Genomic DNA, 144179 nt, shown 5'->3' with positions numbered 1-144179 from the left:
CCTTCTTTCCCGTTCTCAAGATTGCTTTTGGCTATTCGGGGTCTTTTGTGTTTCCATACAAATTGTGACAATTTTTTGTTCGAGTTCTGTGATAAAATGCCAGTGGTAATTTTATGGGATTGGCATTGAATCTGTCAGACATGCTTTGGGTGGTAGATAGTCCTTTTCAACAATGTTGATTCTTCCAATCCAAGAACAATGGTATATCTCTCCATCTCTTTATATCTCCTTGTAATTTCTTTCATCAGTGGTCTTATATTTTTCCTGCATACAGGTTCTTTTGTCCTCCTTAGGTAGGTTTATTCCTTAGATATTTTATTCATTTTTGTTGCATGGTAATGGGAGTGGTTTCTTGATTCACTTCAGATTTTCATCATTTAGTATATATGAATGCCAGAGATTTACTTGGTGCATTATTTTTGTTCCTGCCACTTTTACATATTCTATTGATTAGCTCTAGTAGTTTTCTGGTAACATCTTAGGGTTCTCTATGTATAGGATCATGTCATCTGCAACAGTGTCGTCTTTAACACTAATTCTATTCGTTTTCAAATTTTGGAGTTCCTTTTATTTTCCTTTTTCTTCGTCTGATTGCACTGTGGCTAAAACTTCCAAACACAATGTTGAATAATCGTGTGCGAGTGGGCAACCTTGTCCCTTGTTCCTGAGCTTAGTGTGAAATGCTTTCAGTTTTTTCAAGCCATTGGAGGATGATGTTTTGCTGTGGGTTTGTCATTATATTGCCTTTATTATGTTTAGGAAAGTTCCCTCTATGCTACTTTCTGCAGGGGTTTATTATCATAAATGGGTTGAATTTGTCAAAAGCTTTCTCTGCATCTATTGAGATGATCATATGGTTTTTCTCCTTCAATGTAATTGTTAAATATGGGTTTTATCAACGTTTGATAGTTTGCGTATATTGGAGAATCCTTGTCATTCCTGGAATATAACCCCACTTGAGCATGTGTTGATTCCTTTTAACTGTGCTGTTGGATTCTTGTTGCTAGGATTTTGGTTGAGGATTTTTGTCATCTATGTTCATCAGTGATATTGGCCTGTAGTTTTCTTTCTTTGGGACATCCTTTCTGGTTTTGTGTATCAAGGTGATGGTGCCTCGTAGAAGAGTTAGGGAGTGGTACTCCCTTTCTGCTATAATTTGGAAGAGTTGAGAGGATAGGTGTTCGCTCTCTCTAAATGTTTATAGCAATTCGCCTGTGAAGCCATCTGGTCCTGGGCTTTTTCTTTGTTGGAAAGATTTTTATCCACAGTTTCAATATTTCAGGTGCTAATTGTGATTGGTCTGTTTCATATTTTCTATTCGTCCCGTGATTCAGTCTTGGCAGGTTGTGCATTTCTAAGAATTTGTCCAATTTTCTTCCAAGATTGTCCATTTTATTGGCATACGAGTTGCTGTAGCAATCTCTCATGATCTCTTTTATCTTCTCTGCTAGTTTCAGTTGTTACTCTCCTTTTTCATTTCTAATTTCTATTGAATTGATCTTCTCCCTGTTTTTCTTGATGAGTCTGGAGTGGTTTATATATTTTGTTTATCTTCTCAAAGAACCAGCTTTTAGTTTTATTGATCTTTGCTATTGTTTCCTTCATTTCTTTTTCATTTATTTCTGGATCTGATTTTTATGATTTCTTCCTTCTGCTAGCTTTGGGGTTTTTTGTTCTTCTTTCTCTAATTGCTTGAGGTGTCAGGTTAGGTTTTATTCGAGATGTTTCCTGCTTTTAAGTGGGCTTGTATTGCTATAAACTTCCCCCTTAGAACTGCTTTTGCTGGCGTCCACATGTTTTCTTGGTTCGTTTGTGTCTCCATTGTCATTTGTTTCTAGTTATTTTTTTGATTTCTCTTTGATTTCTTTCAGGATCTCTTCATTATTAGTAGTGTATTGTTTAGCCTCACATGTGTTTTTTTATTTTTTACAGATCTTTTCCTATAATTGATATCTAGTCTCATGGCGTTTGTGGTCAAAAGATACTTGATACAAGTTCAATTTCTTAAATTTACCAAGGCTGATTTGTGACCTAAGATATGATCTATCCTGGAGGAATTTCCATGAGCCTTGAGAAAAAAGTGTATGTGTGTTTGGATGGAGTGCCTATAAAACTATCAATTAAGTCCTCTTGTTTAATGTATCATTTAAAGCTTGTGTTTCCTTATTTATTTTCATTGTTTGTATGATCTGTCCATGGGTGAAAGTGGGGTTTAAGTCCCCTACTATGAATGTGTTACTGTCGATTTCCCCTTTTATGGCTGTTAGTATTTGCCTTATGTATTGAGGTGCTCCTATATTGGGTGCATAAATATTTACAATTGTTATATCTTCTTCTTGGATCGATCCCTTGATCATTATGTAGTGTCCTTCTTGTCTCTTTTTTTTTTTTTTTTTTTTATTTATTTATTTATTTATTTTTTAACATCTTTATTGGGGTATAATTACTTTACAATGGTGTGTTAGTTTCTGCTTTATAACAAAGTGAATCAGTTATACATATACATATGTTCCCATATCTCTTCCCTCTTGCGTCTCCCTCCCTCCCACCCTCCCCTATCCCACCCCTCCAGGCTGTCACAGAGCACCGAGCCAATATCCCGTGCCATGCGGCTGCTTCCCACTAGCTATCTACCTTACTACCTTTGTTAGTGTGTATATGTCCATGACTCTCTCTCGCCCCGTCACAGCTCACCCTTCCCCCTCCCCATAACCTCAGTCCGTTCTCTAGGAGGTCTGCGTCTTTATTCCTGCCTTACCCCTAGGTTCTTCATGACATTTTTTTTTTTCTTAAATTCCATATATATGTGTTAGCATACTGTATTTGTCTTTTTCTTTCTGACTTACTTCACTGTGTATGACAGACTCTAGGTCTATCCACCTCATTACAAATAGCTCAATTTCGTTTCTTTTTATGGCTGAGTAATATTCCATTGTATATATGTGCCACATCTTCTTTATCCATTCATCCGATGATGGGCACTTAGGTTGTTTCCATCTCCGGGCTATTGTAAATAGAGCTGCGATGAACATTTTGGTACATGACTCTTTTTGAATTTCGGTTTTCTCAGGGTATATGCCCAGTAGTGGGATTGCTGGGTCATATGGTAGTTCTATTTTTAGTTTTTTAAGGAACCTCCATACTGTTCTCCATAGTGGCTGAACCAATTCACATTCCCACCAGCAGTGCAAGAGGGTTCCCTTTTCTCCACACCCTCTCCAGCATTTATTGTTCTAGATTTTTGATGATGGCCATTCTGACTGGTGTGAGATGATATCTCATTGTAGTTTTGAGTTGCATTTCTCTAATGATTAATGATGTTGAGCATTCTTTCATGTGTTTGTTGGCAGTCTGTATATCTTCTTTGGAGAAATGTCTATTTAGGTCTTCCGCCCATTTTTGGATTGGGTTGTTTGTTTTTTTTGTTGTTGTAGCTGCATGAGCTGCTTGTAAATTTTGGAGATTAATCCTTTGTCGGTTGCTTCATTTGCAAATATTTTCTCCCATTCTGAGGGTTGTCTTTTGGTCTTGTTTATGGTTTCCTTTGCTGTGCAAAAGCTTTGAAGTTTCATTAGGTCCCATTTGTTTATTTTTGTTTTATTTCCATTACTCTAGGGGGTGGGTCAGAAAGAATCTTGCTGTGATTTATGTCATAGAGTGTTCTGCCTATGTTTTCCTCTAATAGTTTGATAGTTTTCTGGCCTTATATTTAGGTCTTTAATCCATTTTGAGCTTATTTTTGTGTATGGTGTTAGGGAGTGTTCTAATTTCATTCTTTTACATGTACCTGTCCAGTTTTCCCAGCACCATTTATTGAAGAGGCTGTCCTTTTTCCACTGTACATTCCTGCCACCTTTATCAAAGATAAGGTGTCCATATGTGCATGGGTTTATCTCTGGGCTTTCTATCCTGTTCCATTGATCTATCTTTCTGTTTTTGTGCCAGTACCATACTGTCTTGATAACTGTAGCTTTGTAGTATAGTCTGAAGTCAGGGAGCCTGATTCCTCCAGTTCCTTTTTTTGTTCTCAAGATTGCTTTGAGCTATTCGGGGTCTTTTGTGTTTCCATACAAATTGCGAAATTTTTTGTTCTAGTTCTGTGAAAAATGCCAGTGGTAGTTTGATAGGGATTGCATTGAATCTATAGATTGCTTTGGGTAGTAGAGTCATTTTCACAATGTTGATTCTTCCAATCCAAGAACATGGTATATGTCTCCATCTATTTGTATCATCTTTAATTTCTTTCATCAGTGTCTTATAGTTTTCTGCATACAGGTCTTTTGTCTCCTTAGTAGGTTTATTCCTAGATATTTTATTCTTTTTGTTGCAATGGTAAATGGGAGTGTTTTCTTGATTTCACTTTCAGATTTTTCATCATTAGTATATAGGAATGCCAGAGATTTCTGTGCATTAATTTTGTATCCTGCTACTTTACCAAATTCATTGATTAGCTCTAGTAGTTTTCTGGTAGCATCTTTAGGATTCTCTATGTATAGGATCATGTCATCTGCAAACAGTGACAGCTTTACTTCTTCTTTTCCGATTTGTATTCCTTTTATTTCCTTCTCTTCTCTGATTGCTGTGGCTAAAACTTCCAAAACTATGTTGAATAAGAGTGGTGAGAGTGGGCAACCTTGTCTTGTTCCTGATCTAGTGGAAATGCTTTCAGTTTTTCACCATTGAGGATGATGTTTGCTGTGGGCTTGTCATATATGGCCTTTATTATGTTGAGGAAAGTTCCCTCTATGCCTACTTTCTGCAGGGTTTTTATCATAAATGGGTGTTGAATTTGTCAAAAGCTTTCTCTGCATCTATTGAGATGATCATATGGTTTTTCTCCTTCAGTTTGTTAATATGGTTTATCACATTGATAGATTTGCGTATATTGAAGAATCCTTGCATTCCTGGAACAAACCCCACCTGATCATGGTGTATGATCCTTTTAATGTGCTGTTGGATTCTGTTTGCTAGTATTTTGTTGAGGATTTTTGCATCTATGTTCATCAGTGATATTGGTCTGTAGTTTTCTTTCTTTGTGACATCCTTGCCTGGTTTTTGGTATCAAGGTGATGGTGGCCTCGTAGAATGAGTTTGGGAGTGTTCCTCCCTCTGCTATATTTTGGAAGAGTTTGAGAAGGATAGGTGTTAGCTCTTCTCTAAATGTTTGATAGAATTCGCCTGTGAAGCCATCTGGTCCTGGGCTTTTCTTTGTTGGAAGATTTTTAATCACAGTTTCAATTTCAGTGCTTGTGATTGGTCTGTTCATATTTTCTATTTCTTCCTGATTCAGTCTTGGCAGGTTGTGCATTTCTAAGAATTTGTCCATTTCTTCCAGATTGTCCATTTTATTGGCATAGAGTTGCTTGTAGTAATCTCTCATGATGTCTTTTATTTCTGCAGTGTCAGTTGTTACCTCTCCTTTTTCATTTCTAATTCTATTGATTTGAGTCTTCTCCCTTTTTTTCTTGATAAGTCTGGCTAGTGGTTTATCTATTTTGTTTATCTTCTCAAAGAACCAGCTTTTAGTTCATTGATCTTTGCTATTGTTTCCTTCATTTCTTTTTCATTTATTTCTGATCTGATTTTTATGATTTCTTTCCTTCTGCTAGCTTTGGGGTTTTTTTGTTCTTCTTTCTCTAATTGCTTGAGGTGCAAGGTTAGGTTGTTTATTCTAGATGTTTCCTGCTTCTTAAGGTGGGCTTGTATTGCTATAACTTCCCCCTTAGAACTGCTTTTGCTGCATCCCACAGGTTTTGGGTCGTTGTGTCTCCATTGTCATTTGTTTCTAGGTATTTTTTTGATTTCCTCTTTGATTTCTTCAGTGATCACTTCATTATTAAGTAGTGTATTGTTTAGCCTCCATGTGTTTGTATTTTTTACAGATCTTTTCCTGTAATTGATATCTAGTCTCATGGCGTTGTGGTCAGAAAAGATACTTGATACAATTTCAATTTTCTTAAATTTGCCAAGGCTTGATTTGTGACCCAAGATATGATCTATCCTGGAGAATGTTCCGTGAGCACTTGAGAAAAATGTGTATTCTGTTGTTTTTGGATGGAGTGTCCTATAAATATCAATTAAGTCCATCTTGTTTAATGTATCATTTAAAGCTTGTGTTTTCCTTATTTATTTTCATTTTGGATGATCTGTCCATGGGTGAAAGTGGGGTGTTTTAAGTCCCCTACTATGAATGTGTTACTGTCAATTTCCCCTTTTATGGCTGTTAGTATTTGCCTTATGTATTGAGGTGCTCCTATGTTGGGTGCATAAATATTTACAATTGTTATATCTTCTTCTTGGATCGATCCCTTGATCATTATGTAGTGTCCTTCTTTGTCTCTTTAATAGTCCTTATTTTAAAGTCTATTTTGTCTGATATGAGAATTGCTACTCCAGCTTTCTTTTGGTTTCCATTTGCATGGAATATCTTTTTCCATCCCCTTACTTTTAGTCTGTATGTGTCTCTAGGTCTGAAGTGGGTCTCTTGTAGACAGCATATGTAAGGGTCTTGTTTTTGTATCCATTCAGCTAATCTGTATCTTTTGGTGGGAGCATTTAGTCCCATTTACATTTAAGGTAATTATCGATATGTATGTTCCTATTCCCATTTTCTATATTGTTTTGGGTTCGTTATTATAGGTCTTTTCCTTCTCTTGTGTTTCTTGCCTAGAGAAGATCCTTTAGCATTTGTTGTAAAGCTGGTTTGGTGGTGCTGAACTCTCTCAGCTTTTGCTTGTCTGTAAGGTTTTTATTTCTCCATCAAATCTGAATGAGATCCTTGCTGGGTAGAGTAGTCTTGGTTGCAGGTTTTTCTCCTTCATCACTTTCAGTATGTCCTGCCACTCCCTTCTGGCTTGTAGGGTTTCTGCTGAAAGATCAGCTGTTAACCTTATGGGGATTCCCTTATGTGTTATTTGTTGTTTTTTCCCTTGCTGCTTTTAATATGCTTTCTTTGTATTTAATTTTTGACAGTTTGATTAATATGTGTCTTGGCGTATTTCTCCTTGTATTTATCCTGTATGGGACTCTCTGTGCTTCCTGGACTTGATTAACTATTTCCTTTCCCATATTAGGGAAGTTTTCAACTATAATCTCTTCAAATATTTTCTCAGTCCCTTTCTTTTTCTCTTCTTCTTCTGGAACCCCTATAATTCGAATGTTGGTGCGTTTAATGTTGTCCCAGAGGTCTCTGAGACTGTCCTCAGTTCTTTTCATTCTTTTTTCTTTATTCTGCTCTGCAGTAGTTATTTCCACTATTTTATCTTCCAGGTCACTTATCCGTTCTTCTGCCTCAGTTATTCTGCTATTGATCCCATCTAGAGTATTTTTAATTTCATTTATTGTGTTGTTCATCGTTGCTTGTTTCATCTTTAGTTCTTCTAGGTCCTTGTTAACTGATTCTTGCATTTTGTCCATTCTATTGTCCATTCTATCTCCAAGATTTCGGATCAACCTTACTATCATTATTCTGAATTCTTTTTCAGGTAGACTGCCTATTTCCTCTTCATTTGTTAGGTCTGGTGCATTTTTATCTTGCTCCTTTATCTGCTGTGTGTTTTTTCTGTTTTCTCATTTTGCTTATCTTACTGTGTTTGGGGTCTCCTTTTTTGCAGGCTGCAGGTTCGTAGTTCCTCCTGTTTTTGATGTCTGTCTCCAGTGGCTAAGGTTGGTTCAGTGGGTTGTGTAGGCTTCCTGGTGGAGGGGACTAGTGCCTGTGTTGTGGTGGAAGAGGCTGGATCTTGTCTCTCTAGTGGGCAGGTTCACGTCTGGTGGTGTGTTTTGGGGTGTCTGTGGCCTTATTATGGTTTTAGGCAGCCTCTCTGCTAATGGGTGGGGTTGTGTTCCTGTTTTGCTAGTTGTTTGGCACAGGTTGTCCAGCACTGTGGCTTGCTGGTCGTTGAGTGAAGCTGGGTGCTGGTGTTAAGATGGAGGTCTCTGGGAGATTTTCGCCGTTTGATATTATCTGGAGCTGGGAGGTCTCTTGTGAACCAGTGTCTTGAAGTTGGCTCTCCTACCTCAGAGGCAGAGCCCTGCCTCCTGGCTGGAGCACCAAGAGCCTTTCATCCACACGGCTCAGAATAAGAGGGAGAAAAAGTAGAGGGAATTAGTAGACGTATGAGGAAAGAAAGAAGGAAAGGAGGGAAGGAAGGAGGGAAGGAAGGAAGGAAGGAAGGAAGGAAGAAAGAAAGAAAGAAGCAAAGAAGGAAAGAAGGCAAGAAGGAACGAAAGGAGGGAGGGAGGGAGGGAGGAAGGAAGGAGGGAAAGAAGGAAAAACAAAAAGAAAGAAGATACAGTAAAAATAAAATAAAGTATAATAAAGTTATTGAATTAAAAAATTCTTAATTAGAAAAAAAAAAAAAAAGGACGGATAGAACCTTAGGACAAATGTTGGAAGCAAAGCTGTACAGACAAAGTCTTACACAGAAGCGTACACATACACCCTCACAAAAAGAGGTAAAGGGGGAAAAATCATAAATCTTGCTGTCAGAGACCACCTCCTCAATTTGGGATGATTCGTTGTCTAAAGGAGGGAAGGAAGGAGGGAAGGAAGGAAGGAAGGAAGAAAGAAAGAAGCAAGGAAGGAAAGAAGGCAAGAAGGAACGAAAGGAGGGAGGGAGGAAGGAAGGAAGGAGGGTAAGAAGGGAAAACAGAAAGAAGATACAGTAAAAATAAAATAGAGTATAATAAAGTTATTGAATTAAAAAATTCTTAATTAGAAAAAAAAAAAGGGGACGGATAGAACCTTAGGACAAATGTTGGAAGCAAAGCTGTACAGACAAAGTCTTACACAGAAGCGTACACATACACCCTCACAAAAAGAGGTAAAGGGGGGAAAAATCATAAATCTTGCTGTCAGAGACCACCTCCTCAATTTGGGATGATTCGTTGTCTAAAGGAGGGAAGGAAGGAGGGAAGGAAGGAAGGAAGGAAGAAAGAAAGAAGCAAGGAAGGAAAGAAGGCAAGAAGGAACGAAAGGAGGGAGGGAGGAAGGAAGGAAGGAGGGTAAGAAGGGAAAACAGAAAGAAGATACAGTAAAAATAAAATAGAGTATAATAAAGTTATTGAATTAAAAAATTCTTAATTAGAAAAAAAAAAGGGGACGGATAGAACCTTAGGACAAATGTTGGAAGCAAAGCTATACAGACAAAGTCTTACACAGAAGCGTACACATACACCCTCACAAAAAGAGGTAAAGGGGGAAAAATCATAAATCTTGCTGTCAGAGACCACCTCCTCAATTTGGGATGATTCGTTGTCTAAAGGAGGGAAGGAAGGAAGGAAAGAAAGAAAGAAAGAAAGGACGAAGGTAAAGTATAATAACGTTCTTAAAATTAAAATTGATTATTAAGAAAAAAAATTTTAAGAAAAAACCATGGACGGATAGAACCTAGGATAAATGGTGGAAACAAGACTATACAGACAAGATCTCACACAGAAGCATACACATACACATTCACAAAAAGAGGAATAGGGAGAAAAATCATAGATCTTGCTCCCAAAGTCCACCTCCTTAATTTGGGATGATTGGCTGTCTATTCATGTATTCCACAGATGCAGGGTACATCAAGTTGATTGTGGAGCTTTAATCCGCTGCTTCTGAGGCTGCTGGGAGAGATTTCCCTTTCTCTTCTTTGTTCTCACAGCTCCCAGGGGCTCAGCTTTGGATTTGGCCCTGCCTCTGCGTGTAGGTCGCTGGAGGGCGTCTGTTTTTTGCTCAGACAGGACGGGGTTAAAGGAGCCGCTGATTCGGGGGTTCCGGCGTACGGAGGCCGGCGGCGGGGAGGGAGGGGCACGGAATGCGGGGCGGGCCTGCGGCGGCAAAGTCCAGCGTGACTCTGCACCAGCCCGAGGCCCGCCGTGCGCTCTCCCGGGGAAGTCGTCCCCGGATCCCGGGAACCCGGCAGTGGCGGGCTGCACAGGCTCCGCGGAAGAGGGGAGTGGAGAGCGACCTGCGCTCGCACACAGGCCCCTTGGTGGCGGCAGCAGCAGCCCCAACGTCTCCCGCCCGCCTTGGGGTCCGCGCCTCCAGCCGCGGCTTGCGCCCGTCTCTGGAGTCAGCGCCCTCAGCCGCGGCTCGCGCCCGTCTCTGGGGTCCGCGCCCTCAGCCGCGGCTCGCGCCCGTCTCTGGGGTCCGTGCCCTCAGCCGCGGCTCGCGCCCGTCTCTGGGGTCCGCGCTTTCAGCCGCGGCTCGCGCCCGTCTCTGGGGTCCGCGCTTTCAGCCGCGGCTCGCGCCCGTCTCTGGGGTCCGCGCTTTCAGCCGCGGCTCGCGCCCCTCTCTGGGGTCCGCGCTTTCAGCCGCGGCTCGCGCCCGTCACTGGGGTTCGCGCTTTTAGCCGCAGCTCGCGCCCTTCTCTGGGGTCCGCGCTTTCAGCCGCGGCTCGCGCCCGTCACTGGGGTTCGCGCTTTTAGCCGCGGCTCGCGCCCTTCTCTGGAGTTCCTTTAAGCAGCGTTCTTAAACCCCTCTCCTCACGCACCAGGAAACAAAGAGGGAAGAAAAAGTCTCTTGCCTCTTCGGCAGGTGCAGGCTTTTCCCCGGACTCCCTCCCGGCTAGCTGTGGTGCACTAACCCCTTCAGGCTATGTTCAAGCCGCCAACCCCAGTCCTCTCCCTGCGCTCCGTCCGAAACCGAAACCCTAGCCTCAGAGCCTCAGCTCGCAGCCCCGCCCGTCCCGGCGGGTGAGCAGACAAGCCTCTCGGGCTGGTGAGTGCCGGTCGGCACCGATCCTCTGTGCGGGAATCTCCCCGCTTTGCCCTCCGCACCCGTTGCTGTGCACTCCTCCGCGGCTTCGAAGCTCCCCCCTCCGCCTCCCGCAGTCTCCGCCCGCGAAGGGGCTTCCTAGTGTGTGGAAACTTTTCCTCCTTCACAGCTCCCTCCCACTGGTGCAGGTGCCGTCCCTATTCTTTTGTCTCTGTTTATTCTTTTTTCCTTTTGCCCTACCCAGGTACGTGGGGAGTTTCTTGCCTTTTGGGAGGTCTGAGGTCTTCTGCCAGCCTTCAGTAGGTGTTCTGCAGGAGTTGTTCCACGTGTAGATGTATTTCTGGTGTATCTGTGGAGAGGAAGGTGATCTCCGCGTCTTACTCTTCCGCCATCTTCCCTTCGAGCCCCCTTTGTCTCTTTTAATAGTCCTTATTTTAAAGTCTATTTTGTCTGATATGAGAATTGCTACTCCAGCTTTCTTTTGGCTTCCATTTGCATGGAATATCTTTTTCCATCCCCTTACTTTCAGTCTGTATGTGTCTCTAGGTCTGAAGTGGGTCTCTTGTAGACAGCATATATAAGGGTCTTGTTTTTGTATCCATTCAGCTAATCTGTGTCTTTTGGTGGGAGCATTTAGTCCATTTACATTTAAGGTAATTATCGATATGTATGTTCCTATTCCCATTTTCTAAATTGTTTTGGGTTCGTTATTATAGGTCTTTTCCTTCTCTTGTGTTTCTTGCCTAGAGAAGATCCTTTAGCATTTGTTGTAAAGCTGGTTTGGTGGTGCTGAACTCTCTCAGCTTTTGCTTGTCTGTAAAGGTTTTAATTTCTCCATCAAATCTGAATGAGATCCTTGCTGGGTAGTGTAGTCTTGGCTGCATGTTTTTCTCCTTCATCACTTTCAGTATGTCCTGCCACTCCCTTCTGGCTTGTAGGGTTTCTGCTGAGAGATCAGCTGTTAACCTTATGGGGATTCCCTTATGTGTTATTTGTTGTTTTTCCCTTGCTGCTTTTAATATGCTTTCTTTGTATTTAATTTTTGACAGTTTGATTAATATGTGTCTTGGCGTATTTCTCCTTGTATTTATCTTGTATGGGACTCTGTGTGCTTCCTGGACTTGATTAACTATTTCCTTTCCCATATTAGGGAAGTTTTCAACTATAATCTCTTCAAATATTTTCTCAGTCCCTTTCTTTTTCTCTTCTTCTTCTGGAACCCCTATAATTCGAATGTTGGTGCGTTTAATGTTGTCCCAGAGGTCTCTGAGACTGTCCTCAGTTCTTTTCATTCTTTTTTCTTTATTCTGCTCTGCAGTAGTTATTTCCACTATTTTATCTTCCAGGTCACTTATCCGTTCTTCTGCCTCAGTTATTCTGCTATTGATCCCATCTAGAGTACTTTTAATTTCATTTATTGTGTTGTTCATCGTTGCTTGTTTCATCTTTAGTTCTTCTAGGTCCTTGTTAACTGATTCTTGCATTTTGTCCAATCTATTGTCCATTCTATCTCCAAGATTTCGGATCAACCTTACTATCATTATTCTGAATTCTCTTTCAGGTAGACTGCCTATTTCCTCTTCATTTGTTAGGTCTGGTGGGTTTTTATCTTGCTCCTTCATCTGCTGTGTGTTTTTCTGTCTTCTCATTTTGCTTATCTTACTGTGTTTGGGGTCTCGTTTTTGCAGGCTGCAGGTTTGTAGTTCCTCCTGTTTTTGATGTCTGTCTCCAGTGGCTAAGGTTGGTTCAGTGGGTTGTGTAGGCTTCCTGGTGGAGGGGGCTAGTGCCTGTGTTGTGGTGGATGAGGCTGGATCTTGTCTCTCTAGTAGGCAGGTTCACGTCTGGTGGTGTGTTTGGGGGTGTCTGTGGCCTTATTATGATTTTAGGCAGCCTCTCTGCTAATGGGTGGGGTTGTGTTCCTGTTTTGCTAGTTGTTTGGCATAGGTTTTCCAGCACTGTGGCTTGCTGGTCGTTGAGTGAAGCTGGGTGCTGGTGTTAAGATGGAGGTCTCTGGGAGATTTTCGCCGTTTGACATTATGTGGAGCTGGGAGGTCTCTTGTTGATCAGTGTCCTGAAGTTGGCTGTCCTACCTCAGAGGCACAGCCCTGCCTCCTGGCTGGAGCACCAAAAGCTTTTCATCCACAGGCTCAGGATAAAAGGGAGAAAAAGTAGAGGGAATTAGTAGAAGTATGAGGAAAGAAAGAAGGAAAGGAGGGTAGGAAGGAAGGAAGAAAGAAAGAAAGAAGGCAAGAAGGAAAGAAAGGAGGGAGGGAGGGAGGGAGGAAGGAAGGAAGGAGGGAAAGAAGGAAAAAAGACAGAAAGAAAGAAGATACAGTAAAAATAAAATAAAGTATAATAAAGTTATTGAATTAAAAACTTCTTATTTAGAAAAAAAAAAAAAAAGGGACGGAAAGAACCTTAGGACAAATGTTGGAAGCAAAGCTATACAGACAAAATCTTACACAGAAGCATACACATACACCCTCACTAAAAGAGGTAAATGGGGAAAAATCCTAAATCTTGCTGTCAGAGACCACTTCCTCAATTTGGGATGATTCGTTGTCTAAAGGAGGGAAGGAAGGACGGAAAGAAAGAAAGAAAGAACGAAGGTAAAGTATAATAAGGTTATTAAAATTAATTATTAAGAAAAAAAATTAAAAAAAAAAAATGGACGGATAGAACCCTAGGACAAATGGTGGAAGCAAGACTATACAGACAAGATCTCACACAGAAGCATACACATACACATTCACAAAAAGAGGAAAGGGGAAAAAATCATAGATCTTGCTCCTAAAGTCCACTTCCTTAATTTGGGATGATTGGTTGTCTATTCAGGTATTCCACAGATGCAGGGTACATCAAGTTGATTGTGGAGCTTTAATCCGCTGCTTCTGAGGCTGCTGGGAGAGATTTCCCTTTCTCTTCTTTGTTCTCACAGCTCCCAGGGCTAAGCTTTGGATTTGGCCCTGCCACTGCGTGTAGATCGCTGGAGGGCGTCTGTTTTTTGCTCAGACAGGATGGGGTTAAAAGAGCCGCTGATTGGGGGCTCTGGCGCACTCAGGCCGGCGGGGACGGAGGGGCACAGAGTGTGGAGCGGGCCTGCGGTGGCAAAGGCCGGCGTGACTTTGCACCAGCCTGAGGCGCGCTGTGCACTCTCCCGGGGAAGTTGTCTCTGGATCCCGGGAACCCGGCAGTGGCGGGCTGCACAGGCTCCGCGGAGGAGGGGTGTGGAGAGTGACCTGTACTCGCACACAGGCCCCTCGGTGGCGGCAGCAGCAGCCTTAACGTCTCCCGTCCGCCTCTGGGGTCCGCGCTTTTAGCCGCGGCTTGCGCCCGTCTCTGGATTCCGCGCTTTCAGCCGTGGCTCGCGCCCGTCTCTGGATTCCGCGCTTTCAGCCGCGGCTCGTGCCCGTCTCTGGATTCCGCGCTTTCAGCCGCGGCTCGCACCCGTCTCTGGAGTTCCTTTAAGCAGCATTCTTAAACCCCTCTCCTCACGCCCCAGGAAACAAAGAGGGAAGGAAAAGTCTCCTGCCTCTTCTGCAGGTGCAGGCTTTTCCCTGGACTCCCTCCCGGCTAGCTGTGGTGCACTAACCCCTTCAGGCTATGTTCAAGCCGCCAACCCCAGTCCTCTCCCTGCGCTCCGGCCTCAGCTCGCAGCCCCGCCCGCCCTGGCGGGTGAGCAGACAAGCCTCTCGGGCTGGTGAGTGCCGGTCGGCACCGATCCTCTGTGTGGGAATCTCCCCGCTTTGCCCTCCGCACCCGTTGCTGTGCACTCCTCCGCAGCTTCGAAGCTCCCCCCTCCGCCTCCCGCAGTCTCCGCCCGCGAAGGGGCTTCCTAGAGTGTGGAAACTTTTCCTCCTTCACAGCTCCCTCCCACTGGTGCAGGTGCCGTCCCTATTCTTTTGTCTCTGTTTTTTCTTTTGCCCTACCCAGGTACGTGGGGAGTTTCTTGCCTTTTGGGAGGTCTGAGGTCTTCTGCCAGCCTTCAGTAGGTGTTCTGTAGGAGTTGTTCCACGTGTAGTTGTATTTCTGGTGTATCTGTGGGGAGGAAGGTGATCTCCGCGTCTTACTCTTCCGCCATCTTCCGCCTTCTCAGTGTTTGTTCTTAATAGACACTTAGCTCTCCACGTCTCTCACTTGTTCCTGAACTCAGGTGCAGAAGACAGGAAGACATTTCTTCCCTCTAAAATCCCCTAAAGATTCATTCCCAGTCATCCCACACAAAGACAGTCATTTGGGGAAATGTAGCAGTGTAATAAGAACTTCTTTCACTTTTTTACCTATCGGAGAATGCACTCAAACCACCTCCCAAGACTCAGAGGAATAAAAGGGAGCCAGGCTTAACTACATAAGAGAACTAGTCTTTTATTTTTTTAACCTTCTCCACTTCTAGCTCATCTCCTGTGCTCATTAAGTTCTGGTCACCAAATGTCCTACCTCAGTTTAATATTAACTTCATTTTTCCTTATTGCCATCTCATGGATAACTAGCAGGGTCTCCAAGATACGGTGGGTCAAGTCTGGGTAATAAATCTTCTTAAAACATTCAGTTGAACCCTCTTTAATTGGATATTACTATCTATGTCTACTATTGACTATTTATTCTAGGTTTAACCCCAGTTCCCTGTATCCTCCCTTCACTACTTATACATTTTGCAGGTAGACATAAATACTTATTTTTACTTTATAGTTAGATATACACTTAATAGAATAATAGAATACCAGGCCAGTACTAAGTGAATTATTTAATTAGATGCTTGATCTCATTATCATTATTTTATAAATAAGGAAGTGGAGCTTCAAGGAAATCAACTCACTTCCTCAGTCATTCAGCTTGAAAGTGACAGACCAAGAATTGAATTCAGGTCTGGCTGACTCTTGAGCTCGTGTATTTAACCACTGCTTATGGTTTTTGGTTGTGAAATGGCTTTGGAGAATTTTATTTTGTTTTTAAGCTCTATTTTAGAAGCATTTTTCTTCGATGTTTTAACAGAAATTATCAAACATAAAGAAAAGTTTAATTTTCTAGTGAATACCAACACAGCCCCCACCTAGGTTCTACAATTAACATTTTACCATACTTACTTTAACCTATATCTGTCCACCAACCTATCCTTCTATAGATCCATCATTCCATCTTATTGTTATGTATTTTAAAGTTGCAGATATCAGTACACTTTCCCCAAATACTCCAACATGTAGATCATTAACTAGAGTTCAATATTTGTTTATAGTTTTTTTCTTTTGAGTTAAAATTTACATACAGTGAAATGCACAAATCCTACGTGTACTATTCCATAATTCCCTCTGCTAAAAAATACACAAGAGAGAGAAAAAAAAATCCTTGAGGGGTAAGAAAGCTGGGACAGTGGTCTTCAAATCCAGTTAAGCTGTCATATGAAGAAAAGTGAATCAAGTTGATGTGCTGATTCAGTGCTCAGTCTCTGCTGTCCTACAATCTAATTGTAAAAACTTGCCTTCTCTAAATATCAATTTTCTCATCTGTCAAACTGAGGTAATATTACTTTCCTTCCAGGATTGTTGTGAGCATCAAATGAGATAATGCATGTAATATGCTTCACCATTATTGTTATCATTTTCATTAAATTAGTCATTTTTACTTTAAAAGATACAGGAGAGGGACTTCCATAATGTTATGTTAGTGAACTAGCTTGATCTGGGATTGGTTATAAACTCCAAATTCCAGAGAACTTATATACAGTTATTAAGGAACTGCTTCGTGATTAAGTTCTGAGCTTTCTTAGTTTATCTAAAGTTCACTTTCATTTGTGACCACCACCTACATTCCAGGCTCTATTGTAGGATCTGGGAATGTTACAATGAGTAAGAAAAGACACCACCTCAGCCCTCATGAACTTATGGGAATGATAGGGAACAAATACTTATAAATGGGCGGAGGTAATAAAAGTTGTATAGAGGGTACTTTAGAAAGCATGTATCTGGGTGACCTAATGCTCAAGTCTCTCATAAGCATATTTTTGTTTAGAATAGCACCCCAAGGAGAACAAAAGGCTTTAATTATCTATAAAATATATTTCTTCCCATCTTCATTCCATCCCTCTTCTCTTAGCCATCCTTTCCCCATAATAATCTATTAGAGAAGTGTTAATATTTTGAATGGTTAGTAAAAGCATCTGAAAGCATGTGAATGACAAAGGACAGGACTCCTCATCATCTAACGATCCATTTATTAACAGCAGTTTACTCTTCTTTCTCTCCCTTCCCTCACTTTCAACAGCCAAAACTCAAGATATATGTTACAATAGGAAATAATAATAAATATGATTATATCTCAATTCACCTCAATGTTTAACAGTTCTTTGTCAAAGTAAATTGACTTTAACAACTAATAGTAACTTTTTTTTTTTTTTTTACCATTTAAGCCATCAATCAGCACATTAACATACTTAACATTAGTGTTTCTAATGACAAGATTACTGTCTTTGAAATAAACTGCCAGCAAGGTACTTAGTAGTAACTGACCTCACCACTCTGGTATTCTCTTCATATGGGAATATTGCTTTAGTGAGATTTGGTTTCGATTTAGAATGTGCAGTTGAGCTAACGTGTCTTACTGGCATGCCTCTAAGCATATGGCTTCTTTGAATATGCATTAAGAAACATGTATATTCAAAGAAGGGATGAAACATAATCTTACATATAACTCTCAGAAAAGAAAATAATCCCTGGCCTGTTTTTTTGTTTTCATTACTCAGAGAGGCAAGCGCCACCCCTGCCTCCACCCCATCTCTAACCCTTAGCCTTTTTACACAACTGCACAAGTACATCTTTCTTTAATGATTTAATATTTATAGCCTCTTTCTAGCCTTTGTAAAAACATACCAGAAAGATGTACACTATATCCATTCCTCGCTTATTGATTTTATTACAGATATTCATAATCTAGTCATATTACCCTGTTAACAACCACATATTTTGTTTCAAGCATGTTAATGGAGGATAATTTCTAGCAGCCTGGTCAATCTATTAGAATTCTTATTAAAGACCAGAGGAGCTTTGGGGACTTCCCTGGCGGTCCAGTGGTTAAGACTTCGCCTTCCAATGCAGGGGGTGTGGGTTCGATCCCTGGTGGGGGAGCTAAGATCCCACATGCCTCACAGGCAAAAAAAACAAAACATAAAACAGAAGCAATATTGTAACAAATTCAATAATGACTTTAAAAATGGTCCATATCAAAAACAAAAAAAAGCCAGAGGAGTTTCAAACTTGAAAATTTTATCATCAACCACGTGGGCCTGGATCAATCAGAAGGCAAATCAAACACTGAGGTAAGAAGATCAAGTAAGGGGGCTTCCCTGGTGGCACAGTGGTTGAGAATCTGCCTGCTAATGCAGGGGACACGGGTTCCAGCCCTGGTCTGGGAAGATCCCACATGCCGTGGAGCAACTAGGGCTGTGAGTCACAACTACTGAGCCTGCGAGTCTGGAGCCTGTGCTCCGCAACAAGAGAGGCCACCGTAGTGAGAGGCCCGCAGACCGTGATGAAGAGTGGCCCCCACTTGCCACAACTAGAGAAAGCACTTGCACAGAAAAAAAGACCCAACACAGCCAAAAATAAAAATAAATTAATTAAAAAAAAAGAAGATCAAGTAATTTGTACCATCTTAAAAGCACTAATTTAAAGTAGTGTAAAAAAGGATCAGGGCCTTTAACTTATTTTCAATAGTACTTCCAGCTTGTTAGAGTCCTTCAAAGTCTGGTAAAATCAGACATGGTCTATTTTGTGGTCTCCAATCTTTTGAGGTGAGGTTACTTTATATTTCTTGGAATAGCTACCATTCTCTGAATACCACCTTTAACAGGCCTTTCATGTGTGTGCATTATCTCATATCCTTACAACATCCCTATGAAAGAGGAATTTTTTAAATCTACAATTTAAAGATGAGGATTCAGAGAGGTAAGATAACTTGCCCCAAGTCATACAGCCAGTAAATGGTGGAGATGGGAATTTGAACTTGAACCTTATCTGATGCTGGGGCCTGAGCATCTGGCTACTATATTATACTGAACAAATGAGATTCCTGGGTTCCTCTGAAGTTTGGCCATACACATACAAACCTAGGGGGAAAAAAACCTCAATGTCTGGAGGAGGAGAGAGAAAGATGCCTGAGGTACCCTGAGTTCTGCTTCCTATCAGCACTGTCAAAGAGGTAACACATCCTAGAGAGGAATGGTAAACAAGTCCTGGAGAGGAATGGCTGTGGGGTGTGTGAGACCCTTGGCACAGAAAAATCAACCTTCAGCAAAGATTCCTGTGTCCAAACAAAATCAGCTGTTTGCCTCCATACCTGACAGTCACTGAGGCTAGGATAATGGGCATCTCAGTGGTATCTGTATGATCAAATATCTGAAGACCAGAGTCTCTCAGCTAAAATATTGGTACAGTTTAAGACCCTAAAAGTATGACATAAACTCTACAGGATATAGAACCTTAAACATAAGAGTTTACATTTCCACTATCTCTATGGAATGGGGACTAAGAAGCAGAGATCATGTTATTATAGAAAATGAAGTCATACTTCTGGCACCCTGAGTCCATCCATGCTTTGTATACTTATTTCTGCCTGTAGTGTCACAATATATCCCATTTAACTAACACAGCATGTGAAGTACTAAGCGGTGAAGTGCTAAGCACTTAGTACAGAACTTGGCACATAGGAAGTGCTCCATTGTTAGATGAGCACATATTAGACAATAATAAATACCTTTTGAGTAGAACTAAATGTATGGGTCATACTAGGTATTCATTATATCTCTCATATAATTCAGTTATTTCAGTATAATATTAAAATCTTATATACATTTTTTAAGACAAAACTTTAAAGCAATGAATCTTTAAATCTGATTTCAAAGTAGGTTTTTCTTTTCTAAATTCACAAATTGATGTCACATCTAGTCTAAATATATTACTTCCTATTATAAATAAGTTTATTAATATCTTACTCTCTTAGCAGTGGAATTTGGGCATGTGTGTGTGTGTAGTTTAAACATGCTAAATTCAACTTGGTCAACCTAAAATGCATATATATCTCAGGAAAATGTAAAGAAATCAAACAGTTTAATGTCATATAGTATTTAACAGGCTTGTGTTCTCGCGATATAAAAAGAATTATGGGCAACGATGTATGTGTGTGCTGTTAAGATGAGTCCAAATTATTTCAGCCCCATTCATGGTATTGGAGAAGTACTTTGCAAATGTTTTCCATATAAATAGCGAATAAAGCTCACTGCCTCTTTGGAAATGTACTTATACTCTGTGCTAAAAAATGGAATTTAACCATAAACTATATTTTATATGCCATATTTTAATACTAAATTTGATGATTTTACAGGAATTTCATTAAATATCAATAATAACAAACAGTACAGAAACAGTAATAACAATGTACGACAAAGCGTATCAACAGTAAACCCCTCCTTTCCTCACTTAAGTAATTACCACTAACAGTTTCTTATGTATCCTTCAGACATTTTTGTATTGCTATTTAACTTTTCATGCATATAGGATTTGTTTCCTGCCTCCCTAATTAGAGGCTGAACTCATTAAGTACAGGGACTGCAGCATACACTTCTTCCATATTCCACATAATGTCTAACTGTACTGGACACCTTGAAAGTATGCAATAAAAATAACTACAGCTGTGATGGTTCTGTTGACTCTGTTAAAAAAGAGAAAAAAATGCAAGCCACGTAGAATATTATACCAAATCAGGGTAACATTTAAGGCCAAGTAGTAAAAAATCCTTGTTCATTAATCCCCAGGTCATGGTACTAAATTAAGATGGTTCATTTTTTAAAATTTGGATAGAGAGGCACTCATTCATTGAATAAATTTGTGCAGAGTCAACACCTGGCTATATTCTGTGGGATATACAGAAGTGTGAGCATCTCATGAAGCAAGCATCATTATTAACTCCATTTTATAGACAAAGAAACTGAGATATAGAAAGGTTAATTATTTACCCAAGGTTATGCAATTAGTAAATGCCCAAGTTGGAATTCAAATTCAGGCAGTCAGCTTCTAAAGTCTATGTGCCTTGAAGGAAAGGAATAGACTTGAGAGTTGGTATAAAGGAAATATTAGAATGTGTTTAGCAATTCATTCATTGGTTTGGGGGGGTGGTTGTGAAAGAGAAGCAGGCAAAATGATTGTGAGGTTTCAAGCCTGGATTTCTCAGGAAATAATTTGAGACAACTTCCAGATGAGTATTCAGAAACACACATCAGTATTATATGTCCTCCCATGCAAATATGAAATCAACTGTTGTTAGTGATGACTTAAAGTTATAAAATATAATGATCACTCACTAAATAATATCACTTTATTTTCCCTGTATCATTCTACTAACTCATACAAATATACTGGGATTTTCACATCAATAATAATGTAGATAACTAGGATATTCTAGACGAAATTTCACCTTCTTAGCAGACTCATGTGAAGCAGATTAATAAAGGATGATTCTCTGTGCTCAGAGGTTAAAATCTTGCCAAGCTAACATAATCATGGCAGGATCAAGTGTCTGCCAGTCAAGTACTCTTTCCTGTAGATTCTAGGCATTCAATTCCATGTTAACTGCTAGAGTAGATAAAAACAGCAGAAAACCTCAGCAGGAGTATGGAGAACAATTTTCTTGTACCAATATACATTATGGATCAGAGTAGGTACTCTCTATTTCCTCTTGATATTTAGGGAACCTTTATGTCTTATTAAACATTATCCAGTGTTCTTAAAAAAATTGCATGTGCAGATCCAAGGGTCAACAAGATTGAAAGAAATGTTTACAACAGAGAAATTATAAGAACACTATGACTTCCAGAGACATTGACAGATATAGAACACCATGCCAGAATGCCTGCGTATGTTCTCATAAATGTACTTGGTGACCCCTGCCATGTGAAAGAAGCCAGAACTTACTCAATTGGATAATAATTACTGCCTTGAAAGCCCTTTCCCTCCACACTAAGTATCTCCATGAATGTTTCTCTCTAAATATCAAACTTTTCCCTTTACAAAATGCTTGTCACTTGCAGAGAGCTGGTTAAAGGGGGAAAAAAAGGCAAAGTGATATTTGACAGGACTTGTTTTTTCTGACATGCTTCTAATCTGGAAATCTGCAACTTGAACACAAATTTCTGTGCAGATTTGTACTTCAGAGACTTTTTAAAAGATCCTAAGTCCCAGCTTCTAGGAGAAGATTCGTTTCCTGCAGTATATTCCATAAAATGTAACGCTTCCATGAAATATGCTCATCATGGAAGTATTAAAGGATTTAGAGAAGACATGTTGTTGTTAATATTATTAAGCTACATCTGCACAGAGATGCACACTGGATAGTAAGACAGGAATAATATATTCAGCCATCTTGATTTGCAATGGTAGAGCCCAAACCTGAGGATGGCAAGAATCCACAGATAAAAACCACAGTGCCACCACCCTCTTAGTGAGTCACAGAAAGTAAGACCTGCTGGCCACATTCTTTAGTCAGAGTTGATAGTAGACGGTAGAAAATATATTTTGACACAGAACATATCTCTCATGAAATATTCATGAAAACGTTTTGTTCAACAGGTATGTTACTTGCCTGCAGAAGATCTCCTATAACAACATTTCTGTATTTTCACGTGGGTGGCCTAAATCATTGTTTGGGGCGGTTGTGGTCAAACTGATTTTTTTTTCAAATAACAACTGGAAATACATTTGAACCCAAAAGTCTAGAAATATTTGAGCTACTAATTCCTCATGAATACTCTAGTCTTTTTGCCAAAATGTAAATTCTCTGCCTCCAAACAAGTGCCCCACAATAGTTTCAATTTAATGATCTAAGTTATTTTCCTCTATGTATACATGTACAGTTTCACTGCAAAAGTGAATAAATAGTATAAAGAATATGGACAGAGACATGATCCATAATTCTATATATTCCCTAATTTTAAAAGTGATTCCCTTGCCCAAGGTAAAATAACTAATAACTGGAGAAGCAGTACATAATTGAATCCCAGGTCTGGGTCAATCTGGAGTGAAGAATGTAAAAAAGGTATTAACACTTTGCAAAGAGTATACATCTGTGTATGCAAAGAAAAAAAATTAAAGCTTATCCGTGCATGAATTTTGACTTTTGTAAAAATACAAGCAGTGATCTACTTGAGCAACTGGAATGTAAATATCATTAATAAGTTTCTCTTTGCTTAGAAGCTCCTCAAGGACAGGGGGCTGTTTTATAACAGGTAATGATAAAGCTGTCTACTTTGGAAAAGTGCATTCACAGTTCCCTCATTATTTGATCAGAATTTTCATGTAGAAAGTCTTTTAGGCATTTACTTTGGAATAATCAATATCATTGCTTCTTCTAACACCATAAATAATTCTTTTTTTTTTAACCTAGATTCACCACAGGTTCTAAAAGATTAACTTCATTTACTGAAACCATCCCAAACCTTGCCAATCTGTGTGCGTGTTCTCTGTAGAGGGAAACAAAATGAGCTAGTTTTCCGGAGAATCACTTCATATACAGGACTAAGAAAATATATCTTAGAGACTAGGCAGCAGCTGGAAAGAATAGGGGTAGAATTTCATTGATCTCCTTTTCCTACTGGATAGTAATACCATTAGTACTAATTATAGTTACAATTATAGTTACAATCCCCACACACATTGCCTCACACATCTTGGCCTTGAATTTACGACTATTGAACTCCAAAACCAGTCTTCTCACATATAGGTGTAGCAGAGGCACTACCAGAGAAGAAAACATGGCAATGATGAAACTTGTGGTTTAGTTATCCTTTTTCAGCAAGAAAAGCTGCCAGCTAAATTAGAGTTGACTTTCAACTGCGGTGCCAGGAGATACAAGAGGGGGCCAGAAATTGTTAAAGAGATTGGAATTGTCTGGAAAACACAAAATAAACAGTAAGTGCAGGGCTACTCCCTATGTAGTGGTACAAAGACTGGAGCCTTAATATATATATATATATATATATATATATATATATATATATTTAGTAAAGCCTTCCTTAGAAGGGTGTGGAATGTGGGCCCTCCAAGACTCACTGAGATTAGCCTCTATCAGAAGGGTGGTTAAAAGTTGCATAAGAGTTATAAGAGAGGGGAAAAAAAGTTCCCAAGGTGGAGGTAAGGAGAGTTACTGTGACGAAAAGTGAGGATACTACTTGTACTGGTCAGGGTTCTCCAGAGAAACAGAACCAATAGAAAGTTGTGTGTGTGTATGTGTGTGTGTGTGTGTGTGTGTGTGTGTGTGTGTTTACAGTTGACCCTTTAACAATGTGGGAGTTCAGGGTGCCAACCCTTCATGCCATCAAAACTCTACATATAACTTGTAGTTGGCCCTCTGTATCGGAGATTTTGCATCTGCAGATTCAGCCAACATCGGATCGTGTAGTATTGTAGTATTTACTACTGAAAAAAATCCACATATAAGTAGACCCCCACACAGGTCAAATCTGTATTGTTCAAGGTCAAGTATATATATACACAGAGAGAGAGAGAGAGAGAGAGAGAGAGAGAGAGAGAGAGAGAGAGAGAGATTGAGATTGAGTATAAGAAATTGACTTAATTTAGAGGCTGACAAGTCTCAAGATCTGTAGTCAGCAAGCTAGAGACCCAGAAAAGCCAGTGGTGTAGTTTCCGTCCAAGTCCAAAGGCCTGAGAACTGGAGAGCTGATGGTGCATTTCCAGCCCAAAGGCTAGCAGGCTTGACATCCAGGTAGAGCCAATGTTTTAGTTCTAGTTCAAAGGCAGGAAAAAACTGATGTCCCAGCTCCAAGGCAGTGAGGCAGGAGTTCCCTCTTACTTGCAGGATGGTCAGCCTTTTTGTTCTATTCAGGCCTTCAACTGATTGGATGAGGCCCACACACATAAGAGAGGATAGTCTGCTCTACTCAGTCTATAGATTCAAATGTGAATCTCATCCCCAAACATCTTTACTGACACAGCCAGAATAATCTTTGACCAAATATCTGGGCATCTCTTGACTTAGTCAAGTTGACATACAAAATTAATTTTGTATGTCAATTTGACTGGGCTGACTAGGTTAACTTAATGGTTATAAGTCATTAGAGTGGTGATTGCTAGAACTAATCCTCCTAACACAACACTTCTAGGGCAGTCAGGAAATGGTTGTTTAGAGAAATTGAGGGACTTCCCTGGCGGTCCAATGGTTAAGACTCCACACTTCCACTGCAGGGGGCACAAGTTCGATCCCTGGTTGGGGAGCTAAGATCCCACGTGCCATGCAGTGCAGCCAAAAAAAAAAATTTTTTTAAATAGAAAAATTGAAACAGTGGACTGATAGAACAGTAACATAATGGCTCAGGACATTAAGGCCCTGACATTAAATATTTCCCCACAAAGAACTGCTGCAACAGAGCTCCTTATAATAATCACCTGAGCAGCAGACCCAGTAGCGTTGCATGGGTAAATACTCCTTAAATATTGTTTCCAAGAATGAGTCTTCCCAATCCCACTCCTGGGCACATACCCAGAGAAAAACATGGTCCGAAAAAATACATACACCGTAATATTCATTGCAGTGCTGTTTACAGTAGCCAAGACATGGAAGTAATCTATATGCCCAATGACAGAAGAATGGATAAAGAAGATGCAGTACATATATACAATGGAATATTACTCAGCCATAGAAAGGAATGAAATTGGGTCATTTGCAGCAACATGGATGGCCCTAGAGATTGTCACACTGACTGAAGTAACTCAGACAGAGAAAGAGAAATATCATATGCAGAATCCATAAAAAAATGATACAAATGAACTTATTTACAAAACAGAAACAGACTCATAAACTTAGAGAATGAACTTATGGTTACCAGGATGGGCGGGGTAGAGGGATAGTTAGGGAGTTTGGGACTGACATGTACACACTGCTATATTTAAAATGGATAACCAACAAGGACCTAATATATAGCACAGGGAACTCTGCTCAATATTCTGTAACAACCTAATTGGGGAAAGAATTTGAAAAAGAATGGAAATGATTCTCCCCTAGACCCTCCAGAAAGGAACCCAGCACTACTGACACGTTGATTTTAGCCTAATGCAACCCATACTGGACTTCTGACCTACAGAACTATAAGATAATAATTTTGTGTTATTTTAAGCTGCTATATTTGTAGTAATTTGTTATGGCAGCAAGAAAAATCTGATGCACACAATTGGAGTATAGAAAGTAGAGGAAAAAAGGAGGGACATGTCATTCAGCTCCCTTCTGTCTAAAGAGATTTCCAAGCAGTAAATCCTTCAACTTAAGGAAAAATGCAAATGGTGTTCAGGAAAAGAAAATGAATGTTATTTGATTTGTCCTGAGTAAAGACTCTTATTTATGCCCAACTTTTAATTAGCTACATAAATAGTACTGAGGCAGGGATTTTAAAAATGCAGTGCAGATATATACAAACCATCTATATTTGGCTTTGGAACCGATGTTTATTATCATTAAAAGGAAGCAGATCTTTTACTCTTTCCTCTTCTTCACTCTTAAAAGTCAATTAATAATCAAGAATTATGTCTTCTTTTAGATCTGGCTCAACATCGTTAGTCATCAAGGATATTCAAATCAAAACCATATTAGACGGCTTCCCTGGTGGCGCAGTGTTTGGCAGTCCACCTGCCGATGCAGGGGACGCGGGTTCGTGCCCCGGTCTGGGAGGATCCCACATGCCGCGGAGCGGCTGGGCCCGTGGGCCATGGCCACTGAGCCTGTGCGTCCGGAGCCTGTGCTCCGCAACGGGAGAGGCCACAACAGTGAGAGGCCTGCGTATAGCAAAAAAAAAACATATTAGATTCACAGATGTAGAAAACAAATTTATGGTTACCGGGGGGGAAAGGGAGGGGGAATAAATTAGGAGATTGGGATTGACATATACACACTACTATATATAAAATTGATAACTAATAAGGACCTACTGTATAGCACAGGGAACTCTACTCAATACTCTGTAATGGCCTATATGGGAAAATAAACTAAAAAAGAGTAGATATATGTATAACTGATTCACTTGGTTGTACACCTGAAACTAACACAACATTGTAAATCAACTATACTCCAATAAAAAATTAAAAAACTTTACACTCTCTAGAATGGCTGGAATCAAGAAGAGAGATAATAACAATTGTTGGTAAAGATATAGAGAAATGGATCCCTCATATATTGCTGGTAGGAATGTAAAATGATGCATTCATTTTTGAAAACAGTCTGGCAACTCCTCAAAAGGTTAAACAGAGTTATCACGTGACCCAGCAGTTCCACTTCTAGATATATACCCAAGAGAAATGAAAACATATGTCCACATAAATGTTAATAATAGCATTATTCATAATAGCCAAAAGTGGAAACACCCAAATGTCATCTCATTATACAACAAAATGTGATATACCTATACAATGGAATATTATTTGGCCATTAAAAGGAGTGAAATATTGACACATGATACAATATGGATGAACCTTGAAAACATTATGGTATGGTGAAAGAAGCCAGTCACAAAAGGCCACATTTTACATTATTCCATTTAAATGAAATATTCAGAATAGGTAAATTCATAAAAACAGAAAGAAGAACAGAATAGGAAAACCTATAGAGACAGGTAGTAGATTAGTGGTTGCCTAGGGCTGGAGGAAGGGAGAACTGGGGGAAATAAGAAGTGACCACTGGTAGGTACAGGATTTCTTTACGTGGTGATGAAAAATGTTGATTATGGTGATAGTTACACAACTCTGTAAATATATCAAAAACCACTAAATTGTATATCGTAAAAGTAAATTGTAATGTTTGCGAATTATCTCTCAATAAAGTTATTATTTTCAAAAGAATAGAAGAGAAAATAGTAACTTCTGAGGGTTAGAGGAGGGAAAGACATTCTTGATTTTTCCTCTGTGATCTTGTATAGTGGAATAAAGGAGAGTAGAGAGGAAAAAAAGCTGGGTTCCTTTTACTTTAGTATAATTTAAAATAAAAGTCATAGACTTGTTTCACTTATTTAGCAACTATAGACAACATACCCTATCAATTACTAACAAGAGAACTTGAAGTCTTAAAGTAAAGAATGTAAAAGAAGGTATGAACTATGTTCAACATCAAAATATACTCTATTTTGATTTCTATACTGGGGATGTTTGAATTTTTTCAGGCATTGTCTGCCACTGAGGGTTCTACTGTTAGTTTATTTTGTATCTTTATGAGGACAGTTGATATCTGTTGGATAGTCACCTCCTCATCTGAGATTTCTAGAACCAGATTAATTAGTAAATTTATCATATCCAATTTAGAAGTAAAAAGAATCCCCCATCTGAGACTTCCAATTCATCTTTACAGATTATAGTATTCAATACATTAACCATAAAAAATGGGATAGAAAAGGAGCAGCCAAGCCAAAATTGACTGAATCATCTGTCTAGGAAGCCAAAAGCAAGAGAACATGTGAAAAGAGAAGAGAAGGAGGAGTGAAGATAGACGAAGTTATGGAGAAAGTAGAACACTAGAAAAAGTGAGAGACAAACTGAAATAGACAGAGAGGAAAAGAAGCAGCTGAAAAGATGGTTTAGGCCCTGCAATTAAAACTCCTTTGTTGGGTCACAGAAGGAAATTCACATACTCCACATACACATAAAGAATCCAGACTGAGAAATGTGCTATTAAAATTATTTTATCTGGAACATGGTGGCTAGACCAGTTGTGGCAAGGATGGAGTTTCTGCTGAGGGAAATGAGTTTTTCAACTTTCCCATTGGGAAAACAATAGTCCTTTGACTGGGAGAGAGGAAGATACTCCTTTTTTCTCAAATCTCCAAGAACAATGGGAACACTAGTCACCTGTAAAGAAGGAGGGGGTCAAGAGGCCCCAGTGTGGGAAAAAAGTTGGCGCTTGCAACATGTATGGTGTCAGGGAGGACTGTAATTCAGGGACCCTTGTGCAAAGGCACAGACAGTGGATCTCTGATGGCTGGTTTTAAAATTTCCTTTTTCTGTCTGATAATTTTCTTCTGCTAGTCCCAAACCGTCACTAAAGTTTTGTTAAGCATAAGAGTGAGATATGAACTGTGTTTTAAGGATTTACTTTTTACTGTGATGTCTTAATTCTTAGTGTAGTGTGGATTGGGGTAAGAGGCAGCAGCATGGAGAAGCAGTTGTAAGACAGCACAATCTGACCAGTGGAAAAGTCTGAAGCACTTGCCCTAAGAAAGAATTGATAAGTGACCAGCAGACATACTTTTGGAACATACAACCAAGCATTCTCTAGCGTTTCTTAGAAATACTTGGGAAAGGAAACTGGGCAGAGACTAGGTTACTTGGTTAGGTTAGTTAGGTGACATGAGAGAAGGAAGGCTGAGGCTAGGTTATTTGGGTATTTAAAGGGAAAAGCAGCCATTGAAGGTCAGAGAGTTTGGAAAAACTTGGTTTTATAGTAATAGTTAATTATCCAAAAAATGGAAAGGGAAAGCATCATGGTTTTGTGAACCTCCCATTACCTAGCTGTTGTGTGACCTTAGATAGTATTTAGATGCAATGAGCCCAAGATTTCTCACCTATGAAATGAGGAAGTAGATCATCTTTAACATTCTGTTAGTGTCAGCATAATTGGAATAAGTGTTTGCTCTTAAGGTGACCACTGTGAAGGAAACAACCCTTGTGCATATGCTTTTAATATATTATTTTAAAAGTTAGTTTCCAGTATTGCATAGCACAAATATGTGCCTATATAGCACCTTCACAATTCCTTATTTGTTTTCTGACTCTACAGCTCCACATAATTGTCTAAAATTCTAAAATGTTCCTGTTTCTCCTGCTCTATCTTTTCTGATCACAACAGTAAATTCTGATCATTATATAAAATTTAGAATACTAAAAATTATGAATACAAATTACCTAAAACTCCATTACATATAGATAACCAGTATCAATATTTTTGTGTACTACACATAATTTACATATATATGCATACATTTCCATAGTTTTGAGACATTTTTCATTAAACAATTTATCTTAGCTATGTTTCAATGTCAGCATAGATCTACATTATTACTTTAAATGCCTTTACATTATTCAGCTGTATGAATAAACAATAGCTTATAAATTGAATCCCCTCTTTCTGGACATTTAAATTGTTTCAAACATTTCAGCAGTATTGTAAGCAACACCGAAATGAACACTCTTATAAATGTTTTTGTTCACTATTATTTCCTTAAGATAAATTCCTTGAAGATTTGCTAGGTCAAAGAGTATGCACATTTTAAAGGCTTTTATTAAGTACTGCCAAATCACACTCCTGAAAAATGTGTACCATTATACCTTTCCACTTGCAGTACATGGTTGGGCCTTTTCTTCACATTATGAGAACAATGATGGGAATTTTTAAATTTTACTTTTGACAACAAAACAGGTAAATAGCAGTATCTTGTTATTTTAATTTTCATCTTTTTTATTAGTAGCGTAGGCGAGCATTTTTCATATATATTAGCCAAAATACTAATATACATATAAAAGTATTTTTTCTGAATTGCTTATTCATTTCCTTTACAAATAGTTTTCTCCTAAGTTTGTCACTCCTTTTATACGTTGTCTTATAAATGGTGTTAGTATGGTTTTAAATAGGAACTATCAAGACAGATCCTAAAACTGGATGACAAATGTCACCTAATATTCTCTCTCTTACCTTTCCTTAGGTACAAGGTACCCTTAGGAAAATTATCACAAATCAGGTTGCTGGATAAAGAAGAGAGGCCAAGAAAGGATCTTAAACATCAACAAATTCTAGTATTTCTTTAAATCACTTAATACTTTTTTGGTGGCTGAAAATTTGCTAATCTGCCCTGAGTAACAAAACTTTGACTCAACTGCACTTTACTATACACAAACGCTGTGTTTACTAAAGAAGATGATAATATTAGGATAATACAGAGATTTAAGCCATATTTAATATGAAATCAGTGTTTCTATGTGAAATGAAACAATATTCTTTTCACATATAAATATTATGGTAGTTGAGGTATGCCAATACAATTTGTGAGCTTTTGCTTCCTCATGAAATCACTAATAATTATACTAGTGGGAATATTTAATAACACAAGTTAAACAAACCTAAATATAACATCTGAAAAGACCTAACTTATTTCCAAAACAGTTGTTCAGAAAATCAACCAGGGATATTCCTAAGCTAGAGAAATTTCCTGATACTTTCCCTCGTGCTGCTTAGAGATTGTTCATTTAGTATAGATTCAATTGGAAAAAGTCAGGATTCACTTCTGTAAAGCCTCATCATCTATACAAATTTTTTTTAAATAATTACATTCTTTCTCTAGCCCTTCAGCATAATTAACTGCAGATGTCGTCTTCGGCAAAAGAATTTCCAACAATTAATTGGCAACCTGCTGACACAGTTATTATGTTGTGAAAATCCAACTTTTCCAATATTTAAAAGTATATTACACTTGTTAAAATGTTTTCCTAGCACCCTGAACCTACCCAAAAATAATGAAAAATTTTTAAGTTATTTATTTGTTCTGGTGCATTATTTTTTACTTGTCTTTCAATCCAGAGACTGACAAACTCTGTTAAAACTTGAATTACAACTAAATAATTGTAAGTAATGCATCTTACTCCCATAATCCTTATTTTTATTGTATTTAAAGGGACATTTTCCCTTAAAGCAAGACAAGCTGGTGCGAGTTAATACCAATTTCAGCAGCTCTAACACTGGGATATTTTACCTGAAGTTGTAAATAGTGGTGACAGTTTAAGGTAAATATTACAAGAAAGATTTTCACTTTCTTCAAATTTCATTTCCTATGGGGTGCAGTGCAAATGTTTTAAGTAGATGCCATCTGCTATGCCATTCATTGCCTTTCACCTCTTGTGTTCTCTTAAACTTCTGCAAGCAATTCTTATAAATGAATTTCCTGACCAAAAGAACATTGTTAAAAACCATGGCAAAAAAATCCCACTGATCTGACTTGTATGTCCCCAGTTAATACCCTGGCCAAAACTAGAGGAGGTTGTGAGGAAAGCATTCCACACTGGAAATAGTGTGTAAATCACTATCTTACAAACTATTTTGTATGTCTGGGGTCTGGAAATGGTCCAGTTGTATTCAGCATTACTAAAGAAAAGAGTTTATGTCATAGACTTTTGTTCAGGCAACAAACTGGTAGAGTACTGACTCCTTGAAGGAATGGATAAAAATTCAAATTGACCTTCAAAGACTGAAGATATAGGGAGGATGCAGGCAGGTAGGTGTTTACCAGGAATCAGTTCAGAGCTATTGATTTAGGGAAGGAAAATCCAAGAAAGAACAGGAGCAGTTACATGAAATCCATGAAGGAAAGAGGATTTTCTTGCTTGAAGACAAACAAACCTGGATGAGTTAATACCAACTTCAACATCTTTAGTATCATGATACTTTACCTGGAATTACCAAGTAAAACTCAGTTATCCTAATTATATCAATACATTATTATTTGAATTATCACTGCATGCCAAACACTCTGCTAAGTGCTTGATAAATAATATCTCATTTAAGCCTTACAATAATTCTATCAAGTAGCCAGGTAACAGCCCCATTTTAGAGATAGGAAAAATGAGGATTAGAGGGGAAAAGCAACATGCATAAGGTCACACAGCCAGTAAGTGACAGAAGTGGAAGTCAATACCAAGACTATTAGACTTCAAATCCGTGCTTTCATCCTCTATATTGCCCGATTCCTGTAAATGTTCCTCTGGGTTCTGCTCAAGGATGCTTAGGAGTAAACCACTTTTTCATCTTCTTTTCCCTTGTTACACCTATTGATTTAAAGGCTCTTTATTGCTGCTAACTACAGGAAAACAGGGAATGATAAAAATATAAGAAGTTGGAAAGGTAAAAGAAATCTTTAATAGTAATGGATTGCCCTATATCTAATTGAAATAGAAATTTACTAAGCCAGTTCTCATGATACCTCTGTGTATGATGGATATGACCTAGGGGCTCAACCTTACCCAGTGGTCTCACTAAGCTATAAAGTTTGATAAGGTTTCTCAGACATGAGCTACAAAGTGGATTCAGGGGCACCACTGCTAGGTAAGTGGAGAGTCTTAGTTTTCCTCTGTAGATAGGCATCTGCTTTTCTTCCAGGTTGTACTTATTTCTTCTCTGCTGCTTCCCTTGGGCCTTATCTAGTCTTGAGTATGGACAAAGACAGTGCTTCTCTAGGTGGTATAGCATGGTAGAAAGGTGGAATAATAGAGCAGTTAAGCACATGGACTAGAGCCAGATTGCCAACTATAAAGCCTGGCTTTGTCACTTACTGGTGTGTGAGCTTGGACAAGTTACTTAACTTCTCTGTACCTCAGTCTCACCATTTGTTAAATAGAGATAATAATTGTACCTAATTAATAATACAGTAGTAAGGACTACATGAATAATAATTTGTATAGTCCTAGTGCATAGTAAGCATTGCAAAAGCATTTTCTATTGATACTATTTCACTTTCAGATTTTAGGAAGAAGGACCTTGTAATTCCTTCTTCTGTCCCTATGGGAGATTCTGGCCACTGGCAGTCCTGTTTCCTTTTCACCTGTTTTTACTCTTCTACACAAGAGTCATAGATCAGTGACTAATACACTGGAATACTACTCGGCAATAAAAAGAACAACCTACTGATACAGGTACAACTTGGATGGATCGTAAGGTTATTTTGATGAGTGAAAACAGGTCATTCTCAAAAGGTTACATGCTATATAAATCCATTTATAAAGCAATCTGTATAATTTTTTCATTTCAAGTTTGAGAACAAATTAACAGTTGTCCAAATTTAGGGACAGAAGAAACAGTTTTGAATCTTGACTTTAGTGGTAGTTCCATGAATCTATATATGTGATAAAACGACATAGAACTACACACACACACACACACACACACACACACACACACACACACACAGGAATGCATGTAAAATCTAGCAAAACCTGAATGATGTCTGTAGATTATACCAATGTTAATTTCCTGGCTTGGGTATTGTACTATAGTCATGTAAGGTGTTAACATTAGGGGCAGCTGGATGGAGGGTACACAGGACCTTTCTGTACTATTTTTGCAACTTTCTGTACTATTTTTGCCACTTTATCTCAAAATAAATTTTTTGTACATGTTGATTAAGGATGCTTTCACCAATAGACAAAGTCGGGCTAATTTCCCTATTTGACCAAGGCCAAATTCACTAAACTGGTATTTCAGGAACACTATAAATTAGGAGAATTGTTAATAGCTGTGCTGCAGAAAGAGTTTTTCTGAGGTCAATACATTCAGAGCACACGACACAGCCCCTCCCCTCTTGGAGATTCCTCTCTACATTGCTCTGTGATTTTCAATCCTGCCCATGTACCAGAATTATCAGAATAAAAATTAAAGGCAGAAATAATCTTCAAGTCAAAGAAATAGACACAATCCCAAGCCACACATTGGAAATAATTTCTTCCACTTACAATGAAATTTGAACAAACAAACAAAAAAAGCAGGACTCTGAGCTAATGCTTGCTGTTCCCTTAAGTGTTCAAGCTCTGAACATCTGACTTAGAACTGTGGCAGACATCAGACGTCGAAAGCAGCAAGAAATGACCCCTTATGGAAACAGCTCCATAACACAGAACAAAAGGGGAGCTGGAGTTAAGGAGAAATTATACCAGCACATCATCTTCATTTTCTGAGAACCTTTAGAAACTGCTTCAGTATGAGGAGAGAGACAAGCAACAAGTAACTCTACAGATGTTGGCCAGTCCACTGAGCAGAAATTAACTACAAGACTGCCACAGAATACCTGTAACTCAAGGCATTTCACTGAGTCATGCTGGCCTGCTCAATCCAAAGCTGGTGCTCGTGAGGGCTGAGAAAGGAGAGAATAGCCTAAACTGAAGACCAAAATGGTCTCCAGCAGAAAATATAGCAATTCGGAAACAATGATATGAGACAAACCTGAATTGAAGCTTCTGAGATGCTCAAGCTCATTTCCTCCTACCTCTTCACACATCACACTTCAGCAAACAGTTGCCCCCATTCAAAGCTGGAAAAAAAGGGACAACACCTAAGCACAGATGATTTAAAAATAAGCAGCAGAACAGCATGAGCAAAAGGTAGACAAAGGAAGAAGAAACTGAAGAACAGGTTCTGAATATTTTTAAAAAGCCTATTTTAATAGGTAAACTTTACAATTCTACTGAAAAATATTAAAAATACTTGATTAAATGGAAAGACACAGCTTGTCCTTGGATAAGAAGACTGAATAATACGAAATTCCTGATTCTCTGTAAATGAATCTATAAAATCAAACAAACCCTAATCAAAATATCCATAGGCTTTAGGGAGGGAGACTGAAAAAGAGTGATACTGCAGTTCATCTGGGAAAATGAATAGGTGAAAATATGCCCCCCAAAAATCTTAAAAACAAGTTTTATAAGGAACTTTTCTTATCAGATAATAAAATATATATGAGAAATTTCTGTTTTAGAAGATTTATACTGGCACAAGAATAACACTTCTGAACAGAACAGTCCAGAAATAGGCCCAAACACATAAGGGAATGGATTATATAATAAAGGCAGCAATTAATTACATTGGATATTCAATATTCAATAAATGGTGTCAAAATAATTGATTAGTTGTATTGAGAGGAAAAAAAGTGGTATAGCTACCTCAATCCTTACATAAAACTTATTCCAGAAAGATTAAAACTTTAAATGAAACTATAAGAGTACTCTAAGAAAATATGAGCAATTCCAAAAAAAAAAAAAAAAGATCTTGGTGTGGAAAGCTCTTTCTAAACTAAATACCCAAAATCTGTAATGGGGAAAAAAAGATAAATGTGACTTTATTAACATTAAAACACTTCTACAGGAAATAAAGAAAAAACAACTGAACAAAATCCAAAGGTAAAATATTTCACTATATGCAACATTTTTCCTTAATTCATAGACGGTGGTTACAATTACCAATCAGTTGGAAAAAGATGCTCCTAACCTAAATGCCCATAAGAAACTGATGAAATACATTATGGTATATTATGTTAAACAGAATGAAGTTTACATGCACTGATACAGAAAGGGTTCCAAAATATATTAAGTGAAAAGTGAAAGGAGTAGAATAGTAGTTATGTTAATAAAGATAGACATTTTCTTTTCATACGAAATGTGGTTATCTTTGAAGGCAGAATTGTTTAAAATAATTTTTATACTTTTCAGTATATTTTCCAAATTTTCTATAATGAACATATTTTATAATCAAAAGATGTAATAAAATAATAAAGTGATAACTTTCAGTGACACATACTGCAAAGAAAATATACTTAATCCCCTTAGTTTACATAACTTACGAGTAAAAGTTGAGAAGACCACTTGCAAACACTAATGTCTATTAGCAACACAGAAGGAAATAACAGCTCCATTATGTTTTTATAAATCCCTCTGTCATGCAAAATTCAAAAACATAAGTAATCTAGGAGACTTGATATTAATGTTATTAAAAATTCTTAACTCTATGCTACTTTATGCAAATGATAAAATTTTGTAATGTACCATAGCATAATAAATAATTTATAGCACAGCAATAAGGTACACCTGGTCCAGGTTGGTTTAAACCCTTCCTACCTCTGAGGTGAGGCAAAACACACACGTGAATTGGCTCTTTAAAGTACTTTTTTCCCAAGTAAATATTAGCTTCAGTGAAGAGTTCTGATAATTTTACCAGTTACTCTCTAAAAGCTATATGATAAAAGGACATCATAAGGACTAAACTACACGGAGGCTTTAGAGAATGTGTTGTATTCCAGATCTCTTGAAAAGAAGTATATTTCTAAATGCCATGAGTTTTAATACTTAAATATTTCATTTTTAAATTTAAAAGATATACTCCACAAAAAACACAAAACATAAAATTTGAAGTAATACATAAGTGTGTTGAAGTTATTACACTGCAGGTTGTCCTAATGCTTACGCTGGTGGGCACGAACATCTAATCAAGTGAGGATTTATCCTTTTTACAAGAGCGTGCAATTCCTTTTCAAATTCAGCTTCTATCTTATCACTTGACCCCTGAAGCCTTTTGAGGGCAAGGACACCTGTATCGTTAGACCCCGTCAGAATGGGGCATTGGCATCATTTGACTATCCGTGTGGTCCCTTTCTTCACTTAGCTCAAGTTTCTTTCCTGACCTCTTCAGCAGTCTCTGCTGTTGCTTAGGAAAACCCCTTCTTACCTGAGTTTGCCACCTTACAGGAAAAGAACAAACTTTTAGAGTGAAGACCCTGGACGCTCAGTGCCCCAATTCAGGATGGCAAAAATTCACAAAGGAGAAGGCGGGGACGACTGCAGCGCGGAGGAGGTGACGACCTCTTCGGTCGGGCTCGGGTCAGTGAAGGGAACGGCTGACCTCAGCCTTGAATCACAGCCAAAGGAAACAGCTCGCCGATTAGAAGGCACCGAGGAAGACCCCGTAAAACTCTTCTCACGCCCATGCACCCAGCCCAGGAGCTTCGCTCCCACCCAGCTCTTCTTTCTGGCATCATTCATTGGCTGAGCGAGTGTGATGGACAAACCTGCAGCCCAACGAACGTGCAAGCCCATCGGGTTTCCCGGCTCTTTTCACCTTTGACTTAGACTAGGTGGCGGAAGCACCCACCACCCACCGTTTGCATTTCCGGAATCCTAGCTTTTACTGATTCAAAAATCCGTGACACCTGCCCGTTCCCCACCCCTACCCCCGCCAGACTTAACCTGAAAAGGCAAAAATACCAATACAGGTAAACTGGGACGAAGTGAGGGAGTGGCATTGTAATGTACACACTACCAAATGTAAAATAGATAGCTAGGGGGAAGCAGCTGCATAGCACAGGGAGATCAGCTCGGTGCTTTGTGACCACCTAGAGGGGTGGGATAGGGAGGGTGGGAGGGAGACGCAAGAGGGAGGAGATATGGGGATATATGTGTATAGCTGATTCACTTTGTTATACAGCAGAAACTAACTCACCATTGTAAAGCAATTATACTCCAATAAAGATGTTAAAAAATAAATAAGTTGTCTTTCGAATTAGCTTCTTACACCCACTCAACTTGATTTGAGACAAGAACTTGTGATAAAACCTAATCAAAGTGATGGACTGGGAGAAAATACACCAATCTATTATATATACAGGGCATATCTTCCTGTAGTATGCTTCTGACTGATTGTTATTATCTGCACTTCTCCTTCTATTTTGCAAATATTCTATAATGACATACGTTCCTTTAACATTGGAAAATACAGAGCAGGAAGGGGCTAACTACTTCGGCAAGTGTTCTAAGATGCAATAAGGATGTTGCATTTAGAAGTTTTAAGGGCTCTACTGTCTGTGATGTCTGGCAAGCACAGTATATATTCCATTTGAGAACCTCTGCATCAGTGAGCCAGGTACATGCTATTTACTATAGTCTTTGATTCGGCACAGACTTATAAGTAAATCTGCTACCACACCCCTCCTTGATGGTTGCAAAAATCTCAGAACTACAAAAAAGTGACTCTCAGAATATGACTGCTATTGCTAAAAGCAATAATTTACTTCCTGATTTTGTATAAATTGTAACCTAAATATCCAAACATGCATGATTGGTTAAATATCTATCTCATAGGTTGGAATATTTTGACATTTATAGACATGGGGGGTGACTATTGTTAAGCAGGGATAAATGCAAGATACTAAACTATATATATGGTGGGATCTGGGAAGACTAGTAGGTAATTTTATGCCTAGTGACCCAGAAATTCCCCAATCCTGTCTTCCTCTTGCCACAGCTCTTTCCTGTTAAGGTCCTGGAGGAAAGTATATGCAGTTGGGGAAATGGCAGATGTGAAATAGGATATTATTTGTTGTGCTTGTGACTTTGTGCCCAGTACAAAGCTCTTTGGTAAAGTGAGTTTAAGGGGCTTCCTCCTCACAATAAATTCAAACCAAAATCTCTGGATCAAATTACTCTGTAACCAACCACATGGTGCAGAATTGGTGAAAGCATAATGTCACCTATAAGGAAAAATAAACCACATAGGGGAATGAGACCTCTTCCCAAGTCACGGTGGAAGGTGGGCCTGGGTCACTTACCCAACCTACTCCTGGAAGTGAAGACAACAACTAATATGGATGTCCTTTCTGGGTGAGGCACTCCTGCCTATCTCCCCTCTTCTCCATCCCTACCTCCTCCCATCCTTTCCACTCCCCACCCTCCTCCCTTCCTTCCTCCCCTCTCCCTTCCTTCTCTCCCCTTTCCTTTCCTCCTCCCTCCCACCCTCTTCTCCTTCCACCCCCCTCCTCACTCTGGTACCCTCCCTCTCCCTTCTCCCTCCCCACTTTCTCTACTTCAACACTCCTCCCCATTCCTTCCTCCTCTTCTCTTCCTCTCTCCCCTATCTTAGTCCTTCTCCCCTGTCCCATTTCTCTCCAATCACTGGGATGTGTACCCACCAAAAAGAGCTAAGATCTGTGAAATGTATCAGAATGTTAATTATATTGATAATTATATATTTTTAAATGTTCCTTTTCCTAAGGATTCTCTACTTTTTCTATAATAAGCACCATATTTTTTATAATGAGGCAAAAATGGTAGATTTTTATAGCACGATACATTTTGACATTTATTTATTTTAGATTGTAATAGAAGAACATGAAAAAAATACCAATGATGTAAAGTGATCATTTCCAGTGAAAGGCAAAGTAGAACATATTACAAAGAAAATGTGGTTAGTACCTTTAGTTTACAGTTACACAGGATAAGATGAGCAAACTTTTTAAAAATGCTATGTTATATTAACACCTCAGTGGTAAACAATAACTTCATTATGCTTAAATTTATAAACCACTATGGCACATTAACAAGCTCACAGTCATATCATATATGGTCTTGATGGACATTATTAAATGTATGCTAATTTTTTTCAAGGGGTCAAATTTCACAATGCACTGTTTTAGTTAGTATAATACTGTATTTCTATAGCAAAGTAATGAAGGCACAGCTAGTACAAGCAGATTTAAACCCTTAGTCTTCTGGGCTGGAAAAAGAAAAAAAAAATATTTGCATTGATGCTTCAGGAACTTTTTTTTTCAAGCAAATATTTGTCTCAGTTAAACAATTCTGACAGTTTTCACAGCTACATTCTAATAGGAATATGACAAAAGGACTTCACAAAAATCAAAACTTTGTAGCACCAAACTAACATGCTTTAGATAATTGACAACAGTTTACATATTTTGAAGAATATTACACTACAACAGGCTAGATAGAATAAACTGATACTTAGACACTTTAAGACAATATTTTAGGCTACCAGGAAAGTACGAAAACTCAAGACTGTTAGGAATACTAGTGCTGAGGTTACAGGGCAGGTTTTGTTTTTTTTTTTTCCCCAAGACTATATAAACCTACTTCACTTCTGCTTGAAATTTGAGATTCTTGAAAATTCTTTCATGCAGCCTTTTTTTTATTTTCGATATTTCCTGTTTCTACAATCTTTACCAACATCATAGGTACCATTGACTTCTCCTGTATAGTAATAGATTGATTTCAGGATGACATTATCATGTAAAATTTGACCAATTTCAAAGTCCTCATCAAGGATAGCATCTTCTCGTGGTTCAAGCTTTCCAATTGTAGGAATCTCAGGAGGGCTAAAGAAATTGAAGAATGATGCATTAGGAACCACTCTTGGCTGGGTTTCAACTTCTCCAGTAGCAGTTGTGCGACTCCGGGTGGTTGTCACTGTAACATCCTTTGCTCTTCTCCAATCTATCTTACAGCCTTTGCAATCTTGGATTTCCCAGCCCCAAGAGAAGAAGGGATCGTTGTGATCTGGCTTTGACTTTATTATATATGTCTTGGTCAGCACCTCATTTTTGAAGTATGGATTGGGTAGAAAGCAAAATTCAAATGTGTAACTTATAGGCCGGCCAGGTTTTGAGAACTTCAGGCTAACATCGGACAGGAACTTCAGAATGGGCTCATCATACTTCTGAATCATGGGCCCCAGCTTGTCAACATTCTTTAAGACAGTCAGCCAATAGTCGGGAATGCCTTTAGGATCTTCTCTTTTAGGCTTTCCCTTGCGAGCTCTTTTAAGAGCTCTTTCCTTAGGCCTGACCTCAGGAACTCTTTTAGGAGCCTCTTTTCCTGGAGCCCTTGCCTTAGCCTCTGTTACTTTAGGCTGCTCTTTATCTTCTGCCTTTGCCTGGGGGGATTCTTTCGGATCTTCTTTTACTTCAGTCTTGGCCTCCAGAGCATCTTTAGACTCTTCTTCTTCTTCAGCCTTTGCCTCGGGATTTTCTTTCGGAGCTGCATTTTCTTCAGCCTTGACCTCAGGTTTTGTTTTCGGGTCATCCTCTTCTTCCTCACCCTCTAAGGCAGGCATCTCACTAGGGCCTTCTTCCTGCACCTCCTCATCACTGCTGAACACCTCATCCTCCGAATTCCATTCACATTCTTCTTCCGTAGGCTCATATTCTGCATTGATGATTCGAAATCGCCGATCATACAGAGGCCTATTGAGTTCGGCATATTTTCGTTCGAGATCGTGAATTGCCTTTAAGAACAGGGCGTCTACCTTGTCACATTCATCTTGAATATTTCTGAGCGCCTGCACACGATTTCTAACTGCCCGAGGCAGCTGATCCACGAAACTTCTACCCGACGGAGCACGCCGCGCACTTCTGGAAGGCCCAGGTACCCTCTTCTTTCTATAGAAGCGGCTGCAGCTACTGCTGCTGCTGCTGCTGCCACTACTACTGCTGCTGCTGCTGCAACTAGTGCTGCTGCTAGAGCTGCTGCTGTCAGATTCTTCCCCAGAATCGCTAGACGAGCTAGCCACCATCTCTTCATCCACCCCCTGGGCGGCAGGTTCCAAGACCCTGTTAGGATCCGCTTCTGCCATTTTGCAAGCCTGCACACCTCTTAGGGTGGTGACTACCGCGCGCCCACAGATGGGCAGAAAATGACTCACGGATGCTTGGGTGGCGGCGGCGGAGGCTCTGGCTGAGGTGTTGGCAGCGGTGAAGGCAGCAGGAGCGCGGGGCGGGGCGCGGCTGGGCCGAGGAGATCGCAACGGAGGTGGCAGCAGCAGCGGAGACCTGGACGAGAGCGGCGAAGGCAAGGCCTCTCTCAGCTACAGCTGCAGCGGACTGAGGCGTGCCGCAGCCGAACGGCGCAGTGCAAGACCCCGAGATCTCTTCACTGCTTACATCTCGAGCCCCCTCCCCTCGCAGTCAGACCTCCAGTTCATTTAGTTCCCAGTGTGCCCTCAGCTCGCACCTCATTTGCTGGGCAAGCTTGATTGACAACCTCTCAGCCCAATGAGTGACCAAACGCACCTCCCCCTCCAGGCTCCGCCCTCCTTCCCAGACGCTCCTTGGTTGCTGAGGCAGACACCCCTGGAAGACGTTTTTTCCCCCCTCAAAATTCTATCTTTATAGTTTTATAATTACAAAAAAAAAAAAGCTTAGATATGAGGTAAAAATACTAGTCATGATTCCTAACAAGGGAAGAGGAATATTCTTCTCCCATCCGCTCATCCTTAATTCCCGCTTGGTTTGTCAGGGGCCTCGTAACAAAAATCTGTTTTTTAAAAAATTGGGTGAAAATGCTCCAAGTGGCATCATTGGGTAGTGTGATTATTGATGATTTTTAAAATTCTTTTTCTTTTATCTAATTGTTCTATGAGCATGTATTTTTACACTGGGGGAAAAAGGGGGAGTCGTTTATTGGTGAGGGGGGAGGGGCTGGAAAGCAGGCATATTGCATTCCACGTAGCAGTTTTAATAAGTGCTGTCTGTGATGTTTGGCAAGCCTGGTTTATATCCATCTACAAGGTTTGCGAACCCATGTTGCCGTGAGTCAGTTACACCATTTTTACTATATTTCTCTTTTTAAGCTGGCATATAAGAGACCCCATCCTTGCTGCTGATTTGCCACGTAGTCCTTCTCAATGATTGTTAACAACCTTATAGATAAAATAAAAGGGCATTCAAATGTTAAGTAGTATTATTTAAAAGCAGACGATTTGTTCTATACTTTCGTGCAGCAGTTTTCAATTCCACGAATAGCAGGACGGGAGGGGGAATCTGTGCTGATGAAACTGCATCCTCTGTCAGGGTGTTCTTTACATTGTCATCTTCCACCAGTTTCCTTCTAACACTGTAAAATTCTAGCCATACTAAAGTATGATTTACAAGTCCAGTAATATATGAATAAACTTTTGCAAAATGAAGTTTAAAAACAGGTATCTGTTATTTTTATTTACAGGATTCTTTTCTGCAACAGAACAACTCCCTTGGTACAACCAAAAAGACCAGTGTTTACTTTTCATTAAAAGGTAAGGAACATATTTAGCCCATTTTTATGAATGACAAGAATTACCTATCTGTGTTTGAATAAAAATTCACAAGATATAGTCTTTTAAAGACTTAATTGGAAGATATCTTAGTAGTTCTATGGAAGCGGAAAACTCCACAGAGGTGATTTGGAATGCTAATGTAGAAAATAACCTAATTAATCACATTCACTTTCTAAACCTGCTCATAGAATACAAGTAGCAAATTAAAATATAAAATATGATGAATTATTCATTTCAAGTGAGGAAAATATTAAAGTTAGATTAACCCTTATGTTACCTTTTTATTATAGGATTTGTGCTTAGTCATTTAGTCATATTTTTTAAAAGTTAGGAAACACTTTTATTTTCTATTCTGTAAATGAATTTACTTTTATTGTTTATTCCTGGTTGTCAAAGTATGTAAGCATTGTAAGGAAAAATACAATATAGAAAATTCCAATGATAATAAAAACACAATCTTAATCATTTGTTAACCATTGTTAGCATTTTGATGCATTTCCTTCCAGAATTTTCTTTGTACATATTCACACCTGCCTGTTTATATATGCTGTTTTATCTATGTGACATCGTATTCTCTTGTAATCTGCTCATTTATCAATTAATTGTGACTATACTTTCACAGTAAATGATCAACATCTTATTTTTAAATAGATGCATATTCCATGGAAATATTTGCCTTAATTTATTTAACCAGATTCCTATTGTAGGGCAGCTACTTCCCAAACCATCTCTCCACTAACATTCATATTTTCTCCTGTTATAAAAAAGTTACCCCTGTATACCTACTATATGCACTTGTAAAAATTAGTCATATGATGAATTCTAGAAATGGGAGTGCTGGAATAAGTTGCATGCTTATTTTACTCTTTGATACATATTGCCAAACTTCTCTCCAGAAAAAAATTATCACAATTTACAGTCCCACCAACAATGCATGAGTTCATTTATTTAGTCATTCAACTAATATATTTTTGTGCCTGCCATGTGCCAGGCACATGTGGTAGAGGATGATGATATAATGCTGAATATAACTTACTGGGTGCATATCCTTTCATTTTATAATTTTAATTAAAACATATACTATGGAAACAATGATTTAAATCAATGAAGTTATGCTGTAAATATTGTTCTACAGATTATTATTTTCCTTTAAAATGATGGATGTATTTTGGTAATGAATGCACTTATATTTTATAGTACCTTAATGGTTTCATATACATGTTAAACTTTGTACCAACAATAATTAGTATTTTGGAGTTAGCAATGAGTTAGGGATTGAGACTTTTTTAATGTATTTTTATTAGCTAGTTAATTTTCTTAGTACCACTTATTTGATAATCTTTCTGTCTCACACTTATTTGAAATACCACCTTTACTGTATTAACTAAATTGTTTGATTCTGTTTCTGAGTTCTGATTTCTGATGCATTGTCCATAATTTATCTGCAAATAACTGAGGCAGTTTTTTAATAACTTTATCTTTTCTGAAAATAATATAGGTTGAAAAAAGTCAGTACATTGAAATCCAAATAAGAAATTTAAAATAACTCAAAATACACTGAGATAATCACTATTCACATTTTAATAAACATCTCCAAATTAATTTCTTATTATTATGCATTTCTATTTCTTAGATTAGTGGTAAGATTGAATGTCTTTTCATATGTTTATTGTCCACTTGGGAATTGCTTATTCATATCCTTTGCTTGTTTTTCTACTGAATTGAAAAAGGAACTAATCAGTGGTGAAATCCTAAGGGTAAAATAATTTTGACCTTGATTTAAGACAACTGTGACTCCTTTAGAAAATAGCTCTCTTCTGATTTATGATATTGGACAAATGTGACTCAACTACAACTTTCATTCTAAAATTATCTACGTGGAGGCTTGTTTAGATGCTTTTCAAGAATTAATACTTAATCATTCACACCGATACAGAAAAGTTTGGAATGGAACAGGGAGAATAAAAAGAGAAAAAAAGCTTGTAAAAAAACCTCATACAAAGATAATATATTAATGAGCTATCCTGATTTTTGATTGGAAGTCTGTTGTCCCAAGCCATAGATTTTAGGTACCTTTTTCTAACAACAGTCTACTTTTGATGTGTATACAATACTTTAGGTATCTCATAACACACTTTTATTTTTGTAGCTTTTTTGGTCTGTTAGTTAACTTAATTTTATAATGGCAGGTCCCTAAAAGAAAATAAATTTTATGTTCATATAATGAATATAATTTATGTATAATGCCATATTTTTTCTATTTTTATAAGTGTGCAAGCATATAATATGCTATTTTTCTTAATAAGGCTATCTATAAATTACTTGCATAGTAATATGATCTCTGTTCCATTATTTTATAATATTCTTTTTGGAGGGTTAAATGTTCATAGTTCTACATGAGATGATGCTTAACACAGAATCTATTGGTATATTCCAAGCTGAACATGGCTCTTGGACATCTGTTTACACCTTACCTGTTATGAACATGTACACAATCCCACCCACCACCCCTGCCACACAAACACACATACATAATACACAATGAAAACTGCTGTAGCATTATCTTTTGTTGTAGATGTTTAAGAAGCCAAGCATTGCAAATTCATTTATTTTTGGACTTATTGTTTGTTGTTCTTTTTTTTTTTTGGTTCATCTAGATAGATTTTATCTAAATAAACAAGTTAATTCTTTTTTAAAACAATTTTATTGAAGTACAGTTGACCCTTGAACAACACAGGTTTGAACTGCGTGGACCCACTTATACACAATTTTTTTTCAGTAAATACTACAGTACCACACAAGCTGCAGTTACTTGAATCCCTGAATGCAAAACCGTGGATACTGTGGCAGGCTATAAAGTTATACACAAGATTTTCGACTGTGCAGAGGATGGGTGCCCCTAACCCCCGAGTTGTTCAAGGGTCAACTGTGCAATAGATATAATCGTACATAAAGTGTACAATTTGCTAAGTTTTTATAAATCTATACACCTGTGAAGTCATCACCACAGTCAATATAATGAACATTTTCATCACCCCCAAATGTTTCATCATGCCCTACTCCGTCCCTAGGCAACCACTGATCATCTCTCTGTTTCTATAGATTGGCTTGCATTTCTAGAATGTTATATAAATGGAGTCATGCAATATATCCCTCTTTTTGCTTATCTTCTTTCACTTAGCATAATTATTTTTATATTTTTCCGTATCGTTATGTGCATAACGAGTCATTTTCCTATTGTGTTACTGAGTAGTTACACATTGCTTGGATATATCACAATTTGTTGATGGACATTTGAGTTTTGGGCTATTATGTATAAAGCTGCTATGTTCATTTGTGTATGTCTTTGTATGGACATATAGTTTCATTTCCTTTAGAAAAATACTTAGATGTGGAATGACTGGATCACATGGTATGTGTATGTTTAGCTTTTAAGAAATTAGCTATTTTCCAAAGTGATTGTACAATTTTGCATTCCCACTAGGAGTGCCAACACTTGGTATGGTCAGTCTTTTAAAATTTAACCATTCTAATAGGTATGTAAGAGTATCTTATTGTGGTTTTACTTTGCATTTCCCTAATGACTAATGATGTTGAACATCTTTTTGTGTACTGATTTACCATCTACTTATCTTCTTTGTAGAAGTATCTATTCATATTTTACCCATTTTTCTATTAGGTTGTTGTCTTACTATTGAGTTTTGAGAATTCATTTTCTACTCTGGATACAAGTCCTTTATCAAGTATAAGCTCTGCAAATATTTTCTCCCAATCCATGATTTTTTTTCATCCTCTTAAAAAAACAGGAAAAACTGCAAAAGTGCCTTTCACAGTTTTTCAAAGAGCAAAAATTTGTAATTTTGATAGAGTCCAGTATATCATCTTTTTTTATTTTATGAGCCAAGCTTTTTTTTTGAACATCTTTATCGGAGTATAATTGCTTTATAATGTTGTGTTACTTTCTGCTGTATAACAAAGTGAATCAGCTATATGTATTTATGTATCCCCATATCCCCTCCCTCTTGCATCTCCCTCCCACCCTCCCTAACCGACCCCTCTAGGTGGTCACAAAGCACTGAGCTGATCTCCCTGTGTGACACGGCTGCTTCCCACTATCTATTTTACATTTGGTAGTGTATATATGTCATTGCTACTCTCTCACTTCATCCCAGCTTGCCCTTCCCCCTCCCCGTGTCCTCAAGTCCATTCTCTATGTCTGCGTCTGCATTCCTGTCCTGCCCCTAGGTTCCCATGCTTTTGGTATCACCTTTGCCTGGCCCAAGGTCACAAGGATATTCTTCTATCTTTTTTTAAAGTTTTATACTTTTAGGTTTTATATTTCAATCTGATCTATTTTTGTATGTGGTAGAAGATGTGGATTTATTTTTTTTTTCTTTTTTGCAAATGTGTAACCAATTGTTCCAGCATCATTTATTACAAAAGCTCCTTTCTCTACTGAACTACTTTTGCACCTTTATCAAAAATTTGTTGTCCATATATGTGTGGGTGTGTGTTGTACTCTCTGTTCTGTTCACTTGTGTACTGATTTTAATCACCTATTTGGTAAATATTTGTTAGGTCTATTTGAGAGGAAAATAGAACCAAATTGTAGGATAACAGAATTTCATTGCAGTGGAGACAGTTATAGAAGGTGGATCTTCATCCTTGGCCTTTCATTTCTGCTCTCAGAAGAGAGAGAAAGAGGCAAATAACAACAGTAATAACCTAGAAAACCAATCAACACAAGAAACATCAAATGCTCTTCTAGTTTCTGGAGTTGCCAGTGTGTAGCTGTCTATAATCCAGCCACAGGAATGGTAGATAGCATTATTCAGGAGTACAAATAATGCCTCTGTTTTTCTCGCCTTGGTTAGGAGAGACCTCTTTGGTAAAATTAAATAGACAGCTTTTTCAAGCTGTTAATAAATTGTGGTTTAAAAAGGAATAGTAATAAAAATTGGTTAGTATTTCACACTACTGTTTTTCAAATCAAAATTATATCATTCCATACTCATTCCTAAAATAAGGGTACACACAAATGAATAGAATATGGTATGTAGCTATAACATTTTATTTTTTTTATTTTTAAGAAACTTGATTTAATAAACATATCAAACTTTGTACCAATGAACATGCATAACCTTTTTTGACACAAATGGAATATTCCCCCATAACATTTGATTTTTAAAAGGAAATATTTGTGAATTACATTTCTGGCATTATAACCTTAACTGCATGGAATTTAAGAGAACAGTTACAATTAATATGCAATAGCAGAAAAAGAAAATTAGTTACTAATTTGGATATTTATTCTAATGCTAGTTTTCAACTTAAAAATAGCATACATTGTTCAAAAATGTAAATCCACATCACAGAGAAACACTTTTATAAGGACACTCAAGAATCTTTTGCCCACAGTACTCATTTGAAGAATTCTCACATAAAAACTTAAATAAAGCAAACCTTTTTAATTGCAAGTTTGGAAGCATTTTATTTCATTTGACTAAAAAGGGAGGAAAAATTCAAAGGATTTGAATGGTGAGCAATGTCCATGCATGTATGTATAACTACCATAACTATTTCTAAATTTTGTATTATATTTGGACAATGTAGAACAAGCCCAAATGATATTTTCTGCCATTTTTCATCCAGAATACCCAAATATATTTAATTAATTTGATTAAGTGCGTCCACTGAGAAAAAGTAAGTCTTATGGAATTGCAAATATTCCTGCTGGTGGGAACAAATACCTATTCCACAGCTCTTCAGAGGTGATGGTCATTTTTGTATCAAACAACATACACATAATTTTAAAAACCCTTTCTTAGAGTTTAAAAGAGTAGAATCTCAATAATAATCAAGTTTCAGCATTTGATTTCCTTAGTGAGACTTTATGACCTAAGTGATTTTATTACAGGTTCTGGAGTCAGAATTGCTGGGCTTGAATCCTGATTTTTCCTCTTACTGGTTGTATTAGATATTGGGCAAGCTAACTCACTTTTATTACCTCTATTCTTCCTCTCTAAATTGGGGCTATGGACTTTCCTGGTAGCATAGTGGTTAAGAATCCGCCTGCCAATTCAGGGGACACGGGTTTGATCCCTGGTCCGAGGAGATCCCACATGCTGTGGAGCATCTAAGCCCGTGTGCCACAACTACTGAGCCTGTGCTCTAGAGCCCGTGAGCCATAACTACTGAGCCTGTGCACCACAACTACTGAGGCCCGCATGCCCTAGAGCCCTGCAGCAACTGAATCCATGGGCTGCAACTACTGAAGCCATGCGCTCTATGGCCCGCGTGCTGCAACTACTGAGCAACTGCTGAAGCCCAAACACCTACAGCCCGTGCTCTACAAGGAGAAGCCACTGCAATGAAGAGCCTATGCACCACAACGAAAAGTAGGCCCTGCTCGCCACAACTAGGGGTAGCCCGCATACAGCAGTGAAGACCTAATGCAGCCAAAAATAAAAATTAAAAATAAATTAATTAAAAATTAATTTTAAATAAATAAATTAAATTAAATGGGGCTAAAATGGCACATAGACCTCAAATTCAACATTGTTTACTATTTTTCGTAATATTATTGATCAAGATTATGTGTAAAGGAACCTTTCTTATTATATAGTCTCAAGCCACTCATAGCATTTCTTTGTGACTATAATGTGAATTCTATTTTGGAAGCAGCATGGGACTCTACAAATAGAGATTTTCCAACTCAGATATGCATGAGGGTGGAAATTTCATGGATGTTGGCAACTCCTTGATATTAATAATAATATTAGGTCCTGATAGTTCTAAAGTCAAATAACCACTCATCCTGCTTGGCATTGTCTGCCTACAGAATGTCTCCTGTTATTTCAAAGAAAAAAAATCAACACAATTTTAAATAAAATTCAAACCAAGTATTGTTTTAGTGTTTTACAGCACACACAGCCCCCTTTCTTTCTTGAGAACTTTCAAACTTCCTGATAGTCCTAAATTATACATCTTCATTATCTAAACCTCAAACTCATATCTCATGTTTATTTTTGATACCTTTTATTTTTTATTCCATTATAAAGGTTAAGAGTATAAAATTTGCATACAATTAATTACATACATCTTAAAATATAATAACTCCCAATGTGTTAAATAATGATTTCTGTCCTTGATATTAATAACATATTTTTTTAACTTTTTATGTGTTGGTTAATTGTAGAGTACTGTGCACTGTGACTTAATTTTAAATACCCACCTAATACCTTAGATTTTCCTGTCTCAGTTCTATTGCTTAGCGTATTGGTGTCAAGCCTAACTAACAACTGGTGAAAATATTGTCCTTGTTGGAGGTGGAAGGGATTTTAGAAATGATCTAGTCCAATCTCCTTATACAGACTGGGAAAACTGAGGCCTTCCTTATTAGATGGACATTCTAGGACTTTCCATGTATTCGTCACTACAAACAATTCTGCAGTTAACACACTTTTACATATATTATTATGTATGCAAAAAGTCGTTTTCACAAATGTTAATGTTTTTGGTTTAGGGGCAAATTAAGGAGTAAATAAAGATTGTTCAGGTCCTCTAATAATGGATGATTACCCTAAGCATAAGCATTGTGTAGTAAGTATACATAGTTGTCACTGAATAATAATAACTTTATTTATCACTTTCGTGTATCAGACACTGGACTAAGTGCTTTATTTTTAGTATTTTAATGAACCCATTGAGGGGTTCATTATCATCCTTATACTATCCTTGTATGACAACTTCATCTCATCCTTAGTATTATATCCTCAATGAGGATACCGAGACTAAGTGAATAACTTGTCCAAGGTCACACAATTTATAATCAAAAAAGCCCAGATGTGAAACCAGATGGTTTGATTCCAGAAGTTGAGTTCTTAACCACTCTACTATACCATCTTTAATGAACAGAAGTGAATGAACTCTTGGACAGAGGTACTAGAACTGGAGTTAAATGACAGCCCTGGCCACTTTTCCATTCCTCATGGTATTAGCACCTATAGGGGCATCAGTACTCAAGTTCCTCTGACTTACAAGAGACTTAGCTTGAACTGGCAAGGTATACTAGAACAAGCTAGTTTAATGAAAAAGATGGTTTTCATTAAATTTAACATGCCTAATGACTTTATTTGGTTAACAGCCAAATACTGGGAGGTCAGAGCTTAAAGTAAATGCCAATGTATTCAATCCACAGTTAAATGAAAAATATCCTAGGAATTTTTCCATTTAGTATCCCCAGCAGCAAAGGAACCTGTACTTCGAGGAGCCTGAAGATATGATCTGAAGCTACCCATTGAAAGCAGGAAACTCCCTTGAAATCCATACATTTTATCTGTACGTTTCCTTTCAATATTTGACTTGTGTTCCATAATTTATTGACATAGTTTTTATATAAGATTCCTGGTCCCTGAGTAAAACTGACACCCAGGATGATGCACTATGATGATCCGCTCCATTTTCCTGTGTTTCAGGCAACAGCACAGGCTCTGGGGTCAGACTGCCTGGATTTAAATCCTTCCACTTACTGTCTGTATAACCCTAGACAAGTCACACATCTCCAACTCTCAGTTTTCTTTTAAAAAGAGGATGATGATGGGAATAGCCCTATTGGGTTGTTACATAAGCATTAAGGGGCTAATCTGTGTAAATTTTTTATTCATATGCATAAAGGTTCTATAAGTGCTGTCTGTTATTATACCATTCACAAGGCTGCATAGGGATTCCTATCCCAGTTAAGTAAGTATGATCCAGGGCCAAGGCTAATAAGTTTAATCAGCTTGAGTTGCTGTGTTTTATATGCGAACCATACCTTTCAACTTAGAAGATAAGTTAAATTTGCCTTGTGACCCAAAGTCACGTTTTGTTGTTAAAGTGAGAACTAATATCCTTGGTTTATTGTCCACTGTGGCAGGCTTTTCAGTTAAATTACATGCTTATCATGTAGTAAAGACTAATGCTTCAGCAAATCTAGTTAGTATTAATACTTTCCAGGTGAAGATAGCTAACTTCACTCTTCTGTAACTCATCAATGAAAGAGAAGAGGCGAGGAAATGACATCATGACTAACTACAGTCGAGTAAATGAACAGGATGGCTAATGAACTCATTGTTTTAGTTATCAAAAAATCTATTTAATACAGAGAAAGAAACAAAAAATGCAACCATAAACTCTCCAGATTCATAACTGTGTTTTAGTGACTCTTTTAAAACAGTTGTAACCAAAATTTCAAAATTATGATATTGACCAGTTTTGTCTGTCTTGTTTTATAACCAATGTCTTTCTGTCTAAAAGACTAATTAAGCGTTGTTTGTTTAGAAGTAACCAAATGCTCTAATTAACACAATTTCATTATCTGTCATTGTGAGAATGTGTCTAGCCTTCTTTGGAAGAAAGGTTAAAAATGGCAGAGACAGAATTACATGAATTATTAGACTACATGACCAATTTGCTTACAGTGCTCTCCATGCTGCTCCTTAGCTTCTAATATATGCTATACATAGTGTTTTGAAAAGTCTTCCTGAAAATACTTATCCTATCCCTGTTCTAATCCCAAAGTTTTGGTGATACTCCACTGTCTGGAATCAGATCTGTGCATATAAGCATAAGCTGTATCTGGTGACCTTGGGCAAATTTTTCAACTCCCTTTGCCCCAGTATCCTCATCTGTGAAACGAGGGTACCTTCCTCATAGAACCATGGTGAGCTTTAAATAACATAATACATGTAAAAATACTTTGAACACGGTTAGTGCTCTATCAGTGAATTCTAACTTCCTTACTAAACTTATGTTTTCTAGGAATGCTTGCCCAGTGGGATGTAGTTCTTCAACTCTTCATTTATTTCAGGGCTTATTTACTGAAGCTACATTAAAGTTTTGTATACTTCTTGATAAACATTATAACAGAACCACATAGCCACATTTCTTTTACAAACACGCGTTCTTTCCCCAAGTATATTTTAAACTTCCCTAGGACGGGGACTGAGATATTTTCTTGTATGTAACTCTCCATCCTCACACAGAGTATTGCTCTGCACAAGAACAAACTTAGTACTAAAAAACCAACTTCTTGGGCTTCCCTGGTGGCGCAGTGGCTGGGAGTCCACCTGCCGATGCAGGGGACACGGGTTCGTGCCCCGGTCCGGGAAGATCCCACATGCCGCGGAGCGGCTGGGCCCGTGAGCCATGGCCGCTGAGCCTGCGCATCCGGAGCCTGTGCTCCGCAATGGGAGAGGCCACAACAGTGAGAGGCCCGTGTACTGCAAAAAAAAAATAATAAAAAATAAATAAAAATAAAAAAAAAACCAACTTCTTAAACTAATGAACTGGATTCCTGAGAGCAGGAGTGTTTTTACTTGCTGCTGAAGTAAAAAACATTTTTAACCTTTAATTACATCCTACTTTTATTTAACAATTGTCCCATCTCCTAAATATGCCAGATTTACTGGTGCATACCTGCCATGCAGGAAATTACATTAGTACATTTTCAGTATTTAAAAAATTAGTTTTTAGCAACCAACTTCTAAATAAGAGCACCTCACATACTTTATTAATAGCTAGGAGACTATGCAGAGTGTTTAGAAGAAAAATTCTGGAATTTAATGAGGATCTATAATATTAAATTAAAATGCCTCTTAACCCTCTGTTTCATTAGTATTTTCTTTCATAAGACAAGATTTATAGAAAATAATTATCTGAAAGTTTCTTTACAAATAATCGGCATTTAAAGGAAAATATATATCAAAATATCAGGGCATCTCCTTTTAATAAATTGTACTCTGGATATCATAAAAATAGCCACAAATTAAGTTTCAGCTAAGTAAGATGAATAAGCTCTAGAGATCTGTTGTATAATATCGTACATATAGTCAACAATAATGTATTGTACACTTAAAATTTGTTAAGAGGATAGATCTCATGTTAAGAGTCCTTATCACAATAAAATAATTTTTTGAAAAGGCTACTCTGAGAACCAGATATTGTTTGTTACCAGAGCCTTGCTGTTTGAATTAAGCATCTACATGTCACATTGAATTTTCCTTTCTTGTAGCATATTAAGAAACAAATTCCCCAATTTCTTTATTATTTAAAAGGTACTTTTCCTTGGGAAGTCAAGTTTTTTTTTTAACACAAAAAGCAGTTATTGAAGCATTTAAATGATTGGGAAAATGCCAGAAACTAGGGCTTGAGAACACATCTGCCTTGGTAACAGAACAAAAGAGCTGGTTCTCAATATGTGCAAAAGATGCCCACAGTAGAGTGTCAAATGAAAAAACCAAGTTGCAAAGCAATATCTGCAGTATGATCTCATCTATATAAAAAATACATATAAAAAGGTACATATATGGAGTGTGCGTGTGTGTATGTTTTCATACTCATAGAAAAATGTCTGAAAATATACACACCAAACTGATGTAATTAGGTAGAAGAAAAAGCTTTAAACTTTTATTTTCTATTCTGAAGTACTTTTTGAATTTTAAAATAATGAGCATATATTATTTTTGTAACTAAAAAGGAAAAAGTTAAGGCAACAATGAATAACGTTGTTTGCGCAAAGTTTGGGTTGTTGTTTAGTCATGCAAGGTTTATATGGAGAGCTTGAGTACTGTCCCAATTATTGCTTTTGCAAAGTATGAAGTATCTTTTGCTTGAGCAGCACTTATATAGCCTGATCTGTATACATTTCTTTCATTCAAATTGTTTCCTTTCCTCTTATTTCAAAACTCATATTATTTTTCCTATTGACTTGTACAGCCATTTTTAATGGAGAAAATGACTCTTGCTTCTAGAGGCTCAGGTTGCCTGGAAAATGAAGGTCATTAGTAGAATAACCATTCTTCTGAGAAGTTTATTTTTATCTTTGTGGGGAAAACTTAGGCCAATTCTTATAAATAACTATTTGGATTTTGTGATATCCTTTCTTTCCTGTGGTTTTGTGATGGTTTGAAGAAATTTAAAGCCATAAAATATTGCTTGATCATGAAATCACTAGGCAAATTGCATTTTTCTGCAAATGGTGTACATATAATTTAGCTGTAAATGATGTACATTTATAATACGCTTACTAAGAGTTTCTGATTAACTCAGTAAAAGACATAGGCTTACTGGACTGAAATTTGAAATCACTGAACCGAAGTTATTATAAAATAGTAAAAATTAATGGGATGGACATTTCAGAGAGATAGCTATGACAACTGATATTCTAGTTACTGTTCCCGTCTATACTCTCTTGCATTCTAACTGTCATTTCACTATTTCAGACCACTGTCATTTTCCACCTGGATTATTTACCTCATCCTTGTCATCTATCTCCCTACATCAAGCTCTCTTGCTTCCCTTCCAGCCTATATTCTATTGTGAAATTAACCTTTCTAAAATGCCATTTTCATCATATCATACCCTTCTTGAAGATCTACAGTGAATTCTCATTGAAAGGCAGAGTGGTGTAGGGAAAAAAATACCAGTTTCGAAGTCAGACAAACTAGAGTTTGAGTCTTGGTCATGCCATGCAGCCTCTGGTAAGTAATTTTATAGAAATTAGATTCCAGAATCAAACATACCCACATTTGTCACTTGCTAGCTGTCTGGCATTGGGAAGTTACTCACTAACCCACAGTCTCTTTATCAGTGGAATGTGGGAAATAATATATAACTATATCAATTAGGACTTTTCAGTTGCAAGCACCATAAATCAACTCTGGCTATTTTATTCAAAGTTTAATTCATTGGAAAATAACAAGGTATCACAGAATCCATGGAAAGCTGGTGAGTCAGGTCTGGAAACAGGCAGGAACTGAAGTAGCTCTGAATACCTAGGAAGCAGAAAACACAAGGGCCTCATAACCAGAATAGTCTAAACATTATGTTGAGGATGAGATAAACTGAAACTTCAGTCACTTTCAATTTAATTGCTTGCCCCTTAACTACAATAGGGTAAGGCCTCTAGTTACAGTCCCACTGGATTCTTCTCAAAAGAAAATCAGTGCTGTGAGACTGAGGGAATGGATACCCAATATCCAACATACAACAAATGCCCACTATGCATATAAACCACAAATCACATAGTAAATGCTCAGTAAATGACTATTTTAACAGAATAAAGTCTGGACAACTTAATCAGGCCTTCATGGCCATTCAATTTCTGACCTCAATCCACTTTTCTAACTTAATTTTCTCCCAAATCCTCTACATAAACCCTGAATTCTCATCTCTGCCCTTCTCAGTCCATTTTCCCTGCCTGAAATCTTCTCAACCTCTCTCACTTTTTAATATCCAACTTATCTCTTCTAAGGCTCAGTTTAGCTCTTTTTCTGATCCTGGAATCACTGGTTTTGTTTCCTCATTTTTTCTTAATCATGGATTGCTTCTTGACATCCTTTTTGAATGGTAGTCTTGTATTTGCTAACTCTTTATTTGCCCAGCTTGATTATAAACTCCTTCAGAAGAGAGATCATGTATCATATATTTCTTTGCTTCCTTGATGGCACTGAATCCAGTGTTTTACACATAGTAGGCACTCATAAACTTATGATAAACAAATGCAAGAATTGCAAATTATTAATTTAAATCAGCATTCATTTAATGATCACCTTCTGTAGACTCAGCACTGTGTTGATTGTTTTGAAGGTACAGAAAAAAAAACTATGAAAGTTGCCTTTGATGTAGCTCACAGTCTAATTTAGGAGAGAAAAAAATAAAAGCATGCAGTATCCCAGGAGCAGTTATATTAATAAGTAAAACATATCATGTGAAAATGTTTTATATCAGTATTAAGGGTATGAGAAGATGTAAAAAGCAGGAATAACTAATAGTTATTACAAATGAGAAGGAAAGTTTATTGAGGTGGAAAAGTTAGTTAGCAGGGAGTAGTCTGAAACGTAACTGGATATATGAGGTTAGAACTGGGAAAAAGCTTCACAGTCAGGGCTGGAAATATAGGCTTGTGACTCATTGTTATGTAAGGAGTGTTAGCGTAAATGAAGAAATTATGAAAATATGGTAAGCCTGAGGAAAGCCATGTAGGTGCCATAAAGGAAGTCCACCAAATTATTCCATTTAAAATATCTCTGTGTTTTTTAAAACAGATTTATTGAAATGTAGTATACATACTATAAAATTCACTCTTATTAGTGTATAATTCAATGATTTTAGTAAATTAATAGAATCGTGCAACAATCACTGCAATTCAATTTAAAAATTTTTACATCATCCAAAAATTCTGTGATACTCATTAGCAGTTAATCTCTTCTCCCATGCCCAGGCTTAAGCAAATACTCTTCTGTTTTCTTTCTCTGTAAATTTGCCTTTTCTGTACATTTCATATAAATGGAATCATATAATGTGTGGTCCATTGTGTGTAGCTTCTTTCACTGAGTATGTTTTTAAGGTGTATTCATGTTGTAGCATGTATCAATAGCTTGTTCCTTTTAAGTGATTGATAGTATTCCATTGTGTAAATATATCACATTTTGTTCATCCATTTACTAGGTGATGGACATTTGGATTTTTTCCAGTTTTTTCTTATTATGGATAATGCTACTATGAATAGTTACAACATGCCTCTGTGTGGACATATATTTTTGGACATATATCTTTATCTCTTATGGTTAAATTCCTAAAAGTAAAATGGCTATTATATGATAAATTTATGTTTAACTTGTTAAGAAACTGCAAAATATTTTCCAAAGTGTCTGTACCATATTATGTTCCCACTAACAATGCACAGGTGGTCTGCTTTCTCTGCATCCCCAACACTTAGTACCATTTGTATTTTTTATTATAGCCATTCTAGTGGATATGTAGTAGTTTCTAATTGGGATTTTGATTTACATTTCCCTAATGACTAATGATGTTGCATATCTTTTCATATCCTTTTCAGCTATTCATAACTTGTTTGATGAAATGTCTAATCAAATCATTTGCCTATTTTTAATTAGTTTTTTGTCTTCCTAATAATTATTGAGTTGTAAGAGTTATTCAAATATTCTATATACAAGCTTCTTAGTTTATTATTATTTTTTTAATTTGCCTTTCTCTTTTAATCCCATCCCTGCTCCAATTCTAAAAAATGTCCCCAGAAATTAAACACAAGGAAGCTCAAAGAGCCAAGGCAAGCCAGCCCAAGAGTAGCAGGCTCCTTCCCACAGGGGCCAAAGTATGGGCGCTGGGGTGTCCACTCAGAGCCTGGTAGTTAAAGCTGGTGCAGAAAAAGGTAGTTCCAGAAGCTAGCAGTAACCCTGCCCAGAGGGACTTTCTGCACAGGAGCACCCCTAGCAGGGCCAGGCTGTGTAAAAAGTGGTGTTTGTTGGTCTTGTGAAAGAGCTCCTTCCTGTAGGCATCCAGGAACTGGGCTAAGTGTGCCCCATAGGAGGCCAGGCCTAAGGCCCCCACTCCGGACAAGGCACCCAGACAGCAGAAAGCAGCCCCTGGACTGGCCATGGCTGTGGATCAACAAGCTTTTTATTAGATCTATCATTTGCAAATGCTTTCTTTTAGTTTGTGGCTTGTACTTTTATTTTCTTATTGGTGACTTTTGAGGAGCGAAAGTTGATACATTCAAATTGATCAATTTTTTCTTCTATGTATCATGCTTTCGATATTGTATCTAAGAACTCTCTGCCCTACTCAAGGTCATGAATATTTTCTCCTATATTTTCTCCTAGAAGTTATATATTTTAGCTCTTAAATTTGGGTCTGTGATCCATTTTGTGTTAATTTCTTGTATATGGTACGAATTAAGGGTCTAATTTATTTCTCTAATTTTTTTTTTTTTTTGGCCGCACCATGCAGCTTGCGGGATCTTGGTTCTCCAACCAGGGACTGAACCTGTGCCCTCAGCAGTGAAAGCACCGAGTCCTAACCACTGGATTGCCAAGGAATTCCCTCTCTATTTTTTTTTTAAATGTGGGTATCCAGTTGTCCCAACTCCTTTGTTGAAAAAACTATCCTTTCCCCCATTGAATTGTCTTGGTACCTTTGTTGGAAATCTACTGACCATAAATTTTAGAATTTATTTCTGAACTTTGAATTCTGTTCCACTTATCTATATGCCTATCTTTGGGCCAATACTACACTGTCTGATTAACTGTGGCTTTATCTTAAGTTTTGAAATTGGGAAATGTGAGTCCTCCAATTTTGTTCCACATTTTCAAGTTTGTTTTGGCTGTTCTGGTCCCTTGTATTTCCATATGAAATTTAAGATCAGCGCATCAATATCAGTTTCTGCAAAGAAGCCAGCTGGGACTTTGAGAGGGGTTGCATTTAGTCTATCCATCAATTGAGGATGAATTACTATCTTGATAACATTGAGTCTTCCTATATAAGAGCATGAAATATCTATTTATTCAGGTATTCTTTAATTTCTCTCAGCAATGTTTTGTGACTTTTAGTGTATAAGTCCTGACAGAAACTCTGTGCTGAATGAACTGGAGGGTGGAGGGTATGGGAGCAGCTCCAGATCCTAATGCCACAGATTCCCACAGTTTGTACTGCAAGGTCAGTGATGTTTCACGAATAAACACTCCTCAGATGGATATATAGTTTTGGTCAATTTCCAGAGTGCTGAAATGGTTGCTTTTTTAATCTTCTCCAGGTTTATAGTGCTTTTCGGAAATATTTCCTAACCTCCTCACCTAGCCATAGCTGGAAGTTCTAACATGTGTGTATTTTTATGAGAATTTGTGTTCCAAGCACTTCTAATTCCAAAAGCCCGGTGATAGAATATCTATTGAGTTATGCCAATTCATTCAAAAAACATGTTAGGGCTTCCCTGGTGGAGCAGTGGTTGAGAGTCCGCCTGCCGATGCAGGGGACACGGGTTCGTGCCCCGGTTCGGGAAGATCCCACATGCCGCGGAGCGGCTGGGTCCGTGAGCCATGGCCGCTGAGCCTGCGCGTCCGGAGCCTGTGCTCCACAACGGGAGAGGCCACAACAGTGAGAGGCCCGCGTACCCAAAAAAAAAAAAAAAAAAAAAAAACATGTTAAACTACCACTTGTCATGTAAAGACAAAACATATGGGTTACTGAATAATTTTTTTTGTATAGCATTGATTATGTGTTTAGAGTTGTGATGAAACAGTGACTGAAATTGACTACATAATTTAATTCAAATAAACAGATATATCGAGCATTTCTTATGTGTTTGATACCACAGGAGACAATAGATGAATTAATCATTATTGCTACCCTAAAGGAATTCTCCATGTAGCATCAGAGTCTGCAAGTATGCTTCAAGTCTATAAGTCTTCAGAGTCTGAAGTATCAATATCAGGTGGACAGCCAAGTGTGCATCCTTGGAACCCCAGACTCATAATCAACTGCCTTTTCAGAATCTCCATTTGGATGTCTAGCAGACATCTCAAAATTAGCATGTACAGAAATGAATTTGCTCACCCACATTTTACTACTAATCTTCTTTAGTGACCTCATCTCAATAAATGGCACCTCTGTCTAATGAGTTCCAGATACTTGGTAGTTATCCTTGATTTCTTTTTCTCCCTTACCCCATATCCAATCAGTCACCAAGTCCTCTTGCTTCTACCTCCAAAATAGTATCTCATATCTGCTCATTTGTCTCCTACTCTAGTGCCAACATCCTAGTCCAGACCATCTTCATCAACTGCCACCACCCCATCCAAATTATCATACCTGGTCTCCTGCATCCCTTCTTAAACCAAAATATCATTTATTCATACGTGGGGCAAAGTGATCTTTTAAAAATGAATATATGATAACGTCACTTCCCTGCTTAAAATTTTCAGTGGTTCCACATTTGATGTACAATATGTTGCCCAGTTAAGTATGTTATTCAAGAGCCATAGCATTCTAGCCCCAACCTAGTCCAACTAACCGTCATATCTCACCTAGACTAACATTCCTTCTGTATCCAATCTTATCTCCTATCTCTTTTCCACATAGTAGAGAGAATGATTTTTCTAAAATACAAATATGAGCATGTCTCTATTTCTCCTCTATTCAGAACTTTTCCCATGAGTTTTTGGACAAAGTTCAAAATCTTTAGTATTGTCAATAAGGTCCTTCATGATCATGCTCCTGCCCATTTCCTCAGCATTTTCCCATGCCACCATCACCATTAATCATTACCCTCCAGTCATATTAGCCTATTGTTTCTTGATGGAGCCAAGCTCACTCCTGTCTCAGTACCTTCATATATGTTTTTCCTTCTGCTTTGAATTGGCCCTCATCCTCTTTACCTGGCTCATGACTATTCATCTTTCAGGTCTTATTTTAAATCCCTCTTTCAAAGAAAGGTCTTCCCTGATCCCATTTACTAAGTACTAGCTATGTGCTGTTATCAAACCCTATGCATTTTCTTTATAGCACTATCACAGTTTTAATTATATAGTTATTTGTAGGTTATTTATTTAATATGAGTGGTCCTAAAATCTATGAGTTTAGGGACCGTGATTGTATTGTAATGTCACCAGCATTTTCCAGCACAGTGCTGGGCACAGAGTAAGCACTCAATAAATATTGGCTGAATGAATTAGTGAACATGCCATGGAAACATAAAGGAGAAAGAAATTGTTTCCTGCTAGGAGGATCTGGAAAGTTGGGGATTAAAAGAAAGGTATTTTAGGCAAAGGAAACAACATGTTTGTACAAAGTCAAAGAGTTAGGAAAGATACTGGAATATCTGAGGAATAGTGAGGTATTTTATGTGGCTGAAGCATAGGGATTTCATTGATACATGGAGGAAGAAGAGAGAATAAGAGGAAGAAAATTAAGGAGAAATGAGCTTGGAGAAGCTCAAGATCAGGGTCATTCTGCCAAAGTAAGGAATTCAAATTTAATTAAATAAACATTAGGGAGTGACCAACTTTAAAGAAAGGTGACTAGAGTTAGCAGTGTGGAGGATGGACTGGACACAAAAAAGAGTAAAGAATAATATGTGTGCAAGTGGGGTATACGTGATGCACAACATTTGCATAGCAATCTGTATTTTTTATAGCACCCTCCTAAAACCTTACCATTGTATGTGTGTGTGTGTGTGTGTGTGTGTGTGTGTGTGTGTGTGTAATGTCACTCAGATATCCTTTGATTTCAAAATTTGTCATAGATCCTCCCTTTATGCCCTCATGATATCATGATAATTCTTAATACTAACAATTATAAGAATATGAAATTACATCAGCCTGTAACATTTACCTTTTTGAAGTATGTTCACATATATTACCTTATTTGATTTTCAACCAAACCCATAAAATAGACAGAGACAACTTTTCTTATTTTGTCAATGTGAAGACTGGGCTCACAGAGGCTAAAAGAATAGCCTAAGGTTATATAACTAGTATAGCTAAGATGCAGCATTAGAACCCTTTTCTAAATCTAAGGTCCTTCTCAATTTACCACATATCCATGCATTTTAATACTAATTTTATTGTTTTTGCTTTTCATAACTAATGCTTTTGAATAAAAGTTTCATAATGAGCTTCCATAACTTTGAAGTAACAACAAGGTTAGCTTTCCTCAAGTTGCTCTTTTGAAATACTTCCACAATCTATGAGGCCTAAACAAAGACTGAAAAAAGAATTTCCTAGATAAATGAATTATAAATACAGTCTTCATTAAAAAATAAATGTTGATTATCAGCCAGTGAAAAACACATATTTTAGACCTTTTAAAAAATCTTCAGATAAGAATGAGTGCCCACAGAGAAGAATTGCATTGGGTTGGCAGGAAAGGAATCATCTCATTTGTTTAGAAGGTTAAGATAAGATCAAAAAAAGCAAAAACAAAACCAGACAAAGTGGAGTAGAGATGTAAAAAGATGGAAATGCCAATATGGCTGAACATCTTTTGGGAAAGATGGTACAACATGCTTATCATTTATAGTAATTTCATTTGGAATGTCTTTTTTTAAGACTTTATTTTTTAGAGCAGTTTTAGGTTTACAGCAAAATTGAGAGAAAGGTACAGAGATTTCCTATATACTCTCTGCCCTCCACACATGCATAGCTTCCCCCGTTATCAACATCACTCACCAGAATGGTATTTTTTTTAACCAAAGATGAACCTACACTGACACATCATAATCACCCAAAGTCTACCTTAGGGTTCACTCTTGGTGTTGTACATTCTCTGGGTTTGGATAAATGTATGATGACATGTGTACACCATTATAGTATCATACAGAGTATTTTCACTGCCCTAAAAATCCTCTGTGCTCTGCCTATTCATCTCCCTCCCCCATAGCCCCATCCCTGGCAACCACTGATTTTTTTTTTGTTGTCTCCATAGTTTTGCCTTTTTGCTGTGCAATGGGGTCAAAAACTCAAGGTGAAGTTGAGAAAAATTAAAAGCCATAGAAGATAAGCCACCTGCAAAATTAACCCAAGAGCCTGCTTGTGAGTAGATAATTCAATTTGGAAACACTCAAAGTTTTGGTTGAGCTTCAGGGAGGCATGAATAGAATGTGTTCATAAATTGAAAAGGTAAAATCTAATCAGTTAATGGAAGACTGAATTATTAGAAAGTAAATTACTACATTAGGGAAAATCATAGAACTAGCTGTGAGTTTACAGAAATGGCTAGAAAAGAGAGTGCCCTGATTATCAGATTGGAATACTCTAGTCCCCAACCCAATGGTGGAGATTGGTAGGTAGATCAGATTAAATCTTGAGGCAGTAATCATTAAGAATATTTACTGACTCCTTTTTTAATGATTCCAGGCTCACCATGGTAATTTATGATTGTAATTTTGTTTTGTACATGTATTATCTAATAGATTTAGGATATGCTGGTTATCAAACTGAACATTCCTGTGTTTATAATATTTCCAATTATAAACTAGTGGATGGGCATCTGATTTATACATTGATATAGTGTGACTTTAGTTAGTGTGAATTAGCCTCCCTCATCCTGGTACTACTGGCACACTGATAGAATCGTATAAAGTCTTACATAGATTAAAGCAAATATTATGCCTATATGGAAAAGCATGTGGGTGACATCATTTATCCATTTGTTATCAATTAAAGAACTAGGTGGTGATACAGAATATGCTTATGTTTCCTCTTATTTTTATTGTTTCTTGTTGAAATTTCCTCAGGGCAATGGTTTTTGTACTTTCTACCATAATAACCTGAGGAAATTATTAAAATTACAAATTCAGAGGTCTTACTCCCAGAGACTATGATAATACTTGGTCTGGGATGAAGCATAGGACTCTGCATGTTTAAAAAAATGACCTATATGATTCTGAGCTTGTGCTTCAGTGGACTATACCTTGAATAGCACTGGTCTACAGAAAATTTTTCTATATTTAAATAAGCCTGTGGTTCTTAAAGCGATTGTTCACTGCTGGGCAAAATTTCACAGATTTCTGTTAGGTTTCTGTTAACTGGGTAAACCAGTGACATCTGAAACCAGTTTCAGACCTCTGATTGTTCAGAACTGTGTATGCAAATCACAGTGAACATTGAGGAAGTGGATGACAGCTTTGTAAGGATAACCGACTTGGGGCAGGGCTAAGGAAAGACCAAATGGCTGCCATCTTCACTGTGCTATGTGCTCCAAGGTGAAAAATAGAAAATAAAATCCTCTGAGGTCTTCCCTGTTCAGCAGCAGAAGCAAATAGGTAAGTGATAATGCCGAGGTGTAGCCTAGGTGATATTACCCCCTCCAAAATCTTATCGTCTCCACATAGCTGCCCCAAATGAAACAATCTAAGTAAAAGCAATGTGCTTCCTATGGAAGTGCAACTTTTGAGTCCCTAACTTTCTCTAAGAATCAGATTGCTGCCCCTAAACACCTCTTACATAGAAATTTTCCATCTTACTCTGGAAATCAGGAACTATTTAACTGAGGATATGCAGTTGGAAGAGGATTCAGGAGATGGGGTGAGGGGAAAGTAAGAGCAGGAAATCGGTTGGTAGAGAGTGGTATAGGCTAGGGTGATAAACAGAAAGTGGCAGAATTAGAGTTTGAATCCATCAGACTCCAAAGTCTATATACTTCTTTATTAGATTTTTCTAACATTAGTGTGCATAAGAATCACCTGAAGGCCGTGGTAAAAATATAAGTTCATGACCCCAGAAGTTATGATTTAGTAGGTCTTATATGGAGTCCAGAAATCTATATTTTTATCAAGTATCCCAGATAGCTCTGATGCAGATGGTCAGTGGACATACATCAAGAAACATTTTTTCAGAGGAGTAGTTGTCAAACCATTTGGTTTAAGGATTCCTTTACACTATTAGAAATTACTGAAGACCCCAAGGAGTGTTTGTTTATGTGGGCAAGAATATCTGATATATAATAGTTATTTATATTTGTGGTACTAAAATCTAAAACTGAGAAATTTTAAAAATATTTATTAATCCGTTTTAAAATACCAATAATAAGACCATTAAATTTTAACTAGATAACGTTTTGTGAAAAGTAATTATATTTTCAAAATTAAAAACATTTAATGAACAGACATGTATTAGTTTACGTTTTTAAATCTCTTTAATGCTGACTTAATTATTCTCATATCTGTTTCTACAATTTGTTTAGATATGATGTTTTGGTTGAAGTATATGAAAAAAAATTAGGCCTCACACAAATAACATAGTTGGAAAAAAGAGAAGCCTGCAGACAACTTGAAAAGTTGTTGGAGACTCCCATGGGTCCTGGGGCCACACTTTGAGTTAGTGTCTTAGAGTAATATCTATTATTGCTCTCAGAAAGGGTTATGTTGGTCAGTCTGTGTTGGTCATCAAAGTTTAGGGACACCAAAGAAAGTAGAAAATTAATTTATTCCTTAGACTGTTTTGGGTTGTTAAATTATTTCATAAAATTTACCCCAATATTGCTCTTTTATTAACTTACTTTGTAAATTTGAAAGCACTATAGAAATATAAAATAGGAGTCCAGGTGTTGGGGAAGAATTTTGTTTAAAGAAATTGGGTTTCAGAACAAAGATTCCTTTGAGGGTAGAGGAGTGTCAATTGGCAATGAGGAAGGAATACATTAGGTGACCAATTATAGGTAGGAAAAGGAAAAGTATAAAAGCAGGGAATAATCTGTAGTTACTTATAGTAGATATTTACAATTGAATAAATAACTGTAATGGTGAGAAAGTGCTAATCATAACCTTTTAAGGAGGGTTATTACTTTGCCTGAATAAAAGAACCTTTTCTTCTGGTCAGTGTACCTCTTCAAATTTGGTTACATTTTTTTTTTGTACTTTAAGTTTTAGTTCTATAACCTAAAACATACTGCAAACTTATGCAAGGACTTTAACAAATATTATCTCATTTCTTATCTTTGGTCAAAATGGAAGAAGCTGGAAAGCAGATTGGAAAGAAGCAGCTGGAAAAGTGAGAGGAAAACTGAATGTTTGTAATGTTGGAAGCCATTTGAGGTAAGTGTTTCCAGGAGGAGGGAGTGAGTGATCCAGTCTGTCAATTGATGCTGATTGATGAAGTTAAGATAAAAATGAGAATTCATCATTAGACTTAGTGGCATAGAGGTGATTAATGACCTGGACAACAAAAGTTCTGATGGAGTGGTTGAGGTGAAAGTCCCATGGGTGTGGGTTCAAGAAAGAATGGGAAGAGAAGAGTTGAAAACTGTATACAGTAAGTCCCCTACATATGAAACTTCAAGTTGCAAACTTTCAAAGATGCGAAAATGTGTTCACATGTACAATCACATAAGTTCACGTGTCTGGCGTACAATTGTCACATGCGTGCACCCTCTCCAAGTGGTTGTGCTTTTGTGTACTTTACTGTATAGTACTGTATAGAGTACAGTAGTACAGTATTTTTATTTCAAGCCACTATACTTTTCAAGGTACTATACTATAAGATTAAAGATGTTTTCTTTATTTTTGTGTTTTTTTTTTATGTACTATTTATGTGAAAAGTATTATAAACCTATTACAGTATGGTACTATATAGCCGATTGTGTTAGTTGGGTACCTAGGACTGACTTTGTTGGACTTACGAATGCGCTTTCAGAATGGAACTCGTTCGTAGGTAGGGGACTTACTGTAAACAGCTCTTTCCAGGAGTTGTAATAAAAAAGAACAACAGAGAAATGGAGCAGTAGATAAAAGGGGAAATAGGGTTAAGACAGGTGGTTTTTATTGGTTCAAATGAAACAGTAGCAGGTTTCTATGCTGTTTTTTTTTTTTAAGAGCTTCAGTAGTGAACACAATACACATAGATCTTTTCCTTATAGAACCCATAATCTAGTGAACAGAAATGGTATTAAACAAATGATTACACAGATAATTAGATAATATTCATTGCAATGAATATTAAAAGAAAAAGCACAAAGTTCTATAAGAGCATAATTGTCAGACTGAACTTTTTCCAGGACATCAGAAAAGACTTCGCTAAATAAATGTTATTCAAGTTGCACTTAGGGAGGGAGAATAGTACTTGCAGAGGCCCTGGGTAGAGTGAATATGGCACATCAGAGATACTGAAAGGCCATTGAATTTGAAGCACAGAGAGGGAGGAGGATGAGTGGGGCAGAAGATAAGGTTGAGGAAATAAGCAGTGACCAGGATTATTTAGGTTGGAGCCCATAGACTCATTTAGGATCTTTTTTATGCCAAGAGTATAGGGATCCTTGACTTTATGTGTTGGCCACAACAAAAGTAAACCAGTCAAAATTGAAATGTAAAAGGTGGAACAGATAGGAAGTAGAATGGAAAGGTGAGTTGCATGACCATTGTTTATACTGCTACAGACAGGACATTAGGCCAAGTCTATTTGTGATTTCATAATCAGTTATCTTCCAATGCAGTCAATTTATTCAGCCTTCAGCTATTGAGAGATTTCTGTCTAACTGATCAAATCATACAGCAAGTAGGTCCAATTTGTTTGTTAAGATAGACAAAAACAACAGATCATTATCATTCCTTACTTCATATCTTCCAATGGCTCTCTCTTTTTCTCTCAAAAATTAATTTATTTTCCAACTTTTTATTATGAAATTTTCAGGCACATAGAAAACTTGAAAGACTTTTGCAGTGAACACCTATACACTCATAACCTAGAGCAAAAAACTTTAATCATTTTGCTGTATTTGCTTTCTTTGTTTTGCTGTACAATTTAAAATTAAGTTTCAGAACTCATGATGCTTCATATGCAATTTCTTCAGTTTGCATCTCCTAAAAATAAGGGAATTCTCTTCCATACTCTTAATATTATAATATTTAAGGTAATTAAAAATAATTCCCTGATGTCATCTAATACCTATCAATATTAGATATCTCTAGGTGTCCCTTCAAAATCATTTTTAACAGCTTTATTTAGGTATAGTTTTCACACCGTGAAAATTATTCATTTTAAATGTAATATTCAATGACTTACTGCAAATTTACAAAAGTTGTGCAGCCATCACCACAATGTAATTTTGGAACATTTCCATCACTCTAAAAAGAAACCTCATATACCTGTTTTTTACTGAACTGGGATAAAATCAAGGTTCATGCATGGCATTTAATTATGTCTCTTTAAATCTTTTTTTCTAGAGCAGTCTTCATTTTTTCTCATGTAATTTTTAGAAAAGACCAGATGTTTGTTTTATAGAATGTCCCATATTCTGGATTTATCTGTGTTTATTTATTACATCATTTAACTTGTTCCTCTGTTTCCCCCATCCCCCAACCACCACCCAGTATTTTCTGTTAAAGTCTTGATTAGTTTCATTCTGACATATTTGGAATAAAGCCCAAATTTGTTAATTATCTCTCTCCTCTAACATGTAAACCCCATGAAGTCATGGACTTTATCTGTCTTGTTTAACACTAGTGCCTGACTCATAGTAGGTTCTCAGTAAACATATTTTGAGTGAATAAGTGAAACACCTACATTCAGATTTTATGTTTTCACCATACAGATTCAATCTTATTTTAACATATTTTTCCATTTTACATTGTATTATTGTCAAAATTAAGTTATGATTTATTTTCCAAGCCAGTAGTAATTCAGGCTGATGAAAAGCAAGTTTTCTTCCATTTCAGCATGCCATAAACATTTTAGGTATTTCTCTAATTTTTAGAATATCAAATTTATTTTCAAGATGAGGAATTTCATGTGCAAACATTTTGGAAGAAATAAGCCAAATAGAGTATAAAGTTTTGATATGACTGCTTATCAGAAGATTTAAGGGATTGTATAAGTAATCTGTCTGCTCACATTCAGGGCTGTTGGGGGATTTGGGGGTAGAATTGACTTCTTCCATAGAGAAAAACAGTTATCTAGAGTTATACTGAGTTGGGAGTAAATCAAGAAAATGTACTGGGATCTTCAGTTTCCTTATTCAGGCAATAATATAGGCAGATTATTTCAGTGTCATTCAAAGGGTGAAAAAGATTCAGGGGAATCTGGGTAAAAATAGCTGACTTCCTAGTGTGGAACTTTCCTGTATTCCTGACTACTGCATGACAACTGCTGCTGGCAATGATATAACAAATAGGTAAAAATAACTGCTGTGACATGTTAAGTGTCAGGTTAGCAAATTCTGTGACTCGGAATATCTGTCAAAGCAGTGGATAGAGAGCATGGTAGTCTGGGCAATGCTATAGTCTTTACCCTTTAGAGATTTGCAATCCAGTGGTGGAAAAGGAAATTACAAGTGACACTCTACATATATAAATGGCAGGAACACATACAGCCATGTGAAGGAACAGAGATAGGTAGTAAGTAATCTGGAATATAAAGGGAAGAAACTCTTAGTAGTTTATAGATTACCCAGGCTGATTTGAATGGTTTCCATTTGCTTTTCGCTGATTCTAGTTAACACTGTTCCTTAAGCATCCCCATATTTGCAGATGTTAAGAGAGAAGGGAAAACTTGAATCAGTCCATTTAATCAGCTCTGGTAATCAGGTTGGGTAAGGAAAGAAACTGAAAATAATAAGTTACATGGTGTTTTTGAGTTTTCTGTATGTTTCCATTTTCCCAAGTTATCTTCATTATCATAAAAGTTAGTTGTATCCAGCCACATAGTTATGCAGAAAAATACATTGACTAGTTTAAGCTAGACTCCCATCTCCACTTCCACACCCGAGAGAGATTTATGCTTCATGTGTCTGAAAATTCTAGATTGATGTGATAAATTAATAGAACACCTGCTTCAGGTAGTCCCAATTTGTAGAAACTGATATTATCAACCAATTTAAATTTTGTTAACATTAGACACTTTTCTGCCCTTTCAGGGGAGCATTTGTCCTGTGACCTTCTGAACTTAAGGGATGGATGTAGAGCTACAAATAACCATCATATTTTCATTAGAGTCCTCTGCTAGAATTTGCAGCCACTTTTCATGCTATAACATTCTTTAATAATGCAGGCTTTAAATCATGCTGCTAGGGGTCCAATCTTGGCTCTACTACTATGAGACCTTGGAAAAATTACTTAAGCGTCCTGAAACTGTTTGCTCATCTGTCAAATGGGGAAAATTATAATACCTACTTCATGAAGTAGTGAGAATTAAATGAGATAATCCATGTAAACCACTTGGAATAGTACCTATTCATGGTGAATACTGAATAATTGTAATCATTATTACATGATAGATGAAAATAATCATAGGAATATCAAGTCTTTACATTTATATAGACTTAAACAGTTTTCAAACTATGGCCAAAGAATATTTCATTTGAACCTGAGGGCAGGAGATGGGATTGAAAACTGAGACAAAGAGAGGTTATATGATTTGTCTGAGAGCACTCAGCAAGTAAAAAGGGGAGCTGGTCCTTCACATCTATAATTATAATGAATTCTAATGATGATTGCTGCATCGGTGGGTGAAGTTAAACAGCCTGCCTAGTGAATTTACCTAAGATACTTTATCTGCCTTCATCAAGCCAACTCTTCCTCAGTGTCCTTCCTGGAATTTAAAACTAATTTTTCTCCCCCTGAGGATGAATACTGAGTTATCTCTTCCATATGGTTTTTCAAAACAGGCAAGTCATGGAAAGGTAGTCCCCTTTGATTCCAGCATACTAAAGTAATATTAATACAAATTTTCACACTTTATGAGGCTTCTCAGTGTACCTTATTATTGTTTCCAATAAGCATCTATATGTTAGTTATTATAACAAATAAGTCTATATGATCTGGCCTTTGAATTTTTAGGAAATTTTCATATGTAGTCATTTGTGAGAAGAGAGGTGACTCATGTAAGTGTACCTAGCTTCAATAAATAGCTGTGATGCTTTCAGTTATTTCATAGCCAGTATATTTGTATATACACATTACATCAAATTCTCTGTTCTGTTTTTAGAAATACACTTTAAAAAATTCATGTCAGGGTGGCAGAGTACAGAAGGTAGTCATTGAAGTGTTGATTCATGAGAAACCAAGTAAGGCTGTTTAAAGCCATGCATAAATAGATGTGCTCTGAACTGTGTTCCCTGGCAAAATAATAAAGAGTTCCCCTGGTTTGCTTTCTATGCTTAGGGCCTTATCTTTTATAAGTTGCTGGAAGAGGTGACCAGTATATCCTGGCACAACTAGATCCAGGGAAAAGTTGACAGATTTTAGTCTACAAATCAGTTTGGATTCACAGTGCATTGCCTCAAGAAGCATCTCATGATTCTCTTATATAAAATATATCACTTTTTAACACAAAATGTAGATAATATTATAAAGAATAAACGGAAGGTACAGTTTTGTCTCACTTTGAAAGTCTAATGTATGAATGATATTACATTTGCACCCTGATCAAATGTGAATGAAATTGATTTTAGATGTTCAGTGCTAAAAAACACAAACAAGCTTTGTGACTTGAGGGATCTTGTCAGGGATTTATACAAAATTCATTTGTGAAATAGAAGTTGGGACAATGGGGAGAAGAGAGGTGGCAAACCTTATTTGGGGGGGTGTATTTTCATAGAAGTCATGTCACACAGATGGAAAGAAACTAGTATTCAGTTAGCATTAGTTCATGTAAGGTGACCCCTTGAATAGAGGAACTGGAATTTTCGGTGCTCCTAGAACATTTTAATTACATCCTATATAGCCATGACTTACCACATCTAAACACACATAATAGGGCAAAATCTGTTGTCAAGGAAGACTCAGGAAAGTTGCTAGTGAGTATCTAAAACTTATCAAATGCACTGACAAAATAAATAGCTCCTTGGCAACTGCTTAGTTGAATTTGGTACTCATGTATATAATGGTTTTCTACAGAGCGTTTCTTAAAACATTGACACTGACACTATAAACAATACTGTTTTGTTCATGGCTTCTTGAATAGGGCAAAGTGCTAAAGAGGAAAAGCTAGTTCTTCTGAGGGCCTTTGCACTTTTCTGTATACTATACTCTTAGACTTTTCAAACAGTTTCAGAAATGTATGCAGGAGGGGAGATTGGTTCAAGATGGTGGAGTATAAGGACATGCTCTCACTCCCTCTTTGAGAACACCGGAATCACAACTAACCGCTGAACAATCACTGACAGGAAGACACTGGAACTCACCAAAAAAGATACCCCACATGCAAAGACAAAGGAGAAGCCTCGATGAGATGGTAGGAGGGGCGCTATCACAATAAAATCAAATCCCATAACTGCTGGGTGGGTGACTCACAAACTGGAGAACACTTATACCACAGAAGTCCACCCACTGGAGTGAAGGTTCTCAGCCACACGTCAGGCTTCCCAACCAGGGGGTCTGGCAACGGGAGGAGGAATTTCTAGAAAAACAGACTTTGAAGGCTAGCGGGATTTGATTACAGGACTTTGGCAGGACAGGGGGAAACAGAGACTCCACTCTTGGAGGGCACACACAAAGTAGTGTGCACACCAGGACCCAGGGGAAGGAGCAGTGACCCCATAGGAGACTGAACCAGACCTACCTGCTAGTGTTGGAGGGTCTCCTGCAGAGGCGGGGGGCAGCTGTGGATCTCCAAGGGACAAATACACTGGAAGCAGAAGTTCTGGGAAGTACTCCTTGGCATGAGCCCTCCCAGAGTCTGCCATTAGCCCCACCAAAGAGCCCAAGTAGGCTCCAGTGTTGAGTCGCCTCAGGCTGAACAACCAACAGGGAGGGAACCCAGCCCCACCCATCAGTAGACAAGCAAATTAAAGTTTGACTGAGCTCTGCCCATCAGAGCTCAGAAACAGCCACTCTACCCACCACCAGTCCCTCCCATTAAGAAACTTCCACAAGCCTCTTAGATAGCCTCATCCACCAGAGGGAAGACAGCAGAAGCAAGAAGAACAACAATCCTGCAGCCTATGGAACAAAAACCACATTCACAGAAAGATAGACAAGATGAAAAGGCAGAGGGCTATGTACCAGATGAAGGAACAAGACAAAACCCCAGAAAAACAACTAAATTAAATAGAGATAGGTGATCTTCCAGAAAAAGAATTCAGAATAATGATAGTGAAGATGATCCAGGACCTCGAAAAAAGAATGGAGGCAAAGATTGAGAAGATGCAAAAAATGTCTAACAAAGACCTAGAAGAATTAAAGAACAGACAAACAGAGATGAACAATACAATAACTGAAATAAAAAATACACGAGAAGGAGTCAATAGCAGAATAACTGAGGCATAAGAATGGATAAGTGACCGGGGAGACAAAACGGTGGAATTCACTGCTGCAGAACAGAATAAAGAAAAAAGAATGAAAAGAAATGAAGAGAGCCTAACACACCCCTGGGATAACATTAAACGTAACAACATTTGCATTATCGGGGTCCCAGAAGGAGAACAGAGAGAGAAAGGACCCGAGAAAATATTTGAAGAGGTTATAGTCGAAAACTTCCTTAACATGGGGAACGAAATAGCAACCCAAGTCCAGGAAGCACAGAGAGTCCCATACAGGATAAACCCAAGGAGGAACACGCTGAGACACACAGTAATCAAACTGGTAAAAATTAAAGACAAAGAAAAATTATTAAAAGCATCAAGGGAAAAACAACAAATAACATACAAGGGAACTCCCATAAGGTTAACAGCTGATTTCTCAGCAGAAACTCTACAAGTCAGAAGGGAGTGCATGATATACTTAAAATGATGAAAGGGAAGAACCTACAACCAAGACTACCCAGCAAGGATCTAATTTAGATTCGATGGAGAAATCAAAAGCTTTACAGACAAGCAAAAGCTAAGAGAATTCAGCACCACCAAACCAGCTCTACAACAAATGCTAAAGGAAACACAAGAGAAAGAAAGAACCTACAAAAACAAACCCAAAACAATTAAGAAAATGGACATAGGAACATATGTATCGATAATTACCTTAATGTGAATGCATTAAATGCTCCAACCAAAAGACACAGGCTTGCTGAATGGATACAGAAACAAGACCCATATATATGCTGTCTACAAGAGACCCACTTCAGACCTAGGGACACATAAAGACTGAAAGTGAGGGGATGGAAAAAGATATTCCATGCAAATGGAAATCAAAAGAAAGCTGGAGTAGCAATACTCATATCAGATAAAATAGACTTTAAAACAAAGACTGTTACTAGAGACAAGGAAGGACACTACATAATGATCAAGGGACCAATCCAAGAAGATGATATAACAATTGTAAATATATATGCACCCAGCATAGGAGCACCTCAATACATAAGGCAACTGCTAACAGCTCTAAAAGAGGAAATTGACAGTAACACAGTAATAGTGGGGGACTTTACCACCTCATTTACACCAATGGACAAATCATCCAAATAGAAAATTAATAAGAAAACACAAGCTTTAAATGACACAATAGACTAGATAGAGTTAATTGATATTTATAGGACATTCCATTCAAAAACAGAAGATTACAATTACTTCTCAAGTGCACATGGAACATTCTCCAGGATGGATCACATTTTGGATCACAAATCAAGCCTTAGTAAATTTAACAAAATTGAAATCACATCAAGCGTCTTTTCTGACAACAGTGCTATGAGATTAGAAATCAATTAGAGGAAAAAAACCTTAAAAAACACAAACACATGGACGCTAAACAATACGTTACTAAATAACCAAGAGATCACTGAAGAAATCAAAGAGGAAATCAAAAAATACCTAGAGACAAATGACAATGAAAACATGACAATCCAAAGCCTATGGGATGCAGCAAAGGCAGTTCTAAGAGGGAAGTTTATAGCTATACAAGCCTACCTCAAGAAACAAGAAAGATAAACAATCTGACGTTACACCTAAAGGAACTAGAGAAAGAAGAACAAACAAAACCCAAGGTTAGCAGAAGGAAAGAAATCATAAAGATCAGAGCAGAAATAAATGAAATAGAAACAAAGAAAACAATAACAAAGATCAATAAAACTAAAAGCTGTTTCTTTGAGAAGATAAACAAAATTGATAAACCATTAGCCAGACTCATCAAGAAAAAAAGGGAGAGGACTCAAATCAATAAACTTAGAAATGAAGAGGGAAAAGTTAAAATAGACACCTCAGAAATACAAAGCATCCTAAGAGACTACTACAAGGCAACTCTATGCCAATAAGTTGGACAACCTGGAAGAAATGGACAAATTCTTAGAAAGATATAAACTTCCAAGACTAAACCGGGAAGAAATAGAAAATATGAACAGACCAATCACAAGTAATGAAATTGAAATTGTGATTAAAAGTCTTCCAACAAACAAAAGTCCAGGACCACATGGCTTCACAGGTGAATTCTATCAAACATTTAGAGAAGAGCTAACACCTATCCGTCTCAAACTCTTCCCAAAAATTGCAGAGGAAGCAACACTCCCAAACTCATTCTATGAGGCCACCATCACCCTGATACCAAAACCAGACAAAAATGCTACAAAAAAAGAAAATTACAGATCAACATCACTGATGAATATAGATGCAAAAATCCTCAACAAAATACTAGCAAACAGAATGCAACAACACAATAAAAGGATCATACACCATGATCAAATGGGATTTATCCGAATGATGCAAGGATTCTTCAATATACGCAAATCAATCAGTGTGATACACCATATTAACAAATTGAAGAATAAAAACCATATGATCATCTCAATAGATGCAGAAAAAGCTTTTGACAAAATTCAACACCGATTTATGATAAAAACTCTCTAGAAAGTGGGCATAGAGGGAACCTACTTTAACATAATAAAGGCCATATACAACAAACCCACAGCAAACATCATTCTCAATGGTGAAAAACTGAAAGCATTTCCTCTGAGATCAGGAACAAGACAAGGATATCCACTCTCACAACTGTTATTCAACATAGTTTTAGAAGTCCTAGCCACGGCAATCAGAGAAGAAAAAGAAATAAAGGAATACAAATTGGAAAAGAAGAAGGAAAGCCGTCACTGTTTGCAGATGACATGATACTATACATAGAGAACCCTACTGATGCCACCAGAAAACTACTAGAGCTAATCAATGGATTTGGTAAAGTTGCAGGATACAAAATTAATGCACAGAAATCTCTTGCATTCCTATACACTAAAGATGAAAAATCTGAAAGAGAAATTAAGGAAATACTCCGATTTACCATTGCAACTAAAAGAATAAAATACCTAGGAATAAACCTACCTAGGGAGAGAAAAGACCTGTATGCAGAAAACTATAAGACACTGATGAAAGAAATTAAAGACGATACCAACAGATGGAGCGATATACCATGTTCTTTGATTGGAAGAATCAATATCATGAAAACGACTATACTACCCAAAGCAATCTACAGATTCAATGCAATCCCTATCAAATTACCACTGACATTTTTTATGGAACTGGAACAAAGAATCTTAAAATTTGTATGGAGACACAAAAGACCATGAATAGCCAAAGCAGTCTTCAGGGAAAAAAAACAGAGCTGGAGGAATCAGACTACCTGACTTCAGACTATACTACAAAGCTACATTAATCAAGACAATATGGTACTGGCAGAAAAACAGAAATATAGATCAATGGAACAGGATAGAAAGCCCAGAGGTAAACCCATGCACCTATGGTCAACTAATCTATGACAAAGGAGGCAAGGATATACAATGGAGAAAAGACAGTCGCTTCAATAAGTGGTGCTGGGAAAACTGGACAGCTACATGTAAAAGAATGAAATTAGAACACTCCCTAACACCATACACCAAAATAAACTCAAAGTGGATTAGAGACCTAAATGTAAGATCAGACACTTTAAAACTCTTAGAGGAGAACATAGGAAGAACACTCTTTGACATAAATCACAGCAAGATATTTTTTGACCCACCTCCTAGAGAAATGGAAATAAAAACAAAAATAAACAAATGGGACCTAATGAAACTTCAAAGCTTTAGCACAGCAAAGGAAACCATAAACAAGACTAAAAGACAACCCCCAGAATGGGAGAAAATATTTGCAAATGAATCATCAGACAAAGCATTAATCTCCAAAATATATAAACAGCTCATGCAGCTCAATATTAAAAAAAACAAACAACTCAATCCAAAAATGGGCAGAAGACCTAAATAGACATTTCTCCAAAGAAGACATACAGATGGCCAAGAAGCACATGGAGAGCTGCTCAACGTCACTAGTTATTAGAGAAATGCAAATCAAAACTACAATGAGGTATCACCTCACACCAGTTAGAATGGGCATCATCAGAAAATATACAAACAACACATGCTGGAGAGGGTGTAGAGGAAAGGGAACTCTCTTGCACTTTTGGTGGGAATGTAAATTGATACAGATACTGTGGAGAACATTATTGAAGTTCCTTAAAGAACTAAAAATAGAATTACCATATGACCCAGCAATCCCACTACTGGGCATATACCCAGAAAAAAACCATAATTCAAAAAGATACATGCACCCCAATGTTAATTGCAGCACTATTTTTAATAGCCAGGTCATGGAAGCAGCCTAAATACCCACTGACAGATGAATGGATAAAGATGTGGTACATATATACAATGGAAAATACTCAGCCATAAAAGGGAACGAAATTGGTTCATTTGTAGAGATGTGGATGCATCTAGAGACTGTCATACAGAGTGAAGTAAGTCAGAAAGAGAAAAAAATATATTGTATATTAACACATATATGTGGAACCTAGAAAATGCTACAGATGAACCGGTTTGCAGAGCAGAAATTGAGACACAGAAGTGGAGAAAAAACCGTATGTACACCAAGTGGTGGAAGCGGCGGGGGTGGGGTGGGGTGTGATTAATTGGGAGATTGGGATTGACATGTATACACTGATGTGTATAAAATGGATGACTAATGAGAAAATAAATAAACATTAAAAAAAGAAATGTATGCAGGAGAGATCCATTCCTACTAATTGAGAAATAACCATAACATGGACTCTATAGATGATGAGTCAGTCATGTCACCTAAATGCCACATTATAGTCAACACAGTGTTCTGTATTCCATCTCTAAATAATTTATATTTGTCATCCAAGTGTCAGGTACTTAGTTCAAAATTAATATGTGATTGAATGAATTAAAATCATTTCATATACAGTAAGTCTACTACACTCGAACGAGTTCCATTCTGAGAGCATGTTCATTAAGTCCAGTGTGTTTGTACGTCCAACAAAGTTAGCCTAGGTACCCAACTAACACAATCGGCTATATAGTACTGTATTGTAATAAGTTTATAATATTTTTCACACAAATAATACATAAAAAAGCAAACACAAAAAATAAAGAAAACATTTTTAATCTTACAGTACAGTACCTTGAAAAGTATAGTAGTACCAGCTACATCGCTGCTGCTTTTACACATGATTCCAGACATCCTGGGCTTGAAATTAAGAATCTGTACTACTTTATACAGTAATGTACAGTAAAGTATGCAAAAGCACAACCACTTGGAGAGGGTGCACGCATGTGGCAATGTATGCCAGACACGTGAACTAACTTACGTGATTGGACATGCGAACACATATTCACATCTTTGAAAGTTCACAACTTGAAGGTTCGTATGTAGGGGACTTACTGTATTTCCTAGCTGTCTGATGAGAGAGTCTAGAAGCAGCAATACCCCAATATGATTCTAGGGCTAATGCAGAGGATATACAAGATGATGCTAGAGTGTCTTATAGAACCAGAAAGTAAGGAAGTACTTAAGAAACAAAATCATAAGGATATGTCAAAAAGATACAGGAGCCAACTAAAAGAGCTCCTGAAGGCCAACTTTGGAACAATTTCAACAACAAAATAAGTAGTATTTAAATATTGCCCAAAGTATAAAATTAATACTCATGATCCATACTGATGCAAAGGACAAATCTCCCATACACAGGAATTTCAAATATTTTATGTAGATATTCCACCATCAAGAAGATAGAGCATAAATCTCCAAGTGTGGATTGCACATAGTGACATTCTTCCAAAGAATACAGAATGGAAATGGAGGGTACTCTTGCAGTGGATACAACTGGCAAATACTAACTACCTCAGTCATGTGATCAAGGTTAACATCAATGATAAGTCACCTTAGTATGTACCTTGGATGTAATGTAATGAAAATGGTACTTTACTTGTGTTCTTCCTTCCAAGAACTTGCAGTCTAACTCTAACCATGAGAAAAACATCAGACAAACCCAAATGGAAAGGCTTTCTAAAAAATCAGTATCTGATCAGTACTCCTCAAAACCAAGGAGATTCTGAGAAACTGCCAGTCTAGAAGATCCTGGGAGACATGATGACTAAATGTAATGTGGTATCCCGAATGGATTCCTGGAATAGAAAAAGAACATTAGGTTAAAAACTAAGGAAATTTGAATAAAGAATGGACTTTAGTTAATATGAATGTGTCAGTATTGGCTCATTAGTTGTGGCAAATGTACATGTTAATTTAAGACATTATCTATAATAAAACTGAATGCAGAAGATACTCTACTATACTTGCAATTTTTCTGTAAATCTAAAGATATCCTAAAGCAGAAAGTTTGTTTTTAAAAAAATTTCACTTCATCATCATAAAAGCTAAACAATAACAATGATTTGTTTTTCTGAATATAAAATCCTAAATGTATTACTATATTAAGAGAAGTAAGAGGGTGAAGTACTCATTTCTTTAAAATAAACACTTAGCTAAAATTTATACTTAGAGCTTCTACCCTCTCATAACTATTCTTTTCTGTTTTATCTCTTGCATCTGCAATATTTTGTTGCTGCTATAAACTTTCTGGTATCATCCTTAAGATATTAGAGACTGATCCCTTGTCATTTGACAATTCTGTAGATGGAAGAAGAGGCAGTATTTCAAATTCTACACCTTTTCCCTAGAATGAGAAATGCTCCATGACACAACTATGCCAGAGGGAATTCACCAGAGATGAATGCTTTTAACCCGGCACAGCTTTCTATCATGTTGATCCCAGCTTTCTAACATGTTGATCAAAATAAGAGGGATAATTTCTCCCTCAAAACAGTCACGTTAACAGCTAGAATAGAATGTGTTATTGCTTGAGTTTTATTTAGAAGAAATGATATCATTTTATATACACTTGCTAGAGCTAGATATTTTCAGGAAATTTTCAAGTATCATTAAATGTGTTCATAAACCATCTTTGTCTCTTATTCAGCCTGTGAATTAGGTGATTCTGTGGCTGCCCTCTATATTATCAATCAATGTGAAATGGCAGAACATAGTGTGATAATTAAAGGTATTAGCAGTATATATGTACAGATTATTATTATATTATAATTTAGCAGACTCATTACTATCTTAAAGCCTTTAAGTAGCTTTATAAGAGGCATTTATTTCAGTAGCATGGTACTTAAACTTACATTAGCTAGTGGGAACAAAGAACATTAAGGTTTTTTTTTTCTTAATAGGGGCCTCATCCAAATGTCCAGACCTTTGCAGAAGAGTAGGGTGTTTCAGATTAAGTCACAGAGCTATTGCCAATTATTTGGAAAGAATTTTCAGCTGAAGTGCATATGTCTATGAGACAGTATGATGCCTACAGTTAGACATATCACTAAAAATTGAATGAAATGATTTGTAAAATAGAGTAAGTCCTTAAAATAACTAGCCTTGGTGATAGTTACAATTGAAATTAGACTGTGAAATGTTAAAATATGCTTTTAATTAATTTAAATTCATATTGACTTTTACCTGAGCATGTTCAATAAAAAATGCTATAGATACGATCACTTTTAAGAATGAGAAGCTGATATGATGACTGGTTTACAACAGTGTAATAATGTGAATATTTGCATTGTATTTGGCTTTTCCTTTTCACCTCGGGGCCTTACCATCTGGTATTCCTTGTGCTTGGAACATGCAGTCAACTCTGGCTCTTTGATTACTCCTTTCCTGTTTAATCACTTCATCTGGCTAGCTCTGATTTATCCATCAGGTCTCAGATTACATGTTAATTATATGTTAGTATCTCAGAGTTGACCTTCCATTCTAAATTAGGTTACTCATTATACTTTTCATAGCATCCTGTGCTTTTCCTTCATCATTTTAATTACGATTATAATTATATACTCATTTTTTTGATATTTGTGTAATGACTTTTACCTTTACTAGACCATAATCTCCATGGCATATAACATAGTGTCTGGTGCATAATAGATGATCAAAAGGGAGCTGTAAGAATAAATGAACAAATAACTGTTATAACACTCAGATTACCAGCAGGGTTGTTACAATTTGTATCTAATCTTTATACAAAATTAGCATACTTCATACAAATGAATAGAGATAAAGAGAATAAAGTTTCTCTTCTAAGATAGAAACAGAAGGTAAGCCACAGCACTTTTAAAACAAAGAGTATTTGAGCAAGAGACTTTGTTGGTGTTACTTTTTCTTTTTTCTCAGTGTGCTTTATCTTCTGCAAAAAGAGCACACAGATAGTGCAGTTCTGAAGGCCTCCAACAACACTTGTCTGCTGTCAGCATTCTCTCGCATTCCCCTCTGCAGTTATTCCAAATTTTAATCATTTGTCTCAAGACTCCTATGCTACCTCAACCTGCCTTAATCTTAGCAGCTGACCTTGGCTCCTAACACTGAGTGAAAATGAAGACTATTAGGTGAGAAATATTTCAACTTTCTCCCTTTCATCATCCCCCCCCCCACACACACAACTCTACACCCATACCCTTTATTCTTTGCCTCTGCTCTTTCAAGAGAGATCTTCTAATTATGACTCTGATACCTCTGTTTCTTCTATGGTTTTGCCCTAAAGAATTATTCCCTCTCTTGCATTTCTTCTTTTACTTTTTTTTTAACATCTTTATTGGAGTATAATTGCTTTACAATGGTGTGTTAGTTTCTGCTTTATAACAAAGTGAATCAGTTATACATATACATATGTCCCCATATCTCTTCACTCTTGCATCTCCCTCCCTCCCACCCTCCCTATCCCACCCCTCTAGGTGGTCACAAAGCACCAAGCTGATCTCCCTGTGCTATGTGGCTGCTTACCACTACCTATCTATTTTACGTTTGCTAGTGTATATATGTCCATGCCACTCACTCACTTTGTCCCAGCTTACCCTTGCCCCTCCCTGTATCCTCAAGTCCATTCTGTAGTAGGTCTGCATCTTTATTGCTGTCTTGCCCCTAGGTTCTTCTGACCATTTTTTTTTTAGATTCCATATATATGTGTTAGCATATAGTATTTGCTTTTCTCTTTCTGACTTATTTCATTCTGTATAACAGTCTCTAGGTCCAACGACCTCACTAAAAATAACTCAGTTTCATTCCTTTTTATGGCTGACTAATATTCCATTATATATATGTGGCACATCTTCTTCATCCATTTATCTGTTGATGGACACTTCAGTTGGTTCCATGTCCTGACTATTATAAATAGAGCTGCAGTGAACATTTTGGTACATGACTCTTTGAATTATGGTTTTCTCAGGGTATATGCCCAGTAGTGGGATTGCTGGGTCATATGGTAGTTCTATTTGTAGTTTTTTAAGGAACCTCCATACTGTTCTCCATAGTGGCTGTATCAATTTACATTCCCACCAACAGTGCAAGAAAGTTCCCTTTTCACCACACCCTCTCCAGCATTTATTGTTTGTAGATTTTTTGATGATGGCCATTCTGACCGCTGTGAGATGATATCTCATTGTAGTTTTGATTTGCATTTCTCTAATAATTAATCATGCTGAGCATTCTTTCATGTATTTGTTGGCAATCTGTATATCTTCTGTGGAGAAATGTCTATTTAGGTCTTCTGCCCACTTTTGGATTAGGTTGGTTGTTTTTTTTGATATTGAGCTGCATGAGTTGCTTGTATGTTTTGGAGATTAATCCTTTGTCAGATGCTTCATTTGCAAATATTTTCTCCCATTCTGAAGGTTGTCTTTTCATCTTGTTTATGGTTTCCTTTGCTGTGCTAAAGCTTAGAAGTTTCATTAGGTCCCATTTGTTTATTTTTGTTTTTATTTCCATTTCTCTAGGAGGTGGGTCAAAAAGGATCTTGCTGTGATTTATGTCATAGAGTGTTCTGCCTATGTTTTCCTCTAAGAGTTTGATAGTGTCTGGCCTTATATTTAGGTCTTTAATCCATTTTGAGTTTATTTTTGTGTATGGTATCAGGGAGTATTCTAATTTCATTCTTTTACATGTAGCTGTCCAGTTTTCCCAGCACCACATATTGAAGAGGCTGTCATTTCTTCACTGTATATTCTTGCCTCCTTTATCAAAGATAAGGTGACCATAGGTGTGGGGCTTTATCCCTGGGCTTTCTATCCTGTTGCATTGATCTATATTTCTGTTTTTGTGTCAGTACAATACTGTGTTGATTACTGTAGCTTTGTAGTGTAGTGTGAAGTCAGGGAGCCTGATTCCTCCAACTCCGTATTTCTTTCTCAAGATTGCTTTGGCTATTCGGGGTCTTTTGTGTTTCCATACAAATTGTGAAATATTTGTTCTAGTTCTGTGAAAAATGTCAGTGGTAATTTGATAGGGATTGCATTGAATCTGTAGATTGCTTTGGGTAGTATAGTCATTTTCACAATGTTGATTCTTCCAATCCAAGAACACGGTATCTCTCTCCATCTATTTGTATCGTCTTTAATATCTTTCATCAGTGTATTATAATTTTCTGTATACAGAGCCTTTGGCTCCTAAGGAAGGTTTATTCCTAGATATTTTGTTCTTTTCGTTGCAATGGTAAATGGAAGTGTTTTCTTAATTTCACTTTCAGATTTTCATCATTAGTGTATAGGAATGCAAGAGATTTCTGTGCATTAATTTTGTATCCTGCTACTTTACCAAATTCATTCATTAGCTCTAGTAGTTTTCTGGTCGCATCTTTAGGATTCTCTATGTATAGAATCATGTCATCTGCAAACAGTAACAGCTTTACATCTTCTTTTCCAATTTAGATTCCTTTTATTTCTTTTTCTTCTCTGCTTGCTGTGGCTAAAACTTCCAAAACTATGTTGAATAATAGTGGTGAGAGTGGGCAACCTTGACTTGTTCCTGATCTTAGTGGAAATGGTTTCAGTTTTTGATCATTGAGGACGATGTTGGCTGTGGGTTTGTCATATATGGCCTTTATTATGTTGAGGACAGTTCCCTCTAGGCCTACTTTCTGGAGGTTTTTATCATAAATTGGTGTTGAGTTTTGTTGAAAGCTTTCTCTGCATCTATTGAGATGATCGTATGGTTTTTCTCCTTCAATTTGTTAATATGGTATATCACATTGATTGATTTGCATATATTGAAGAATCCTTGCATTCCTGTGATAAACCCCACTTGATCATAGCATATGATCCCTTTACGTGCTGTTGGATTCCGTTTGCTAGTGTTTTGTTGAGGATTTTTGCATCTGTGTTCATCAGTGATATTGGCCTGTAGTTTTCTTCCTTTGTGACCTCTTTGGTTTTGGTATCAGAGTGATGGTGGCCTTGCAGAATGAGTTTGGGAGTGTTCCTCTCTCTGCCAAATTTTGGAAGAGTTTGAGAAGGATAGGTGTTAGCTCTTCTCTATGTTTGATAGATTTGCCTGTGAAGCCATTTGGTCCTGAGCTTTTGTTTGTTGGAAGATTGTTAATCACAGTTTCAATTTCAGTGCTTGTGATTGGTCTGCTTATATTGTCTATTTCTTCCTGGTTCAGTCTCAGAAGGTTGTGTTTTTCAAAGAATTTGTCCATTTCTTCCAGGTTGTCCATTTTATTGGCATATAGCTGCTTGTAGTAATCTCTTGTGATCCTTTGTATTTCTGCAGTGTCAGTTTTTACTTCTCCTTTTTCATTTCTAATTCTATTGATTTGAGTCGACTCCCTTTTTTTCTTGATAAGTCTGGCAAATGGTTTATCAATTTTATCTTCTCAAAGAACCAGCTTTTAATTTTATTGATCTTTGCTATTGTTTTCTTCATTTCTTTTTCAATTATTTCTGATCTGATCTTTATGATTCCTTTCCTTCTGCTAACTCTGGGGTTTTTTTTGTTCTTCTTTCTCTAATTACTTTAGGTGTAAGGTTAGGTTGTTTATTTGAGATGTTTCTTGTTCCTTAAGGTAGGATTGTATTGCTATAAACTTCCCTCTTAAAACTGCTTTTGCTGCATCCCATAGGTTTTTGGTCACCGTGTTTTCATTGTCATTTGTTTCTAGATATTTTTTGATTTCCTCTTTGATTTCTTCAGTGACATCTTCGTTGTTAAGTAGTGTGTTGTTTAGACTCTATGTGTTTGAATTTCTTACAGATTTTTTCCTGTAATTGATATCTAGTCTCATAGCATTGTGGTCAGAAAAGATACTTGATATGATTTCAATTTTCCTAAATTTACCAAGGCTTGACTTGTGACCCAAGATATGATCTATCCTGGAGAATGTTCCATGAAGACTTGAGAAGAATGTGTATTCTGTTGTTTTTTTATGGAACGTCCTATAAATATCAATTAAGTCCATCTTGTTTAATGTATCTTTTAAAGATTGTGTTCCTTATTTATTTTCATTTTTGATGAGTTGTCCATTGGTGAAAGGGGGGTGTTAAAGTCCCCTGCTATGATTGTGTTACTGTCAATTTCCTCTTTTATGGCTGTTAGCATCTGCCTTATATATTGAGGTGCTCCTATGTTGGCTGCATAAATATTTACAATTGTTATATCTTCTTCTTGGACTGATCCCTTGATCTTTATGTAGTGTCCTTCTTTGTCTCTTGTAATAGTCTTTGTTTTAAAGTCTATTTTGTCTGATATGAGAATTGCTACTCCAGCTTTCTTTTGATTTCCATTTGCATGGAATATCTTTTTCCATCCCCTCACTTTCAGTCTGTATGTGTCCCTAGGTCTGAAGTGGGTCTCTTGTAGACAGCATATATATGGGTCTTGTTTTTGTATCCATTCAGGCAGTCTATGTCTTTTTGGTGGAGCATTTAATCCATTTACATTTAAGGTAATTATCAATATGTATGTTCCTATTCCCATTTTCTCAATTGTTTTTGGTTTATTATTGTAGGTCTTTTCCTTCTCTTGTGTTTCCTGCCTAGAGAAGTTTTTTTAGCATTTGTTGTAAAGCTGGTTTGGTGGTGCTGAATTCTCTTAGCTTTTATTTGTCTGTAAAAGTTTTAATTTCTCTGTTGAATCTGAATGAGATTCTTGCTGGGTAGAGTAATCTTGCTTGTAGATTTTTCTCCTTCATCACTTTAAATATATCCAGCCACTCCCTTCTGGCTTGCAGAATTTATGCTGAAGGATCAGCTTTTAACTTTATGGGGATTCCCTTGTGTGTTATTTGTTGTTTTTCCCTTGCTGCTTTTAATATTTGTTCTTTGTATTTAATTTTTGATACTTTGGTTAATATGTGTCTTGGCGTATCTCTCCTTGGATTTATCCTCTATGGGACTCTGTGTGTTTCCTGGACTTGATTTACTATTTCCTTTCCCATATTAGGGAAGTTTTCAATTATAATCTCTTCAAATATTTTCTCAGTCCCTTTCTTTTTCTCTTCTTCTTCTGGGACCCCTATAATTCGAATGTTGGTGCATTTAATATTGTCCCAGAAGTCTCTGAGACTGTCCTCAATTCTTTTCTTTCATTTTTCTTTATTCTGCTCTGCAGTAGTGCTTTCCTCTATTTTATCTTCCAGGTCACTTATCCCTTCTTCTGCCTCAGTTATTCTGCTATTGATCCCTTCTAGAGAACTTTTAATTTCATATATTGTGTTGTTCATCACTGTTTGTTTGCTCTTTAGTTCTTCTAGGTCCTTGTTAACCTTTTCTTGTATTTTCTCCATTCTATTTCCAAGATTTTGGATCATCTTTACTATCATTACTCTGAATTGGTTTTCAGGTATACTGCCTATTTCCTCTTCATTTGTTAGGTCTGGTGGGTTTTTGCCTTGCTCCTTCATCTGCTGTGTGTTTCTTTGTCTTCTCATTTTGCTTAACTTACTGTGTTTGAGGTCTCCTTTTCGCAGGCTGCATGTTCATAGTTCTCGTTGTTTTTGGTGCCTGTCCCCAGTGGCTAAGGTTGGTTCAGTAGGTTGTGTAGAGTTCCTGGTGGAGCGGACTAGTGCCTGTGTTCTGGTGGATGAGGCTGGATCTTGTCTTTCTAGTGGGCAGGTCCACTTCTGGTGGTGTGTTTTGGGGTGTCTGTGGCCTTACTATGATTTCAGGCACCCTCTCTGCTAATGGATGGGTTTTTGTTCCTGTCTTTCTAGTTGTTTGGCATAGCATTTCCAGCACTGTAGCTTGCTGGTCTTTGGGTGAAGCTGGGTCTTGGTGTTGAGATGGAGATCTCTGGGAGATTTTCACCTTTTGATATTTCGTGGAGCTGGGAGGTCTTTTCTGGACCAGTGTCCTGAACTTGGCTCTCCCACCTCAGTGGCACAGCCCTGACACCTGGCTGGAGCACCAAGAGCCTGTCCTCCACATGGCTCAGAATAAAAGGGAGAAAGAAAAGAAAGAAAGAAGATAAAATAAAATAAAATAAAATAAAATTTAAAGGTTATTAAAATAACAGTTAAAAAATAATTATTAAGAAAACAATTTTTTAAGTAATAATTTAAAAAATGGACAGACAGAACCCTAGGACAAATGGTAAAAGCAATGCTGTACAGACAAAATCACACAGAGCAGCATTCACATACACACTCACAAATAGAGAAAATGGAAAAAAATATATATATATCTTTGCTCCCAAAGTCCACCTCCTTAATTTGGGATGATTTGTTGTCTATTCAGGTATTCCACAGATGCAGGGTACATCAAGTTGATTGTGGAACTTTAATCCGCTGCTCCTGAGGCTGCTGGGAGAAATTTCCCTTTCTCTTCTTTGTTCGCACAGCTCCCAGTGTTCAGCTTTGGATTTGGATCCACTTCTGTGTGTAGGTCACCTGAGGGCATCTGTTCTTCACTCAGACAGGCCGGGCTTAAAGGAGCCGCTGATTCGGGGTCTCTGTCTCTGTCAGGCCGGGGGGGAAGGAGGGGTACAGATGCGGGGCGAGCCTGCAGCAGCAGAGGCCAGCATGACGTTGCACCAGCCTGAGGCACACCGTGCATTCTCCTGGGAAGTTGTCCCTGGATCACGGGACCATGGCAGTGGCGGGCTGCACAGGCTCCTGGGAGGGGAGGTGTGGAGAGTGACCTGTGCTCACACCCAAGCTTCTTGGTGGCGGCAGCAGCAGCCTTAGTGTCTCATGCCCGTCTCTGAGGTCTGCACTGATAGCCGCGTCTCGCGCCCGTCTCTGGAGCTCCTGTAAGCGGCGCTCTTAATCCCCTCTCCTCGTTCACCAGGAAACAAAGAGGCAAGAAAAAGTCTCTTGTCTCTTCGGCTGCTCCAGATCTTTTCCCGGACTCCCTCCTGGCTAGCCGTGGTGCACTAACCCCCTGCAGGCTGTGTTCACGCCGCCAACCCCAGTCCTCTCCCTGCACTCCGACCGAAGCCCAAGCCTCAGCTCCCAGCCCCGCCTGCCCTGGCGGGTGAGCAGACAAGCCTCTCAGGCTGGTGAGTGCCGGTCGGCACCAATCCTCTGTGAGGGAATCTCTCCGCTTTGCCCTCCGCACCCCTGTGGCTGCACTCTCCTCCGTGGCTCTGAAGCTTCCCCCCTCCGCCACCCGCAGTCTCTGCCCGCGAAAGGGCTTCCTAATGTGTGGAAACCTTTCCTCCTTCACAGCTCCCTCCCACTGGTGCAGGTCCCGTCCCTATTCTTTTGTGTGTGTTTTTTCTTTCTTTTTTTTTTTTTTTTTGCCCTACCCAGGTACGTGGGGAGTTTCTTGCCTTTTGGGTGGTCTGCCGTCTTCTGCCAGCGTTCAGTAGGTGTTCTGTAGGAGTTGTTCCACCTGTAGATGTACTTCTGGTGTATCTGTGGGGAGGAAGGTGATCTCCGTGTCTTACTCTTCCACCATTTGAAGCTCCTCCCTCTTTCCTGTCTTCTTAAAAGTCTTTCTATTTTACCTTGTCACCCTCTGAACATGTTCAAGTTTCTTCTTTGATAAAAACAAACAACAGTAAAAAATCATTTTTTTAAAATTCTTCATCCCTCATTATAGTTGCCCTCTTATCACTTTACTTTCCTTCTCAAGTGAGTCTATGTACCCTATGTCCCTACTTTCTCACCTCCCATTTAGTCTTTAACCCACTGTCATCTGGCTTCTGCCCTAATTAATTGAAATTGCATTAGCAATGGTTACTAATGATTTCTTTATAGCCAAATATAATAGACATTTTCAGATTTTATCTTACTTGACCTATCTGTTGCATTTAATATTGTTGTCCATAACACCTTTTATTCTGGATTTTTTTTTTTTTTTTTTTTGCAGTACGCAGGCTTCTCACTGTTGTGGCCTCTCCCGCCACGGAGCACAGGCTCTGGACATGCAGGCTCAGTGGCCATGGCTCACGGGCCCAGCCGCTCCGTGGCATGTGGGGTCTTCCCGGACTGGGGCACGAACCTGTGTCCCCTGCATCGGCAGGCGGACTCTCAACCACTGCACCACCAGGGAAGCCCTATTCTGGATTTTTTAAAGTTAAAGATAATACCTGCTCATTGTAAAAAATATAAATAGTATAGGGAAACTTACAAAAGGAAATAATGCCTCTCCACATGCAGAGATAACAAATGTTTACATTTGGTGAACTTTTCACTCAACAGTATGTTGTGGATGTAGTATTCCATTGTATACGTATACTATAATTGATATAACTTGTTTTTTATTGATGGATATTTAGGATTTTTCCTCAAATTTTAATGTTTAAAAGTTGTTCACATGAAATTCATGACCATAGTCCTTTGAGGATTATTGCCCTCACCTTGAAACTTTACTCTCCCCACTGTGTTTCTGTGACTCTAACTTTATTTTCTGATACTGGTCTAGCTCTTACCACTCTGGCTAATTTTCTGAAGCTTTACTTTCTCTGCCAGCCCCTTGTGTGTTGTTATTAAATTGGATCCAGTGCTCAAACCTTTTTTCATTTGAAATCTTCCCCAAGGTGATTTAATTTTCTCTCATGACTTTAGCCATCACTCAGTGACTGCCAATCCTATATCTCTAACTCAGGTCACATTCCAGAATGCTAACACCCATACATCCAATTTCCTACATGTGGATTCACTCACATATTTCAAACTTTATGAATCCAATACTGAGCCCAGACCTTTTCTCAAAGTCTATGCCGTTTCCTATATTACCCAGTCACTGGCATTGCCTTGTATCTTGTCTCACAAGCCAGAACTTTAGCCTAGATTCCTTTATCTTCCTCACCCTTTGTATCTCACTGATCGTTAATTTTAGTAGCATCTCCTAAACATGTCTCTTGTATTTCCCCCTCTTTTCATTCATTATACCACTATTTTTAGTTCAGACTCATTTTATATCTGTATGAATACTTGAATGAATCTCATTGTCTTCAGCTGGTAAGAAATTGTCTCTTAAGCACTCAAGTGTGACCAAATCACTCTCTGGCTTAAAATAGTCCACACCTCCCCATTAGCTTCACTGTAAGTCCCATAGAATAAATCCCAACCTCAGCATCGCATCCAAATCCTTTGTGAATTGGTCTTTGCCTCTCTTTCTAGATGATGTCAGGACTAGGTCTCAAGGAACTGTAATTAGAATGGATTATGCTATTCTAAGTGTGCAGTAGCAGAAACAACCAGCAAGTTGAATATTAAATAAAGTCATTAAGGGCTTTTGATGATCAAGTCTGGGAAACAATGATATTTGACAACCTTTAGGGTAGCAGTAAGAATGAAAATGACAAAAATACCTAAGAGGAGCTGGGCAGAACTGAAGAGGAAGGAGAATAAGATAACACAACAAATCAAACCCAAGAAACTATTACCAAGAGTCACCGTAAAATCTGTGGCGTTGAGCTTATGATGGGTAGGTATGTTAGGGTGACTTAAAGGGTCAAAGTCAAGATGGAGACTGACAGAAAAATCTGTGATATGTCTGATTATCTTTCTCTTCAGACTTTGCTAGCTTCCTAACAAGTATAGGACAAAATCCAAGATGTTAAAATAACCTAAGAAAGGCTCTAGGATCAGGCTATTTACTTCCTATGCAGCCTTACCTCCTGCTGCTACCCTCTTGCACTTTAGGCTCCATCAACACTAAATACATGGTGCTCTTTCAGATTTCTCTGTTTTTTCACATATTGTTTCTTCTGCCTGGGGAATGTCTGTCATTTCCTCATTTCCCAGGTGAACTCCTATTTATCCTTCAAAATCCTATACTGACATCACCAACTACAGGAGGCTTCTGTGAATGCCCCTCTCTCACAGAGTTACCCCTGCATCAATCCATTCATTAGTTTGTTTATTATTGAGCAAATATTTATTGAGTACTTAGTGTGGGCCTGATGCCATGTTAGGTACTGGGAACACCATGGTGATAAGACAGATCAAACATGACCTTTACCCTTCTTAGCCTTATATTTAGCAATGAATACACACATGCATACACACACACACACAAACACAGACATCCAAATAGTCAAATAAAAAAAATAATCCTCAATTTTCTAAGTGCTACGAATAAAAGAAACAAGGAACTGTGATGCAGAATAATGACTATAAGGGATAGATACAGAGGCAACATAATATAAGGTTGAGCCATGTGAAATTACTGGTATTTGACTTTTTTTCTGTATAATTGGTGATTTTATATAGTTCCACCTAATAATTTCCTTTCTGAGGAATTGACCTCTAAACTGAGGCATGAAGATGAGGTGGAACTGGCCATGGTGGCTAAGCTTGGAGCTTAACATGTTCCAGAAACCAAGAGAAGATTGGAAAAGATAGAATTAAGAAAAGAAGTGAATAACTCTCAATGAAGTGTAAGAGCGATAAGCAAGACAGATCATGCAGGATCTTTATAGGAGTGTGGATCTAATTCTCATTAAAATGTAAAGCCATTGGAGTATTTTAAGATCCTTCTGATTTCAGTGTGGGACTGGAATGGAAGAGAGTAAGAGTAAATATAGGGCTGTCAATTAAGAGGTTGAGGGACTTCTCTGGTGGCTCAGTGGTTAAGAATCCGCCTGCCAATGCAGGGGACACAGGTTCGATCCCTGGTCCGGGAAGATCCCACATGCCGCAGAGCAACTAAGCCCATGCACCACAACTACTGAGCCTGCGCTCTAGAGCCCGCAAGCCACAACTACTGAAGCCCACACACATAGAGCCTATGCTGTGCAAGAAGAGAAGCCACCGCAATGAGAAGCCCGCACACTGCAGCGATGAGTAGCCCTCACTCTCCGCAACTAGAGAAAGCCTGCGCACAGCAACGAAGACCCAACACAGCCATAAATAAATAAATAAATAAATAAATAAGAGGTTGATATAAGGAGGCAATATAATGTTGTGTTAGGTGTGCAGGGTTTGGCGACAGGCTGCCTTGATTTAAATCCTGGTTTTGCCATTTGCCATTTTTTATGTTACTTTATGCAAGTACTCATTACTCAAATTCTCTAAGCCTCAGTTTCTTCATCTGTGTAACAGGGATAATAATAGGATCAACTTCGTAGGGTTAGTCTGGAGGCTGAACGAGATAATCCACTGCACAACACTAAGCGGTCCCTGGCACATAATAAACAATAGATACTAGAGATTAATAGTCCAAATGAAAAATGACAGTACCTGGACTATGTTGATGACAATATATTTGGAGAAAAGTGAATGGACATGAGACCTATTGTTGTGGGGGTTTAAACAGCAGGATTTAGTATGAATTGGATGTGATAATTGAGGGAGAAGGATTTTTCAGGTATGACTCCTAGGTTTCTATCAAAGAGTAGAGTGGATTGTGCTGCACTCTACTAAAATGGAGAAGGTCTGCCTGGTATAGAATTTAGCTATAGAAATTCCTCTCTCTCTTTATACCATATAAGGCAGAAAGAAAGAAAAAAAAAGGTAATTATCATACAATATAAAAGGAAATAGTTATTAAAAAAATTTAGATAACAGAACCTTACATGAGATATAAAAAACACTTTATGTTATATTCATACCACAACATCTAAAACATGCAAAAATCTTGTGTGTATATTCTTTTTTCTCAAGGTCTAAGATTTTGGAAATTTTTCTACTGTACTATGTGATAGACAGTGACCAATTAAACTTATGTGCTTACTTTGTCTTATATTAAAGGTGTTTTGTAATCATTCCATCTGCTTCTCTCACAGAATGGAGCCCACTTGGTATACTAGCAGATGAAGAATTTAAGGAGGATGTCTATCTTTATTCTCTTTAGCAACTGAGAGTCGGCTCTGGGAACCATCAGGCACCATGGGGAAGCGGGACAATCGGGTGGCCTATATGAATCCTATAGCAATGGCCAGATGGAGGGGCCCATCTCAATCTGCAGGCCCCACAATACAAGATTATCTGAATCGACCAAGGCCCACCTGGGAAGAAGTGAAGAAACAATTAGAAAATAAAAAGAAAGGCTCCAAGGCATTAGCTGAATTTGAAGAAAAAATGAATGAGAATTGGAAGAAGGAACTAGAAAAAAGCAGAGAGAAATTATTAAGTGGAAATGAGAGCTCATCCAAAAAAAGAGAAAGAAAGAAAAAGAAAAAGAAGAAATCTTGTCAGTCTTCATCTTCTTCTACATCAAGCTCTGATTCTTCAAGCAGTTCTTCAGATTCTGAGGATGAGGAAAAGAAACAAGGAAAAAAGAGAAAGAAAAAGAAGAACCGTTCATACAAATCATCAGAAAGCTGTACATGTGAATCTGAATCAGAGAGCAAAGAATCTGTAAAAAAGAAAAAGAAATCAAAGGATGAAACAGGCAAAGAAAAGTATATTAGAAGTCTCAGCAAAAAAAGAAAGAAGACTTGTCCTGAGGGTAAACCTTTATCATCAGAGTCCTCATCAGAATCAGATTATGAAGAGGAGGTACAAGCAAAAAAGAAGAGAAGATGTGAAGAGCGAGAAAAAGCAATGGAAAAAGCAAAGAAGAAGAAGAAGAAACAGCACAAAAAACATAGTAAGAAGAAGAAAAAGAAGTCAGGTTCAAGTCACAAGTCCGGATAATATCAAGAAAAAAAGCAAGATTTCCCTATTGAAAAAAGCAAGGTGTAAAGGAAATTCAGCTGTGAATGTTAGGGCATATTTACCAAAATGCATGAGTTTCCCTGTGTTAGTAGAATTATTCCTGGACTTTGAGTTGCCAGTCAAATGCTACTGTGCCAGAAAGGGCCATAATTGTTGCCTGCAGCTTAAATGTAGGATTTTGGGTTTTTTTGTGTGTTCTTCCCTCCACTGGCTAATTCTTCTGAGAGCAAAACCGTGTTGTTATACTAGTGGTTAAAATGTTTGGAATTAAAGTAAAATGTTTTAGATGGTAAATAATTTTGACCAAACAGTGGATCTAATGTTAAAAGTATCGAATTTGGCTACATCTTTAAAATATAATCAGAAATATCCAGGTGACAATAGCTGACATTTTTGAAGCACGGACTTAACATTGTCTCAAAATACTTACTTTTGAAGATGAAAAGTTTAGTTTAGTTTTCTTTTCTCCTTAATGAAATTTTGTTTACATGGGGAAAGGGTTTGTGGGGGAAAAAGAGTTTGCTCTCACTTTGGCGAGCTGAATAGTGTGCCTTTGATCCTTACACATCCTATTTTTGCCAGTGCAGCAGCCATTCTTTTATTACTTAGTAATGTATGCTGTTTCACATGAACAAGAAAGACAGCAATTTACAGTATATGTAAGGCCCCAGTTTTATGAAATTTACCTCCATTTTGACAGTACTGAATAGTATTTAGTGTTAGAGTGTTACATGATTTGAATTAACTTTGATACCCTTTGGAGGGGAATAATTTTAAATAGACCCTGGTATTTTTTGATTAATAAAGATTCTGAAATATTTTGCATGCTATATACTATTAAGTTTTGATTATCCAGAGATATTCTATATAACCAGTAATTCTTTTTTATATGATTTATGCTTAGGATACAAGTTTCAAGTTTGTAATTTCTTAATCTTACTATCTTAATTTCATGACTGTGTTTAATTGCACACTTGCCAAAATATTTAGCATGTAAAAAGAAGGTTTTTAAAAAATATTTAATGCCTTCATATTGAAGCTGGTTTACTGTAAGCAAGTTGAGTGCCAGACCTTTAGTACGCTGTATGTCTTGTTACATAAAACTACTGCCAAAATCTTAGCAACTATGCTGTTTAAAAATTTCTTGTCTTAAGCATTAATATTGAATTAAAATAGGAGTTAAATTTAGGAGATTATAATCTTTCTGTTTCACATTTTACTAACATTTGGAGTTCGTTGCCTTGTGTTTGTTGTTGAATCACATTTGCCACTATGCTGAAATAAGTTGAAATTTATTTTTACTCTACATTTTTTATATCAGAGTAATATGAATTATAAATTGATGTCTAACAAAAGCACCTGTTACAGAGGATGTGCTAATTGTAATGTCATATGTACAAAGTATTTTAGCATGAGGAGAGAATAAATAGCTATTTTTTTAAATAGCTGATTTCATGTCAGCTCCCTTGAATCACAAGTAAAATTATTATAAAGATAGAAAACATCTGGTAGATAAATAACATACTGGGTCCCCAAATTTTTGCAGTGCATACCCCGGAATCTCTCAGTAACATTCTTGGACCATTATAAATGTAATGCCTTGTTAGGTCACATTGAAGCTTCATAACTTTAGCTGTTTCCTAAAATATATGTCTATATGCTGATAAAAACTATTGCATTTAAGAGATATTTTCTATCCATATAGAGTTTTTCAAAAATTGTTTTTCATTAAAATATGAAAAAAAAGCTTATATTATTTGTAGAATGTGGCAAAGACATTAACAGCTATCAAATATCTATGTGCCCCCATTCACTTCCCAGCCCCTTGTAGTTAGGCAATGCCATTACTTCTAGCAGAGGGATTACAGAGAGATTGTAAACAGAAGTGATGTGTCGTTTCAATACTGGAGCAGTAAAAAGTCCTGCGTGACCCTCCAGCTCTCTTTACCTGCCATGAGGACCTGAAAGCAGTGTCCTCCAAATAGTGTACCTACAAGATGGATGCAACCTGTATCTCTAAGTCGCTATTTGTAAGGGACCTGCCCTGGAGAGCTGATGCACTTACAGTGAATGTTCTGAGTGTGAGAAATAAACTGTTATGTGTTAAGCTACTGAGATTTTGGGTCTTTTTTATTACCACAGCAATCACCTATCCTACTCTAAATAGTAACATAGAACTCTAGAATGTCTGTTTCATTATTTACATAAAATAATTCACATATTTTCTATCACATCTTTGTGTAGTCGGCAGAATGATTCAGAGGTGATCACTTATGCCATAGCAGAAGTAAATGTTATTTAATAAAATAACATTGGTTTTTATGTAATGACTGAAGAAGAGGGTGGTCTAGCATGTTTCATACTTATCAGCAATGCTGACTGTCTAGGAAGTAAAATTACTTCATTATTCCTCTGATTATGGCCAAAACAATCTTCCAGTAAAGGTTTTAGGAAGGCAATTTTAAAAGCACTCATGGGAACTCAATAAAGAACAGGGATGCTATTCTTTAGATGTAAGTATAGACGATGGTAGAGAAAAGTGATATGGAAATATGTAAAGGACAATAGACTAAGTAGATATAGGTGAACATTTAATATGTAGCCTCCAGACTGAAAGCAAAATAACTTATCCTTTATGTGAAAAGCACTAAAGTTGTTATTAGTGATGTGCTTTATGTGATTCATAAGAATAGCTTTAGCCATAATATTCAACTAACTGTGGGAAGGGAAGCAGTGGGAAAGTCAATAAGAAAGTAGACAGGAGAGGGGGAAAATCGGTACAATCTAGATTAGGAATGTAATTGCAAGCACAAAAAGAAGAGTTTGAAAGATCTCAGGCTGAAAATAAAGGATTAGATTGGAGATAAGGAGAATGACTAGAATTGGGGGTTCTGGTTTTATATCTTGTGATAGTTTCTTTGTCTATTATAAATTTATTTTGAGAAAGTTTCACCTTTGACATTGTGATTCTGTAGTCATTTTCTGTTTGACCATATTTATTTTACCAAAAAAATAAGTATTTAATTTGTGATATAGGTTTGAAGCTACTTCATGACTCATGAAAATTGTAGTCAAATATTCAAACATACCCATGTACTTTAGAGCTGCAAGTAAGATGTGTTCTTTCTAGTCCTTCCTGAGCCGCAAATAAGATGTGTTCTTTCTTCAGGTGACTCTATCACTTTTATTTGACTCTTTCATGACACACCTCAATCTACCTTGTATTATGTATTTTGTGTATCTATAGACTCAAGTTGTTAAGAGCGCTGGCTCTTGGCTAAGCACTACGTTAAAATTCTCACCCTGCCGTTTCTTGATGTGTGACCCTATGTAAGTTAATTCACCTTTTATGTGTCTGTTTCCTCAGGTAAAAATCAGAAAAATAACAGTATCTATCTCTATGGTTGCTATGAGAATAAAACAAAATAACATTTAAAGCATTTAACACAGTTCTTGGAACATAGCAAATACTCAGTGAATGCTAACCCTTCTTTTCCCTCCTCTTCCTATCATCATCATCATCATCATCATCATCATCATTATTATATCATCATTTCCCTTTCTGCACTGTAACCTCCTGAAAGGTAAAGGCGGTTTCATCTTTTATCTCTTGCAATGATGGTACACAGCATTTTGCACATGATAGGTGCCTTGTGATTTTCATTAAATTGAATTACTTGGTCAGGCCCTTGGAAAAAAGAGAATCTGAATAAATCCAATGTACCAATGCTATGTATAAGCTCCTTGACTCACTTTTTAAACAGTTTATTGAGATATAATTCACATGCCATACAGTTCATGTTTTAAAAATATGTGGTTCGTTTTTTTTAGTATACTCACAGATATATGTAAGTGTAACCACAATCAATGTTAGGACATTTTAATCACCTCAAAAAAGAAACTCCGTATCTTATCCTCCCCACCACCCCCCAGCCTCCACATACTTTCTGTCTCTATAGATTTTATATAAACGGAATTACACAATATGTGGTCTTTTGTGGCCGACTTCTTTAACTTAGCATAATACTTTCAAGGTTCATGTGTTTTGTAATATGTATCAAGGACATTTATACCAAGATAAAATGAAAGAAAATCTAGTGCATCTTACCAAATTTCTGCTAGAACCAGAAGAAACACCACTTTCCATACATAGATATGCTGGGCATCATTAATATGACTTGCACTTCTTTCTTTTTTTCTTTTTTATTCTTTTCCATTATGGCTTATCATAGGATATTGAATATAGTTCTCTGTGTTATACAGTAGGACCTTGTTGTTTATCCATTCTTTATATAAAAGCTTACATCTTCTAACCCCAACCTCCCACTCCATCTCTCCCCCAGCCCCCTCCCCCTTGGCAACCACAAGTCTGTTCTCTATGTCTGTGATTCTGTTTCTGTTTCATAGATGGGTTCGTTTGTATCATACTTTAGATTCCACATATAAGTGATATCATATGATATGTGCCTTTCTCTTTCTGACTTACTTCACTTGGTGTGATAATCTCCAGGTCCATCCATGTTGCTGCAAATGGCATTATTTCATTCTTTTTTTATGGCTGAGTAATACTCCATGTATATATGTACCACATCTTTATCCATTCTTCTGTCGATGGACATTTAGGTTGTTTCCATGTCTTGGCTATTGTGAATAGTGATGATTTGCACTTCTTTAAAATCCTGATTATACAGCAAGCTACTTGACGGATTGTATTTTCCAGATGTAAAAATGTTCAAGTAAGTATTCATAAGAAGAAATTGGATCAATTTTTATGATGGAGGCTGATAATATTGACACAACACAAGTATGATTTTGTGCTCAGAAACTTGCCAAGAGAATAACTGTTTTAAGGATAGCTTGGATATGCTAATATTCCCTCCAATAAGCTATTATGAATGGTATAATTCAGAACTCTATATATGGTATTTTCAGATGTCTTTTCTCAGAAGCTGTTTACAAAAATTAATAATATTGCCATGATAAATCATCTTATTGCTAGTTAGTTTTAACATCTTGTTTCCCATGTGGAGAAAATAAACCTTTTATTTTTTCCTTGAATTTAAGCTGAAGTAAAGTTTATAGAATTATTTTATATGCTGAAAAATGATCACCCATTTTGCTATCTTACTGAGAACTCAAAATGCTATAGCTCTATGGAAACTAATGAAGTATAAATAGAAACTAACTTATTAACCATTAAAATAACCAATTTGTATCACTTAAAAATGGTTATATTATCAAATATTTGTATGAACTTTATTTTTCAAAAAAATCTTGATCAAATGTTTTTAGCAATAATACTATCTAAGAATGAATGGTTAAAATATGATCTTGTAAAATCCAGGTTATTCTCCACACAAGAAGAAAAACCTGGGTGGTTTGAGAGTCTCTGCATTTGGTTTGTACATCCTGCTCTGTGACAGGCCTGCTGACTATGAGGTTAGTATTCCCACAATTCAGGCTATTCCCTGATGTTTTTAGACTCTGTGGAATTACATTAAAGAGCTTCAGATAATAATGCTGACAACTCAGGAAAGCATTCATTCATTCATTTATTATTTTACTTATGGAGTCTGACTATACGTAGTACTTTCATGAAAAGCCTGTTTCACAGAAATAATTAAAGGATATCTTCAAAAACCTTTAGTTGATAATAAAAATTAAAGATTTTGAATAAATAAAGGTTTTGAACCCTGTTCCCCATCTTGTTTCCTTTGATAGCATTGTATCAACCTCTTACAGGATTCAAATACATAGTGTGGCCAAAGGACCCCCCCACCCCACATTCTTTGAAAGACTACTGTAGACAATAAAGTCTCCCACCAAGGGAACTTGATTAACTCCTCCCCAACCTCATGGCAGGATTGTTGTTGCTTATGTTTAAAATAAGTACTTACGTACTTCTTTGTTTCTGGACTTGAAAACCCCTTTTCATATTAGTATTTCTAAGTCTTTTCTATACACAGACAATTGCAGCTGTCTGTTGATAGCCATGAGACTACCTTCCTCCCATCCCAGTTCAGAACCTAGGCCAGACCTCAACTGCCAATCATTTTACCTAAGCATAGTTATTATATAGTTGACATTAAATGCTATGAAACGGGGGCTTGGTATAAGTTATTTGGTTTGGATTAGTCCATGTTGCAGCTTTTATCATAGACTTTATTTGCAAATTTAGGTGCAAAAACTTAATGCCAAATTTAGAGGAGTACAGTGTGGAGATTAAGTGTGCAGGCCTTGGAGATAGACTGCTTCACAGAAGCCCTACAATTAAGTGAATTAATCCATGGAAATATTTAGGCTTTCAAACTCTCCAGCTTTTCAACCACTCCTATCATTTCCATTTCAAAAGCAAAAGATATCCCTTTGCATCCCAATATAGTACTCCGCTGCACCCCAAGTCTTAATACTCCCTTGCCTCACATGTGTGTGTATATATCTACATCAATACATCACCAAAGTGCAAATAGTAAAATAAATTCCCTGTAGTTTTTAAGATCTCATTTTTTCCTGTCTTCTCTTCATGAAACAGATTGTCTTCTTTCACAGACGTAATTGTCTTTCTGTCTTTAGTGCCCCCAAACAAAATAATTTATTTTGTTATCAGCATATCTCACTTTCAACCCATCTACCCCACATTTTAATCTTTATTCAATTAGTTTACCTAAAACTCTTTTAAAAGATGTATCCTATTTATTTCTTATACCAAACTTCACAAGATTAATTTATCTAGATCTTCTTCAGATATAATCCACAGGAAGATGTTTTGCTTTGTTATAGCCTCTTTACTCAGATAAAGATTTTACCAATACAACAAACAATAGAAAGTAAAGAACCATATGTCTTAATTCCATTACATCCATCACAAACGAACAGGAGGGAAACCAGTGAATAAAATCCATGACCTAGTATAACTCAAAACAATCTCAACAATATGTCAGTACGTAAAACAAGATAAAATAGAAAAATAAATAACAACCCGCCAAATTTGAAACTTTAAAAAGACATAGTTTTGCCATTAAGCAGTCACTTAATGACTGCTTGAGCCTCATGGCCATATATTTCTAGGCATAACGAAGAATCCCATATGAATAATTTCTATAAGCCCAATAGTCCTTTGTAATATTACATAAATCTTTAACAATCAAATTCTAAAAGACAATTGCAATTAAGTAACAGGACAAAAAATGATTGCCCCCAAAATATATATCCATGTATATACATAAAAATTTTAGAAACTGCCTATAGATATCTGGCACATACCCACCCAGCCATAAATTGTAGGTTGTACCAAGATCACTGCCTAGGGGATTGTATCAGAGATTCAATCATTTAACAGAATGCACACACAAATTAGGATAATTTAAAAGGGTTTATTTATAAAAAGGTTTTTTACAAGGGTGTTGGCAGAATGTAGGAGAACCATATGAGATAGTGCAGTAACCTGGGGCTAGTAATAATGAGCTGTTACAACTTATAGACCTGAAGAGGTAAAAGTTGTGTATAGAAGACCCCCTTGAGTTGAGCATGGTCACAGTCAGCCTGAGCTGACATTTCAGAGAACAAGTACCATGATCTCACTTCTCTCTTTCTTTCTGATCTACTGTCTTTGTTCCCCATTAGCTGTACTCGACTGTAAATCAGAAGTCATGGGATCTCGTCAGTATAGTCCAACATAAGTCAGCCTCCTGGGGGTTGAAAAAGGGTGGAGAGAACAGCTGCGGGGGCAAATGAAAGATAACCAGCACTGTACACTCCTTTTGCACCTCAGCATCCGTTCTTGACCTTCATCTGAGTAAAAATTTCATGTCTCCACCCAGTGGGTTGCATGAAGTCACACAAGCTACCATATCATTGCAGGGTGATGTCATTTTGATCATACTCCATGTAAAATATTAGCCACTACTGAGAATATTCATTAAAACAGTGGTGGAGTGTAGGGGAGAAGATAAAAGAACAAAAAACAGTGCTGTATTTTTCTCCTCTGTGACTATTCATGAGGCTATATTGGTAACCACAGCTGCCTTTCCTTTCCCGTTCTCTGCTCCCCTTACCCTCTGTCAGCACCTGGATGAATGGGGTTCGTCACCTGGTTGGGTGTAACAGACCTTCATTCCTGAAGGATCTGAGTCCTGTGGTCCTGACTTTGTTGGGCTGTTGCAGTTTTCAGTTGATGAGGACAGTTGACAGTTGTGCCTCTTGTTACTCCCTTGCCCAGCTGTCAAGCCTCTAGATTCCAAACATAATCCTCTTTGTCCCATTGTGTAGCAACAACTCAATTTCCCCCTAAAATTAGAATCAATTACCTAATTCAATACAGTGAGTCCCTTCTTTGCATATTGGTTTAGGGGCATGAAGAGCTAAAAAAAAAAAGCCCATGAAGTAGTGCCAGCTTCCCACCCATCAGACCCATGACATTGTTTCTTGGTGAAAATATTCCTCCCTTATACACTAGGATTTCCAAACCCACCAAGCCCAAGATTGTGGGAATGGAAGCAAAAATTCTTCAAGTAGGGGCATCCCTGGTGGCGCAGTGATTGAGAGTCTGCCTGCCGATGCAGGAGATGCGGGTTCGTGCCCCGGTCCGGGAAGATCCCACATGCCACGGAGCGGCTAGGCCCGTGAGCCGTGGCTGCTGGGCCTGCGCGTCCGGAGCCTGTGCTCCGCAGCGGGAGAGGCCATAACAGTGAGAGGCCTGCATACCACAAAAAAAATTCCTCAAGTATATTATGAGCTATAATTGTAGGAAGGACTACACCCACCCACCACTTAGTTCCTGGTTATGGGAGAAATTGCACTATTTACTGGCCACTTGTTTGAGGCATACACTGCATCCTTTAGGACAGCATCTTAAACTTGCATGTTGCTTTCTCCTATTTGTCATAAAAAAATTAATCTTCAGCAGATTACATAAGGCACATAATAAAACCAGTGAATTCTGTCAGTGTGAGTCCATAGCTCTAAAGTGTATCCCTCAGCTAGAGATAATATTGTATGGGATACCATGGTAATTGATAAAGGCATTCTATAAGTCCATGAACAGTGATGCTGGCACAGTCTTTCCAGGCAGAGAAGGGAAATCCATATCCAGAATATGTGTCTATCCCATCGAGGACAAAGTGTTGCCTCCTTCATAAGAAGAGTTGTCTACTGTAATCAATCGGACACCAGATAGCCTGCTGGTCCGTTGGAAGTGATACCATATTTGGAGCTCAACGTTAGCCTCCGCTGTGAGCAGGTTGGTCATTCAAAAGTGGTGGTAGCCAAATCAGCTCTGGCAATGGAAAGAACATATTGTTGAATCCATGCATAGCTTCTATCCCTGCCACCATGTACACTTTTACATGGGCCTATTGAATTAGCATCAAGGTGACTGCGGAAAGAGGTTGACTAACCAAAAGAGCCAGTCATCTTGTCCATTTGATTATTGAGAGCTTCCTTTGATATGGATGCCCTTTGGTCAGTATTTGCATGGGCTACAAACATCTTCACACTCTTAGCTCATTTGAAGAAGTCTATTCAAATACCTCTCTACCTACTGTGACTTCCTTATCACTGACTTCCTAATTCTGATCTTTCCAAATCCCTAACCAACCTATTAGCCTTTGCTTACGAATTGATATAGATCCATATTTCAGGCCATCTCTCCTCCCACTGATGTGCAAAGTCATATACACTGCTGAATATTCTGACCACTGGAAGGATTTCGCTACACCAGTGACTTTCACAGCCATTCCTTCTAGGTAGTATTGGCATACCTTGCAGTTCCATCTGTAAATCAGGCCCAATGCTTTTTCCTCCTCATTAACTACTCATAAGGAACTCCTCAGAAAGTAATAGATGTGTTTGAGGGAGAGGTGGTAAAGCGGTATAACCGGATGTCGTGAGAATCTGAGATATCTGCTCATAAATTTTAATAAACTTTATTTGTAGAGCACTTTTAGGTTCATAGCAAAATTGACTAGAAAGAACAAAGAGTTCATATACACCCCCTTTCTCCACACACACATAGCCTCCCCCACTATCAACATTCAGCACCAGAGAGATACATTTGTTACAATTGATGAACCTACATTGATACATTATTATTACCCATACCCATTAGAGTATGCTCTTGGTGTTGTACAGTCTTTGGGTTTGGAAAAATGTATAACATGTATCCAACATTATAACATTATTCAGAGTAATTTTACTGCCTTAAAAATTATCTGTGCTCTGCCTATTTATTCCTTCTTGCCCCCAGCCCCTGGCAACCACTGATCCTTTTACTGTCTCCATAGTTTTACCTTTTCCAGAATGTCATATTGTTGGAATCAGACAATATGTAGACATTTCAGATTGGCTTCTTTCACTTAGTAATATGCATTTTAACTTTCCTCCCTGCCTTTTTATGGTTTGACAGCTCATTTCTTTATAGTGCTGAATAATATTCCATTATCTGGATATACCACAGTTTATCCATTCACCTACTGAAGGACATCTTGATTGCTTTCAAGTTGTGGCAATTATGAATAAAGCTGCTATAAGCATTAATGTGTAAGTTTTTGTGTGGACATAAGTTTTCAATTCATTTGGTTAAATACCAAGGAGCACAATTACTGGATCATCTGCTCATAGTCTTGACATTTCCTTCCAGATCTGTTTAGGCCAGGTATATACTACTTCCATTTTATAATGAAATGAGGCTGTGACATCCAAATTCATTGTTGTGTGAATCAGATAACACCAGTTCATGATGAACAATAGTCTCTTTTAGGGCCCATTCTTAACCCAGGATTTGTTTGGTTTGGTTTGGTTTTTAAATGGAAAATTGAGTAGAGTAAGACATTTCTCCTAAATCAAAGTGTACTGTGCTATTATCTTTCCATTGGGGTTTGCCAGAGGCTCCATATAACATGTCTTTCTGCCACAGAAACTCCGCTTATCTTTGGGACCTCTGGTTCATAAAGCCTTAGTAGTAAAACATGTTGCTCTACAGCCTGGAACTGATGGAGAGCCCATTCTTTCCTAGAACCCAGTTAAAATTAGAAGATTTACAGACTACCAATGGATCTGTCAGAGAAGCACAAATGTGTTTTATGTTGCCTCCCAGATCCAAAGAGGACCGCCAAGCATTATGCTTATTTTTGTGTGTGAGTGTTAAAAGGTGAGGTAACTTGTCTCTCATTATGGAAGGAAATATCCCAATATACTCAAGACCACTGGACTCAGAAGCTTCACTAATATGGCAGACCCTGAATTTTTGCATGGTTTATCTCCTCCTCTCGGGCATTCATATGTCTTACTAAAATATATCTATGGCAGTGCTACTGAAATTGTTATATGGACTCGTGTCAGTTCCTCAACTGTTCATCATTTGTCTGCAACAAGATGAATATAGAAATTGATAGAAATATTAAAAAACATATAGCAAGTTGAGATACTTGCAATATCCAATCACATAAAGTTTTCTAATAATTTATATTTATTGTATTTTGCAGAAGTATCAGTCTTTGATTAAATGAAAAAAATAAATTAATACAAACTTTTTTAAAAATTGGAAATTAAAAAAGAAATGATCCTTTACCAATGAAGTTTAATTAAAACTGATCTAGGGTGCTTGCTACTCCCTACTTGGTAGGTCCAATTAGCATAATGTCATCAATCTAATAGGCCAAAGTGATATTCTTCAGGATGTCAAGATGATCAAAGCTCCTCTGGACTATATTATGATTGAGAGCAGGAGAGTTCACAGCTCTGAAGCAATATAGTAAATAATATATCACTGTCCATGCCATGCAAATGTAAACTCTTTCTGATATTCCTTACTGATTAGAGGGTAAAGGAAAGCATTTTACAGGTCAGTAGCTGCATACTAGATTCCAGGGGCTGTGCTGATTTGCTCCAGTAAATATACCACATTTGAAACACAGCTGCAATTGGCAACACTCTCTGATTATTTGCAATAATCTACTGTCATTTTCCATGATCCATCTGGCTTTTTCATCAGCCAAAGTAGTGTGATAAATGGGAGTGTTATAGGAATCATTTCCCCTGCATCTCTAAAGTCTTTGATGGTGGCACTAATCTCTGCAAATTCTCCAAGGGCTTTTGGTTTGTTATCTTGGAAGAGGCCCCCACTTTACTTTTTCTAACATAATAGTCCTCCATGAAACTATTTTTCTACCATAATAGCCCTCCCACTTGACATATCACTTTACAACTCGATCAATTCTATAAAGTATTTCGACTTAACTCCATGAGACAAGGAGATATTGTGAAATTCTGCTAGTTACTTAATATATCTATTCCCACTATATACTCTGCAACAAGAGAAATAACAGAAAAGGTCTACATTCCAAATGGATGTATTGTGAACTGGATGTGAGCCAAGATTCCATCTCACCTGATTTCACTAAGTCTGTACTTTGACCAGTGGACTATGGTGGCATTTTTGTCTCTAGTAGTCATCAACCTAAATTCCAGGTAAATCGCTATTAATCCCCAGAAGGTCAGGATATTTTCCTTCCTCCAGTGAAGGAACTTGGGTCAGGTCTCACTAGAGAAGGATTGAGGGAGGATTCATGGTGTAAGCTTGTGGCTACACTGCAGGGTCCCTCCTCAAAGGTTCAGAATTTGCACATCAGTTAAAGGGCTTTGACTCAATTATATTTGAGGATTTGGAGAAAAGGCCATGGAGTCCCATGATGGTGACACAAGTTAGGCTTCTAACTTGATTTGGAATTTTTCTAACCTTTATCATCAACTAGCAACTTAGTATCCTGCCAATATAGTTAATTCTAGGGACTCTGTGATCAACTGGTCATTGCCACAGTTTGCTTTAGGTGAAAATACTCTATCATTACATTCCTTGGTTTACTGAGAAATTGCACACGCCTTGTCTCTGATAGTTCAATATTGTTATATAACCTCTAACACACCAGGACCCCATTGTTCCCATTGATATCAGGGAACCTAAATCCACCAAAACACCCCCTATTGTTATCTCTGACTTACAGAGTTCAGCTGTGACAAAGAACAAACCTGACTCCATATTGTATCTATTCCTTTATCTGTATGTAACCTTTGTGCTCTGTAGCCTGTGCCTGGTCATGCTGACTCTGCACCTTTATGAAGGAATGCTGCCTGTACCCTGAAATATACATAATATCCCTTTCTCAAGGCTCTGCCTCCCAGGCTTGACCTTTAAGTATAACAATTTTAATTCATATAGAGATAAAAAGTTGCAGAACAGAGAATAACATTTGTCTTGTTGGAGGTTTACAGGAACTTCGTGACCAGACCTACATGGACAGCTGCAAGAAGAAAGGATTATCACATCTCCTCCGGGGTCTGACCAGCACCAAAAAGTTTACAACAACCAGCCACACCCCCTCCCCTTTTAGTATAAATGAAGCCTGAATTCTAACTCTGGTAAGATGGTTCTTTTGGACACTACTTCACCACCTTCTCCATCTGCTGGCTTTTTGAATAAAGTCACTATTCCTTGCCCCAACACCACATTTCTTGATTTATTGGCCTGTTGTGTGGTGAGCAGTACAAGTTTGGACTTGGTAACACAGCCACTACAGAGTTGAGAAGATTCATATAATGATCCATTCCAACATTCCTATTTCCCTCGGCCTTTGGCCTCTTTCCTCTAGTGCAGTGGTTCTCAAACATCAGTGAGCATCAGAGTCACTTGGAGGGTTTGTTAAATCACACATTACTGGGTCCCATGCCAAGAGTTCCTGATTAAGAAATTCTGGGATGGTCCCCAAGAATTTGCAATAAAACAAGTTCCCAGTTTAGGCTGATGAAGCTGGTCTAGGGACTACTTTTTGAGAACCACTGCTCCAGTGTATGCCAAGAAAATACTAGCATTTCAACCTCATTAACTGTAGGCCATTGTTTAGTCCAGAATTCAATTAGCCAATCTAGCAGACTGGTAGTGCTATTCCCAGGTTCTTGAGCAAACATACTGAATGCTGAATCCTAAGTGAATATACCCATGTCAATGCATTCAGTCTTTTATGTCATAAATCTCATCTTCCTTGGTTTAACATCCTTATAATCCACTCCCATACATGCCCTCTACACTCTTTTATGATCTTAAAGAAAGACACTGGTAGATGGTGATTCATAAGGAAGAATAATTTCAGTTTGTGAGGCAACCATTCCTGGTGCTACTCCTGGAAGGGTTTTATTCAGAGATATTGCGTCTGCTGGAAAGAGAGATTAAGGGATACAGGAACCTGAACTGACCTCAAAGGGTGAGAGACAGGGGAATAAACACTAGGGACTCACTCAGCTCCCTCTCTGCTATCTCCTTCCGGGGCTCCCTTTAGGCCAAACCCACTGGGAGCTTATTGATGTAATCTGTAATGGTTAGACTCTCAGGACATAAGCAAAGGGTGGAGAAGCATGGAGAGCGGAGCTGGTAGGGCAAATAGATATTGAGCACAGGAATCCATCTGTTTATGATTAGTCTGCTCCCATGGAAATTTGAGCCCTAATTGGCCTTCTCTCCTGTCTGCTCTCAAATCTTTTATTGTCTTGTTGCCTAGGTCCTGAATCCTACTTGATATATCATCACTTCACAACTTGACTGATCCTATAAAGTATTTCAACCTACTAGTCATCTAATGGACTTTTCTTGGTGTGGTAGTCATTAGTGCTATTCAACAGATATTTATGGTTCTCCTCCCAAACACGTGATAATATTTCACTTGTTTAGCTCCTTGAAGTGCAGAGTCACTATGTCTACATACCAACACAGATGCTCCATTATGCTAAGCGTATTCAAAAATTTTCCATAAACAAAAACTAAAAATAATCTCAACTTTTACGTATAGAGAAATCATTTACATGTCTACTTTGAACACTCAATTGTCAAAAAGGCTTCATCTAAATTAGGATTAGAAAGAGCTAATAAAAACTGATTGTGACAATAGGGAGTTGGAAGAATTTACAGTTCTACACAATCAACAAACTTGAGCCTCTCAAGTTTGTCAAAAGGAAACTAGACAAATTAGGAGCATTAAAAAGACATTGGAGCTGGGAGGTTGAAATTGGAGAACTAAAAATTTTAAACTGAAATAAGAGACTGCAATATTAACAGGAAAAAGGTAAAATAAATTTTAGTATAGGCATACAATAAAATAGTATAAACAATTCCATGTTTTGTTTATGGGTAAATAGTGCTTATCCAAGTAATAAGCAAAGTAAAGCTTTTTTCAAGAGTTTTACTTGGAAAAAACTCTTTAAAAAATTAAAATCTGGTCATATTGGACTTTTGTTATGAATTATGGCTACAACTATCTTTTCATCTTGTGTATGACACACTGTAGTATCAACCAGTCAACTCATATTTATAGGTTTTTATAAAACATTCTTGTAAAACTAACTTGACATGACTGGATGATGGTTCATTTTGACAAAATCCATGTCAGAAATGAAAATTGCTGAAATAGTCATACCAAATATGTCCTTCAGGACATTCTTTATACATCATTAACCTATCCTTATCTCAAGCATTTCATTTAAGGAATTTTTTTTCAAAATGTTGTGCTCAGATTTCATGTGTCAGAATCACATGGGGTACATGTTAAAAATAGATTCCCGGGCTTCCCTGGTGGCGCAGTGGTTGAGAGTCCGCCTGCTGATGCAGGGGACACGGGTTCGTGCCCTGGTCCGAGAAGATCCCACATGCCGCGGAGCGGCTGGGCCTGTGAGCCAATGGCTGCTGAGCCTGCGCGTCCGGAGCCTGTGCTCCACAACGGGAGAGGCCACAACAGTGAGAGGCCCGCGTACTGCAAAAAAAAAAAAAAAAAAAAGATTCCTGAGCCTCACGCTAGACCATCTGAATCAAACTTTCTAGGTGTTGACCTGAGATTCTTCATTTTTTTTCTTAACATCTTTATTGGAGTATAATTGCTTTACAATGGTGTGTTAGTTTCTGCTTTATAACAATGTGAGTCAGCTATGCATATACATATATCCCCATATCTCCTCCCTCTTGCATTTCCCTCCCACCCTCCCTATCCCACCCCTCTAGGTGGTCACAAAGCACTGAGCTGATCTCCCTGTGTGACGGGGCTGCTTCCCACTAGCTATCTATTTTACATTTGGTAGTGTATATATGTCCATGCCACTCTCTCACTTCATCCCAGCTTACACTTCCCCCTCCCGGTGTCCTCAAGTCCATTCTCTATGTCTGCGTCTTTATTCCTGTCCTGCCCCTCGGTTCTTCAGAACCATTTTTTTTTTTTAGATTCCATATATATGTGTTAGCATATGGTATTTTTTTAAACATCTTTATTGGTGTACAATTGCTTTACAATGGTGTGTTAGTTTCTGCTTTATAACAAAGTGAATCAGTTATACATATACATATGTTCCCATATCTCTTCCCTCTTGTGTCTCCCTCCCTCCCACCCTCCCTATCCCACCCCTCTAGGTGGTCACAAAGCACCGAGCTGATCTCCCTGTGCCATGCGGCTGCTTCCCACTAGCTATCTATTTTACGTTTGGTAGCATATATATGTCCATGCCACTCTCTCACTTTGTCACAGCTTACCCTTCCCCCTCCCCATAACCTCAAGTCCATTCTCTAGTAGGTCTATGTCTTTATTCCTGTCTTACCCCTAGGTTCTTCATGACATTTTTTTCCCCTTAGATTCCATATATATGTGTTAGCATACGGTATTTGTCTTTCTCTTTCTGACTTACTTCACTCTGTATGACTCTAGGTCCATCCACCTAAGTGTTCATCGACAGATGAATGGATAAAGAAGATATGGCACAGATTCTTCATTTTTGACAAAGGTCTAAGCCAAAACTTCAACACTAACTTCTGAGAAGTAGTTTATGAAATAAAAAGGAAATTAGTGGTAATGTTTGCTATATATGGTGTTTTTACATGAGAGTTAGTGAAGTGAAAACAACAAATTTGAACTTGACTAGGTAGAATATTCATTCAACACATATTTAAAGAGTACTGACTTTGTGTCAGACACTGCTAGGAGCTAGGGATAGAACATTTGTTATGACGTGGTCTTAGCGGAGGAGATAGACATACAGGTAGATCATTATAATTAATTGTAGTTAGTGAATTTATAGTGATATGCACAGAAGAAGGATACCTAACCCAGACTGAGGAAGCCAACAGGGTCTTTTTGGAGGTAGTGACACCTGAGCTGAATCTTAAAGAATAGGTAGAAGATGACCCAGTGAAGGGAAAGATGTTTCAGGTACAATAACCCTTTTGTTATTCCAAACCAAAGGGATGGATGGAACATATTGGGAGGTATTTGACTTGTAGAAGAGTGAACCTGAAAGCCTTATAAGTTAGATAATTTTCCTACCACTTTTGCTCTCTAATCTCTCCTTCTTTGAAGCTGCCACTTTTTGCCCACCCTTTTCCTAGACTCAGTTTTTAAAAGCTAATATCTTAGGCATTCCCCATCTCTGGGGAGGGATTTGGCACTTCGCTCACAGTTTCCCATTTATTTATTCTCTTGTCATCCTGAGTAAGTATGTTCTCAGCAAATTCAAAATCATAATAATGACCCATCTAACAACCTAGCTTCACAATGCTGATATCTATCTTTTAGTCCATCAAAGATTCTCACCAACATGCCTGTAATTCCCTCTCATGGCTATACCCTAGGACTTGTAAACATCTGCAAAAGTACAAGCTCTGAATTCTTGAATTCTGAAACTCTTCTCTCTTATCACATTCTCATATCTTTCCACTTCTTCTACTTTCTCATTTCCCACATTTCAAACTTCTATACAAGCCTTTGATACTTCCCAATTCTCCCAGTCTGTCAGGCTCCTCCAGGTTTCACTACCTGCCCATTCTAGCCTAGATATCTTGTCAACTACACCTTTAGGCATACAGCTCCTCAATTTCCATTTTTATTCACCTTCGAACTTATCTATTTTCAGAGTCTTGATTTTGTCCCTTCTCATTCTTTACTCTCTATCTGAGGAATCATATCTATTTATGAATATGACACAGTCTTTATGCTGAAGGAGCTCAGAGTCTAGTTTTAATAGACATATATAGAAAGAGATTGATTTAACATAGCAAGGTAAATTGCTTCAACTGTTAACTAGAGGCTGATGTTCCCCAGCTTTACAACGTCAGCCATAAGCTCTTGCTCCTAAGCCTCAGACTATATATCCAAACCTCTGCTAGATAACTTTACTTTTATATTCACAGGCACTTCTAACTTGAGATGCTCCAGCTGAACTTGTTATATCCCTATACAATTTTTTGGAGGTCTCAACTTGATGATTTTATCTGGACAGTCAATAGTTGCCTTATCCTCACTATAAAAGAAGCCTCTAAAGTCAATTAATTTACTTCTGAGTATTTTTTGCCTGTATAATTCCCTATAAAATGAGAATTGTTATAATAATAATAACTATACACACATATATCGCATAGAGTCATGGAGAGGAACAAAAAGGTTAGTATAGATGTAAAGATCTTGGAACAATGTCTCATATATAGTAAGGGCTACATACATATGTTCTAAATATTATTAAGATAATCAGATATTTTTAATATAGTATGTGACCAAATTGTTATTTAGGAGTGCACCATATTTGTTTCTAAGCATTTGGTCTCTTTTGATATTACTAATTTTAAGTTTTGTTATCAAAGTTTAGCCTGTGATGTTTCTGCACAATTGACTTTAAATTTTCTTGGTAGCTTAATATATGATAAATTTTTATATACAAAGAGGAGCATTTTGAAAAGAATGTATAATCTCAGTGAGTTATAGACTTCCTCAATGCTATTTAATTTGTTTTGTGTTACCTGTTGTAGATTGATTAATTGAATATATCACACTACAATTTTGTTTCCCTCAATTTCTCTTTGTTTCTAGTATTTTCTAACTTTTGCTTCATATATTTTAGCTTTTCTTTATCTTTGTGTTCAAAGCAGGTCTCTTGTAAGCAACATATTATTGAGTTTTATTTTTAACTCAGTCCGAGGTGTTATATGATTGGATAGATGAATCTAGGCCACTTACATTCCTTGTGATAATTAATATACTTTGCTGCCAGGTTAGATCACAGTTTGTTTGCTTATTTATTTGCATACAGACATCCAGTTGCTGTTGTAGTACTGAGGTCCTTGTTTTCTTGCTGACTGACAGCTGAGACAGATCTTTGCTCCTAAAGGATACCTGTGTTACTTCTCATGCTTTCCATGTGTTCCCCTTCTGCAACAGTGAGTTGAGTCCCTTTCATGCTTTAAATCTTTCTGACATTCCCTTATGCCACATTTCTGACTTCAGACGAAAAAAATTTGGTGCATTTAAGAGCCCATGTAATTACACTGGGTCTACTTAGGTAATCAAGGATAATCTCTGTATCTTAATGTTGGTGACATTAATTACATCTGCAAATTCCTTTTTGCCATATAATGTAACATATTAATAAATTCCTGGCATTAAGATTGTGGACAATTTGGGGGATATTCTGTCTACCCCAATACCTCTGGCCCACTAAGATTCATGTCCATCCCAAATGAAAAATATATTCACTTCATCTAAAGGTCCTAAAAGTTCGCATCCCATTGCAACATCAACTCCAAATCCAAAACCCTCACATAGATCTCAGCAGTTCAATAATCCCAAGTCTCATCATCTAAACCAGGTGTGGATGAGGCTCTGGCTATAATCCATTAAGTTCAACTCTTAGGGCACAGTTTCATTCCATCTGGGGACCTGTGAAACTAAAGAAACAAGTTATCTGCTCCCAACATACACTTCTGGCACAGGCGTATGATAGCAGATTATAGATATTCCATTTCCAAAAGGGGATATTGTATAGTAAAATAGAATCACCTGTCCAAATGAGTTTTGAAGTCCAGCCATTCAAGTTCCCTTATCGTTTGATACCTGGAAATAATTTTCTGTAGCTCTCAGCTTTGCCCTCTATGCTCTAAGCTCTTCTCTCTCATCTCTTGGCTCTGCCCTCTGAGTCATCTTTCGTTTTTCATGAGAGGAAGTGCATGTTTGCAGCTGAGTAGTTCTATCAGCCTGATTACTGCCAGTAGCATTTTAGAGGTTCAGCAGCCTTCATTCATTCTGTACTCTCTCTGTCCTTTTCAATCCAAGCTGGCAGTGTTTGTGCTGATATAAAATTTTAAGAACGTTGTTGGTCTCCTGTGGATGTCACAAAGATTCAGCTCATTAGACAGAAGTTAGGTCTACAAATCTTTCTGAGACAATCCCTCCTCTATTTTTGGCTTCTGCTGAGATGTCTGAGAAAATACCCTTAAAATTTCTAGAGGCTCCCTGATTTGTTTGAGGGGATCTGAATCACACTCATTCTTTTCAAAGAGCATTTTGTCTGACTGAATACTCTGACCTTTTAGCACCTGAATACTCTTAAGAATTTCTCAAATCATTAAGTCCTGATTCCTTTTTGTTTCACAGTACGTCCCTTAATTTAAATCTCTCTTCTTGCATTCTACTATATACATCAAGAAAAAACCATCTTCAACAGTTTGCTTGGAAATGCTGTCTAAATGATCGGAGTTATTTACCAATTCTGCTTTCTGTATAACTGCAGGACACAATTCCACTGAACTGTCGCCAATCATGACAAGGGTCCCTTGTCTTTCAGTTTCTAAAAACATGTTCCTTATTTCTTTCTGAGCCTTCACCAGTAGTATCCTCCAAGTTCAGATTTCATGGTGATGTAGTCTTTCTCTAAAGTGTTTAGGATTTCTTTTAAATTTCCTCTCTTCCTTCTGAGCCCTTACAAACAGCATCCACATTTCTACGACAGGGTATTCAAGGCAATATAGACTTTTTCTATCATGTTCTTCAAAATTCTTCAAACCACCACTTACTACACAATTCCAAACCCACTTGCATATTTTTTTGGTATTTGTTGTATAACCGCTCCACTTCTGATACCAAGATATGTATTCTTTTTCCACTGCTGCCTTAACAAATTACCACAAATGTAACATCTTAAAACAACACTCATTTATTATCCCACAGTTCTGTAGGTCAGAAACCCAGGCACAACATGGCTCAGCTGGGTCCTCTGTGCAAGGCCTCATAAAACCCAAGTCAAGGTGTCAGCAGAACTGCATTGCTTACTGAAGGATCTGGGAAAGAATCTGCTTCCAAGCTTATGCAGGTGTTGGCCAAATACATTTCCTTGCTGGACCACTAAAGTCCCCATTTCCTTGCTGACTGTCAGCTGGAGCCAATCTTTGCTTCTAGAAGCGGCCCTCATTCCTTCTCATGCTTTCCATGTGTCTTCCTCCAGCAATGGCACGTTGAGTCCTTGCATACTTTAAATCTCTCTGACTTCTCTTTCCTCTGATTCTGACTTCAGCCATGACTTTAATTGCACACGCACTGTCCCTTTTGCCATTGTAACATACCATATTCACAGGTTCCAAGGATTAGTGCATGGACATCTTTGGTGGCCATTCTACCTACCTCAATATTTTAAAGAAGTTAACAGGAGGAAAAATAGGCTATTATATTTGCCTTCTGGTAGTTGCTTTTTACAGTTTTCCCAGAGGTTTTAGTTGTAATCAGTGGAAGAGAGAGGCTATAGTTGACTTACTCGATCTTGACTGGCACCAGAAGTCCTAATCTTTGATTTTTAATTGATTAATTAAAGAACAAGTGTTTATTGAGTAACTTCTATGCACTTAGCACTGAGATACCAGGCATAAAAGATAGGGTGTTTTTCCTGACCCTAAAGAACTGGTAGTCTTTGTAGTGAAGAATAAAAGCTCATTATATTCTGAGATTCAGGAAATCTAAGCTCTATTCCTTTTTTAAACAGCAATTTTTCAGCAAGTTATTTGACTCTGTCCTCATATAGTTGTAATTCTTTAATAGACTTTCATTGGAATAAGAACAAGGCGGCTCTTGAAATATCAGCATAGTCATGAATAGCTAATTTAATTTTCTGATTGACCTTAAAAGGCTGTATCAGTTGCAAAAAGAAAAAAAATCAGTTATTTGAAAACTGCTGCTATAGAAACAGCCTTATTTCAGCACTTCCAAAAGGTTATTTGTGTGAGTTTGAGGGTGAAGTTTAGGGAGAGAATGAGAGCTAAAAAAGAAGCATGCACACATACAAAAGGGATTTTACAAATATATATTAGAGAAAAGAAATATGAGAGAAAGAATGAGATGGAAAGAAAAGAATGAGAAATTGAATGAACATGTGAGGAATTCTTCCAAGGCTGAGGTAGTGGCTTTAGTTGCAGAGTCAGTGCCATAAAGGAGACAGTGCTAGTTATTTGGTTAACAGTACACAGAAGGAATTAGCCATTCTATTCTCAACATTGTAAGAGGAAACTGCTACTGTTCATTATGAGTGCTTCAGGAAGACTTCTCTGGTACTGGGTTCTTAGGAAATGATCTCCTTGACATAACAAAGCAGCACCAGTGAATTGATTAAGTGCCCAGTTTCTGAAGATAGATGGTCTAGATTTGAATCCTGGTTCCAAACCATCTGTGAATACTTGGGCAAGTTACTTAACCTCCCTGTGCCTCTGTATCCTGATCTGTAGGATGGGAACATTAAAAATAGCACCTGTCTTATTAGGTTATTGTGAGGATTAGATGAGTTTTACATGTAAAAACTTAGAATAGTACTTGGCAGAAAGTGAATACTGTGCTAGTTATTATTATTACTGCAGCCAGCAACAATAGCAAGCAAGAAGTTAGGTCTGATTTCCTCTCTTTAGGCTGTTGCAAAAGCAGACTTATCTGCTCAGGAGACAATGTACAGCCATCAGGACACATCTTCCACCTCAGTCATGACCTTTTGGAGCTTTGAAGGTAACTTAAAGGAAGACAAAGACACTTGGCAAACAGAACATTAAAATATTTTCTTGATTTCATAGTGTCTTCAATGCCGTAGGCTATGAGGCAAAGTCCTAGCTCAAGTCTGACTGATAGTGAAAGAGGAGACAAAAAGAAAGACATATTTTCACCAAGTTCCACTATAAAGTAAACTTTATGAAGGTAGGGATTTTGTTTTGTTTTGGTCATTGGTGTATCACAAGCTCCTAGAACAGTGCCTGGTACACAGTAGTTACCCAGTAAATATCTGTTGAATGAATGAATGTTATAAGCAGTTCCAAGTACCCTCCGAGTTTCATGCCCTCCTCCAACATAATGCTAATCATCCATATGATGTTGGGGTAGAGAGCCAGTAGGGGGAACTTACTTCCATGAGTGAAGATAATCAATGAGTAAATTTCTCCCATCATCCTAAAAGTTGTAAAATCCTATTTTATCCAAAAGCTTCCTCTTGTCCTTTGATACTCCAGATAGGCCATGACCAGACATCTAGGGGTCCCAAGCTAGCTGTTGAAAATCTTACATTTATCCACTTTTCCTAATATGTAGCCTTTTTTTTAATAGGTGGAGGTCAATAGTGTTCTAACTTAATTAATTGTGAATTAAGGGAAAAAATAACAGTCATTATGCAGATGTCTGCCCATTCAAAGCCATCAAACTTAAATTCATTAGCTCCTTCATTTTTCTAATGCAGTGCTTTTCAAATTTTAGCATGGGTCAGAATCTCCTGGAAGGAATGTTAAAACACAGATTGTTGGCCTTCAATCACAGCATTTCTGATCAGTTGTTCTGGGATGGGGGCCCAATAATTTACATTAAAAGTATTTTTAATTGAAAAATAGTTGATTTACAATGTTTCAGGTGTATAGCAAAGTGATTCAGTTATATATATATTTTTTTCAGATTCTTTCCCACTCTAGGTTATTATAAGATATTGAATATAGTTCTCTGTGCTATACAGTAGGTCCTTGTTGTTTATTTTATATATAGTAGTGTGTATAGGTTAACCCCAAACTCCTAATTTATCCCTCCCCCCCACGTCTTTCCCCTTTGACCATAAGTTTGTTTTTGCAGTCTGTGAGTCTGTTTCTGTTTTGTAAATAAGTTCGTTTGTATCATGTTTTTAGATTCCTGTTATAAGTGATATCATATGATATTTGTCTTTCTCTGTCTGACTCGCTTCACTTAGTATGATAATCTCTAGGTCCATCCATGTTGCTGCAAATAGCATTATTTCATTCTTTTTTATGGCTGAGTAATAGTCCATTGTATATATGTACCACATCTTCTTTATCCATTCCTCTGTTGATGGACATTTAGGTTGCTCCCATGTCTTGACTATTGTAAGCAGTACTGCAATGAACATTGGGTTGCATGTATCCTTTCGAATTAGAGTTTTCTTTGGATATATGCCCTGGAGTGGGATTGCTGGATCATATGGTGGCTCTATTTTTAGTTTTTTAAGGAACCTGTGCACTGTTCTCCATAGTGGCTGCACCAGTTTACATTCCCACCAACAGTGTAGTAGGGTTCTCTTTTCTCCACACACTCTCCAGCATTTATTTTTTGTAGACTATTTGATGATGGCCATTCTGACCAGAATTTGCATTTTTAACAAGTGCCAGGCTGATGCTGCTGAGGCTGATCCAGAGACCACACTTTGAATGACATTGATCTCACAAGAAAATTGAGCGCCAGCTATATTTCAGGCACTATCCTGGATGTTGGGGATATGGTATGTACTATCACGAAGCTTAAAATATAATGTGGGAAATAGACAAAAAATATAATATCAGGTATGAAAAGTGTCATGAAGAAAATAAAAGCCAGCATGCTAATGGGATAGAAAGTGATGGGATGCTTTTATAGACAGAGTAGTCAGGAAAGATCTCTGTGCTGAGTGGCATTTCAGAAGACATCTTAATGAATCTGAGCCAATGCGGGAGGAATGAAATTCCTTAAACCACTCTAGAATTAACATCAGTTCTTCTTTTGATTTTTAATATTGTATTTCATAAATTCTATTTTCAAGATAGAGTTTTGTTGACAATCCTTTAGAATCTTCTGAGATACTTAGCAGTTGGATAAAATATTTAATATTTTATCTGTTCAGAACAAAGAAAAACACATTTCCCCCCTGTCTTTAAGATCTCGGTTGTTCCCTGCCTCTCTAGGAGGCAGTGATAATGGTCCTCATTGTGTACAAAGGAATGGACTTTAAAAGGGTCAGACATGATCTTCATTATAAAAGAAAACCGGGCTATTTAGGCAAATCTTTAATATTTTGAAGGACTCAGAAATGGCAGCCTTCTTCACTGGGTTCCTCAGCATCCTTAACAAAGACAGATTCCCAGATTTCTCCTCAGGCAAAAATGGACTCTGGTCTGGTATGTTATGTTGAAATGTAGTTTTCCTCTTGTCTCAATGTGGATCTCTATCCCTCAGTTTTTCCTTTTTGTGCTTCAGTTTGTAACAAGGAAGAGCTAAATTTGACTCCATGTTGGATCTGTTTCTTTGACTTTAACCTTTGCTTTTCGTTGCTTTTGTTATTATAATCATACATAAAGCCCTGCCTCAGGGAGCCCTGCCCCTCTGCTGTTCAGCTCACAGGGAGACAATCTGACCCTACCCTCCTGTGAATGGCTGCAAGAAAAAAGAAGCTAACACATCCCCTCACAGAGGCTGGTCATTCCAGGAGATGTTTTGCAAGACTGACCCTTTTACTTTACTTCCTCACTGCCTCTCCCTCTCTGATTCTATAAAAGAAAGTGGCATCCAGACCCCAATAAGATGTTTTTTCAGAGACACTAGTCTGCCATCTTCTCGGTTTACTGGCTTTCTGAATAGTCCTACTCCTTGCCTCAACACCTCGTCTCTGATTCATTTTGCCTGTTGTGTGGTGAGCAGAGCGAGCTTGGAATCGGTAACAGGTTTTATCCCTTCTTTGAGTCAGCCCTCAGTTATGGTTTCTCTGTTGCATACTGTACAATCCACTGCTTCAATTCTTCTTTCTTAAAATAAACATAGGAAAAAACATGAAATTTATTAAGTATGCCATTGAAAAAACGTTTCTGTACTTTCCAAGAGGTAATGATGTAAACTGGGCCAAGTATATCAACTTTGAGTCAGACCTGGTGGCATCCCTGTTGTTCTTTACAAATTATATTTTCCATCTGAGCTTATTTCTTGATTTCTGAAATGAGGATGAAGAACTATAAGACATTCTCTAAAAGTATACCTTTTCTTTTGGGTAAGAAATTCCATGTGTTTACTCATCCTCCTATTATATTGTGCTTTGCTTCTGAAGCTAAACTTCTGTATGCAGGAATAACTCACATCTACACCCAGAGCAGGTAAGAGGGGGGCATTCTGAATGATTATTTTCTCCCACATCCCTTACTCAGATATTACCTTCATCTTGATGAACAATAGGGGACTTAGTGGATTATCTAATCCAGGCTCTGTTTCCTGTGTCTCCCCTCTTGGCCTTCTCCTTGGAGCATTTCCTCTTAGCATCAACCTATAGGATTTTCTTTAGCTTTTCTTGCTCTTGACACTGTTCACACACACACACACACACACACACACACACACACACACACACAATAAGCCTTTTGCTCTTTTGGACTCCAGGCTTTTCTAGATTTGTTTTACATACCCAGTTGCTAAGACATTTATTCTTTTGCTCATTATGCCATACAAATATAAAAAAAAATCACCATTTTAGTTATTTATCAGTTTTCTGCTTAGCTTACCTACTATTTTCATATTTTTCTGATTGATACTTTAGGATGCAACCCTGGAGTGTTGAGACCTATAACAAGCAGAGTTTCTTAATTCTGTATCAACAGCAAATCCTGCTTCAAAATGTAATCATTTGAAAGAGGAAATCAGTTCTGCTGCTTATGCAGCTATGTGGTCATAAAGAAAAATGTGTTTTAAAAGCAACAAGTTATGAATGGTACTTGTTAGAATCAATTACTAGCTGCAATTGAACGAGGTTTACAATCATAATTTTTCTTACTAGACATTTATTATATCAGTTCCCTGAAAGAATGGAAGTGACACTATTTAACAATTTTCAAAGGAAAAAAAAAGTTCTAAAATTTTTCCTTAATTATCTGAATTTCAGGGTTTTATTTCTTGCCTGTCTTATTTGTTTTGCATTTGTAATAACACATTTATCTAAATTTACTCAGTGCCAAGATTCTATGCAGTTCGACAATCATTTGGGCAAGGAGGACATTATGCAGGAAGATTCTGCTGAAATGAGAGGAGCAGTTGTCAAGGAAGTTCACATAATTAGACAGTGGCAAGGTGTGCGCCAAATATGCAGGCATAAGGAGATATAGGAGTAGCCAAAAACATTTGCATTCATGCTTTCTTCGTGTTCCTCCATGTCAAGCTGCTAACTCTAAGTTGGAAAGACATTATACACAGAGATTAAATCAATTTACAGACACAAAGTGGATGACAAATGCATCTTAAAATGGTACCTGGGGAACAAATGAATATAGAAGAAAGAAAGACCTTAGTCAAGGAAGGTATTCTGCAACCTCTAATGGTGACTGATGCCAAGTTTACAGAACCCTTGGATCAAGCTCCTCTTTTTCTGAGACTGAGTTAAGGACATTATTGAAGTATGCCATGGATACTTAAAACACTGAGGCAGACGTTAGAGGGAGTGGGGTAGGATGTGGATGCAGAACTACTCTTTGATAAGAAGGTAGCTGATATCTTACCCAAAGATGGCTCAACACGACTTGATTAAAATTTCAGTATTAGCCACATCTTTGCAAGACATTGGAAACTCTTCTTAAAATACTTGAACTAGATAGGAGTAGAAATCATTAATTCATATTAATTAATATTTATTGAGAGCCCACTATGCACTAGATGCCATGCCTGGTGTGGTTGGTACTACAATGAACAGAACTGGGTCTCTGACTTCAAGGAATTTCTAGTCTGATAGGGGAAGTGGACAAGTAAACGTGCCATTAAATACAAGTTGAATGGTATGGGTAGGGGTGATGGGCTAAGTATATGTGGCTAAAAGATCACAGAGGAGGGCCACATTACTCAAATGGAGGTTGGGTCAGGAATGGCTTCCGAGAGGAAGTAATGTCTGAGCTGAGACAAACAGCACAGATAAGGTTGAAATAGTGAGTAGGATGTCACTTACATAAAGGGATTAGAGATAGAGGGGAATTTTCCTTTTTTTAAAAGCTATTCTTTTTAATTAAAAAATAATTTTAATTGAAGTATAGTTGATTTACAACGTTGTGTTAGTTTCAGGTGTACAGCAAAGTGATTCAGTTATACATACATATATATATATATATATATATATATATACACATATATGTATGTACACATACATATATTCTTTTTCAGATTGTTTTCCATTATAGGTTATCACAAAATGTTGAGTATATTTCCCTGTGCTATACAGTAGATACTTGTTGGTTATGTATTTTATATATAGTGTGTATATGTTAATCCCAAACTCTTAATTTATCCCTCCCCCCGCAACCTTTCCCCTTTGGTAAACATAAGTTTGTTTTCTATGTCTGTGGGTCTATTTCTGTTTTGTAACTAACTTCATTTGTATCATTTTTTTTTTAGATTCTGCATATAATGATAGCATATGATATTTGTCTTTTTCTGGCTGGCTTAATTTACTTAGTATGCTCTCCAGGTCCATCCATGTTGCTGCAAATGGCATTATTTCATTCTTTTGTATGGCTGAGTAATTTTCTATTTTCTCTCTCTCTCTCTCTCTCTCTCTCTCTCTCTCTCTCTCTATATATATATATATATATATATATATACACATATATATACACCCCATATCGTCTTTATTTTCAATAGAAGATTTTACTAAATTAATATCTATTAGGTGGGTAAAGGAAGTAACAGACAAATAAATGGAGTGCAACGCATGAGGTGGTATGCATACACACATGTGCAAACAAAAGTCATTCAATATTTTGGTTCCTTGGCATGCCATTTAAGATCAACACCATTTTGACCCTCAGCTTCCATCCCAATTTCATTTTTTATAATCCTGCTAATCCTAAACCTTCTCAATTTAGACGATATTTTCATCATAAAACAGAATTATTGGGTTCTAATTTTGCTTTTCTGTTTTGTTATTGTGGTTTTGTTTTAATTTCTTGAGATTAAGTTTGTGATCTATTCCCTCTTACATGCTTAAACTTGTCAGATATTTAAAAAACAACAAACCTCAAATTCTGAAATAGCAGATTGAAGGCTTTAATTGTACTCCTGCAAGATATTTAAGATATAACATTGCAATGTTCAAAAAAAGATGTACTGAAAATCAACGAATCTTTAGGGCTTCAGAGCCTTGTATTATAAGGAGAGAGCAATTTGGAAGGATATTTTAGCAGTATGTTCTGTCGTCTGTCTTTCTCCTGAACTGGAATGATTTACATATGACAATTGTAGTGTATATGCTTAATTAATTTTCTTTCTCAGATACTATTATGAAAGGAAGACAAAAATCCCAATGATATAGAACTATGCACAACTAGAATGGCTAAAATTAAAAAAACTGGAAATGCCAAGTTTTGGCAGGGATGTGTAGCAATTAGAACCCTCATTCTTTGCTAGTGGGAATGAAAAATGGTACATCCCCTGTGATAAACACTTTGACAGTTCCTAAATTGTTAAACATCCACCTATCATATGATCCAGCCATTGCACTCCTAGGTAATTACACAAGAGAAAAAGAAACATATGTCTATACTGAGACCTTATATGAATGTTCATAGCAGCATTATTCATAAAAGCCACAAACTGGAAACAGTTCAGCTGTCCATCAATAGGTAATGGGTAATGGATTAAAAGAATTGAGTTATCTACATACAATGTACTACCTGTCAGCAATAACATGCAATGATATAAATGAATCTTGAAAGAATTATGCTAAGTAACAAAAGCCAGACATGAAAGACTGCATACTGTATGATTCCATATATATGAGTTTCTAGAAAAAGCAAAACTATAGGGACAAAAAAATAGATGAGTAGTTTCCAGAGCCTGGGGGTTTGTAGAGCAAATTTACTACAAAGGAACACAAGGAAACTTTCTGAGATGATGGAAATAGTCTATATCTTGAGTATGATGTTGATTACATGACTTGTATACATTTTTCAAAACCCACTGAAATGTGCATTTTTAAGGGGAAAATTTTATTTTATATAAATTATACCTCAAAAGTTAAAAAGATAGACAACAGCTGTGAATTGTGTATTTTCTTACTATCTAAGATAATCTGTAAAAAATTAACCATAGTCCCTAATAATGCTATAGAATGTGGGGTGGAGTAAACCTTATAATGAACAACCCGTCTTTTGTTCTTCTCATTCCCTATTAATAAGTCAGGTAGTTAAGGAGGCACCTCTAATTTCCAGTTAGGATATTTGGTAGGCAGTGAGCAGTTCTAGATTTCATGACTCAGTAAGAAAGAGAGCAAGGATATTTGTATGAGGTGGAATTACCTTATATCAGTAATAGTGTTGTTTTTTTTTAAATGTGGTTTGGGGTTACTAGTTGCTTATGAATCAGTTTAGTAGGTCATGACAATTTGTTTTTATTTTTTAAATAGAATAAAGGACAATTGAAGATATAAGATTACATCTCAAGTAATAAGTATTGCTTTGTTTAACTTTTGGTTTTTATGTGTGTGTATGTTTGTGTGTGTTTATACATGTGTGTATATATACACACACATATATAATACATGTATATATGTAACTGAGCAGGACCCTAAGAGGCCTTCCCAGAATAGACCTCCACCCACATCCTCCGCCTGCCTTCGTCTGTAGAAAAACTTTAGTCAAAGAATAAATTTAATCAGAGAAATGAGAAAATGCAGAAAGAAATGAAAACAGTCAAGCAAGAAAAAATAATAATACTTTAGCCATGAAACAAAGTCAAGGACGTTTAGTTCTTCCTCAAGGACAATAGATAATATTCTGAGCCATGTCCTTTGAGCTGTTTTGCAGATACTGAAACCCCCACCTGGTGGAAGAAGTTAACTGTCTGCTGCCCACAAGCATGTAGACCCCAGACCGGTTGGAACCAGAAGGTTGGTGATGCTGAGTCCCAATTACTCACCACCAACCAATCAGGAGAATGTCCACGAGCTGATCATACCCTACACCTTGAACACTATAAGACTCCTCACTACCCCCTCCAGGGTGGGACACACAGTCTTGAGGGCATTAGCCCACTATGGCCCCCTTTGCCTGGCAAAGCAATAAAGCTATTTCTTTCTACTTTACCCAAAACTCTGTCTTGGAGATTTAATCTGGCATCAGTGTATAGAGGCCAAAATTCAGCAACATATATATATTATATAATATATATTCCATGTATATACATACAATATACATTCCATATGTAGTGGAAATGCATACCTATGTGTGTGCATGTGTGTGTGTAATGATTCAAGATATAAAATATATTTTTTTATAATAGATTTCAATTAAAAAAAAAACTTGAAAGCTTGAATGCCAGTGCCTTATATAGCAATAGATATTTGGGTGTTGATATGGTTTCTCCTAAACCTAATGGGATAAAAGGCAGAGTGTCTGTGTCTCAGACTCCTCTGACATGGCCAGGTCTGCATTCTGCATGACCATGAAATATATGGTGTGCCTCCATGAGGAACTAATAAGGCAAGGAGGACTTACATCCACCAACTCATTTGTATCTTAGTTGGGCCTAGCTAACTAGGAACCAGTATGCCTTTTTCAGCACTTCCTAAGTAGCCGTTGGTCAAAACCCAGAGCTAATGTGCTTACAAGGACTAACCTAAGGATGAATGGCCGACTGCATTATGTGGTATGAAAGGAACAGGCTAAACATTGTTCCCCCTCAAAAGTCTTCTTTTGAAATGGAATTATTTCTGAGGAGGCTACAAAAGAGTATTTGATATAGAGAACTTTATTGGTAATTATTAGTATATTTGATGCTTTCTTTTTCTGGAATGGAAGAGCAGTAAGTGTAGCAGGAAGGCACTTGATATCTAAGAGATAAGAGAAATTTTAAAATCTGGCAAATATTTTAAAAGATGGGATGTATCAAAGGTCACTATCACATAATTTATTTTTTTATACAGAACCAGTTCTAGAGGCTGTTCAATTTATTTTCCTGATGACCTAGTGATCTTTGCTGTGACTCATAGTCATACCAACCAGCTATCTTTAAACAAAAATATCTGTTTTTGATTACAAGGGGAATTGGGCAAGAGTAGCGTATCCATGTACCTCTATGCAACCTCTAACCCATTCATCCAACTGGAAATACTCTGAACCATCTATAATATCTATCTCTATCTCTATCTCTATCTATCTATCTACTTACCTGTGAAAATGAACACATTTCCATTACAGGGGGAAAACAAGCTTCCTAATAATTAAACAGTGAGTTGGGTCAAAATTTTCTGATGACACCCTAATGTGTATTATAACATCACTCTCTTTCACTCTTTATTTGAGATAAATGAAAATAACCATTACTGACATGGAATAAGAATTCTTTGAAATTCTAGTCAAACAAAAACTTTGGCTGTTTCTGGCTTATCTTACTGTAACAATACTGATTCAATTTGTGAAAATTGTATGATATTATTGGATCGAGTTGGTGCTTATCTCTTGAATTAAAAGTAAAGCATTCTGATGTGTTCTTCTGGGTGTCCCTCTCTCTAAATGACTTCAAGATGACCAATTTCACTGATGCCATGGTATTAAGCTACCTAAGTAATGGCAACCCATTTTCCTGAAGTATAAACTCCTTCAGGGCAGGGAGTAGATCTGATCCCTCTCTGAATGCTCAGTGCTCAGTGCAGTGTCTGGCACAGTGGAAGGGAGCAAGAAATGTTTTTGAGTTAACTGCTTCAATTGCTTTATATGAGCTTACAGATGGAGAAAGGGATAAAAGGGAATGATCATATCTAAAAAATAAGTTATGGCCAGGGAAGTAGCTTTTACTGGAAAACTGTCAGGGAAAAGAGGACTATTTTAATTCTTAAGTGTTCCCCGCCCCCACAAAAGAAAAACAAAAACAAAAAAACAAAACAGAGAAGGAGAAGTATGCATGGCTAATTTATTTCATCAGTACAAGCTGAAGTGCACTGTTTTCCAAGAGACTCTGGGACAAGATGTTGAAACGGAACATGCACTTATGGTAAAAAGCAAATGTCAGGGTCATTCAGCTGTGCTGCCTTCTCAGCAGGTGGCAGGCCAAGAGAGCACTTGGGTCCAGGGTTGCTGGCAGTGACGGAAGGGACACAGGCTGTACCATTATTTATTGTGTACACAGTCACAATGATGCTGGATGATTCGCTCATGCTGTATGGACAGAGAGTGGGCGAGGAGGAGATTGTGTGTGTGTGTTTGCCATAAAACCAATACCACCCACACACACTGGGTTAACATGGATGTGTTTTACTTTTCCCCAAACATTCATAAAGGCAGTTTGGTTCCTCCTTTACCTTTCTCCCAAAAACAAATAGATAAACAAAAAACTGCAACAATCCCTCTCCCTCATACCTACAAAATGAGTAACTATGTCTGGACCTGTGCCTTTCAAGTTGTGTTGCAAAGTGATTGCTCAAAAAGATGAGTTCTCACTGTGAGGCTGCAGGAGGATATGGTCTTGAATTCCTAATGAGAAAATACTGCAGTCCTTTTTCAGGCAAAACCTGCCTTGTATGCAAAATGAGGATCAGTACCATTTCTTGTTCAAGTTCCCTACAGAAAAGCAATTGAAGGTGAGGGAAGAAGAGCAATCAATATTAAGGCGTTTAGAAAGCAATTAACACTTTCAGGTCCCAGAAAGCCTTAAAGCCTAATATCTGATGACAGTAGCTTTTGAAACTGAGCAGGACCCTGTGGGACTCCTGGGCACAAAAGCTCTTTTGTGTTCCCCATTTTTTGTTTGCAGGATATAGGTTTCATTCAGCCTCCATGACCTCCCCTGAGTTCCAAAGGGCAGGTTCAAACAGTTGCTAATTAGGGAAGGGAGAGGATTCAGAGAGAAGGGAGGAACAGTCAAGAAACCATAGTGCAGCCTTGGGATAGGGTCCTGGTTCCCCCTCAAGGGATATACATAACAATATCTTTGAGCTGTTTTGCAGATACTGAAGCCCCCACCAGGTGGAAGAAGTTAACTGTATGCTGCCCACAAGCACATAGACCCCAGACTGGTTGGAACCAGAAGGCTGATGATGCTGACGACCATTTACCTCACCACCAACCAATCAGAAGAATGTCCATGAGCTGATCACGCCCTGCTCCTTGAACACTATAAGACTCCTCACTCCCTCCTCCCGGGACACAGTCCTAAGGGCATTAGCCCACTGTGGCCCCCTTTGCCTGGCAAAGCAATAAAGCTCTTCTTTTCTACTTCACACAAAACTGTGTCTCTAAGATTCAATTCAGTACCAGTGTACAGAGGCTGAATTCAGCTACACTTTTGGTGTACTTACCAAGTGTCAGGCACTTTTGTAACTGTTCAGCATAGATAGTTTCTCTTAATCATCATAACTCTTAGTGAGTTTCTTAATGGAGAATCAAATTTAGGGAATCTGATTCCAGAGCTCCAGGTCTAAAGCCATGTGTGGACTGCCAGATACATAAGCTTTGGGTTCAGACAGCTCTGGATTAAAATGCAGCTTCCGTCAATCACCAGCCTTGTTACTTTAGGCAGATAACCTTATCGAGCTGCATTTCCTCATCTGGAAAACAGGGAAAACAATACCTGGATCACAGCATTGTCTAAGGCTTAAGTGAAATAAATCTCACACTTAAAACATTTTGCACAGTGTCTAACACCGAGTAATTCCTCTACATGATAACAGTTATTATAAGCAACTAAATGCAGTCCTTTATATATTTATTACATACATCTTTACTAGCATCAGCATAGAGAATAGTGATAAGCTTATATAGATAGGCAATGGCCAAATCAGAAAAGATCTTGTCCACTTTGCTCCCAAAAAGGAATCTTATGAATATATTTGCCTTTTAAAAAGATAAATTGACTTCCCTGGTGGTCCAGTGGTTAAGATTCTATGCTTCCACTGCAGGGGACACAGGTTTGATCCCTGGTCAGGGAACTAAGATCTTGTATGCCACGTGGAACAGCAAAAAAAAAGAATTTTAAAAGATAATTCTGCATCACAGTAAGTGGAGGCTGACCTTTGAGGCCAAGAAAATCAGTTAGGATACTACAACAATAGTCCAGGGGAGAAATAAAGACTTAAGGTAAGAGAGTAGCTGTAGACAGAGATAAGAAAATAGATATGAATTATTTTAACACAGTCATGTTGAAATGTCCTAAGGATTGCTTGGATATGTGGGATAAGGGAGGTGGGACTAACAAAGATATGACCCAGATTTCTGGCTTGGATAGATAGTAGGATAATTGTTTTCAATGGCTGAAATAGGAAACACAGGAAGAGGAGTAGGCTTGTAAAGGAATAGCTTTACTTGGATAAAAATGAGTTATATTTTGGATGTGTTGAAATGGAGTTATCTGTGGGACAATTGAAAATATATAGGTTGTTGCCTTGGAAAAAAATATGGCCGGAAGAAATAGATTTGGGGTTTGTCAGCACACAGGTTGAAATATTAAATGTGATTGGAATCAAACTAAGGACCACATTTTGAGACAGTTTGGCTGAGGGCAAAATCCTGGGGCACACCCACATGTATGAGGTAGGTAGGGAGAGGAAGAGAATGTGACAAAAAATTCAAGAAAGAGCAATCAGGAAAGTCAGAGAAATATTAAAGGGCAAAAATGCATAAATCATTGGAGTGGGTATGATGATCAGAGGGACCCAGAGTGTCAAATATTGCAGAGATCAAACAAGTTAAGAATTGCAAGGTGGTCATTGGCTCTGAGAAGATGGACATGCTGCCTATCTCCTGGAGGCCTCTCCAGATCCACTTTTCACCCTTCTCCACTATACTCTGCTCTGTGCCTAGGCAGTTGATGTGTATGAACTTCATCAATAGACTTTGATTCAGGCTCAAATGTTGGGGAACCCTTGTAGGTCTGTGTGAAGGAGGAAAGTGAGGTTTGGATATTTATTCACCTTGCTCCTGTTACCAAACCAAACTTGGTCATCTCTTCTATGCATGCGGTAAAGCCAATCTACAGACAGCAGGTTATGGAGAAAGAAAGTGCAGCATTCATTGCAGAGTGCCAAGCAAGGAGTCTATCTCTTTCCTGCTGGTGTCCCTACTGATACTTGGGGATGGTTGGAAGAGTTTCAGTGTAGTAGTGGGGATAAAGTGTAACCTAGCAGGACCCTATGGGGCCTTCAGGGCAGGTCCTTCCCCCACATCCTCTGCTTTAGCTCCACCCTAAAGTACCTAGATAACAGAATCTGATGCACATTTCCTGAGTTGTTTTACAGATGTGAAATCTCCCACCAAATGGAAGACATTAACTACTTGATGACAATGACTGCATAGCCCCCAGGCCTACTGGAGCCTGAGGATTGATAATGTTAGCCTCTGTGACACCGCCCTGTTACCTCATCATCAACCAATCAGAGAACTGTGCAGGAGCTGATCACATACCCTGCAATCCCCCTCCCTCACCAGGCTTTTAAAAATGCTTTGCTGAAACCCTTCAGGGAGTTCAGGTTTTTGAGTAGGAGCCACCCGTTCTCCTTGAATGGCCCTGCAATAAACATTTCTGTGCTCCAAATTCCAACTTTTCGGTTTGTTTGGCATCACTGTGCATCAGGCACACAGACTTGTGGTCACTAACAAAAGCTAGACTAGATGGAAATGTGGAGCAAATGGAAGATGAGGGAATGGAAATAGTCTAAGTACAGAAAACTCTTTTAAGGTTAATAGTTAAAGTGAAGAGAGGGACTAGTAGCTAGAAGGGGACGTAGAGGGGTCAAGGGCTTACTATTTTTAATGTATGTGGGGTTTTAAAATATTTATAGACCAAAGTAAACCAGCCAGAAAATAGAGAAGGATAGATTAAAGATATAGTAAAGGGAAAAACTAGTGTTAGAGCAAGATTTCAGAGGAGACAGTAAAGGATGTAACCCAGAGCACAGGCAGAAACATTCATCTTAGAAAGAAAGAGACTGAACCAATAGAAATAAGGTTATATATAGATATAGATAAGCTTGCATGTTGGGGACAGGAAATTGCAGTAGTTTTTGCTTGAAAACATCTATTCTCTGAGATGAGTAGAGAATTGTGAAGAATAGAGGATGTCAGAAATGGAAGAAGGATCTTCCCAGGGACACTTGAATAAATTACCTTGCTTTTCTGAGAGCTCAGCTGTGGTTGGAATCCATACATTTGTGGTTTTACCAATATTCATAATTATGGGGAGATGGCCAATCTCAGTGACCTAAGTTGGGAGTGAGGGAGTTAGTAGGTTGGCTTGGTCCATGTTTTGGAATTTGCAGGTCAATAACAGTGCAAGGGAGTGAAGGATACTAACACAAGAATAACTGCAGAGATTGGTCATAGGGTAAGAGTTGAATAAAGAGGAAAATGAGATTAGAAGTGGGCTGATGACTTGAGGAAAAAGGAAAAAGAATAAAGGAACTAAAGAGTGTGAATGAAAAATGTTGCCTGCCATATCAGCTAACAAAGGATTCTGCATCCATCAAGCCATCAGCAACTTCTGCCCCAATCGGTGAGCCCTGAGGGAATTCAGGATGATGACAAATGGGCTGCCTACTGCCAAGCCCTCAGCCACTGCAGCCACCCCCAAGGGTACAGCCTGAGGGGACTCAGAAGGGAAAAGAACTGGCTACTGGCCTCAGAGAGCTGAGGTGCATATCAAAGGAATGATTTCAGTGAGCCCAGATTCTTGCATTTTCCCATACATAGAAAACCACTAAATTCATTAACTTGAGATTATCTGGTTTTCTTTAATTAACAGCAATCTTTTGATGTTCTGACTACCTGGTTTTTGTTGCAAAACTACATATCCTGGCTCCTCCCTTACCTCTTTAGAGCAGTCCCCCAGAGCTATCTGAAAGGCTGTCTTCCAGGATTAAGTTCTCAGAAATTCCACTAAATAAAATACAATTCTCAACTTTTAGATTGTGCGTTTTTTTTTTCAGTCGACAAGAGCTAGATAAGCTCAAAGAACAAGTATAGTGGAAATAAGGAAATAAGAACATGGAAAGTGACATTGGCAGGTTGGTTTCCAGTGAGGCAGTCCTGAACAACGATATGGTCTAAGGTATGGCAACCAATTGTTAAATAAACTTGACTTACAAAACATACAAGTTAGTATTATGTTACCTTATACTTTCTTGGTTTCTTCATATTATTTAGAGACTCATATTTACCAACTCATGTATTTTTACTATTTTCTACCTGGATAAATATTTACATGATGCTGTTAATATGAATTTTTTTCTCAAATTCATAGCTATTTATAAAAGCTTACAAACTTGTTTTAGTAATGTTAATTAAAGATATTAAATGTCACTTTTAATAGTCCCTAAGTGTAAAAGACTTTACTAATAGATCTTCTTTTCTAAATTTTAAAATTGAGCAGATTATTTTATTATATATAACAGTAGACAAATTTCTTTTCTTGCTAGCATTTTGTACCCTGCCAGGATCAGTTATATCTCTTGATTGTTTATGATTAATGGCTGACTAATTAGTAGCAGAAAGGAGTGTGGCAGGTCCTTTTGGACATTCTCAAATATTTAATAAGATAGATGTATAATAAATGTTATTTATGTAATTTTTAGCTAGAGATTAAAAGCAGAATCTTATTTTGGGGAGAGAACATTTATTCTCTACCCCTTTGCTTTCTTCCATGTGAAGAGAGCTCCATTAGTGACTTTTATGAATGATGAGTTTGGGAAAAGGAACTGAGCTTCTGTGGCTCAGTGATTAACTCATGCATCCTCTTTGGATTCTGTCTGAATCTGCTTTGCAGTAAAGGCCAAGTCCCTGGGTGCAAGGTCTAGCATTCTGTGGCTGCCTGTTACCTAGGCAGATAAGCCTACCTAATTCAGGGATTGTGTTAAGAACCATACTTTTCCTCTCATGGAAGCCATACTCTCCAACATCAATTTTATAAGTTATAGAGGGGATCTTTTGACGTCCATCTGCTGCACCTCTCTGCCTCTATTTCTTAATTAGTTCTGATGCTGACAGCAACCCTGCAAGGGCAACATGGCACAGTGGTTAAGAGTGGGCCATGGAATTAAACTGCTAAACTTTGAATGCCACATATACCACATACTAGCATTGTGATTTTGAGCATTTTCTTCACTTCTCTGTCCTTAAATTTCTTAATTTATAAAATGGAGATTATAGTAGTACCTACCACATACAGTTGTTTAGATGAAATGAGGTAATACATTTAAAACAGTTAGATACGTACCTGGAACCTAGAAGTACTCAGTAGCTATTATTATCTCCACTTTAGAGATAAAAATCAGAGGTTCAGAAAACATATGTGGCTTGCCCAAAGCCACCTGTCTAGTAACCAGAACTGGAATTATAAACCAGGTCCTCTGGGTTCCAAACCTCCCACACATTTTCCTATACCTGAATGTCCTCTTGGGAGGCCTTGGTTCATCCATCTTGTTTTAGATTGAATTTGAATCTAAATTCAAATTCAATTGAATTTGAATTAAATTAAATTAAATTGAATTTGAATTAAATTAAATTAAATTAAATTGAGATTGAATTTCATTAATCTCCTAGAAGAAAGGCATGAAACCAAAACATCCAATCCTCTTGGAAGCAAGCCCACCTCTGTGTTATCTATGATGCAAAATATAGTGAGTATGTGGATCATTGGCTCACTTTTTGTCCAGATGTGTGATGGCCTATATTTGCCTTCACAACACTTGATAGTACCCATTAGTCCGTTATCAAAGTGTAGTCGGGATGAGCATCATCTGCATGACTTGGGAACTTGTTAGAAATGCAGAATCCCAGGCCCCACCATGGACTGAAACAGAGTCTGCAATTTAACAAGATCCAGTTAATTCATATGTACATTACTGTATGACAAGTACTGCTATAGTTAGTAATTAATAGTGGAAATTAATTAAATGGGTGTTTGACATATTACACTTTCTGTATGTTTACAGTTAAATTTTAATAAGTCTATCTATGCTATTTATATATTTAGAATTTAGGCAAGATTTCATATTACCCAAGCATTTGAACATCTAACTACTAAACTAGATATTTATTTTTAAGAGAACAATAAAGAGTCAAAGGATTAGAATTTCTGCATAGCAATTCAACCCCAAATCACTACAGTTCTTAATTTTTCCTGAACATCTGTGAAGTATAATTATAATTAACCATGCTTTGCGTATTAATTGTGTCTTTGTCATTAAAGTGTTAGGACAATGTGAATCAATAATATGCAAACTCTTATTTAAGAACTCTGCCAAATGTTTCAATCATTTATTTTAGATTTTTCAACTAAGGAAATCATTATTAATAATTGAGTGTCTCTTACATTCTCCAGCAAACAAGCAAATAATTCCATAATAGATGCTGAAATATAAAAGTAGTGATTTTGAGTTGTGGGGAGGTGCTATGTGCCGGTTACTTTCTACAGTAAAATAATTCCATAGCTCCTCCATATATTTCTTAAAATCTCTCTGAAATCCAAATTATATTAATAGATCTTTGTGGAATTACTTATCATGAGAATTTTATTCACTATATTAGAAATATATGGCAACATTTGCATAATTATTTCGCTAAAAACAAAAGACTAAAAACCAGTATTTCAGATTCCAGGTGTTTTTTTTTTTTAATTCATAGACAGTGATAGTAATGCTCATTGATTTACAAATAAAGCTTAGCAATTTATAAAGCGACATTAAAAATGAAATACACCTACAATTTAAATGAGGAGAATTGCCATAATAGATAAATATGGACTCATTAAACAAAGTGAAGTTGATTTTTGAACTCAACTTTTTGGAATTTTGCTTTTATCTGTTCTAATGACCTTTATTAAATTTTAAAATATTGGACAGAGAAATGAGAACTTATGTTCACAGAAAAAAATGTACAGAAATGTTTATAGCAGCTTTATTCTAATAGCCCAGACTGGAAACCACTCAGATGTACTTCAGTGGGGGAATGGTTAAACCAACTGTGGCACATCTATACCATTGAATAGTACTCAGCAAAAAAAAGGAAAAAAACACACAACTTGGATGTATCTCACAGACATTATGCTGAGTGAAAAAAGTCACTCAAAATGTAACATGATGTATGATTCCAATTTTATAAACTTCTTGAAATGTTAAAATTACAGAGATGGAGAACATATTAATGGCTTCCAAGGGTTAGGGATAGTGGAGGGAATGGAGGTAAGTGTGACTATAAAGGGGTAGTACAGGGAAATCCTTGTGGTGATGGAACAGTTCTGTATTTTGATTGTTGTGGTGATTACTGTGAAAACCTCCACATGTGATAAAGTGACATAGAACTATACACACATGTGATACCAATGTCAGTTTCTTGGTTTTGATATTGTATTATACTTACATAGATGTGCCCACTGGCGGAAGCAGCTAAAGCGTGCATAGGACCTCTCTGTACTAGCTTTGCAATTTTCAGTGTATCTATAATTAATTTAAAAAAATTCTTAAGTATGTTAAAGTAGTAGAATTAATGAAATAATTTGCTAAGAGCAGCTGACCCAGCTGTATTTCAAAAATCATGCCATAAATGTTAGCTCGTTGGATACTACTAGTGTCACCACTGAACACTGTATACTGGACGCTGCCCTTGGCCCTGCTACCAATGCTGTGCCTAGAAACTGGATTTTCTTGAGGTTCCTGCTCCCACCATCACAGATACGGCAATGAATTCCATCATTGAACCTTTGAATCACTCCTTTCAGATCAAGTGTTAGGTTGGAATTATGACTGTGCAGTAGAAGACTTGATTCCGCAGGTTAGGGGTGTTCAAACTCTGTGCATTCCGAAAAATGTCTGCACATTCCAAAGAAAGGTCCATCTCTTGACAAGATCCTGGGAGATAACCTCTAAGCCCTTGGCATATCATGCTTGATTAGAGTCTCTTTGTTCACCAGGGGCTTTGGGTCAACAGATGGTTTATATTAAGAGTATGGTTTATAGTGGAGCCTTGATCCTTGCGGCATTAGTTTGACCTCTGCACAGGCTGGAGACTGAGTAACTAAGGTTAGCCACCCAGGTGTACCATGCCTACATGACTGACCTCCAGTAAAATCCCAGGCGCCAAGGTTCAGGCGAGCTTGTCTGGTTATCACACATCTTGATGGGAGAATTAAGCACCGGTCATACAACTCCACTGAGAGAGGACAACTGGAAGCTCATCCTTGTTCTCTCCTGGACTTTGACTTATGCACCTTTTAGCTTTGTGGATTTAAATTGGTAGCCTTTCATTGTAATAAACCATAGCCATGAATGTAAAAAAAAAAAGAAAAGAAATATTAGTAAGAGAAATATATCATAAATTCACTGTTGAACAGAGATATATTCAAATTTTTAACAGCTTCCACCTATATGGCATGATAATGATTTCACATACATTAGCTTGTGATCTCTCTTCTGAGAGAGGCTAGCTAGACACATTATATCATCTCCATTTCGCAGAGAGGTTAACAGATTTGTCCAGTCATAGGGTCAGTAAATGGCAGACTAAAGTCAAATTAAGATTATTTAAATCCCAGTGTAGTACTTATTTTCACTATACTCTACCACATTTCTAAAGGCTATTTGATTGTGGATATAAGAAGGATAATGTCATCAAGGCTTTATTTTATTTGTTGTAGACCTGAAACCAGTATTGTTATGGCTCCAAAGGAGGGAGTAAGCATGTATTTTATCCTCCTTCTCTAAATTTGCATAAAAATAAAAAAGGTTTATATCTATGGATAATGACAGTTTGATGGCTTAGAAATGGGCCACAAATCTTGCTGGGTTATTGCAAACTGTAATTAAAAATCAACATATTTATAATGTTGCACTGAAAACGAATATTATTTTACATAGAAAGGAAAGGTGGAGAAGGATGGGAGATAATTTTTTTAAAAAAATTATTGAAGTATAGTTGATTTACAATGTTGTGTTAATTTCTGTTGCACAGTAAAGTGATTCAGTTATACATATATATTCTTTTTATTTCTTTTTTTTATTTCTTTAGCTTTTTAATGACAAATAATATAGAACAGAGAAGTTAGCATAGGTGTACAACTCACTGCAAATTCATAAAATGAACAGTGTATATTCTTTTTCATATTCTTTTCCATTATGGTTTATCACAGGATATTGAATATATTTCCCTGCGCTATAAGGTAGGACCTTGTTGTTTATCCATCCTATATATGAGGAAGGAAGAGATTTTTAAGTGCCTATTGTGTGTCAGATACAATGCTGCCACATACGGATGCTAATGACTTGCCTAAGGTCATGTAGTGAGTGGAATCAGAACTGAAATCACAATCTGGGAACTCCCCATCCTGTATTCTTTCCAATATCTTTAAGATGAGACTTTTTTTTTTTTTAAGGAATTTTGCCTTTTTTCTTTTTTTTTCAAATTTTATTTATTTATTTATTTGTTTATTTATTTATTTATGGCTGTGTTGGCTCCTCGTTTCTGTGCGAGGGCTTTCTCTAGTTGTGGCAAGCGGGGGCCACTCTTCATCGCAGTGCGCGGGCCTCTCACTATCGCGGCCCCTCTTGCTGCGGAGCACACGCTCTAGACGCGCAGGCTCAGTAATTGTGGCTCACGGGGCTAGTTGCTCCGCGGCGTGTGGGAACTTCCCAGACCAGGACTCGAACCCGTGTCCCCTGAATCGGCAGGCAGATTCTCAACCACTGCACCACCAGGGAAGCCCCCTAAGATGAGACTTTTACTAGATCTTCTCATACAAAACTGTCAATGGCAAGTCACAAAGGAAAATCTAAGATGCCCAAGCATTTTGAAATGTTATGATATGCAGGCTGATAATGGAATAATTGAGTATTGGTATTTAGTACAAGTGTTGGTGAAATATTGTATCTTAGAAAGTGAAACATTTCTAGTATGTTGGTGTTGGATTAATTCCTTCAACAAATAGGAATTGAGCTCCTACTGTTGCTAGGCCCTATTCCAGCCTCAGAGGATACATTAAGTCCCCTACATATGAACCTTCAAGTTGCAAACTTCCCAAGATGCAAACGTGCATTCGCATGTCCAATCTCATAAGTTAGTTCATGTGTTTGGCGTACATTGTCACGTGTGTGCCTCCTCTACAAGTAGTTGCGCTTTTGTGTACTTTACTGCACAGTACTTTATGGAGTACAGTAGTACAGTATCTTTATTTCAAGCCCAGGATGTCTGGAAGCAAGCGTAAAAGCAGCGATGATGTAGCTGGTACTGCTAAGAAGTGCCAGGAATTGGAGGCCCAAAGGACGAAGAGAGACAAGAGGAAGAAGAAGTAACTGGAGAACTGAAGAGATTCATGACGCAGGAAATGGCAATGGGATTTTCTATATTGAGGAGGCACTGTTAGTTTTTGAGGCACAGGACCTGAACGTAGAACGGTACACGAGGGTTGCAGCAGCTGTTCAGAATGCAGTCCAGTGCTACATGTCATCTATGACAAGAAAAAAAGAGCTACTACCCAGACATCACTGGATCATGTTTTCAAGAGGGTAGATAGAATTGAATTCAGCAAAGAACCAGAACCTGTGCCATCAACATCAGGCATGAGCGAAATTGCAGCTTGCCCTCCATCTCCTGTTGCTGACGATTCTACCATCTCCCACCCCCTCTCCCTCCTCCAGTCAGTAACTCTTCTTGCCTGTTCACTTGATGCCAGCCCCTGTATGTCAGCTGTTGTATTGTACTACTGTACTTTTCAAGGTACTGCACTGTAAGATTAAAAATGTTTTCTTTATTTTTTGTGTTTGTTTTTTATATATTATTTGTGTGAAAAGTATTATAAACCTATTACGGTACAGTACTATATAGCTGATTGTGTTAGTTGGGTACCTAGGATAACTTTGTTGGACTTACGAGCAAATAGAACTTACGAATGCGCCCTCAGAACAGAACTCGTTTGTATGTAGGGGACTTACTGTACATTAGTGAACACAAGAAAGACCCTGCTTTCATGAAGGCTAGTCTGGGACATGGAGGGTGTTTGCAAACACTAATCAAGCAAACAAAAAATAAACTAGATAATTAGCTTTTCACTTGTAGAGGGTGATAAAACTATTTAAAACTAGATAACTAAGAGATTTCTGAACAGTCAAGTCAATTCATATAGGGCACTTTTCAGAAGATGAAATTTTTAAAAACAGTTTACAATTTATAGAATTGTAAAGGAATAAAATTATACCATAAACAATATATTTTGATGCTCCTCTAATAGATGTTTCTTAAAATTGATCAAAAGGGAGCACTGAAATCAGATTCTGGGATAGTGGATATTCAAGACTTGCTTAGGTACCACTTTTTTATTACTCACAGGTGACTGGATTTCTAATTCTGTATGTTGAACTCACTCTTTTTGCATCTTATTATAGATTTATTTGTTGTTTATGAACTGTTTGCATCAAACCAATTGTGTGACTTCTTCCCTTACCACTTTATTAATAAACGTTTTTAATTAAAATTCAAGTACATGCCAGGATATTGCTCATGCATAGAAGATATATTATCCTAAGCCACTTCATGAAGCAAGCAGGGAAAACACAATGAAGCTAATTACAGATTATTTCTTTTATGGGAAAACATTTAAAAACAATCTCAGTTTTCCATATGAAAATTTTATGTAGTTAGATGAACACTTCCTTAGAAGACAGATTCTGAAATGTTTCAGATAAATGAATAAAATGATTGCTACCAACTGGAATTGAAAACATAGGAATTTTGAGTTTCTGTGCTATTTAGACACATGATCGTGTGAATAGGGTGAAACATCATGTAGTTTCAATAATTTACTGGTATACAGTAATCATCAGGTTATATAAATTATATCTAGCCCCACTTCTTTTCATTTCTATATTTTGTCAATAGCATATATAAAAATGCCTAGAACAATGTTGGTACAAAGAAAATGCTCAATTCATACTTATTAAACAAAATAGTTACAAACCACCCCACTTCTGTAGCACTGACAAATATCTGAAAAAAACAAATGGACTTCATTCTCCCAACATGTTTTTGGTAGTAATAAATATAATAATAATAGCAATCATGTACTGAACATTAATTAAGTCCCAGGCACTTATTACATGGATCAGATCACCCCATCCTCAAAAAAACCCTTTGGGGTAAGGTATAGTATACCTTAAGGTATAGTACTCTTATCTTCCTTCCAAAGGTGAGGAAACTGAGACACTTAAGTGACATATCCAACCCTATGAAGCTAGCATGTGAAAAGACCAGGCCTCAGTAGAAAGAGCATGGATTTATTCTAAGAGCTAGGTTTGAATCTTGCCTCTACCACTTATTAGTGATGAGACCTTGGGTAACACTTAATTTCTCTTAGCTTTAAATTTCTCATTTATAAAATGGAGCTGTTATCTGTTTTATAGGATTGGTGTCAAGATTAATGTAGGCAAAGTACATAAATTTCCTGAGTGTGCCTAGTATATACATAGTAGAAGTCCAACAAATATTAATCTAATTTTCTCTCTCCTCCTTCTGCAATACACCTCCTTCCCAAAGGTTAAAGGAAAGGAAGAAATCGGAAGAATAAAATAAAAATTTTAAAAAGCATTACTGTGTTTATTAGGACCAGATACCAAATGGTATAAGAGTTAAATTGGTGGTGAGACTCCCCAAAGCACAGTAAGATATTTAACCAATCATATTTTGGTAACAATTGACATTTTATAATTTCAAAATTTTCATTCAGTAACATGGCATTTTTCCCCACTAATGACGTTCAGTTAATTATGTTGCATCTTCATATAAGACCTATATATTTGTTGTTTAAATTCTAGAATTTTATGAATGGAATCCTGCCTCACCATTATAATTTTTAAATGCCTATTCATGGCAAATAAGAAAGCTACTTTTCTGTTTGCTTATTTTGCATTTCATATGCAGCCACCTTGTTAAACTCTCTTATTAGGTCTGATTGTTTTTCATTTGATGTTTGTGGATTTTCTAGGTATACATGACAATATCTGCAAACAATTTTTGTCTCTTCATTTGCAACAGCGCTACTTCTCCATTTCAATAGTTATGCAGAATTTAATTGCATTTGTTAGAACTTGGCAAAACAGACTCCACTGTATGTATATAAATGTATGTCTCTGGGTGCTATGATTGCCTGTGATTTTAATATTTATAGGCATACTTTACAATATTTTCTACCATGAGTAATCATTTCCTTTAAAACCAGAAAAACCGGTACAATTATTTTTTAAAATTCTGCCTAGTTTTTTTTTTTTTTTTTTTTTGCGGTACGCGGACCTCTCACTGTTGTGGCCTCTCCTGTTGCGGAGCACAGGCTCCAGACGCGCAGGCTCAGCGGCCATGGCTCACGGGCCCAGCCACTCTGCAGCATGTGGGATCTTCCCGGACCGGGGCACGAACCCGTGTCCCCTGCGTCGGCAGGCGGACTCTCAACCACTGTGCCACCAGGGAAGTCCTCTGCCTAGTTTTAAATCTGTTGATGCCAGGTGCCATTCACAGTGCTTAGCCAAATTGCTAGGTTCTACCGATATTTACTCAACATTTTTACCTGCTGTGCCTGGTTCTCTCTTAAGAGATCGGCTTTTTTTTTTTCCCTCCTGCAGATTTGAAAGGGTATGTAGTTCTTTCCCAGCCAGAATGAGTGCACAGAAAACTACAACTCCCAGAGAGCAAAGCTCCCAGATCGGTTCTCCCCTTCCTGCTATTGAATTTATGACTTCACAGTCCAGAATGCAATGTGAGAAATGTAAACTTCCACCAGGAGCCAGGTTGCATTGCTGGGAAGTGTAGTCCTGGAATGAAGGTGGACAGTGAGCTACCGACTGCTGGAGAGGCCCAGGTTAGAGGTGGAGGTGGGGGCAGCTTTGGAGGTAGGAGTAAAACTACAAAGAGCTGCACCTGCACAGTGGAGGAGGTGGCTACAGCTCTTCTGGTCAGGAAGGCCAGTTCAATGGTCCTCACACTTTTTGGTCATATGCTTCCTAAAAGAACTGTGAAAAACTCTATACCCCTTTGCACGTTTTCAAGATGACCTATTGATTGTTTTTTTCATCATGAGTTTAAATAATTGGGAAGGATAAGATTTCTAGGTTTGTGTAAATACACTATTGTCTTTTAATTCATTTGTTGAGGTATAAGTAAATACAATGAAGTCTAGAGACCTTGAATGGACAGCTGGGTGAACATGCATACTGCTGTTCAGTCCTGCAGATCCACTTATTCACGATATTTCCATACTCTTTGAAGGCTCTCTCATGTGCCGCTCAGTCAGAACACTCCAGAGATAACCACTATTTTGACTTTTATCACAAATGATTAGTTTTGGCTATTCTTGAACTATGTGTACAACAGTGTATAAGCAAACAATGTGTCAATATTATATTGTAGATATACCAAATGGAAGCTAAATACTGGAATGAAACCCATTATTATGCATTTAAAATTCATGAAAAAGTTCTTTTTTAATTGTTGAAAATTCCACATAATTTCTTTTTCTCCTTGAACCTCTGCTTACATACTCTTACCCCTACAGAATTTTATTCACATGTTATTACATTGTACATTGAATACCCTATCATACTTCTGTGCAACAAAAATATGTTAATTTGTTACCATTTAATTTTTTATATATCCTCTCATAAGGTTCTGGGTTAAAACAGTTTTTCTACATTGGGTTATTATCATCATTATTGGTCATAGAACATTGATCAAAGCAACCTAAAATATATAATTAATTTTTTTCCTGTTTTTATTTTTACATTTCTTTTCTACTTTTTTTACTACTTATTTTATATATTTATTTTCTTTATTTTTTTGGCTGCATTGAGTCTTAATTGCGGCACGTGGGATCTTCGAGGCATGTGGGATCTTTAGTTGTGGTGCATGGGCTTCTCTCTAGTTGTGGAATGCAAATTTTCTCTCTCTAGTTGTGGCGTGTGGGCTCCAGAGCACATGGGCTCTGTAGTTTTGCGACATGCAAGCTCTGTCATTGAGGTGCACAATCTCAGTAGCTGTGGCACGCGGTCTTAGTTGCCCTGCAGCATGTGGGATCTTAGTTCCCAGACCAGGGATCAAAACCACATCCCCTCCATTGGAAGGCAGATTCTTTACCACTTTACCACCAGGGAAGTCCCTAAAATATATAATTTTTGATTAATAATTGTTAACCATTAAACTGAATATGCAATTTGAAATGCATTTTTAAATGTAATGGATTTTTTCATTAATTTATATATATGTATTAATATTACTTATTGGTATAGTGAGACAGTTTGTCATCAAACCTATATCTCTTTTGTTGTCTTTGTAAATGTAAGTAATGAAGAAATTTACTCAGTAGATGTGAATACAAGATATATTACAGCAATATCACTCTCTTCTTTGACTTCCTTCGTCATTTTATGCCAAAAATAACAGTGATCTATCATAAAGAATAATTTTTAATGACCTACCAGCTGATAATTGGATTTAATACTCTTACTCTCTCAATTTTGTTGAAAACAAAGAATTGGAAACCACCTGGATTGCAAATGGATTTGTTCCCAACATCACAGTCCAACTAGACACCAATATTTCTTAATTGTCCCTTTGTTTCCTTGGAGGTTTTTTCC

At 37.4% G+C, this 144179-nt stretch overlaps 3 protein-coding genes and 1 long non-coding RNA gene across 5 annotated transcripts; 1 reads left to right on the top strand and 3 right to left on the bottom strand.

The window, feature by feature from the left end:
* Positions 1-23748: 23748 nt before the first annotated feature.
* On the bottom strand, positions 23749-37270 carry LOC109549503 (uncharacterized). The gene is made up of 3 exons (XR_002175811.3): positions 36986-37270; positions 34712-34799; positions 23749-26523 (listed from the first exon to the last, which is right to left on the bottom strand). It is a non-coding gene; the product is annotated as an uncharacterized lncRNA (long non-coding RNA).
* A 2108-nt stretch (positions 37271-39378) lies between these two features.
* On the bottom strand, positions 39379-42025 carry NAP1L3 (nucleosome assembly protein 1 like 3). Its single transcript, XM_004331413.3, has one exon. The coding sequence runs from the start codon at positions 41675-41677 to the stop codon at positions 40235-40237; it is 1443 nt and encodes a 480-aa protein (XP_004331461.1). The 5' UTR covers positions 41678-42025; the 3' UTR covers positions 39379-40234.
* On the top strand, positions 41365-96622 carry FAM133A (family with sequence similarity 133 member A). Of its 2 annotated transcripts, XM_073799612.1 has the most exons (6): positions 41365-41469; positions 43045-43114; positions 58928-59041; positions 63398-63504; positions 66426-66506; positions 93638-96622. In XM_073799612.1, the coding sequence occupies exon 6, from the start codon at positions 93741-93743 to the stop codon at positions 94488-94490; it is 750 nt and encodes a 249-aa protein (XP_073655713.1). In that variant the 5' UTR covers positions 41365-41469; positions 43045-43114; positions 58928-59041; positions 63398-63504; positions 66426-66506; positions 93638-93740; the 3' UTR covers positions 94491-96622. The 2 variants fall into 2 exon arrangements, with proteins under 2 accessions (XP_073655713.1, XP_019787786.1); XM_019932227.3 differs by lacking the exon at positions 58928-59041.
* LOC101336401 (transmembrane protein 256) lies at positions 58219-58576 on the bottom strand. The gene has a single exon (XM_019932229.3). It carries the CDS (start codon positions 58574-58576, stop codon positions 58235-58237), a length of 342 nt encoding a protein of 113 aa, XP_019787788.1. The 3' UTR covers positions 58219-58234.
* Positions 96623-144179: the final 47557 nt, after the last annotated feature.

The sequence above is a fragment of the Tursiops truncatus genome, chromosome X (assembly GCF_011762595.2).
Source record: "Tursiops truncatus isolate mTurTru1 chromosome X, mTurTru1.mat.Y, whole genome shotgun sequence".
In the NCBI taxonomy this organism is placed as follows: Eukaryota; Metazoa; Chordata; class Mammalia; order Artiodactyla; family Delphinidae; genus Tursiops; species Tursiops truncatus.
This window is presented reverse-complemented; position numbering and strand designations above follow the sequence as displayed.

Bases quoted from the DNA above. Each gene is read 5' to 3' on its own strand.
- LOC101336401 (XM_019932229.3), bottom strand. From the start codon at position 58,576: ATGGCCAGTCCAGGGGCTGCTTTCTGCTGTCTGGGTGCCTTGTCCGGA.
- NAP1L3 (XM_004331413.3), bottom strand. From the start codon at position 41,677: ATGGCAGAAGCGGATCCTAACAGGGTCTTGGAACCTGCCGCCCAGGGG.
- FAM133A (XM_019932227.3), top strand. From the start codon at position 93,741: ATGGGGAAGCGGGACAATCGGGTGGCCTATATGAATCCTATAGCAATG.